Here is a 144179-nt window from a genome sequence, read left to right as displayed (position 1 = left end):
TGCTTGATGGAAAACAGTTAAATGATAGCAACTAAAAAATCTGTTTTTGGATGTTTTAGCCTAACTCATTTTGTTTTAGTTGTTTTAATATTGGCAAGGCAAAAGTGTTATACACATGGGGAGTATTGCATAAGGAGCAGCATTGTTCTGTCTCACCAGGAAACAGAATTTCATTAAGGTGGAGCAATTCAAGGGGCCTTAATAAAGGAACTATTTACAGAGTGTGGACAGAGTTAATGAAAACACTGAAATGTTGAAGTTCCCAGGGACAGCAGAGCAGAAAGCTGTTACCACCCTAAGCTGGAAAGAAAGGAAAGAGTAAACAATGTTAGGAGGAGAGGTTACTCAACTGAAGCTGTTGTCTTTTTTTTTTTTTTTTTTAATGGAAGGATAATTGCTTTACAGAATTTTGTTTTCTGTCAAACACCAACATGAATCGAAGCTGTAGTCTTGAGTGCCCAGAGCCACGGCCAGAACACTGAAGCAAAGCAGAGAAGAAGTGGTGAAGAAATTCCTCTATCTCTTCTTTCTTTCTCATTTCAGTGTTCTGTTTGTAGTTTTTCTTGGCTGAACTCAACAAGTTTATCCAGCTGGCAAGAGAATCTGCCCTGAGCCCTAAGTGTCAGACTTGCAGGGCAACAAATAAAGAAGGATGGAGAATGAAGATGAAGGAAGCAAATGTGGAATAAGAAATATACACTGTATGTCTATTGGTTGTTAACAGCCACATAACTAGCTGTGAACTAATGAGGAGACACTTTTGCTGATATGTAGTAATTTCAATTATTTCTTCCTTTAATCTTTTATTAAAGGCTGCAATTTATTTAACTCCTCCCATACTGTTAAATTATTTCCAATTTTTACTGTTACAAACAATATTGCAATAAATATTCATTACTGAGAGGTAACAGAGTTGTAGAAAAGTTGTTTTTACTGCTATATATAATAAAATGGATAAACAACAAGGCCCTACTGTATAGCACAGGCAACTATATTCAATATCCAGTGATAAACCATATGGAAAAGAATATGAAAAAGAATGTATATATATGTCTAACTGAATCATTTTGTTGTACAGTAGAAATTAACACGATATTGTTAATCAACTATACTAAAATAAAATTTTTTTAAGAAAAATTCTTTTTAAAATAAATTTAACTTGAGTATAATATACTTACAATAAAAGCATCACATTTTAAGTGTACAGGTTGGTGACATTTGACAACTGACACCCTTGTAAACACCATACCAATCAAGATATATAACATTTACATCCCCCCAAAGAATGCTTCCTTATGTCCCTTTGAAGTCATTCTCCCCCAACAATTACTCACTCTAGGCAATAGCTGATCTGTGTGTGTTTGTGTGTATTTCTAATAAACTAGACTTACCTATTCTAAAAGTTTATAAAAAGGCATGCGTGCCCAAATGTCTATGAAATGCAGTGTTTTGTTGCATAATATTTCTCTTTCTTATTGCTGAGAAGTGTTCTGTCACAGGAACAAACTATAATTTGTTCATCCAGTTACCTATCAAAGTTTCCAGTTGAATGAAGACGCTATAAATATTTAGGTTTAAAAGTATTTATGTTAAAATATAGGTATGTATTTTTATTTCTCACTGATCAGAACCTAGGAGAGGAATGACTAAGTTATCTGATGAGAATATACTCCATAAAAATGGCCCAAATGTTTTCAAAAATGCTGTACCATTTTACACACCCACCAGGTACATGTGATAGTCTCACTGACTTTATATCCTACCAATATCTTGCCAATATTTTCAATTTAGCTGTTCTAGTAGGTAGGGGTGTTGTGTAGTCACTAAGTCATATTGGACTCTTTCGCGACCCCATGGACTGTAACCTGCCAGGCTCTTCTGTCCATGGGATTTCTCAGGCAAGAACACTGGAGTGGGTTGCTATTTCTTTCTCCAGGGGATCTTCCCGACCAAGGGATCAAACCTGCATCTTCTGCTTGGCAGGCGGATTCCTTACCACTGAAGCAGTGGGTATGGAGTGGCTCAGTCCAGTTCAGTTTAGTCGCTCAGTCACATGTGATTCTGTGACCCCATGGACTGCAGCACACCAGGCTTTCCTGTCCATCACCAACTCCTGGAGCTTGCTCAAACTCACGTCCATTGAGTCAGTGATGCCATCCAACCATCTCATCCTTTGTTGTCCCCTTCTCCTCCTGCCTTCAATCTTTCCCAGCATCAGGGTCTTTTCCAATGAGTCAGTTCTTCAAATCATGTGGCCAAAGTATTGGAGCTTCAGCTTCAACATCAATCCTTCCAATGAATAATCAGGATTGATTTCCTTTAGGATGGACTGGTTGGATCTCCTTGCAGTCCAAGGGACTCTCAAGAGTCTTCTCCAACACCACAGTTCAAAAGCATCAATTCTTCAGTGCTCAGCTTTCTTTATAGTCCAACTCTCACATCCTTACATGACTACTGGAAAAACAATAGGTTTGACTAGACGGACCTTTGTTGGCAAAGTAATGTCTCTGCTTTTTAATATGCTGTCTAGGTTTGTCATAGCTTTTCTTTCAAGGAGCAAGTGTCTTTTAATTTCTTGGCTGCGGTCACTATCTGCAGTGATTCTTATTTTAATTTATATTTCCCTAATGACTACTGATGATGAGCATTTTTTTCATGTACTTTTGGGTTGTTTACATATCTTCTTTAATGAAACGTCAGTTCACATTTTTGTCTTTTAAAAAAATATCAAGTTGTTTATCTTTTATTATTATAAAATACCTTTATATATCTGGATGAGGTCTTTTGTCAGATGCAAGATATCTTTACATGAGCATTTTGATGGAACAGAATGTAATGGCTTTTATTTTCTTTTATGACTTGTGATTCTTTTGGTATACATTGTCTTAAAACTCTTTACCTACTTAAGTGTCATGAAAATTTCATTCTACCTTTTCCTCTATATGTTTTATACTCTAGCTTTTATGCTTAGGTTCATAATATAACGTAAATTAATTTTTATGTGGTCTGAGGTAGGAGTTGAAGTTTGTAAAAATTTTCCATATATTTCGCATGTATTGAAAACACTATTTTCTCTGTCAAAGTACTCACATCTTTGACAGAAAACAGCACTGTTTTTGGAAGCTCTATTCTATTCCATTGGCTTATATATCTGTTGTAAAGCATATAATTCTACACCCTGATTATTATAAGTCTTAAAATCGACTAAGGTAATTTCTCCCACTTAGTTTCCATTTAAAAAAATTATTTTGGCTATTCTCAGCCATTTTCATTCCTATGCAACTTTTGACATTACCTTGTTAATTGTTAAAAAAAAAAAAATCCCTCTGCTAAAATTTGGATTGGGATGACACTGTATCTATAGATAAATTTGGGAAGGATATAAATCTTAGTATTACTTGGTCTTCCAATACATGAATACTCTATACCTTCCTAATGATTTAAATAATCTTTAATTTCTTTCAGTGATGTTTTATAGTTTTCAAAGTACAGGTCTTTTACAGATCTTGGTTAAATTTATTTGAAAATATTTTATGGTTATTTTGATACTATAACAAATTGTATTATTTTAAAGTCTTCATATTCCAATTTTTGTTACATCCATATAAAAATACAGATGAAATTTCATAAACTGAATCTTGTATCCTACAATTCATTTACTACTGTCACAAATTCATTTATTATTTTAACAGTTTTTTAGTGTCCTCAGGATTTCCTGTTTAGGCATTTATGCTCTCTCTGAATAAAAATGGTTTTATTTCTTCTTTTCCAATTTGTATATCTTTCATTTATTTCTCTTGACTTATTGTAGTGGCTAGAATTGCCAGTAAAATATTTAAAAAAATAATGAGAAAGGGCATCCTCTCATTGTTCCTGATCTTAAGGAGAAAGAATTCAGAGTGTCACCATTAAATACAAAGCTAGCTACAGAATTTTCATCAATATCTTTTTATCAAGCGTCCCTGATTGTTTAGTGGTAAAGAATCTGCCTTTCAGTGCAGGAAATAGAGGTTGGATCCCTGGTCCAGGAAGATCCCACACGCTGTGGAGCAACTAAGCCTGTGTGCCACAACTATTGAACCTGAGCTCTACAGCCCATGCTCCACCAGAGAAGCCACAGCAATGGAAACCTCGTGCATTGCAACGAGAGAGCAGCCCCCGCTTGCCACAACTAGAGAAAAAGCCCATGCAGCAGCCAAGACCCAGCACAGCCCAAAATAAATGAATTAATTTCCAAAAATAAAATACTTCACAAAAACATATTTTATCAACATCTATATAAAATAAAATATTATATGATATATATAAAATGAAATATTACTCAGTCGTAAAAAAGAATTAAATTCTGCCATTTGCAATAATGTGGATGAACCTAGAGGGTATTATGATTAGTGAATTAAATTAGAGAAAGACAAATACTGCATATTATCACTTATTTATGAAATCTAGCAAATAAAACAAATGATCGAGTATAAAAAAAACAGAGAGACACAGATAAAGAGACTAAATCAGTGGTTACCAATGGGAAGAGGGAAAATTTGAGGGGCAAGATAGGGTATGGGATTAAGATACACAAATTGCTAGGTATAAAATAAACAATAAGGATATATTGTACAGCACAAGGAAACATAGCCAGTATTTTGTACTAATATTAAATGGAGTATAATCTATAAAAATTCTGATTCACTCTGTTATACATCTGGCACATAATATTGTAAATCAATTAACTTCAGTTAACAAATACAAACTAACACTACATGGGGATATCTTTTTCTCCTTTATCAGTTTGATTAAAATCTAAATTTGATAAATATCTGTTAGCAATGCTATGGAGGAAAGGCACTCTTGAATTTCTCATTGGGATTGTAAATTAATAGAACTATAATAGACTAGAATTTAACTACATGTACCAAATTATATACCTTTACCTTCCAAGAAATACCACTTCCATGAATTTATCCCAAAGATTCGTGACAAAAAAAAAAAAAAAAAGGTGTACACAAAAAATACAAAAATATCTAAGATCATTTATTCCCTGTGACAGTATTTTTAACAAAGTGAGGCTTGAAAGCAACCTGAATGTCTATTCAGCGGAGCTGACTAAATGAACTTGGTACATGCAGCAAGTAAAATGCTATGGGGTTGTAAAAGAAATAGAGAATATGTCTATGTATGTCCTTGGAGTAATTTCCAGAAAGTATGTCTGACTAAAAAAGTAAAGTGGAGAAAAGTATGTAGTAGTATATTGTACTACTATTTATGAAAGAAAAGAAGAACACATGGATTTGCTTATACATGTATTTCTAGCTGAAATGTAATAAAATAAAAATAAATAGCTAATTCTAATAAGAAAGATGTGATATGGTAGAAAAGATAGGGTAGATGACACGTTTTCCCAGGAGTCAGACATTCTACCCTATGTGTACATCTTTATTCCACCAACACTGTGGGTTCAAAAAAGGAGACAGTATTTGAGATGCAATTCTTAAAGAAGGCATCCTCGCATAGGAGGGGAAGGTCATGCATCCTAGGGTTGACACCAGGGCTGGGATGGTGGTTTTTTCTTCATTGACCAGTGGGACTTTGGGCAAATTACTTCTCTAAGATTCACATTTCTCATGTATCAGATGGAGATAAAATTAGTACCTATCACAATAGATTGTGCAAAGAATTAAATAAAATTGAAGTGACTTCACAAAGCAACACTTACCAACGGGAATATCAATGTCCAAAGTCATGATCAGTTTGGAGGTGTGGCTAGAAATATGTGGAAAATGTGAATGATTTAATTCAATTTTTTTTAGTAGATTTAAGATTTTCTTTGTAAAAAACATCACTGTTATAGCTACTTGCTTTCTTGAGCAGAAGGGAAAGCAGCTATAGCCCATCAAGAATGTGAGTCAATTGTCAGAAGTACGTCACATGCATGTAAATTTACATGCATACTCATGTTTATCAGAGGAAACTGTTGAGAATGGTTGGTATACAGGCTAGAACTCAATGGTAAAGAGTATATGAATGCTCAACACTGGCTAGCGATCAGAACGGTTGTCATCAAAACAATTAAAACATATTAAGGAGTTGTTTTGTAATTAGAAAACTGGCTTTCTGAGTGACCTACGAAATGTCTCAAGTTTTCTCTCCCTTCTCTCCCTCTCTGATGTTTCTCTTCTAAGAAAAAGAAAAAAAAATAATAATAAAGGAAGTTGAGTCAGAGATTCTTTAAAGACTTTCTCAGTTCTGACGTCTTATGAGTTGACAATGCAATAACCCCAAACTTTCAAACTCCCACCTAGCACAATCCCCAGAGTGACAGAGGAGCAGGCATTCCCTACAGATGCAGCAAGTTGCTTGCCATGTGGCAGTGAGGCTGTGCGATTCGCCATCTGGAGTGAAATCCTATGAGTTCAGTTGTTACATTAATCTTCTCTGTGTAGAATTGTCATTTGTGTTCCTGAGGTGTGTCATTACTTTTTCTTGGCATTTAAATTTGAGATCATTGTGGTTTTGTTGTGTTTATCCCTAAACAGAAGAGTCAAACCAGTTACCTCCTCTCAGTTTCACATAATACAAATAGAAGTGCTTCACATAAGCACTTTATGTTCTTACTGAAAAAGAAATATCCAAAAAACAAACAAAAATGAATTTCTGAATGGTGGTATTCCACATTATCAACTATCAACTTTGTTTTAGAATAAAAGGATGGGAGACATTAATGCATTTTTAATGTAGCTTCATTAAAATTTTTTATACTTATATTAGTCAGCCAAATTTCACTTCCATTTAATACTGGTTCAGATTACATATCTTGGGCTCTAAAATCACTGCAGATGGTGACTGCAGCCATGATATTAAAAGACGCTTGCTCCTTGGAAGAATAGCTCTGACAAACCTAGACAGCATATTAAAAAGCAGAGATGTTACTTTAAAGACAAAGGTCTGTATAGTCAAAGCTATGGTTTTTCCAGTGGTCATATATGGATGTGAGAGTTGGACCATAAAGAAGGTTGAGTGCTGAAGAATTGATGCTTTTGAACTATTGTAGTGGAAAAGACTCTTGAGAGTGCCTTGGACAGAAAGGAGATCAAATCAATCAATCCTAAAGGAAATCAACCCTGAATATCCATTGAAAGGACTGGTGGTGAAGCTAAAGCTCCAGGACTTTGGCCAATTGATGTGAAGAGCTAGAAAAGACCCTGATGCTGGGATAGACTGAGGGAAAGGGGAGAAGGGGGCAACAGAGTATGAGATGGTTGGATGGCATCACTGACTCAATGGACATGAGCTTGAGCAAGCTCAGGGAGACAGTGAAGGACAGGGAAGCCTGGCATGCTGTAGTTCATGGGGTCACAAAGAGTTGGATACAACTTAGTGACTGAACAACACCAACAACAGATTACATATAAACATGGTGTTGGATTCTGCTAAGCACTCAATGACAAAGACATTTTTCCTTTAAAATCCAAGATAGTGTTTCCAAAAACAAATGTATAGGCCAAAATGCTCCAGAGGAAATCAGCTTTGTAATATTCTATATAGCCCAGTCAACTCTTTATGATTGGGTTTAATAGTCTCTATGTTGATTTTCAAATGACTAGGATATTCTGTCCTCTCTAGAGGAGACAACAATCAACTTACAATGGGAATCAGTCAAAACATAATCATCACTGGTCCAGATGCTGGGGAGTGCCTCAGGGGCCTCTGCACACAGGCAGAAGAAGTCTGAAAAGTTTTCTCCACTGATGAGGGGTCTCAATCCACACCAGTCACCCCAAATTTGATGACTCTTCATGCCTTCAATATGATTCCATTTAACCTAGAGTTCTACTTTGCAAGTAAGTCACTGAAAAGGTAGTTATATTGTAACTTCTCCCATCTCATTCTCCTTGTAGCACTGGCTTCAATTTTACAAAGCAAACCTAACCATGCTTCATATTGCCTCATTTTAGTGACTTATGATGTCACTAAAAAGGCACGGTTCATAGATCAACCATATTAAATGAAATTATTTACATTTCTATTGACAAAGCAAATATTATACTTTCATAATCCACCAAGCACCCCTCTGATCCAGCTGAAGGTGCTATTCCATTGGTGCTTAAAATACAAAGATTTTTGTGGGAAATTATTCTCCCTTCCCTGCCAACATTCTCTATACTCAATCTCATCAGTAATCCTTACTGGCAGAGTTGGTTATTCTTTCCACAATATATATAATATTTTTCTTGTGATTATAAAATGGTACATGCTTATTGTAGGATCTTTGGAAAATAGAGAAAAAAGAAGAGAAAATAATAAAAACTGCTTATAATCCCTCTGCCCAGAGATGACAAATTTTTACATTTGGTATATTTCTTACTTAAATTGCCTATCATTTCACATGGTTTAAAATAAATTCTTTAGAGCAGTCATGGTTTCTAAAACCTCCCTTGTCAGCTCTTGAATTTATATCCTGAAAGTTGAAAGTGTTAGGTCACTCAGTCACATCTAACACTACAATCCCATGGACTGTAGCCTGCCAGGCTCCTCTGTCCATGGAATTCTCCAGGCAAGAATACTGGATTGGGTAGACATTCCTTTCTCCAGGGGATCTTTCTAACCCAGGGATCGAACCCTGGTCTCCCATGTTGCAGGCAGATTCTTTAGCATCTGAGACACTAGGGAAGGCCCATTGTATCCTGAAATTAATACATTATCCTTGGCTGAAGTAGATTCAGGAGTTGAAGCTTCAAGAGTGAGGGGAGAGAGAGAGAGAGAAAACAAACTCTGTTTCAGTTGTAAAATTATTACAGTAAGGAAGTAAATGGTCCCCTTCAAAGTTACTCCCGAAAGCCTCTACTCTCATGACTTTATTATTGCCTTAGTCTGCTCTTTTGTCTTGAGAGTTCAACTATTAATACCATTTCAAGTCCTTTTTTATTTTGCATTTAGATAAAATGCCACCTCCCATTCTACTGTGTGGTACCCAGGATAATCCCTTATTACTTTCCCTGATTCTGAGCCCTCTGGGCATCCTCTCCTTGCTACTCAAATCTCCTTCTACACTTCTGACTAGCCTTGGGCAGCCCAGGAGACAGGAATAAAGTGGTTTGATGCTTGTTAAAAGAGTAACTGAATACAAAATATGCTCAAGAGGGAGACTAACCTTATTGATTAGAAAAAAAAAAACTACAGATTTTTTTCAAGTGTAACTTTAACACAGTTACATAATACACAGCATAATACAACCTATGAGATCCTGCTAAAACCACTTTAATAAACAAAATAATGTATATTTGGGGATAGTAATAGTTGGATAGTAATAGCAATTACATCAATGGAATCTGTGTTTTTGAGAATTGCAAAGCAAGCTGTATGAGAAATACTATGGTAAATTTAACTACACTAAATATGCTTGTTCTGGTTGTTTTTATTTTTTAAACTTGTGAGTGGTCCAGTGATTTGTCCTTGGTGAGTTTCCCATCATTTAAGAAATGTGAGCACTGGATGAATTTTCACCTGCCAGTGGGCATGCTGCTGCCAAGTCGCTTCAGTCGTGTCCGACTCTGTGCGACCCCATGGACTGCAGCCTACCAGGCTTCTCCGTCCCTGGGATTCTCCAGGCAAGAACACTGGAGTGGGTTGCCATTTCCTTCTCCAATGCATGAAAGTGGAAAGTGAAAGTGAAGTCAATCAGTCGTGTCTGACTCTTAGCGACCCCATGGACTGCAGCCTACCAGGATCCTCCATCCATGGGATTTTCCGGGCAACAGTACTGGAGTGGGGTGCCATTGCCTTCTCCCGCCAGTGGGCATAGACATCAGCAATTACCAATAGGACCATGACAAATATTCAACAGCTTGACAAAAAATAGAAAATATAAACAATGCAATAAGATGCCTTTTTAATAAAGATTTGCCATTAAAATATCCTTTATTTTATGAACTCAATAGTAGCTGGTAGTAGTTATTTGGTACTTTTTATCTTCTAACACAACTAAAGGAAAAGTTGCCAATCTTTTATCAGTCTCTCATTTTTATTTCTTTTACCTGAAAATTTACTGGTCTGTGAAATCCCAAAGTCTAGTAACCACTGGATTGGCTGACTTCTATGATTCTCTGAATTCTCAAGGTATACAATCATATATATGTAGATATTAAAACTTTAATTTTCTGTAAAATCCAACACTAGTAAAGTGATCTTTTTTAGTAATAATTTATTTTCAAACTCACAAAAAGGTTGCAAGCAAAGCTGCTTTATCAGTTACTCTCCTATGTGTGTGTATATTATTTTTTATGAACTATTGAACAATAAGTTGTATCCATAATGCCCCTTTCCTCCTAAATGCTTCTGTGTATACTTCCTAAGAACAAAAGCAGACTTTTTACCTATTAGGATCCTTACCTATTAGGATGACTTTTATCAAAATGATAAGCAATAACAAGTGTTGGAGAGGATGTGTAAAAGGGGATCCTCAAACACTGTGAGTGGGAATATAAACTGGTACAGCCATTATGAAAACAGTATGGAGGTTCCTCAGAAGTTAAAAATAGAACTGCCATATGGTCTAGCAATCCCACTTCTTGGTATACATATGAAAGGAATGAAATCTCCAAAAGATATCTACACTCCCATGTTCGCTGAAGCATTATTCATAATAGCGAAGACATGGAAACAACCTTAGGGTCCATCAATAGATAAACAGATAAAGAAGATGTCACACACACATGTACCCACATGCATGAAGTTACTCAGCCACGATGAAGAAGGTAATCCTGCCACTTACAACAGCATGGATAAATATAGATAACATTCAGATCAGATCAGATCAGATCAGTCGCTCAGTCGTGTCCAACTCTTTGCGACCCCATGAATCGCAGCACGCCAGGCCTCCCTGTCCATCACCAACTCCCGGAGTTCACTCAGACTCACGTCCATCAAGTCAGTGATGCCATCCAGCCATCTCATCCTCTGTCGTCCCCTTCTCCTCCTGCCCCCAATCCCTCCCAGCATCAGAGTCTTTTCCAATGAGTCAACTCTTCGCATGAGGTGGCCAAAGTACTGGAGCTTCAGCTTTAGCATCATTCCTTCCAAAGAAATCCCAGGGCCGATCTCCTTCAGAATGGACTGGTTGGATGTCCCATTATGCTAAGCGAAATAAGTCAGACAGAGAAAGATATGATTTCAGAAAATATATGATTTCACTTAAATGTAGAAAAAAAAATTTTAAAGTCAAACTCATAGAAACAGTGACTAGAATACTAGTTACCAGGAGTTGGGGGGGTGGAGGAAATGAGGAGATGTCCATCAAAGGGTTCAGTTCAGTTTAGTCACTCAGTCGTGTCCGATTCTTTGTGACCCCATGGACCACAGCATACCAGGCCTCCCTGTCCATCACCAACTCCTGGAGCTTGCTCATACTCACTTCCATTGAGGTGGTGATGCCATCCAACCATCTCATCCTCTCTCGTCCCCTTCTCCTCCTGCCTTCAATCTTTCCCAGCATCAGGGTCTTTTCAAATGAGTCAGCTCTTTGCATCAAGTGGCCAAAGTATTGGAGCTTCAGCATCAGTCCTTCCAATGAATATTCAGGACTGATTTCCTTTAGGATGGACTGGTTGGATCTCCTTGCAGTCCAAAGGACTCTCAAGAGTCTTCTCCAACACCACAATTCAAAAGCATCAATTCTTCAGCACTCAGTTTTCTTTTCTTTATAGTCCAACTCTGATATCCATAAATGACTACTGGAAAAACCATAGCTTTGACTAGATAGACCTTTGTTGGCAAAGTAATGTCTCTGCTTTTCAATATGATGTCTATGTTGGTCATAACTTTTCTTCTAAGGAGCATGCATCTTTTAAATTTAATGGCTGCAGCCACCATCTGCAGTGATTTTGGAGCCCCCCAAAATAGTCTGTCACTGTTTCCACTGTTTCCCCATCTATTTGCCATGAAGTGATGGGACCAGATGCCATGATCTTAGTTGCTGAATGTTAAGTTTTAAGCCAACTTTTTCACTCTCCACTTTCACTTTCATCAAGAGGCTCTTTTGTTCTTCTTCACTTTCTCCCATAAGGGTGGTATCATCTGTATATCTGAGGTTATTGATATTTCTCCCAGCAATCTTGATTCCAGCTTGTGCTTCATCCAGCCCAGCATTTCTCATAATGTCCTTGGCATATAAGTTAAATAAGCACAATGACAATATACAGCCTTGACGAACTCCTTTTCCTATTTGGAACCAGTCTGTTGTTCCATGTTCAGTTCTAACTGTTGCTTCCTGACCTGCATACACATTTCTTAAGAGGCTGGTCAGGTGGTCTGGTATTCCCATCTCTTTCAGAATTTTCCAGTTTATTGTGATTCACACAGTCAAAGGCTTTGGCATAGTCAATAAAGCAGAAGTACATGTCTTTCTAGAACTTTCTTGCTTCTTCAATGATCCAGTGGATGTTAGCAATTTGATCTCTGGTTCTTCTGCCTTTTCTAAAACCAGCTTGAACATCTGGAAGTTCATGGTTCATGTATTGTTGAAGCCTGGCTTGGGGAATTTTGAGCATTACTTTGCTAGCATGTGAGGTGAGTGCAATTGTGTAGTAGTTTGAACATTCTTTGAGCATTCTTTGGCACTGCCTTTCTTTGGGATTGAAATGAAAACTGACCTTTTCCAATCCTGTGGCCACTGCTGAGTTTTCCAAATTTGCATCAAAGGGTAAAAGTCTTCAATTATAAGGACTAAGTTCAGGGGGATACAGCATAGTTACTATAGTTAGTAATACCATATTGTACACTTGACATTTGCCACGATAGTAAATCTTAAGCGTTTTCACCACACACATACATCAAAGGCTATGAGGTGGTGGATATCTCAGCTAACATGACTGTAGATGTCGTTTCACAAAGGAAACATAAATCAAATCATCACATTACACAGTTTAAATATATACACTTTTATTTGTCAATTATACCCCAACAAAGGTAATTCTTCCATTTATATAGCAGACTGTGAAATCTATTTTATACATTATTTTATTTAATTTTACACCATGAGTAGAACATTATTACATTTCAGGAATCAGGGGGCTTGGAGAGGTTAAATGATTGCTGAAGTTCATTGCAGCCTTCCCTAGACAATTCTCATGATTCCATCAAATATAGGATTCTGTTAAGTTAAACATTTTTAATCTATCCCTTTTCAATTAGTTTTTACATAATGGACTCAAATTATAAACATAATAGGGGAATTATTTCAATGCTTCATGAAATATTCATTAAAATTGTCTTGTTTCTATTTATATATTACTTTCTTTTTTTTTTATTTTGTATTACTTTATTTTTTATTGTGGTAGGAGCACTTACATACCCTCTTAACAAATTTTTAAATGTACTTTGACTATTAAGTAAAAAATTCATATAATCAAAGAGTATATATTACTTTCATTTGTTTTTGTGTACTCTTTGTATTCAGAATTGGGCTTTCCCTTGTGGTTCATTTATCCACAAAATATTGCCAATAAGATATACTGCAGAAAACAATTACAGCTCCTATAACAAAATGCATCTTCTGACTCATAAACAGTATGAACTTAAAGAATTCACTCCTTTAATAGCTTTCCAATACCAAAATATTACAAATAGCTACAATTAAGGCAGGCATACATTTTATCCCATTAACTATGGTATAGTTTTATAGTCTAATAATTTAAGCTCTCTTTGAGTTGGTGAAAAAAATTGTTTCTATTTTCTTTGTAAAATAATCTATTCTTCAAAATGTGTAATCACCTCTTTCATGAAGACTGCTAGGGCTTCTGACCATTCTCAATACCATTTTCTGCATACTTCCAACATTCATCCCTGCTCAAAACACATCGCAGATCTGTCCTTTTCTTTCTATCTCCAGTACTACTACCCTGACCTAAGAATCATCATTACTCATATGCAGTAATACACAGGCTTCCTGATTTTCCCCCATTTCTAGACCATAATTCACACTGAACCCAGAGTAATCTTATTATAATGTGTGTTAGATCCTCTTATTCCTCTGCTTAAACATCGCCAATATTTTATCATGCTCAGCACTGAATCTGATACCTTTACTTAGCCTCAAGGCGCCACACACTAGTCCCTCCTACTATTTTAACTTCTTCTGCCCACTTCCTCTACAGTCCCCTCCACCAAGCTCATTCCTGACTCAAGACTTCTGCACATGACCTTCCTTCTGTCTGGAAAGCTCTTCATTCAAAACTATATTTTGAACTTACTTTTTCTCATCACTCAGAGCTCAGCTTCCCCAGAAAGGCTATTTCTGGAATATCCTCACCCTGTCATTCTCTACCAAGTTATGCTTCATTTTCTTACAGCCTTTCCTTTATTGCTTACTGATTTGTTGATGGGCTTAAATTTTACCAGCTCTCTAGGAAGGAGAAATTGAAATTGGACACTAATAACCAAACTGTTGTGAATGATTTACCCTTTTCTGAGAAGTCTGCCTCCTTGTATAGTTCCTATATTACCACACACACTCTCTGCATGCTTGATCATCCATCTTGGTTCCCTATCTCTGTGCTATGACTTCATTTGACAAACAAAATGTACTTCCTCTTTGCAAACATGAGATTTTATAGTATGAGTGAGCCATTATTGGGTAAGGTAACCTCCCGATAGGAACCTAAGCTGAAGACAGAATTGCATTCAACAGAAACTCAAATATCACATCACTTCCTGTTAATACCGGAAGCACCCAACCCCTATTGTGTTCCATAGCTAAATGACAGCTTAAGAACTTCTTGCCTAAATATATGTGAGATGTAGAAGGCTGATACCTAGTCTTAGAACACTTAGAATACCAAGTGAAATACTGTTACAAGAGTTAAAAACTGGCTAGTTAGCAGAATAGAGACATTCTTGGCTGCTGCTGCTGCTGCTAAGTCATGTCAGTCGTGCCCAACTCTGTGCAACCTCATAGACGGCAGCCCACCAGGCTCCCCCGTCCCTGGGATTCTCCAGGCAAGAACACTGGAGTGGGTTGCCATTTCCTTCTCCAAATGCATGAAAGTGAAAAGTGAAAGTGAAGTCACTCAGTCGTGTCTGACTCTTAGTGACCCCATGGACTGCAGCCCACCAGGCTTCTTCATCCACGGGATTTTCCAGGCAAGAGTATTGGAGTAGGGTATCACTGCCTTCTCTGAGAGACATTCTTGGGTAAGGGGTTTCTGTGTGTCTGAGTTGCTCAGTCGTGTCCATCTCTGCAACCCCATGGACTGTAGCCCGACAGGCTTCTCTGTCCATGGAATTCTCCAGGCAAGAATACTGGAGTGGGTAGCTGCCATTCCCTTCTCCAGGGGATCTTCCCAATCCAGGGATCAAACCCAGGTCTCCCACATTGCAGGCAGATTCTTAACCAACTGAGTTACCAGGGAAGAAGAGGGGCTGCAATTCACAAAATCCATTCACAGTGAGTGGGACCCAATGCCTGCACCATTAGCATAGGAAAGAAGTGCAGAGCAGAGAGAAGTCTCTGAAACTGAGTACTTGGAACAAAACAAACCTGGTTTCAAATCTCGATTCCACCCCTATTAACCTAGATGTGAATTTTTGTTGATTATCTAAAAGATATAAGTAATAATAACTACATTTTATAATTGCTTCTCAGACTATTGCACAAGATTGCCAGGAGAAATATCAATAACCTCAGATATGCAGATGACACCACCCTTATGGCAGAAAGTGAAGAAGAACTAAGGAGCTTCTTGATGAAAGTGAAAGAGGAGAGTGAAAAAGTTGGCTTAAAGCTCAACATTCAGAAAACAAAGATCATGGCATCCAGTCCCATCACTTCATGGCAAATAGATGGGGAAATAGGGCAAACAGTGTCAGACTTTATTTTTTGGGGCTCCAAAATCACTGCAGATGGTGATTGCAGCCATGAAATTAAAAGACGCTTACTCCTTGGAAGGAAAGTTATGACCAACCTAGACAGCACATTAAAAAGCAGAGACATTACTTTGCCAACAAAGGTCCGTTTAGACAAGGCTATGGTTTTTCCAGTGGTCATGTATGGATGTGAGAGTTGGACTGTGAAGAAAGCTGAGAGCCAAAGAATTGATGCTTTTCAACTGTGGTGTTGGAGAAGACTCTTGAGAGTCCCTTGGACTGCAAGGAGATCCAACCAGTCCATCCTAAAGGAGACCAGTCCTGGGTGTTCATTGGAAGGACTGATGCTGAAGCTGAAACTCCAATACTTTAGCCACCTGATGTGAAGAGCTAACTCATTTGAAAAGACCCTGATGCTGGGAAAGATTGAGGGGAGGAGGAGAAGGAGACAACAGAGGATGAGATGGTTGGATGGCATCACCGACTCGATGGACATGGGTTTGGGTAAACTCCGGGAATTGGTGATGGACAGGAAGGCCTGATGTGCTGAGATTCATGAGTTCACAAAGAGTCAGACATGACTGAGTGACTAGACTGAACTGAACTGAACTACTGTGTCTGCCAATAACTAGAGCATAATCAATATTCTTCTTTCCCCTCTACTCTTCTTCTGCCTTCTCCCAGGATAGATCTAAGAAATAGGTTGCAACTAGCCTGGTCAGAGAATTAACTATTTTTGCTGTGAGACACTGGGGAAGGTAGAACAGGAGCTGACATTTTAAGGTATTATAGGAGGATAAATGTTGAAACACTATCAATAAACACCAGTGAGGGTAGAAGTTGGATAGTTACGCATAAAAAATCTTTTAACAGATATAGTGCCAAAATTATGTAGAGGTGTGTGCAAGGATGATCACTGTGGTGTTGATTTCAACACACTCCACATAAACTGTATAAACACTCTATATGTGTCTTAATAAGGATCTGTGATGGAATGATATATATTCTTTAAAATATATTAGTTAGAATAGCTCCAAGATACATTGTCAGATTAAAAAGCAAATTGCCCACATGTTATAATACAGTATAACTGAGTTTGTGTGTTTGTGTGTGTGATGTGTTTATATAAGAATATATAAGATGACATGTGCATGAAGAAAATTCAGAAACAGAAACCGACAGTGGACATGATTCTGTGGCATGGAGTAGGAATGGACACTGTTTAGATAGGGAGGGCTTTTACTTAAATTTCTTTACCTTTTGGTATTGCTTGATTTAAAAAAAAGACTGATAAGCATGTATTATTTTCATAATGAAAATAAAATAATTTAAAATATTCCTTAAAAGCTACTTAGCAAAGAGAAAGGGAGACAAGAAAAATCCAGGATGGCAAAAGATAGTTAAGAAGTTAAAATCCCCCTGTGGCATTTTACACTCAGCATTTGCAGCGGAGGCTTTAGAACATGATTAACATTTATGCTGAACACAGGCAGGAAATGGTGTCAGGAGACATTCAGCTTTAAGGGATCCAATATGTTGCATTTTTTGTGTGTGAGTGCCATTTCTCAAGGTCTCTCTGTTCCTTATCAGTTCCTCGAATACAGGAATGAGTAGAGCTGCACGCAGTTCTCAGGACTGAGATCATGGGAAAGGGCACCTGCTTGGATTCCTTTCAGTGACTCCCTTCAGTGACTCTCTTCAGCGACCTTGTATGTATTAGACTATCCATTTTGTTGCAACTGGTGGAATTTCATTCTTTGTAATGGCTGAGTAATCATTTTACTGAAGAAATATAAGCATGCATTTCTGCTAATAAAATACCCTTGTTCCAATAGAGATTTGGCTCCCCCGCGTCCTTCTTTCTGTCTTCATTCTCTTCGGAGCGTGGAAGCCTGCCACACTCACTTTCTTGCCCGGGCTTTCATGACCTCCTTGAGAGGATGCCCTGTGCCTTCAGGAGCGGTACAAGCCCTGTGCGTGGGCTTTATTGGTTTTCCACATAACCCGAGAGATACTGCTCTCTCTCTCTTTTTCTTTCTTTTCGTCAACTCTGGTCCCCAGGTCCCAGTTTGTAAAAGACTGCAACAAAATCGGATAATGAAAATCATGCAAATGACTTAGAGGAGCCCACTGGTGGGATGATCAGATGAAATGCCTGGATGTTTGTTTCTATTCATTTAAGTGGTTCAGTCTTGGATGCTCACTGGAATCACCAGGGAGACTTAAAAATCTACCAAGACCTACCAGCAGAGATTCTCATTTAATTGATCTGGGGAGGGGCCAAGCATGAGAGGATGTTATGTTTTAAAACACCTCCAGGTAATTCTCATTCAGCCAGTGTAGAAAACAACTGCATCTAACATTGCTCAGAACCCACAAGGAAATATCGACATGCAGTTCTTGACCATCTACTACTATCGGGTAGAGGCCTAGGAGTGTGTCCTACAAATACAAAGTGATTAAAAAACATTTAGAAATGAGCAGAGGAACGGAATAGACATTTTTCCAAAGAAGATATAGAAATGGCCAACAAGTACATGAAAAGATCTCACCGCCTATCACCAGGATATGCAAATCAAATGTAATGAGATATCACCTCAGATCTCTTATAATGGCTATCATCAAAAAAAAAAAAAAAAAATGAGAAATAACAAGTGTTGGAGAGGATGTGGAGAAAAGGGAACCCTTGTGAACTGTTGGTGGGAATGTAAATTTGTATAGTCACTGTGGAAAACATTATGGAAGTTCCTCAAAAAAGTAAGAACGGTACTATCACATGATCCAGCAATTCCTCTCCTGGGTATACATCCAAAGGAAATGAAATCACTGTCTCAAAGAGATATCTATACCCCCATGTTCATTTGTAGCATTATTCACAACAGTTAAGATATGGAGACAGCCGAAGTGTCTTGTCAAAAGAAGACTGGATAAAGAAAATATGGTAAAAATATACATTGGAATGAAATTCAGCCTGAAAAAAGAAAGAAAGAAATCTTGCCACTTATAACAAAACATGGATGGACCTTGAAAAGACTAAGCCAAGTGAAATAAGTCAGAAAAAAAACAAATACTATGTGATCTCATTTACATATGGAATCTAAAAAAGCCAAACTCAGAGAAGCAGAGAGTAAAACAATAGTTGCCTGGGGCTGGGGAGTGAGGGAAATGGGGAGGGGTTGGTAAAAGGGAACAAGCTTTCATTTACACGACAAGGAAGTTCTGAGATCTAAGGGACAGCAGGGTGACTATAGTTAATACAGCATTATATATTTGAATGTTGGTGAGAGAGAAAATCTTAAATAGTCTCACCACAAAAAATGGTGATTATATGATTGAAGGTGTTAGCTAATGCTAATTACACGACAAGGAAGTTCTGAGATCTAAGGGACAGCAGGGTGACTATAGTTAATACAGCATTATATGTTTGAACATTGGTGAGAGAGAAAATCTTAAATAGTCTCACCACAAAAAATGGTGATTATATGATTGAAGGTGTTAGCTAATGCCAACGGTGATCACTTTGCAATATACAAGTGTATGTTGTACATTATATACAATGTAAATCCACACATTATGTACCTTAAACTTATATAATGTTGTGTCAATTATATTTCAATAAAGCTGTATAAATAAATAAAGGACAAAAAAATTTCAGCCAAGTAACAATTACATTTGGATTTGATATATTTTGATCTGTCTGTAACTGTGCAATTTGTGGATGACAGGTAGAAAAATTATGTTTTTTCATTAAACATTTTTTTATTGGAGTATAGTTGTTTTACAATGTTATGTTAGTTTCTGCTGTACAGTAAAGTGAATCAGTTACATATATATATATATGTATATATGCTGCTAAGTCACTTCAGTCATTTCCAACTCTGTGCAACCCCATAGACAGCAGCCCACCAGGCTCCTCTGTTCCTGGGATTCTCCAGGCAAGAATACTGGAGTGGGTTGCCATTTCCTTCTCCAAATATATACCACATCTTCCTCCATTTCCCTATTGATGGCCATTTAGGTTGCTTCCATGTCCTGGCTATTGTAAATAGCACTTCAGTGAAGATTGGGGTGCATGTATTTTCTGGAATTATGTTTTTTTCTGTATAAATAGTGGCAGAAAAATAATACATTCTATATTCAATAGTAGATAACTAAATAAAAATAGGTTCTGTGGTAACTGCACTAACTTGAAACTTTTTATGTGATAACAATTATCCTAAGAGCTTATCTGGTACCCGAACCATTTTATTCCAGCTGTAGTCCACGAGGCAGCCACTTTTCATAACCACTGGGAGCTTGCTAGAAATGCAGAATCACTAGCTCTGGGAAAACCTGCTAAATCAGAATAAGCATCAGGCAAAATCTCCAGATTATTCATAGACAGTAAAGTTTGAGAAACACTGTGTGTTAGTTCTTAGAAGCATTTAAAACTTTTAGACCTCCTTAACCAAACCCCATTTTACTGACAGAGATTTGGTTATTCTGAAACTGAATGGCTAACATCCCAACAATGTACGTAACAACAACAACATTAACAGAAAGCACTTATTGTTACCAGTTACTATACACAGGGCACTCTGTGGTGGCACTAGCAGTAAAGAACCCACGTGCCAATGCTGGACACATAAGAGACCTGGGTTCAATCTCTGGGTGGGAAAGATCCCTGGAGGAAGGCATGGCAACCCACTCCAGTATTCTTGCCTGGAGAATCCCATGGACAGAGGAACCTGGCAGGTTGCAGTCCATGGGGTCACAAAGAGTTGGACACGACTGAAGCGACTTAGCGTGTAAGCATATGTTCGGATACAATACACACTTCACATACATTATTTTCACAAAAATCTAAAGAACTATGTATTACTGTTCTTTCCCTTTATTAAGGAGTCAATTGAGATTCAGAGTCAATTGAGACTTTAATACATAAAGTCTCACAGCTGATAAATGGCAAAACTAAAATTTAAATTCAGATCCGGTTAAAATACTCAGTTATTTCATTATTCTCCATGGGCTTTGCAAAGATCATATTAATAATTTTGATGGTATGGTAGAGTATTTATTACACTTTCAAAAAATCATTTAAAAGGAGACTTAAGTAACCTCTAATTTAAAATTACAGTCACTGCAGAACATACAGCAACAATAAAAAAGAGAGAGAAAAGTTAGATCATAAGATATGTCAGTCAATCACATATTATATTTTACTTAAAATGCACACACACACATGGTTTTAGTTTGTATAGTAATTTGATCAGTAAGTGTATTCAGAAACCTTGCAGTCAAAATTTTCAGGCCTTGAAACATGGCCAAGAGAAACATTTTGTTCAAGTTTCAATTAAGCATTAATAAAAAAATAGGTTTATACAAAAACAAGAGTAGAACTTTTCAATATATTGAAAGTGTGCAAAAGTATATAAGTGAAAGTTCACTCAGTCATGTCCAACTTTTTGTGACCCTATGGACTATACAGTCCATGGAATTCTCCAGGTCAGAATACTGGAGTAGGTATCTGTTCCCTTCTCCAGGGGGTCAAACCCAGATCTCCCACTTTGCAGGTGGATTCTTTGCCAGCTGAGCCACCAGGGAAGCCCAAGAATATTGGAGTGGGTAGCCTATCCATTCTCCAGCGGATCTTTCTGACCCCGGAATTGAACCAGGGTCTCCTGCATTGCAGGCGCATTCTCTACTGGCTGAGCTACCAGGGAAGCCCCAAAGTATATAAACTAGATTCTAAGTGGATCTTGTCTTTCCTGAAAAAAATGCCAAAGTAGAAGATCAGTCTGAGATGGAAAAAATCTTTATCATTTATCATAAGAAAATACCATTTAACCTATTTCCTTACTCTGAAGACTGATTAAACTTCAGGTGGAATTCAATTACAAAATGCATATTACCAACAATACATACAAGGCACATCTCTCTCAATCACAAAGTTTTTCCCCACTGATCTGTATTAGCTTCTACCTTGGACTTTCGACTTGAACTGAAACAATTTTTGTTGGAAACAACTGTTGCTCTGGGTAGGTAAAAATCAGTCTTATTGCTACTACAAGAAGCAATAGAAGGTTACCTACTGACCACAGAAGTTATGTATTTTCAGCATGGTTGGACTTATGTGGGTATGCATATGTCCAGTCATGCTGAAAATATTAGTACTGAGGACTATACCAACGTGAACATGAATTAATTAATTTACTCTTAGGTTTCTGAAGCCCATCCTAGACTGTGCTTCTCTGGTTCATGATGCCTATTGAAGAGTTGACTGAATTTGGCATTCGTGTTCAATCAACCACTACATACTTCTAGTTCTGTGTGTGGCTGAGAGGACAGCTAATTTAAAACTGAATAATAAGAAAAGTGTAAAAATAATAACTAGATCTGATAAGGAAGATTTTTTAAAAAGGGACCAAATGAATGACAATTCCCATTGAGTGGCAAAAACATTACTTACCGTAAGTTTGAAGTGAAAGTGAAAGTCGCTCAGTCGTGTCCAACTCTTTGCGACCCCATGGACTCCATGGAATTCTCCAGGCCAGAATACTGGAGTGGGTTGCCATGCCCTCCTCAGGGGATCTTCCCAACCCAGGGATCAAACCCAGGTCTCCTGCATTGCAGACAGATTCTTTCCCAACTGAGCTATGAGAATATTGGAGTGGGTAGCCTTTCCCTTCTCCAGAGGATCTTCCCAACCCTGGGATCAAACCCAGGCCTCCCACACTGCAGGCAAATTCTTTACCATCTGAGCCACAAGGGAAGCCCTACTCTAAGTTTAAGAGCTGTCAAAATTTCATCCATTATTAACACTCCAACACAAATAAATCTGAGAAATTTCTCATTTTCTATTACAAAGGAGGGTGAAATCAGTGAGTATCTGACATGGGTATACTGGGGAAATATAAATAAAATCTTCTCCCGACCCAGAAAATCTCTCCACAAAGGTAGTGGAGAAAGAAAATGTTTATTATCAGAGAAGCATTATACAGAATGTGATGTTCTTCGCAGGCAATACACTAAGAGATTGCAAGAACAGAAAGGAATCTCACTCTTTTTATAGCCAAGCAGATACAGCCCATCACTTACATGTTCTCTAGGTAAACAATAATTAACTAGTCCTCGAGTAAGAGGATTTCAGAGTACCATTGATCACACACAGTTTATCCTAATTTTACCTGATAATTGAGGTGACTGACTGCATTAATGTATTGGTTTTATAACTCACATATGTATGACATAGTTTTGCAGCTTGGAGCAAGGGGCCCACTAATGTTAGGTTCCTATAGTCTCCAGAAATGGAGATACAGGGGTGCTACATCCCTTGGTGTTTTCATTTCAAAGAAAGCACCTCCAGGTCCTTCAGAGAGACAGTTCATATAGCTAATGAGAGATCTATTTAGTCTTCAAAAGAATTTGTATGCATTTCAGAGAAAGGAGAATATATGAACAAATCACAAGTTTTCTAGTGCATTTCTAAAGTAAATGGTTGGGACTTCCCTGGCGGTCCAGTGGTTAAGACTTCACTTTTCAGTGCAGGGGTGTGGGTTTGATCCCTGATCAGAGAGCTAAGATCCCACATGCCTCGTGGCCCCAAACCCAGAACTAAACAACAGAAGCAATGTCGCAACAAATTCAACGACTTTAAAAATGGATCACATCCCCCCCCCCAAAAAAAAAGGAAATTTAAGAAAAATGTTTTTAAAAAAATGCTCTGAGAAAAAGGAGGGGCAAGTCTCCACCCTCATTTTCAACAGGGAGAATTAAGCCTCTTATTTTTCATTTGTATTTGTCCTTAGAGGCAGCATAACATACCCAGAGTCTACTTTTTCCACAAGCCCAAAGGAATTGTAAGAACACCTGATTAGGACATGAAAGGACTCTGTGAAGTCCCAGGGAAGCTTTGGCTTTGGAACTTGGATCAAACCACTTAAATTTTCTGGACCTCAGTTTCCTCATCTATAAAGTGAGGATATGAATGTTTACCTCACAGAACTGTTACAGAGATTAAATGAAGGATAAAAAATCAAATGCATCTGAAGTTCCTCCTAAACCATAAAGCCCTCCGGGCCCAGTCAGCAGGGGCCCTTCACCTTGTGCTTTCAGTGAGGACGCCTAGGAAGGCTTGTTTGCAAAGAACCCTGATTATTTCCTGTTTGCAAAATCCCATTACCAGGGACTGATTCTCTCTCCAAAATGCAGATGCTCTCAGACAACCAACACATTAGCATCATGTCCATGTCAGTGAGAACGTTTGCCCTCTGCAGGCTCCAGAGAGCAGCTATGCTGGAGAGCAGGGTGGAGGTCAAAGCCACAGCGGGCTGCTGGACTCTCTAGTGGGAGAGAGGTAGAGGAGTTGTGCCCAAACAGTGCAGTTCCTTTCAGAGTTAGCCCTGCCCCGAGGTCATGGAGAAAAGGCACAATGGAAGTTCTTAACTCCCAATTGTTCTGGCAGGAGATTACTTCCTCTTTTTAGGAGAAGAATGGGACATTCGTTTCAGAACATTCTCATTGTGCAAATTTTCTCTATCCAAATCACCAAGTGTTCTATTTCCATTATTTCTAAATTTTGAAATCAGGGTTCATTAAGGAGGGGAACAGTTATGATACCATGTAGGAAAGGGGAACCAGAAGATTATCCAATCCTCAAGAAGGGATAGTGGTACTGTTTTAATAGGCTCAGGAAGAATTCTGTTTTCACAGACACATGGCTTGATAAGGGTCTGTTTCCAAAAAAGGCCAAGAAACTCTGCCCATCCCAACCTGAGTTTCCTTCTAAAATCCTGACTACATCTCATAAAAGGATAGCTCAGCTATCCTTGAACTGAATATCTTGAGATAGAAGGCAAATTTACAGTGAGGAGGTTCTGGCATAGACCTCTGTTCCAAAACACACTAGGAAGATTGCCAGCTCCTAGTGGAAAACTTTCTGTCATAAGGAAACAGAGGCTGCTACTCAATACCATCATAATCCAATTTCTGCAGGTTTTACTGCATGGGGGACTGTCAGAATCAGACTCTGCTAACATGACTCTCTGGGTCATTTTGCCTAATGTGGAGCTTGTTACACACACACACACACACACACACACACACACACACACACACACACGTGCTCCCATGTACTAATTCCTAAGGCAGAAAAGAGAAAACTGTAAATGGTTGTGGTTGGAAAGAGATACATTTGAGTTTAAGAATAACAAGTCAGTAATAGCTGACATTTGTAGACAACCAAGGAATCAGGCATTATTCAATGGGTTTAGCATCTATTAATTCATTCAATCCTTACAGCATTCCTAGGAGGCGGGTATTATTATAACTTCGTTTTAAAGAGGAGGAAACTGAGAAAGGTCATTTCTAAGGTCACACAACCAGTAGAGGTAGAGTTGGGATTCAAATTCAGGCCATCTGGCTCCAGAATCCTGTGTTCTCACCACTCAGATATTTCTTTTCAGGGGTCTTAAAGCAGAACTTTTGTTACAAATGTAACATGTACATTCCAATTTGTTTCTTCATTTTCTGCTCTAGGTTGCTCAGAGCATAAACTTTCTGCTCTACAATATTTAAAGATCTGTTTTTCCCAGTTCACAGTAGGGGAGCTTGTTCACACAGGTAGAAATACTTATGCAATCAGTAAGTTACTTGATCTGCAAGCAGAAAATACAAGACAAATTTGTTGTTGTTGTTGTTACCAAATTAAAGTTCATAAATTACCATATGATAGTTTTTGTAACTTTGTCTTAATGTGCTTTGGATATGGCCAAAATATCACCACATTGACTTAAACAAATTAACTAGATTAACCAATTGTTCAAGGGGGTTATTTTTTTATTTTCATATTGTTGTTCTTCTTCAGTTGTTAAATCTTTATCTCTTTGCGACCCCATGGACTGCAGCACGCCAGGCTTCCCTGTCCTTCACTATCTCACAGAGTTTGCTCAAACCCATGTTCATTGTGTCGGTGATGCCATCCAACCATCTCATCCTCTGTCTTCCCCTTCTTCTCCTGCCCTTAGTCTTTCCCAGCATCAGGGTCTTTTCCAATAAGTCAGCTCTTTGCATCAGGTGGCCAAAGGATTGGAGCTTCAGCTTCAGCATCAGTCCTTCCAATGAATATTCAGGGTTGATTTATTTTAGGATTGACTGGTTTGATCTCCTTGCTATCCAACAGACTCTCAAGAAACTTCTCCAGCACCATAATTCGAAAGCATCAATTCTTCACCGCTCAGCCTTCTTTATGGTCCAACTTTTACTTTCACACATGACTACTGGAAAAGCCATATCTTTGACAAACCTTTATACAAACCTTTGTTGGCAAAGTGATGTCTCTGGTTTTTAAAATGCTGTCTAGGTTGGTCATAGCTTTTCTTCCAAGGAGCAAGCATCTTTTAATTTCATGGCTGCAGTTACCATCTGAAGTGATTTTGGAGCCCAAGAAAATAAAATCTGTCTCTGCTTCCACTTTCACCCTTTCTATTTGCTATTAAGTGTTGGGACTAGATGCTGTGAGTTTAACGTTTTGAATGTTGAGTTTCAAGCCAGTTTTTTCACTCTCCTCTTTCACTTTCATCAAGAGGCTCTATAGTTTCTCTTAACTTTCTGCTTCATATCTGAGGTTGTTGATATTTCTCCTAGCAAACTTGATTCCAGCTTGTGATTCACCCAGACTGGCATTTCGCATGATGTACTCTGAATGTAAGTTAAATAAGCAGAATGACAATATATACAGCCTTGACGTACTCCTTTCCCAAATTTGAACCAGATCATTGTTCCATGTCTGGTTCTAACTGTCGCTTCTTGACCTGCAAACAGGTTTCTTAAGAGGCAGGTCAGGTGATTGGGTATTTCCATCTCTTTAAGAATTTTCCACAGTTTGTTGTGTTCCACACAGTCAAAGGCTTTAGCATAGTCAATGAAGCAGGTGCTTTTTCTGGAATTCCCTTGCTTTCTCCATGATCCCACAATATTGATAATTTGATCTCTGATTCCTCTGCCTTTTCTAAATCCAGCTTGTACATCTGGCAGTTCTTGGTTCATGTACTAATGAAGTCTAGTTTGAAGGATTTTGAGCATTACCTTGCTGGCATGTGAAATGAGTGCAATTGTACAGTAATTTGAATACTCTTTGGTATTGCCTTTCTTTGGGATTGCAATGAAAACTGACCTTTTCCAGTCCTGTGGCCACTACTGAGTTTTCCAAATTTGCTGGCATATTGAGTGCATCACTTATCAAATTAGCTAAGTCCCCTATGCTGCAGCCTATAGGGTCACAAAGAGTCAGACATGACTTAGCAACTGAACAGCAAAGTAATGCTCAGGACAAATAATAATTAAAATTGTAGCGACTGCAGCATCATTAATATTGTACTTAATTTTTTAGATTAAACAGAATCATTTAGAGTAATATACGTATATTATAATTTATTTCACCCTGACTCTCAATCCCCTAATTTATTCTCAGGCCAAAATAATACTGTTTTAACAGTTTAAAAGAGAAAATCCATATAATCTTTTGAATGGAGATTCATAAATATCCATTTCATAAAATTCAACACTCATTTATGATTAAAAATAATAAATAAGTCAGGAACAAACTGGGTTATCTTTAGCCAGATAAGGAGAATTTATTATTTAAGTCAGGAGCTAAGCAAGGATGCCTGTTATTACCACCACTCTTCTGTGTTGTAATGAAAGCTCAGGGAAGTTGGATAAGGTGAGAAAAACTAAAGAAGAGAAATAATTTCTGAAAAAAAATGAAAATTTCTGGAAAAAGATGAAAATAATCACTCTCAAATTATCTGATTTCCGCACAATCCAAGACTATAAGTTTTCCTACGCTTTATCACTTTGTTGGTGGTGTTATTTCTATTTTCTTAGAAATTTCCTCAATTTTACTTTCTATCAGTTTTAATTTCCAGGACATGTTCTTCTTCTCTGAATGTTCCCCTTTTCATCTTCCTGCTCCTCGTTCATAAATGAAATCTCTTTTTATCTCCTTGACAATATTAGGGTTTTACTTTCCCTATGTTTTATTATGCTCCTTGAACTTTTCTGCTTCTTGTGAATTTCTCTCTCCCTTGCCCTTCCCCCTTTGTCCTGTGTTTTCCATGACAGACGTTTTTCTAAAATGTCTCAAATTCTTGGTGGCTCCATTTGTATTTAAAGGTTGTGACTGGAAAGTTTTTTCTCACCTGTAAGACATTAACGATTTTCTGAGTCACCCACAAATAAGTCTCTGAATATCTTTCTCTTGCATTGATTTCTTTCTCACTTACTCTGTTTAAGAAGTATTAGTCTGACTTCTAGAGATATTGACACAAAGCATGAGAGAAGAGCTAAGGTGTTCCTCGTTGGATATGCAGCCCTTCACTCAATTATCTGTTTCTTGGATGTGCGCCCACCTGTCAGATCACAATCATTGTCTACCTGGTCCAACTTCTCCAGGTGGAAGAGTTTCTCTATATAATCTCCACCTTCCAAAATTCTCTCTAAGTCTCTCATATGCTGCTTTCTCCTCTCCATTTTAGACATCCAGATAGCTTCATGAAGTTCTCAGAGAGACTTGTCTGCATGGCTCCCAGAGCCCTAGCTTAGAACCTGTGCTGGCCTGAGGCCCAGAAGAGAAGACAGCAGAAGCTCCTCTTACTACTAACCACCACAATTGCATCATGGATGGAAAAGATCCAGGGATGTTGAATTCTGCTCTAAGAAACAGTTTGATATTTCATGTCCATGTGGCACTCTTTGTTGTCATTTTTAAAATAATTATTCAAATTGTAAGAACCAAATTACACACTTTTTCCTTTATAGTAACCAAACATATCCTCCCAATTTTTCTTACAAAAATTCTTAAAAGGTAGTAGTTATTATCCTATTATGCATTTACAAAATCTAGGGAGAGTTTACAGATGAAGGTAATATTTAGAAATAATGAATAATTTATTAGATCTTTGCTTGAACTCTGAAATTTGATCAAAGAGTGACTTCTGATACTTATTCATTAATTATGAATGGCAAACCTTCATGCTTCCTGCTAAGAGTACTATTTGTTACAAATCAGTCCAAGTCCCTTTTATCCTTTCCTCTGCATCATACTGGGCAGGGAAGCTCCCCTTCCTCTGATTTTGGCTCGTGCAGCTCACAACCCTACCTTGACATTGGTGGTGGTAGTGGCTAATTAGTCACTAAGTTATGTCTGACTCTTTGTGACCCCATGGACTGTAGCCTGCCAGGCTCCTCTGTCCACGGGATTCTCCAGGCAAGAATACTGGAGTGGGTTGCCATTCCCTTCTCCAGAGGATCTTCCCAACCCAGGGACTGAATCAGAATCTCCTGCACTGCACACAGATTCTTTGCAAACTGAGCCACCAGGGAAGCTCCATCTGTGACCTTCCACCTGCCCAAATCCTTCCCACCTCTCAAGACCATTTGAAATGTCATCTCCTTGAAGAACCTTTCCTGTTTCTCCTGTTGAAGTTTCATTTTTTCTTCAGCATGCCCATGATCTCACTTTTGTAACTCTTATTGTACAAAACTAGTCTGATAGTTGTTTTCCTGTCTCTGAAAGTAGATTTTAAGTTCTTATTCATTTTGGCATTTTGCACCTAGAGAGAGGCTTTACATACAGAGCTCAATAGATGATCTTGAGTTGAATGTAGTTATAAGAATGTTTTGCGTCTCTACAACATGTTGCACTATACGAGACACTGAGGAGAAAAATATAAAAAGATGGAAACAACAATTCTTGAACTTCCAGTCATTATCTTAAAACTACCACATTAAAAAAAATTACAACAGATTTTACTAAACACTGTGAAAAATATGAGTACAAAGTACCGTGGGAGTACCACCACTACCTGAGGAAAAGGCAGCAGGTAACATCTGCTTTAAAATGAGAAGGAAGATGAGGCTGATGGATGCCTTGTGGCTACCATGTGACATCCATCAGCCTCCCAGTCAGGCTCACAGACCAGCACTCTTTCTACCTCTTGTGGGAGCACCCCTCTAGGCAAGGTCAGAGCCTTGCGCCTGAGAGAGAGGACACAACACCATCAAAGACTCACGTGGTTTGCTCAGCAAGCGTGTCAGAAAAGAGGAACCAAGTCTCGGGATGTGGCCAAATTTAACCTTCAATGAGGGCACAGCATTCACTCCTGACCAAAAACATGAAATTCTACCCACATTCATTTCTGTGAGTTCCTTTTAATGTGGTTTTCTTTAAAAAGGCAAATAATCAATATTTTAACATATTAAGCTAATTCATATGCTAGGGCTCTAAGATGCTTTTTTTTTTTTCCTGTAGAAGAACTATGATCTTGATTAAAAAAAAAATACTTGGTATAAAGAAATTTGTTTGTTTCAAGATCTGGGTGAGCAATAGAAGGAGTAGCAAAAGAATGAGTGAAGAAAAGAGTGATGTGAGCCCAGGATGAATAAGAAAATATCAGGCCCCAAAGACAAGAAGGGAAGCAAACAATGGGGCTTTTTTCAGAAACCAGACAGACACGAGGTAACTTTGGGAAGTCCATAGAGAAGGACAGCACAGAAAATTATAGCGGAGGAGGAAAAATAACATAAAAACTAAGATCCCCCTTCTTACCTCTAAGTTGGAAAAGAGTGGTAGAAGGAAAAAAAATGTAGGAAAAGATGGGTTTGTTCACCAACCCAGACTAATCTGCCATGAGTTCACTTTCAGTAAATGAAGTCCTGTTATCTCTCTGTAGACCTGCTATGAAGACCAAAGAACCCATGTTATTCTCCCGATGACCACCTTTGCAGTGCTCAAGCTTCCAACAGTAACAGGGCTCCTCCTGAGGTTTAAACGACAGATTGTTGATCCTGCATCACTCCAGTGACAGCTTGACAGAGGAGAGAAACCTGTCCCATGCTCCAGCCTCATGCCAGCCTTGATGTATCTCAACCTCCTGAGAGCCCCAAGAATTAGTCACTGTGGAATCTTCATTACAATGCAGCTAATGAGTAAATGAAATCAAGAGGGAAAAGATAATTTGGTTAAATATGCACTGGGGATGGAAAAACAGATGGGGGCATTAATCCTACTTAAAATATTTGGCTTCAAATCAAGTCACATCATGACTAGTTAGGAGAAGCTGTTAGACATAACTATCAGAGGTTTCACTGGAAAACTCTTCAGCTTGGTAAGATCCTGAAAGAACCAAACCATAAGGGTATTTCTGTACCACCTGTGCCAACTTTGGGTAAAACTTACATTAAAGGGAAGTCCTTTATAGGTTTCCCCATAGGCTTTAATTTCAAATGGAAACCCAACCACTACAGTCAGCAAACATGGGTTGACCCAATTGCCTTCAATGGGTTTTCTTCAGGGACTCTCTCTCACTTGTCTAAACTGAAAGGCCACTCTCTCAGGGCAGCTGTGTTCTATAAGAAAAGAACTCTATGGCACTCTGAATGGACAACTGATTTCAGCAGCATAAAACTCAGGGCTTTATAATCCTGAAGTGTCACTGAAGGTATTCTGAGCAGTGAAGGAACAGTATACTGGGAGTTTCTTTTAAAAATTGAATAACACTAGAAAATCCCATGGATGGAGGAGCCTGGTGGGCTACAGTCCATGGGGTCGCTAAGAGTCGGACACGACTGAGCGACTTCACTTTCCCTTTTCACTTTCCTGCACTGGAGAAGGAAATGGCAACCCACTCCAGTGTTCTTGCCTGGAGAATCCCAGGGACAGGGGAGCCTGGTGGGCTGCTGTCTATGGGGTTGCACAGAGTCGGCCACGACTGAAGCGACTTAGCAGCAGCAGCAGCAGCAGACCATATCAACATGTACCTTTCAAATCCTTCTGTAAAAGCGTTGATAGTAGACAGCTATCTGAGTGCTGAGCTGGCCCCAGTAGAACAAGCAGCCATCTGGGAAAAGGCAAAATGGGAGTGTTGGCATGTGGCCCCAAAGGACTACATTCAACTCTCTTCTCGCCTCAGACCTCTGCTTTTACTTTCATCTTCCTTACTGGCAGCAGATGACCTTGCCTCTGACATCACAGAGAAGAGAGAAGCCATTAAATAACCCTTAACTTTCTACAAAAAAAAAAAAAATAATAATTCTTCTAAATGACCTACATCTGCATGATCTTCTCCCTCTTTCCTCTTTCATGGTGGGAAAAATGTCTTTCTCCTCTCAAAGCCCAATTCCTATCTATGTTCCCCAGATCACCCTTCTCAGCAAATTATCTAGAGGTTTGCCCATCTCTATTCACTTCCAAGATGAATCTATCCAGTCCTATAACTTTAGTAAATCTGTGTTTCTGAATGACTTGTTTCTGCAATCCTAGACTGCTTACTTGACAGCTCTGCTTGGAAGACCCACTCTCCATAGGCATTAAACAGATGAGCTTCCTACAAGAAAACTACTCCCACACTCATGTCTTCAACCTCAGAGATTACACAGACCTCCACTCAGGTGCTTGAGCCAGTCACCTGGAGGACTCTGTCACACTCGTCTGGCTCTTGCTTACATGTCTAATAAATTACCAAGCTCCATATTATGCCTCAGATTTACTGTCTCTAATTCCATCAACTTCACTATAGGTCCATCCACAACCATTGCTCACCTGAACTACTGCAATAGCTTGCTTCCCAACTCATCTCCTCCATTCATTTTTGCTACTTCCCCTTCCAATCCATTCTCCATATCTAACCTTTCTGGGGCGAAAACAAACAAACACCATCTCATCATTCCTTACCTTCAACCAGCTCAATGGAGATTCACTGCATGTGAGTGTGGGCATAATGCACACGGTCTGGGGAACTTCCCCCTGCAACACTGCAGCCTCGTCTCCTGACTGCTTCCCAATTCCCTCAGTAGCTTTACTCTCTCTGGTCCTTGAACAAGCCTGGCTTCTCACAGCAGTCAGTCAGGAAAAGATTTCACCTTTACTGTTAGCCTAACTCCTACTGTTAGCCTAACTCCTAAATGCTGGGGTGGATAAAGCACAAGCTGGAATTAAGACTGCAGGGAGAAATATCAATAACCTCAGATCCAAGTGACACCACCCTTATAGCAGAAAGTGAAGAGGAATTAATGAGCCTCTTGATGAAGGTGAAAGAGGAGAGCGAAAAAGCTGGCTTAAAACTCAGCATTCAAAAAACAAAGCTCATGGCATCTGGTCCCATCACTTCATGGAAAATAGGTGGGGAAACAATGAAACAGTGAAAGACTTTATTTTCTTGGGCTCCAAAATCACTGCAGATGGTGACTGCAGTCATGAAATTTAAAAACAACTCTTGCTCCTTGGAAGAAAAGTTATGACCAATCTAGACAGCATATTAAAAAGCAGAGACATTACTTTACCTACAAAGTCCATATAGTCAAAGCTATGGTTTTTCCAAGAGTCATGAGTGGATGTGAGAGTCGGACCATAAAGAAGGCTGAGCACTGAAGAATTGATGTTTTTGAACTGTGGTGTTGGAGAAGACTCGAGTCCCTGGACATGCTGGGAAAGATACAAGGCTGGAGAAGGGGATGACAGAGGATGAGATGATTGGCTGGCATCACCCACTCAGTGGACATGAGTATGAGCAAACTCTGGGAGATGGTGAAGGACAGGGAAGCCTGGAGTGCTGCAGTTCATGGGGTCACAGAGTCAGACATGACCGAGTGACTGAACAACAGCAATTGCTGTTCATCCTCAAGATCAAAGTTTAAATGTCTCAATAGGGAATCCTTCAGAAATACTTCCAAGTCTCCATTTCTCTACCTCCACCTTATCAGTTAGATCCTACTCTTAGAATGCTTTCTAGTTTTTATTCCTATGGCTGTCAGAATTACATTGCCAATATTTCCAAAAATATTATCCTTCTATTTTATGAACTTTTTTATCTTTAATTTTATGTTTTTATTGAAGTATAGTTGATTTACAATGTTGTATTACTTTCTGATGTACAGCAAAGCCATTCAGTTACATACATATATAACTTCATACATATATTTTTTCAGATTCTTTTACCTTCTAAGTTACTACAAAATATCAAGTATAGTCCCCTGTACTCTACAGTAGGTCCTTGTTCATTATCTTGTTTTATACACGCATGCCTGATAAGTTGCTTCAGTCGTATCTGACCCTTTGTGACCCTGTGGACTGTAGCCCACCAGGCTCCTCTGTCCATGGGGATTCTCCAGGCAAGAGTACTGGAGTGGGTTGCCATTTCCTCCTCCAGGGTATTTTATATATAGTACTGTATATATGTAAATCCTGAACTCCTAATTTATCCTACAGTTTTCAAAGTTACATCTCAGGCTCACAACTTTGTTGTTTGGTTGCTGGTTTCCTCATCTGCGTATGGGTTTTCTAAGTATGATATCACTAATGCAAGGAGAGGACAGTAACTCAGGACAGCAGAAGGAGCCTCTGGGCTGTTGGGTCTAAACCAACTCACTGCTCTGTTGCACTGAACCCCAGTTGTTGTCCTGGCTCTTCTCACTCCAAGAGTTGCCAAAACATTCATACTCTGCCATATCCTCTTCTTCATTTCAACTATTTCTGTTCTTTTCCCCCAGCATCTCTTGAGTTCAGTAAACATAGCCTGTATGTCTTCTCTCATGTGATAAATGACCTTCTGGTCTGTGCTTCTCAACAGATAGCACATGGGAAAGTCCTGAGGTCAGATGGAGTTTGGCTTTCCAGGAACCAGAAAGGTCAGAGTGTCCAGTGGGTGATGAGATCAGAGAGACAGGCTGGTGCTAGACACTGTCCCGTCTTAGAGGCCACACTCAGGATTCCACATCTGAGGATTCTACATCTTACCCTAATGCTAACAGGAAGCCAGTGAAGGGTGTTAAACAGAAAATGAGATAAGCAAACTTGCCTTTAAAAAAATCACTGATATAGTCTTTCTGCTAAATTGAAAACCAGTTGGAGTATTTGCTCCTGCAAGCTACTTTGAGAGATGATAAATAGATTGAAAAATGAAGTGTTAGTCACTCAGTCGTGTCTGACTCTTTGCAATACCATGGACTGTAGCCCACCAGGCTCCTCTATCCATGGAATTCTCCAGGCAAGAATACTGGAGTGGGTTGCTATTTCCTTCTCCAGGGGATCTTCCTGACCCAGGAATCGAACCTGTGTCTTCTGCATTGCACACAGATTCTTTACCATCTGGGTCACCAGGGAAGCCCGTACAAAGTGAACTGAGAAGTAAAAAGAAATTGGGAGATGTTTCTTATAGTTCTAAAGAGTTGAAAAGTGCTTCTCTCTCTCTCTATCTGCAAATTTGCTGTGTGGCACCAAATGTGCCACCTAATTTCCAGGTCCTATAAGTAATAAACCTTACCTCCACCCCCCTCCACCCCCCAAAAAATTGAAGAGTGGAGAATATATCTTACAAGTAAAAAAATTATTGTCTTGGAGCTTTGGGAAAACCCTGCCACAAAAGACTCAAATTCCAGTTGCAGTTTTACAACTGTAGCATCAGTCTTTTCTTTCCTGGTACTTGTTATGTGAGGAATGAAAATACATTGAAAAGATCAAATGTCTGAATCAGAACTTGTCACAAGCCTCAAAGAAAATATCCGGCAGATGTCATTTTCCATAGGTAGGATACTTTGGAACTTTAAGAAGTTGAATTTAATCCAAGCATTATTTTCCAAATGTCACTTATTGTCCAGTCCATTTTATTGCTACATGCACAAATCATTTTTAATAATGAGTAATATGCAGGGTGAAGGACAGTTATAGTCCAGAGGTCTTACAAATCAACAAAATTACATAGATAAAATTCCTGAAGCAAGTCCATGAACCCATAAGTTGTGAAATTCAATTTGTTTCAAATGTCACCAATCCATCATTTCCAGTTTCTGAGTTAAGAGCAGCTCTAGAGTATAATTCTGATCCCAGGCACTACTTTACCCAGCATGTAATTCTGAGACCTTTCCCCCCCAGATCAGTTTCTACAGTTCTTTAAAGTTCCCCGGGTGCTCCGTAAATGCATTAGTAACAAGGCAACAAGTTCCCCAACAAAGCATTGTTTGAAGTACAACAGACGTTGCTGCTTCAAAGTCTTAAGCCAATTTTATTTAATTTCCGGGGCATAACATAGAAAGTAGCAAACTCTGATTGAGGCTTTTTTTTTCACTGAGTAGCAGCCCTTTTCAAGGAGTCTAATGTATTTAACCACAGCCCTTTCGCTTCACATATTTCCATTACTGTACTTTCAGAATAACACTAGGATGGCCCACAGAACCATTAAAAGGCCCTCTTTCAACGTAGGTTACTGAAGTCCATTACCGTAATGTGTTTTTTCCTACCACCCTCCTCATATAGATTGCAATCCCTTGGGCCAGGGTTTAAGATTACCGCATGCACATACAAATAATCCATCAAAAATTCTGACTTAATGAATTAGTCTTCCATTTTAAAGGAAAAGCATTAATGCCATTTTTTTAAAAAGGAACTAAATTTTACATCTTACAATTATATGACTAATTGATACACATTAAGTTGTAGAGGTGACTATTTTCCTATTTCCTAGAACAAGGGATATCCAAAAACCAATCCAGGACTAAAGCCAATTTTTACTGTCTCCCCACCCCCACCAACCCCCCCACACACACCGGTCTAGAGCCTACCAGGATGCCAAGGAGAATCTGCCAACAAGAGTTATATCAGTTCAGGGAAAACACGGCCTTATCTTGTGTGCTGAGAGTTACCTTCCTGTTTAAAGTACAAGGACCTCATTAATTACTTGATATAAATCTACAGACTACATCCTAGGATCTGTGTTTCCTAAGCATGAGCCAAGTATTTTTTTTAATCCCACTCACACCCTGCCTTTTGCATAAGATAATAGATTAACCCTAGGGACACCAGGATCTCTTCCAGTCACCAAGTTTTGGGATGAATCTTTAAAAACTCTTATGAAATTGGGATTTCTAATTGTTTCTCTCAAAAATGCACAATAATCATAAATTTTTTACTTCTAATGTTAGCCAAGAATGTTCATGTGTCAAAATGGATTGCTTTTATTTTAGCTTTTTAATTAACAGATATTGTGATTCAGGATTCTGAGTCCCTGTAGAAGAAAGAAGGGGACAGAATTGTGGATAGGCACACAAGGGTGTTTCAAAGATAATGATAAAGTGCTATTTCTTAAACTGGGTACTGGGTATACAATCATTATATCCTTAACCTCTATTTATAGAGGTTTTCTATTTACTCAATATTTTATAAAACCAGCTTTGAAAACAAAGCAAAGTACATGGGAACAGTCACTGTTTTCAATTTCTACACTTAAATTACTGCAACCTAATTGAAGCAAATCAAACCCTTCTGTGAAATTTGACAGGTTTACTAATACTTTCAGGAAAACATTGTGGGAATAATTTCACCTCTGAAAAGACTTTAATCCAAAGTTGCTTTAAGATGCTATTCTAATAATACTATGATATAATACCATCAACATTAGAAGGAAAAAATTAGGAAACTTCACCCCCAAAAAACAACTTCAAGAACAACTGGGCACCATCGACCTAGAAACATGTCTGTTGCAAATACAAACACAAATACACAGTCTCTGTCTTCAGGGACTGCAGTCTAATAGGGAAGGAGCACAGACACACAGACAACTGATCTAACTGCAAGACAACACTAAGTGCTAGTAGGCACATAAGCAGCACGCTATGGAGTTAAAGAAGTAAACTGACACACAGCTTCACATTAAAAACAAACAGTCTAACCAAAACTTGAGCAGATGACCTAAATTCCAAGAAGACATACAGATGATCAACAGGCACAGTAAAAGATGCTCAATACTGCTAACCATTATTAGAGAAATGCAAATCAAAACTAAGGAAGTATCACCTCACACCAGTCAGAATGGCCATCACTAAAAATTCTACAAATAGTCAATGCTGGAGAGGGTGTGGAGAGAAAAGGAACCCTCCTACACCATTGATGGGAATGTAAATTGGTGCTGCCACTACAGAGAATAGTATAGAGGTTACTTAGAAAAGTTAAAATAGAGTCACCATTTGATCCTGCAATCCCACTCCTGGGTATATATCCAGAGGAAACTCTAATTAGAAAGAATACATGCATCCCAGTGTTCACAGCAGCACTGCTTATATAATAGTCACGACATGGAAGCAACCCAAATGCCCATCGATGGGTGAATGGGAAAAGATGTAGTGGGATTTCTTTGGAAGGAATGATGCTGAAGCTGAAACTCCAGTACTTTGGCCACCTCATGCGAAGAGTTGACTCATTGGAAAAGACTCTGATGCTGGGAGGGATTGGGGGCAGGAGCAGAAAGGGACAACAGAGGATGAGATGGCTGGATGGCATCACCGACTCGATGGACGTGAGTCTGAGTGAACTCCGGGAGTTGGTGATGGACAGGGAGGCCTGGCGTGCTGCGATTCATGGGGTCGCAAAGAGTCGGACACAACTGAGCAACTGATCTGATCTGATCTGATACACAATGGAATATTACTTGGCCATAAAAAATTAAATAATGCCACTTGCAGTAGCATGGATGGACCCAGACATGATCATATCAAGTGAAATAAGTCAGAGAAATACAAATATCATATGACATCACTTATATGTGCAATCTTAAAAAATGATACAACTAAACTTCTTTGCAAAGTAGAAACAAACTTACAGATATAAAGAACAAATTTATGGTTACCAAAGGGGATAGCAGGAAGTGGTGGAGGAGAGATTAGTTAGGAGTTTGTAATTAACATATATTACTACTATATATAAAATAAACAAGAGCCTACTGTATAGCACAGGGGGCTGTATTCAATGTCTTGTGATAACCGATAATGTGAAAAAGATTTCCTGAATCACTTTGCTGTATACCCAAAACTAGCACAACATTCGGAGAAGGCAGTGGCACCCCACTCCAGTACTCTTGCCTGGAAAATCCCATGGATGGAGGAGGCTGGTGGGCTGCAGTCCATGGGGTCTCGGAGAGTCGGACACGACTGAGCGACTTCCCTTTCACCTTTCACTTTCATGCATTGGAGAAGGAAATGGCAACCCACTCCAGTATTCTTGCCTGGAGAATCCCAGGGACGGGGGAGCCTGGTGGGCTGCCATCTATGGGGTCACACAGAGTCGAACACGACTGACGCGACTTAGCAGCAGCAGCAACACAACATTGTAAATTATGCTTCAGTAAAAAATGGTTTTTAAAAAAGGAGTTAGCTGAGACTTCCCTAGCAAACAGCATCTACTCTGATTAATTCACAATGGTCTAGGGTCAGCCCTTCATCCTTGCAGCTCCAGAATTTGATTTTATCAGTGCCTCAGAGTTGATCAGATTCAGAGACAATGACTCACACTCATCAACTACCAAAAGTCTAAAGCATATAAATCAAAGAGCCAATTTATAAATTTACAATAAGAATTATAACTGCTGAGAAAAACAGATATCCATGTTGTCTGACACATGCATCTCTCCTCATATAAAGTTAAATGGAAAGCCTATAATAAGAAAGTTGTTTGGGATTCAAGAAGTCATAAAAAGATCAGCTGGTGATATGGTTATAATGTTTTTTTAAAATGTCATTTTGGTAGCTTGATGTGTCCAGCTGCACAAAAGGGACCTGCTTCAGGAATAACCACACATTTCTGAGTCCTAACAGGAAAACGTATCCTCTAGATTGGACCACGAGGAGCATGGTCAAAGGCTGCCTTCCAAGTCCATAGTTTTGTATGCTTCCGGGACTGACCAAATGCTCTTAGGTCATGGTCTAAAGCTGTGCTCTTTCTTTGGCTATATTAAAAACTGTAACCAAGTGAGAGTCAAGTCTTCTAGTGGGGAACTATTTGACACTTTTACATAGTTGTACAGTTTTCCAAAACCTAGTTCATAGGATGATTCTTAGGGTGCTCTCTAAGGTACACATGGAGAGTGACCAGCTTTAGGGTCCATGCAGAGGTGCAACAGGAGATGGGGCTGGCTACGGGAGTCTGCGGAAGACCACAAAGTTGTTGAATAACTTGAATACTATTCTAGAGAATGGCAGGCCATTGAAGATTTTTAGCAAGAAAAGTGACCTATCTCACCCTCGAATGCAACGATCTTTACAATCTCCTTTTGGAAAGCCATTCTGTAGGGAAAATATTCTGCAACATCTATGACATTTCAGATGTACTTCATTCAAAGTGTTCAGTCTTTAACAAGCTCAAAGGATATCATTCAGAGTTTCTTCTCAGAGAGGAGCTAAAATTTGCAAAGAAAACAAACAAATTATGTTAAACAGCACTTAAAGATTAAAGCTTCAACTGTCAGTTAGATTTTTCTCAATGTTTCAGGTTCGGTGACCTTAAACAAACCTTAAACCTAGTTTCTAGATCAGTTGTCAAGCCACTGCTGCTGCTGCTGCTGCTAAGTCGCTTCAGTCGTATCCGACTCTGTGCGACCCCATAGACGGCAGCCCACCAGGCTCCCCGTCCCTGGGATTCTCCAGGCAAGAACACTGGAGTGGGTTGCCATTTCCTTCTCCAATGCATGAAAGTGAAAAGTGAAAGTGAAGTTGCTCAGTCGTGTCCGACTCCTAGCGACCCCAGGGACTGCAGCCCACCAGGCTCCTCCATCCATGGGATCCTCCAGGCAAGCGACATGTGTATTTAAATCCTTCTAGTCACATTAAAAAATGCAAAAATGAATTGGTGAAATTAATTTAAACTGTAAATTTTATCGAATCTAACGTATCCAAAATATTATTTCCATATCAAGTTTTTGAAATACAAGTGCATTTTGTACTTAGAGAACATTTCATTTGATTCTAGTCATATTTCCATGCTCAGTAGACACATGTGGCTAGCGGCTAATGTTGTACAGCATAGCCTTATGCTACCTACTGGAGAAGGCAATGGCACCCCACTCCAGTACTCTTGCCTGGAAAATCCCATGGACAGAGGAGCCTGATGGGCTTCAGTCCATGGGGTCGCAAAGAATCGGACATGACTGAAGCAACTTAGCAGAAGCAGTAGCGTACTACCTACTGTCAGCTTCAGGGTGTTTCATATTATCAGATAGAGCTGTGTTTCAGAGACCAAAGTGTTCATAGCTATAGAGAAGAACTGAAGGCTTACAACACTTAATATGAATGTATTTTCTCCTCTAGAATGATGTGTGTATGTTTGTGAGAGAGAGAAACAGAGAATATAAGATTATATATGAGCAGCCAACTGGTTCACTTGGAGCTAATAAGGAAAGCCAGATCTCTAGAAATTCTGTTTTCCTTTGGAAGGGTTTTAAAAATACAGAACACCAGAACTTACTTTGTCTGTGTTTTCATAACTTACTTAAGACATTCAGATTCACAAGTTATTCTACACATGTTGAATTAGCCTCACATTCAGTTCAGTTCAGTTCAGTCATTCAGTCATGTCCAACTCTTTGCAACCCCATGGACTGAAGCATACCAAGCTTCCCTGTCCATCACCAACACCCAGAGCTTGCTCCAACTTATGTCCATCGAGTCAGTGATGCCATCCAACCATCTCATCCTCTGATGTCTCCTTCTCCTCTTGCCTTAAATCTTTCCCAGCATCAAGATCTTTTCCAAGGAGTTAGTTCTTCACATCAGGTGGCCAAAGTTGCAATTTCAACTTCAGCATCAGTCCTTACAATGAATATTCAGGACTGATTTCCTTTAAGATGGACTGGTTGGATCTCCTTGCAGTCCAAGGGACTCTCAAGAGTCTTCTCCAACACCACAGTTCAAAAGCATCAATTCTTCGGTGCTCAACTTTCTTTATAGTCCAACTCTCACATCCATATATGACTACTGGAAACACCAAAGCTTTGACTAGACAGACCTTTGCCAGCAAAGTAATGTCTCTACTTTTTTTTTTTTTAATTTAAACTTATTTATTTTAATTGGAGGCAAATTACCTTACAATATTCTATTGGTTCTGTCTAGGTTGGTCATAGCTTTTCTTCCAAGGAGCAAGCGTCTTTTAATTTCATGGCTGCAGTCACCATCTGCAGTGATTTTGGAGCCCACAAAAATAAAATCTCTCACTATTTCCATTGTTTTCACATCTATTTGCCATGAAGTAATATGATGGATGCCATGATCTTAGTTTTCTAAGAGTTTTAAGCCAACTCTTCCACTCTCCTCTTTCACTTTCATCAAGAGGCTCTTTAGTTCTTCTTCACTTTCTGCCATAAGGGTGGTGTCGTCTGCATATCTGAGGTTATTGATATTTCTCCCAGTAATCTTGATTGCAGCTTGTGCTTCATCCAGCCTGGCATTTCACATGATGTACTCTGCATATAAGTTAAATAAGCAGGGTGACAATATACAGCCTTGACGTACTCCTTTCCCAATTTGGAACCAGTCTGTTCCATGTCCGGTTCTAACGGTTGCTTCTTGACCTGTATACAGATTTCTCAGGAGGCAGGTAAGGTGGTCATCTCCTTGAGAATTTTCCAGTTTGTTGTGATCTACACAGTCAAGGGCTTTAGTGTAGTCACTAAAGCAGAAGTAGATATTTTTCTGGAATTCTCTTGCTTTTTTGATGATGCAATAGATGTTGGCAATTTGATCTCTGGTTCCTCTGCCTTTTCTAAATCCAGCTTGAACATCTGGAAGTTCTCTGTTAACGTACTATGAAGTCTGTCTTGGAGAATTTTGAGCATTACTTTGCTAGCATGTGAGATAAGTGCAATTGTGCGGCAGTTTGAGCATTCTTTGGTATTGCCTTTTTTGGGGATTAGAATGAAAACTGACCTTTTCCAGTCCTGTGGCCACTGCTGAGTTTTCCATATTTGCTGGCATATTGAGTGCAACACTTTCACAGCATCATCTTTTAGGATTTGAGCTAACTCAACTGGAATCCATCATCTCCACTAGCTTTGTTCGTAGTGATGCTTCCTAAGGCCCACTTGACTTTGTATTCCAGGATGTTCTCCAGGCAAGTATACTGGAGTAGGTTGCCATGCCCTCCTCCAGGGGATCTTCCCAACCCAGAGATCAAACACATCTCTTATGTCACTTGCATTGGTAGATGGGTTCTTTACCACTACTGCCACCTGGGAATGTGGGACTGTGGAGCTCATATAATTTTCAGAGCTGCACAGTCTCATATATCATCACTGGTTCTAGTCCTAGGAGCACATTCAAAGGTCAGGCTGCTTTTCTCAGTCCTCATAATGAAAGGGCTTACTTCCCTCCCTATGCAGGCAACGAAGGTCTCTACACACATTGACTTAGAATGGCTACATTCACTATCTGCAGTGGTCCCAGATCTACTGTAGTTCTTTTCTCTTGCATGCTCAATCAGTCATGTCCAACTCTTTGCAACCTCTCTGTAGACAGCCAGGCTTCTTGTCCATGGGATTCTCCAGGCAAGAATACTGGAGTGGGTATTTCCTCCTCCAGGGGATCTTCTCAATCCAAGGATCCAAATCCATGTCTCCTGCATGCTGGCATGCAGACTCAACTGCAAAAACCAATTACTGTTCTCAGTCAATAGAGGGCCTCAAAGAAGTGCAGACTTTTCACAATAAAATACCACATTCATGCCTTGGAAGTGGTTTACACTTCTATGGATTCTCTGACCATCTCTCTCATTAGAGTTACAAAACAGATCAACTATAACTTACATCTTCAATAGGGCACCCTGTCACACTATACATTGTAACTATAAGTTTTAATGAAAAATAACACAATGCAATGACTATTCATTGTACCCTAGCTTCCATTCTAGGCAAATGCTCCTGCAGTCTCACTGATACCAAAGACCAGGGGTCAGCAAAGTGTGGCATGCAGACCAAATGCAGTCTATTGCCTGTTTTTATACAGCTTTATTGCAACACAGACAAAACACACTCATTAATTTATGTATTTTTTAATAATCTCTTTCCTGCTATAAAGGCAGAGTAAATAGGAACAGAGACCATTTTGGCCCTTTAATTCTAAAATATTTACTCTCTGATACTTTAAGGAGAAAGACTGACAACCTCTTCTCTTGATCAAGGTAACTCCAAGCAAAGTAACCACAGAAAGGAAAACCTTTGCACAGAGGACACCACTGGACTTTGTCATAAGCACATATTTTCCCCTGAGAACTTGCTTTCCCTCTCCACATTGATCCACATAGTTACAAAAGAGTACATCAGAGTCAGGACACCTGGACACCAAATTTTGGGATTTGGATTAATATAAATAAAGTTACAGTGTGACCATGCTTTTAAAGGAGAGAGATATAAACATATAAGATTTTGACAAGGTTAGCCTACAATCTAAAATTCAAAAAAAATCCTTAAATTTCCTAAAATACCTCAAAGATCTGAAGAATTGTTGGATGATACTGAGAAATTCATCTAGAATGAAGTACATAATGACTCTTCTTTAATGAAAGAGAAGTTTGAAGATATTGGGAGATAGAATAAGAGATTTTAACATACTCTAATAGAAATTTCAGAATAATGAAGGAACAGTGAAAAACCGGGTCTTCTCTTGTGGTTCAGATGGTAAAAGACTCCGTCTGCAATGCAGGAGATCTGGGTTCGATTCCTGGGTCAGGAAGATCCCCTGGAGAAGGGAATGGCTACACACTCTAGTTTTCTTGCCTGGAGAATTCTGTGGACAGAGGAGCCTGGTGAGCTATAGTCCATGGGGTCCCAAAGAGTTGGACATGACTGTGACTAACACAGTGAAAAACCACACCTGAAACAATGATATCTGAGACTTTTCCAAAATTCTGGATCAAATTTGCACTCTGATTATAGGCAGAATGAAAAATAAGTTCAAATCTGTACAATTTTGAAAAGAAGGCAAATTTTAAAAGAATGCATCAGCAGCAAGTTATAACAAGAGACTAGAGTGTTATCAAAGTGCTGTGTGAAAACAACTGTCAACCTTCCCTGGTGGCTCAGAAGACAAAGAATCTGCCTGCAATGCAGGTTCGATCCTGGGATTGGGAAGATCCCTTGAAGAAGGAAGTGGCAATCCACTCCAGTATTCTTGCCTGGAGAATTCTCTGGACAGAGGAGCCTGGCTGGCTATAGGCCATGGGGTCATAAAGAGTCTGACACAACTGAATGATTAATGCTAGAATTTTATGGTCAGCTAAACTAATATTTGGGTTTCCCTGATAGCTCAGTTGGTAAAGAATCCGTCTGCAATGCAGGAGACCCTGGTTCGATTCCTGGGTCAGAAAAATCCACTGGAGAAGGGATAGGCTATCCACTCCAGTATTCTTGGGCTTCCTTTGTGACTCAGCTGGTAAACAATCCACCTGCAATGTAGGAGACCTGGGTTCAGTCCCTGGGTTGGGACGATCCCCTGGAGAAGGGAAAGGCTACCCACTCCTGTATACTGGCCTGGAGAATTCCATGGACTGTATAGTCCATGGGGGTTGCAAAGTGTCCAACACAACTGAGTGACTTTCACTTTCATTTTCAAACTAATATTCAAGAGTGAAGACAAAATAAAGACATTTCAGGCTTAGAAAGACTAAGAGAGTTCACCACCCTTAGGGCTCACTAAAAGAACATATTTCAGCAAGAAGAAAAGTAACCAAGAGGAATACCACAAACAAAGTTGGATAAAATACTTTAAAAAATGTGTTTGAAGACATTATAAGGTAAATTGGTCAGTAACAACATAAAGGGTCAGGATCCTGGAGAGAAGGGAAATGCAGAAAAAAGAGCTCCACATGAAAGTCTGCTCCTGCTCTGGAGACATAATAAGATCTGAATCACATGACACCAGGCTGCTGCTGCTGAAAGAAATCTAATGAGAAGGGGGTTGAGACTCTTTTTTGAGTAAGTGCTCCACGGCATCTGTCACTCCTCAACTAACTTGGTTTTTGTCAAAATCCATAGCCTGAAACTAAGGATAATGTTGCCTTCCTTGAGTTCCTGATTAGGAGAAAGAGTGCTGAAACCTGCTACAAACTGAGCCTGGGCTGGTAGCTCAGAGTTTTTAAAAATTCTTAAAAACTGGAAATAGAACTGCCATATGACCCAGCAATCCCACCGCTGGGCATACACACCAAGGAAACCAGAATTGAAAGAGACATGTGTACCTCAATGTTCATCACAGCACTGTTTACAGTAGCCAGGACATGGAAGCAACCTAGATGTCCATCAGCAGACGAATGGATAAGAAAGCTGTGGTACATATACGCAATGGAGTATTACTCAGCCATTAAAAAGAATGCATTTGAATCAGCTCTAATGAGGTGGATGAAACTGGAGCCTATTATACAGAGTGAAGTAAGTCAGAAAGAAAAACACCAATACAGTATATTAAGCCATATATACAGAATTTAGAAAGATGGTAATGATGACCCTGTATGCGAGACAGCAAAAGAGATACAGATGTAAAGAACAGACTTTTGGACTCTGTGAGAGAAGGTGAGGCTGAGATGATTTGAGAGAATAGCACTGAAACATGTATATTATCATATGTGAAACAGATCACCAGTCCAGGTTTGATGCATGAGACAGGGTGTTCGGGGCTGGTGCACTGGGATGACCCTGAGGGATGGGATGGGGAGGGGGGTGGGAAGGGGTTCAGGATGGGGAACACATGCATACCTATGGCTGATTCACGTCAATGTATGGCAAAAACCACTACAATATTGTAAAGTAATTAGCCTCCAAGTAAAATAAATTAATTAATTAAAATAAAAAATTATTTACCTATTTTTATGTTTAAAATATTTCAAACCAATTAAGTGTAATATGATAAGATCATACATAATTTTTTCTCATTCTTGCTTTTTTCTTAAACTCTTACTCTTCTCAATTTACCTTGCTGAAAGTAGGTCTCTGTTTTGAGTAAACTCGCTGGATATCCTGTATCAAATCAAATTCAAACATAAAAAATGTTAGTTCATTACCTACATTTGTTCATTCTAGTGAATTTATCATGTCATTTCCAGGTTTTAAAACCCAATTATTCTAAAGATTTTGTTCTCTTTATACAGAAAAATCAAAACTCCTGTGAGTGTTAGATCAATAATTCAAAGTGTAAGCATTGTTATAAAATTCAAGACACGTGAATTGAACTTTATAATAAGCAATATAATGATAAGGAGAAGGAGTTTCCTACTCAAATAAATTAATTTTATTAGTTATTTTACATTTGGCAAAGAAAATCTAAGTATTCCTCTAAACTCTCAGCTGAAGTGTTATGGACTATTTTAAGTACATCTTGTCTTTAAGCTCTAGTGACAAAATTAAACAAGATATAAAATAACCTTATGATAATTTTAACTTGATCTTATTTACTTATTTTCTAAACCAAGGTCTTTTGAGTCTAAACACTTAACTCGAAGAAAGTTTGGAAATAAATAGCCATCTTTGTTGTTGTAGTCACCGAGTTGTGTCTGATTCTTTTTCAACCCCAGGGACTGTAGCCCACCAGGCCTCTCTGCCCATGAGATTTTCCAGGCAAGAATACTAGAGTGGGTTGCCACTTCCTTCTCCAGTGATCTTCCTGACCCAGGGATTGAATGTGCATCTCCTGCATTGTAGGGAGATTCTTTACCACTGAGCTACTAGGGAAGCCCAAATACCCATCTTGCTATACTTCAAATAGTAATTGAAATTACTACCTTAAAAAAGATATTCTGAAAATTCATTTGGGCAAAAACAACAAATATCAAAAACACATCATCAAGGCTACAGACAAACACACAGAGATTTGCTCAGTCATGTCTGACTCTTTGTGTCTCTATGGACTGTAGCCCACCACGTCCCTGTGTCCATGGGATTCTCCAGGCAAGAATACTGGAGTGAGTTGCCATGCCCTTCTCCAGGGGATCTTCCCGACCCATGGATCGAACCTGGGTTTCCTGCATTGCAGGCAGATTCTTTACCATCTGAGCCACCAGGAAGCCCAGAGATGCCATTCTGTTAGTGATTCAAGGAGCAGTCCAGTGTGACCTGTAGCTCAGAATAAGATGACTCCTGTAGAGACACTATTGGGGAATTACCTTTTGTGTATAGTCACAATGGCTTGGACAGTTTTCTAAACCAAATCATTGTTTCACAGTGTAGAACTCCACAAATTCATCAAATATTTGATAAAGAACTAAACCACATCCAAAGGTGTTTCTTAACAAAAATCCTATGGATCCTCTGTAGCCCAGTTCTGGAGACTGGGTTATCTTTTACATGAAGAAAGCATTGGTTTCTCAACTTCCAAACCAGAGTGTCCACTGTGCTTTTGATGTATATCATGTTGCCAAAAAGTGGGGTGGGGTTAGCCTTCCCATGGGTAAACAGGCCACAAGCTGTAGACCTTCATCAACTCTTCAATCTTACATTATTGATGACTAGTCAAAACTATAAAGAAAGCTGAGCACAGAAAAATTGATGCTTTTGAACTGTGGTATTGGAGAAGACTCTTGAGAGTCCCTTGGACTGCAAAGAGATCCAACCAGTCCTTCCTAAAGGAGATAAGTCCTGGGTGTTCATTGGAAGGACTGATGTTGAAGCTGAAATTCCAATACTTTGGCTACCTGATGTGAAGAACTGACTCATTGGAAAAGACCCTGATGCTGGGAAAGATTGAGGGCAGAAGGCGAAGGGAATGACAGAGGATGAGATGGTTGGATGGCATCACTGACTCGATGGACATGGGTTTGGGTGGACTCCGGGAGTTGGTGATGGACAGGGAGGTGTGGTGTGCTGCGGTTCATGGGGTCGCAAAGAGTCAAACACAACTGAGTGACTGAACTGAACTGAACCAAAACACTAGGTAAAGACAGTCATTTTTAGTGCTATACACTCTTTCTAAGGTGTACACTTGGATTAAAGTGTACTGCCTATGAGGTATATAATTTGAATTAATTGGACTCTTGACTTTTGGCAAGAGTACTTAGAAGAACCAGGAAAAAGCATTCTCAGTAAAATGTACATAGTAACATGACCATAGTGCCATTGAGTTAAGGTGTACAATTTCATGACTGGAGTACAGACAGAGGTGCAGTACGTACCAAGCATCATTAGGCTTCTAACTAAAAAACAGAGGTGAAAGATAATTTTTGTTAATATGATTGCTTATCAACCAGGAAACCAACAAGTAAACAGTCTAGTTGGTTTCTTGAAGATGATGCTTAAAAAATTCTATAACCTAATCAACCTGACATATTCTAAGTCAGCAACAGTTAAGCTCCTTGCACACATCACTACTGGAAATGCCATGTAACAGACAGCTTAGGACATAAGGAGCCCACATTAAAAATAGAAAACCTACTTTTTTCCATCGCAACTCAGTACTCTTTATAATTACCAGTGAATAAACATTAAAATATGATAGTAAAATTACATCCAGAGACTAACATAAAAAAGATAACGTATGGCCTCTTAAAAACGCTTTCTTATTTGGAAATTGTCATAATATCAGAAATAAATACAAAATGAAGGTCCTAAGAAAGAATATGGTCAAAAAAGAATTGACCTGTTTCAAATGATGAAACACAAGGAATAACCAAAAAGTATTTTTGTTTCAGTTCTATTTAGCCATGACAGGCTAAAGGAATATAGAAGAGACATCTAGCCCAGAATGGTATTAAGAAAAGATTCTCTGTATTAGATAAATATTAAATTGTATCTCGAAGGAAGAGCAGAAGTCAATGAGGAAAAGAAAGTTTCCAAGAACAGTTGAGCAGTGGGAACTAATGCGTAGAATTATAAGGATAATTATTGAAACCCAGTCTCTGCTAAACATGGAAATATCACTTAAGAGAAAGACATGAAGGAACAGAAGACATAAACAGAGTGTTCTAGCCACTTCATATACATTTTTCTAACCCTCCCAAATACCCAAAGGATAGGACTGTTTTCCCTCAGTCAGAGTTTAGAGAGGCTCAGCGGCTAATTCACTGTCATTCAACCAGACTTTAAAATGAACTCGATTGGATGGAAAACGCCACAAATCCTGACTCTATGAAACAATACAGAGGGAAAGGAACTCTGCCGCATTTAATTTTCCGTTAACATGGTCTAGGTGTTGAGAGACATAGGAAAAGAGGCAAGAAACAGGTGACAGGTCTTATATGTTATGCTAAGTAATTTAAATTTTATTTAAAGCCATTATTTCTTTTATTGCAAGAGAGCAAAATGATGAGATGCTTATTTAGAAAAATCATTCTCATAGCAGTATGGAAGATTTTCACTTAAAAGGCAAATGATGTGACTAGACATTTTCCCAAAGAACACATTCAGATGGCCAAAACAGGCACATGAAAAGATACTCTACATCACTAACCAGAGAAATGCAAATTAAAACCTCAATGAGACATCACCTTACACCTGTCAGAATGGCTATTATAAACACACACACACACACACACACACACACACACACACACACACACCCCACAGATAACAAATGTAGGAAGGGTGTGGAGAGAAGGGAGTCCTAGTACACTATTGATTAGAATGTAAGCCAGAGCTACCACTACAGTAAACAGCCTGGAGGTTTGTCAAAGAAATAAAAAGAGAACAACCATAGGATCTAAAAATTCCACTGCTGGGTATATATCCAAAGAAAATAAAAACACTAAGTTGAAATGCTACATGACTCACAATGTTCATTAACAGTATTATTTGCAACAGCTAAGAAGTGGAAACAACCTCAACAGATGAACAGATAAAGATGCAGTATATACACATAATCGAACATGCACTCAGCCATAAAGAAGAATGACATTTTGCCATTTCCAAAAGATGGATGGACCTGGAAGGTATTATGCTTAATAAAATAAGTTAGAAAAAGACTAATACTACATGTTATTATGCATATGTGGAATCTAGATAATAAAACAAATGAACGAATGTAACAAAAAAGAAACAGAGACGTCGATAGAACAAGCTAGGAGTTTCTAGTGGGGAGAGGGAAAGAGGAAGGGGAGACTAAGAGCAGGGGGTCCGGAGGTACAAAATAAACGAAGCACAAGGATATATTGTACAGCATAGGGAATACAGCCAATATTTTATAAAAATTTTCAATCAGTTCAGTCACTCAGTCATGTCCGACCGTTTGTGACCCCATGGACTGCAGCATGCCACAGGCTTCCCTGTCCATCACCAATACCTGGAGCTTGCTCAAACTTAAATCCATTGAGTCGGTGATGCCATCCAACCATCTCATCCTCTGTCATCCACTTCTCCTCCTGCCTTCAATCTTTCCTAGCATCAAGATCTTTTCCAATGAGTCAGTTCTTCGCATCAGGTGGCCAAAGTATTGGAGTTTCAGCTTCAGCATCAGTCCCTCCAATGAATATTCAGGACTGATTTCCTTTAGGATGATTGGATCTCCCTGTAATCCAAGGGACTCTCAAGTGTCTTCTCTAACACCACAGTTCTAAAGCATCAATTCTTTGGCGCTCATCTTTCTTTATAGTCCAACTCACACATCCACAAATGACTACTGGAAAAACCATAGTTTTGACTAGACAGACTTTTGTCAGCAAAGTAATGTCTCTGCTTTTTAATATGCTGTCTCGGTTGGTCATAGCTTTTCTTCCAAGGAGCAACCATCTTTTAATTTCATGGCTGCAGTCACCATCTGCAGTGATTTTGGAGCCCAGGAAAATAAAGTCTCTTACTGTTTCCATTGTTTCCCCATCTATTTACAATGAAGTGATAGGACCAGATGCCATGATCTTCGTTTTTGAATGCTGAGCTTTAAGCCAACTTTTTCATTCTCCTTTCACTTTCATCAAGAAGCTCTTTAGTTCTTCTTCACTTTCTGCCATAAGGGTGGTGTCATCTGCATATCTGAGGTTATTGATATATCTCCCAGTAATCTTGATTCCAGCTTGTGCTTCATCCAGCCCAACATTTCGCATGAGGTACTCTGCATATAAGTTAAAAATAGGGTGACAATATACAGCCTTGAAATACTCCTTTCCAAATTTGGAACCAGTCTGTTGTTTCATGTCCAGTTCTAACTGTTGCTTCTTGACCTGCATACAGATTTCTCAAGAGGCAGGTCAGGTGGTCTGGTATTCCCATCTCTTTCAGAATTTTCCACAGTCTGTTGTGATCTACACTCAAAGGCTTTGGCATAATCAATAAAGCAGAAGTGGATATTTCCCTGGAATTCTCTTGATTTTTGACGATCTAACGGATGTTCGCAATGTGATCTCTGGTTCCTCTGCCTTTTCTAAAACCAGCTTGAACATCTGGAAGTTCTCTGTTAATGTACTGTTGAAGCCTGTCTTGGAGAATTTTGAGCATTACTTTGCTAGCATGTGAGATGACTGCAATTGTACGATAGTTTGAACATTTTTTGGCATTGTCTTTCTTTAGGATTGGAATGAAAACTGACCTTTTCCAGTCCTGTGGCCACTGCTGAGTTTTCCAAATATGTTGGCATATTGAGTGCAGCACTTTCACAGCATCATCTTTTAGGATTGGAAATAGCTCAGCTGGAATTCCATCACCTCCACTAGCTTTGTTCATAGTGTTGCTTCCTAAGGCCCACTCGACTTCACATTCCAGGATGTCTGGCTCTAGGTGAGTGATCATACCATCGTAGTTATTTGGGTCATGAAGATCTTTTTTGTATAGTTCTTCTGTGTATTCTTGCCACTTCTTAATATCTTCTACTTCTGTGATGTCCATACCATTTTTGTCCTTTATATGCCCATCTTTGCATGAAATGTTCCCTGGTATCTCTAATTTTCTTGAAGAGATCTCTAGTCTTTCCCATTCTATTGTTTTCCTCTATGTCTTTGTATTGATCACTGAGGAAGGCTTTCTTATGTCTCATTACTATTCTTTGGAATTCTGCATTCAAATGAGTATAGCCTTCCTTTTCTCCTCTGCCTTTAGCTTCTCTTTTTTTCTTAGCTATTTGTAAGGTCTCCTCAGACAACTATTTTGCCTTTTTCCATTTCTTTTCCATGGGATGGTCTTGATCATTGCCTCCTGTACAATGTCACAAACCTCCATCCATAAGTTATTCAGGCCCTCTGTCTATCAGATCTAATCCCTTGAATCTATTTGTTACTTCCACTGTACAATCTTAAGGGATTTGGTTTAGGTCATATCTGAATGATCTAGTGCTTTTCCTTACTTTGTTCAATTTAAGTATGAATTTTGCAATAAGGTGTTCATGATCTGAGCCACAGTCAATTTCTGGTCTTGTTTTTGCTGACTATATAGAGCTTCTCCATTTTTGGCTGTGAAAAATATAATCAATCTGACTTCAGTATTGACCATCTGGTGATGTCCACATGCAGAGTCTTCTCTTGTGTTGTTGGAAGAGAGTGTTTGTTATGACCAGTGCATTCTCTCGGCAAAACTCTGTTAGCCTTTGCCCTGATTCACTTTGTACTCCAAGGCCAAATTTGCCTGATACTCCAGGTATCTATTGACTTCCTACTTTTGCATTCCAGTTATTTTGCATCCCATAATAACTTTAAATGGAGCATAATCTATAAAAGTACTGAATCACTATGCTGTACACCTGAAACTAATAATGTAAAAACTGTATAATACTGTAAATCAACACAATTTTAAAAAAGAACATTGAACTGCTCTCTCAAGGAGATTGCAGTCTAGCTAAGCTGTTACTTACACTCATACTTCTATAAGACTTTTGGATCAGAATAAATTCTGTAGAAAACGGTGAAAGAACTAAAGGAAAAGAGAGAAAATTATGGATTTATAATAGCAATGTGTAGCTTTACTGAAAATGGGGGTGATTTCAGTTTGATTAGGATTTGAAATGGCAACCCACTCCAGTACTCTTGCCTAGAAAATTCCATGTATGAAAGAGCCTGGTAAGCTACAGTCCATGGGATGGCAAAGAGTCGCACACAACTGAGCAGCTTCACTTCCCATGAATCAGGCTGCTTGCCACTTCTGGCTGCTGCTTGAATCATCTAGGAAGTGAAGAGACAAGGAAAGAGACTAAGAAATCCACCATCTTTATCCTTTTTATCTAGTGACGTATCCTTTCTATCTAATAAAAGGATTTCATATTCATGGAAGGCTCTCACTCAATATGACTACAGATGAAACGTTAGGACCTGTGGTCCCACTGTGCTTCCTATAACTAGGAAGAAGTAAACCTAGATATGGTTGAGGTAGAAAGTCAACCTGGTATATGAAGGTGAAAACAATGAAAATTACTGCTTATATATCTTTTAGAACATCCACTCTAAATCATTCAACATGAAGTGCTAATCATTAAACAAATTTTATAGTCACTCAGTTTTTCCATGAAAACAGTACAAAGCAGGTTATTCCCATGCAACGAAAGTTTTATTCTATTAGTATAAATTAGTAAAAATCTATTTGAATAGACTCACTACAGAATTTAAGGGATACTGAAAAATATAATCTCTAACCTAACTACTTGCTATTGGAGCACTCTTACTTTCACGTATTAATATTTTCTCAGGAAAAATGTTTGCAAGAATTGCCTTTTAGAAATACAGAGTATGTATTAGTCCACCTTGGTCATGAAGCAATGTATTCTTTCAAGATTGAGAATTGTTCTAGTAACTGGAAAGAGCATTCAGATATATGGCCATGTGTATGCTCATTAACTAAATTATTTACTACACGTCAATGTGCACATTAAAAATAAGACAAAATCATGTTAACAAGTCACATATATAAGCTATTTAATTTTCTCCAAATGCTACCTGAAATGAAAGGTTTTCAAGATCTCCTAGAGAAAACATATGGATTAAATTCCACTCAATGGCAAAGATCTTAAGGGCAAAGACTGTCCTATTTTATATTGTCACTACCTTGCTAGAGTAGGTATTCAATAAATGACAAACGAAGGAACAATTTAATAGCGTCTTGTGCAGTTCTCTTCTGACCATTCCTTATCGGTTTCCTTTATTATATTCTCTTAGAATAATCTTACTACTGAGATATTTGCCCAACATAGTTGCTGGATATGTTTATCAACTAAAGGAAAGTTCCTCCCAGTTTCAAAATTGCTTTCTTTGTAACCTTTTGTATCTTAAATTATGCTAAATTGTATCTAATAATGCTTCATCTAAAACTGAAATGACTATACAGTTTTTCCACCTTAATCTGTGAATGTGGGAAACTGCATACACAGATATTCTAATATAAACCACCTTTGTCTTTCTTGATCATGATTTTAATTTTTATGTTTAATGGGAGGATAATTGCCTTGCAATATTGTGTTGGTTTCTGCCATACAGCAACATGAATCAGCCATGGGTATGTATAGATCCCCGCCCTCGTGAACCTCCCTCCCGTTTCCCCCATTTGACCCCTCTAGGTTATCACAGAGTCCCAGGCTTAACTCCCTGTGTTACACAGAACTTCCCACTAGCTACATCATAATGCACTTTAAAAATACATTCCTAGTTTTTATGCGCTAATATGTGGAACAAGGGGCTTCCCTGATGGTTCAGACAGTAAAGAATCCACCTGCAATGTGGGAGACTTGGGTTCGATCCCTGGGTTGGGAAGATTTCCTGGAGGAGGGCATGGCAACCCACTGCTGTATGCTTGCCTAGAGAATCCCCATGGATAGAGGAGCCTAGCGGGCTACCGTCTATGCGGTCCAAAGACTGAGCGACTAAGCACACGTGTGAAATAAGACTCCTGCAGTCATGCTCATTAGGTAAGACTGACCTATGGTATTCCTGTGCTATTTTGCTCTGTTTCAACATTAAGGTTCTAGGTTCATATAATTAGCTGGGAGTTACTCCACTTCTGTCAGTCTTTGTATTAGCTGCAGAGGCATTAACCATTTCTTGCATCACCTCTAAATCTACCCAAACTAATTTTTGCTTTGGTGAGATACATATTTTAACTCCTAATTTTATTTCTTTAATGATCAGAGGTCTAAAATGGTGTCATTTCTTTTAGAGTCAGTGTTCTTATGGGAGATTTTGCTGAGAAAAAGTCCATTTTACCTAAGTATTCACATTTATTTGCACAAAATTTTCTATAGAATTCTTTTATTAATTTTTCTGTGACTGCTGTATTTTCAATTATTTGCCTTTTTCATTTTTTTAGTGTTTACTTAAATCTTTATTTTTGTCTTAATTTTGCCAATTTTGATGTTTATCCTTTCAACGAATCAACTTTTGGCTGTGTTATTTTATGCTGTTCTCAATTTTATTTTTTATTGTCATTACTTTTATTAAACCTTTATTTTTACTTTTAATTTTTCAGATATTAGTATAACTACATTGACCTTTTCTGGTTCTTGTGTATTTAAAAATGTTTCAACTTTTTTATTTTTTTAAAAAAGATTCAACTCTTTACCCTAATATCTGGGGATTTTTCTGCAGTATTTTGCTTGCTTTCTGTGTACTATGATCTTTCTTTACTTTTTTAACCTTTCCAAAATTCTTCTAGATTGATCAAATCTTTATTTCTCCTGTGTCTCTATATACTGTTAAGTATATAGTATACTTTATAAGTTAAGTATACTATATACTTAACATCATAAGTTTTTATTTTTTAGTGATTATTCTTAAAATTTCTCATATATAATTGCCTAGGGTCTAAATTCTATCAACAGTTTTACTCTCATTCAGACACATACAAGGACTTTAGAGCTTTAACTCAATCTATCTCTTTGTCTATTATATTATTATTGTTCAGTGTCTAGTTCTATTTTGTTGACATTCCTATCAGTTCAGTTCAGTTCAGTTCAGTCACTTGGTTGTGTCCAACTCTTTGTGACTCCATGGACTGCAGCACGCCAGGCTTCCCTGTCCATCACCAACTCCCAGAGCTTGCTCAAACTCATGTACATCGAGTTGGTGATGCCATCCAACAATCTCACCCTCTGTTGTCCCCTTCTCCTCCTTTCCCAGCATCAAGGTCTTTTCTAATAAGTGAGTTCTTCACATCAGGTGGCCAAATTATTGGAGTTTCAACTTCAGCATCAGTTCTTCTAATGAATATTCAGGACTGATTTCCTTTAGGATGGACTAGTTTGATCTCCTTCTTGTCCAAGAGACTCTTCAGAATCTTCTCCAACACCACAGTTCAAAAGCATCAATTCTTCAGCACTCAGCCTTCTTTATGGTCCAACTTCTATATCCATACGTGACTACTGGAAAAACCATAGCCTTGACTAGATGGACCTTTATTGGCAAAGTAATGTCTTTGCTTTTTTCTATAATTAGTCAGTATTGTTACTGATATTTTATTGAATCAATCTTGTCTTCTAGATACACCAATTTATTTTCTTAACATCCCTTCTTGCAATTTAATACTTCTTTTAGGGACTTTATTTTCTTCTTTAGTTTTCTTTAGTAATGGTATGAAGTTGGTAAACCCATTCCCTCTTTGCTTTGCTTGGTAATAAATTTGTTTTGCCTGTATTTTATGTACAATATTTAGGTGCATATAGAATTATAGCTTGACATTTATTTTCTGACTGCTATTTTTGTGATAAATCTACTACAGTTATAAATTATTAGAAATGTTTCCTTTAAAATTGTGGAAGGAGGGAGATATTAGTTACACAACTGCTATTTAACTTATTTTGGTTTAGTATCATAATAAAAATAAGTAAAAGATTTATTAATTGAAAAGAGTCTAAATTTTATTACTCATAAATGATATAATTATGTAGACTATCCAAGATAATTTATAGGAAAACATGCTAGAAAAATATTTTAAATTCTGAGCAAAACATAGACCTAAATACAAAAATTAAACCTTAATACTTTTAGAAGGCAACATTGGGGAATATATTAATGACTGCAGTATAGGGATCATTTTATGGAACAAAACATAATTTGCAAAAACCATAAAGAGAAAGGCTGATAAATGTTAAGTTACAGTAAAATTTCAAACTCCTTTATAAGAGAAATATCATATAGTGATAGTCAAATTAAAAAGTCTAGATTTTTTTATAATAAAAATATCACACAGTGAAAATATGACCCTCACAACTAAAAGAAGACTTTTATAATCTTATAATTGATAAAAGATTAGAATGCACATTATATAGAGTATCAGCAGATACAAACCATATGATAAGATGGATAAATAACAAAGTCCTATTATTTAGCACAGAGAACTATATCAACACCCTGTGACAAGCCATAACAGAAAACAGTATGAAAAAGACTATATATCTATGTGAGACTGAGTCATTCTGCTGTACACCAGAAAGTAACAACACTGGAAATCAGCTAAATGCCAATAAAGTCATTGGGACCAAAAAAAACCCAGAATAAATCCGGAGAAGGCAATGGCACCCCACCCCAGTACTCGTGCCTGGAAAATCCCATGGACAGAGGAGCCTGGTAGGCTGCAGTCCATGGGGTCGCTAAGTCGGACACGACTGAGCGACTTCACTTTCACTTTTCACTTTCCTGCATTGGAGAAGGAAATGGCAACCCACTCCAGTGTTCTTGCCTGGAGAATCGCAGGGACAGGGGAGCCTGGCGGGCTGCCGTCTATGGGGTCGCATAGAGTCGGACACGACTGAAGCAACTTAGCAGCAGCAGCATGCAACAATAAAATGCAAGCAACTCAAGAAAAAAGTGAGCAAAGGCTATGAACCAGCAATTTATATAAGATGAAACCAAACAACCAATAAATGTGTCATGGTGGATTAAATTAGTGATGACAACTTTTCCCTCCCCTGTAGTAGTTAATAAGCCTGCACGCTGGTGCCATAGTCTCATGAGGGCAGAGTGTTCCCCACTTTACAGGTGTCCGCCTCAGCTAAGTGCTTTGCTTTGGTCAATGGGACATAAGCAGAAGTGTCACAGTCAGGAACTTGAAATGCCCTCAAGCAATAGGGCTTGCATCCTTGTATTCCTGCCTTTGCTGCAAGAGGAGGCTCACCAGCTGACGTGGATAAGAGACTCCTGAAAGAGAAGTGCATCCACAGACCTGCTTCCTAAAGCAGAGCTGCACCAGTTGGGCTAAAAACCCATAAAAAGTGATGATTGCCTCTAAGTTCTGAGTTGGTTGGTTATCAGGTATTATTGAAACAAGAGTTAACTGTTGTACACATGAAAAGATAATCAACCTTATTATCAATAAGGGAAACAGAGATGAAGCCACAGAGTGGAACCATTTCCCTGTTCATTGGATTGGCATTACCTAATGAAAGTGAAAGAGGAGAGTGAAACAGTTGGCTTAAAGCTCAACATTCAGAAAACGAAGATCATAGCATCTGGTCCCATCACTTCATGGCAAATAGATGGGGAAATAGTGCAAACAGTGTCAGACTTTATTTTGGGGGGCTCCAAAATCACTGCAGATGGTGATTGCAGCCATGAAATTAAGAGACGCTTACTCTTTGGAAGGAAAGTTATGACAAACCTAGATAGCATATTCAAAAGCAGAGACATTACTTTGCCAACAAAGGTCCGCTAGTCAAGGCTATGGTTTTTCCTGTGGTCATGTATGGATGTGAGAGTTGGACTATGAAGACAGCTGAGCACTGAAGAATTGAGGCTTTTGAACTGTGGTGTTGGAGAAGACTCTTGAGAGTCCCCTGGACTGCAAGGAGATCCAGCCAGTCCATTCTAGAGGAGATCAGTCCTGGGTGTTCTTTGGAAGGAATGATGCTAAAGCTGAAACTCCAGTACTTTGGCCACCTCATGCAAAGAGTTGACTCATTGGAAAAGACTCTGATGCTGGGAGGGATTGGGGGCAGGAGGAGAAGGGGATGACAGAGGATGAGATGGCTGATGGTATCACTGACTCAATGGACGTGAGTCTGAGTGAACTCCGGGAGTTGGTGATGGACAGGAAGGCCTGGCATGCTGCGATTCATGGGGTCGCAAAGAGTCGGATACGACTGAGCGACTGAACTGAACTGAACTGAACTGAATACTGCTGTACAACACTTTGGAGAATAATTTGACAATAAAGCTCAAAGTTGAAGTATTACAACTTCTAGGTATGTCACCAAGAGATTCTTGCACTTGTGCACAGACACATAAAAAGAATGTTTATTACAGCAGTGTTTGTAACAGCAAATGTTTACAAATCAAAATATGCCTCAAGAGAGAAATGGATAAATGCATTGCAATATGCTTACAATTTGGAAAGCAGTAAAAAGGAACCATCACTATGCGTTTCAGCATTAAAAAACCTCAGAAACAATGGTGAGCAAGAAAAGCAAGTTTCAGAAGAGTCCATACAATCGTCCTTATATACTGTTCTAACCCATGCAAAGGCTTCCCTGGTAGCTCAGATAGTAAAGAATTGGCCTGAAATGCAGGAGACCTGAGTTCAGTCCCTGGATTGGGAAGATCCCCTGGAGGAGAGAATGACTACCCACTTCAGAATTCTTGCCTGGGAAATCCAACGGACAGAGGAGCCCTGCGGGGCTACAGTCCATGGAGTCGGACACAACTGAGCCACTAACACTCACTTTTCTCTTTCAACCCATGTAAAACAATCCTATATACTGTACAGATATAGACTATGCATCTTCACATATGAATAGCAAATTTGGAAAGCAGAGTGAGAAGTACTATTAGTAAAAACTACATAGGTGGCATATTAAATCAGTTATTTCTTTAAAAGAAATAGAGGAAACAGCAAAATTATAAGATTTCTCAAAACTGGGTGATAGACATAGCTGTTAGACCTGTTATTCTCTGGATTTTTCACTCTGCCTTAATATTCATAATTTTAAAAACAAAGAGCTTTCAGTTATGAGGGAAAGAACTTTCCTGATACCAGGTCTGCCATTAAGTGGCTATGTGACCCTCAGCACAACCTAAGGACTCTCTGGACCTTTGTTTTCTCATCTGCAAAATAAATATGTTGAACTAAGAGACCTTTAAATTTCCCTGCACCATTAAAATTGCAGATTGTATTAATTTTTTAAATCGAATTAACTGCCTATTTTGATCCATTATGCTGGGCAGAATTCAGAATATCCACTTGTAGATGCAAAACCTTCAATAGAATACTGTGACCTCAGATAATTAGCTCAGTTCAAGGAATAAAAACTAAACTGTGGGTGGAACAGTGTCCCATTCCATGATCACAGAAGCTCTGAAAGTAAGAATGTCTTCAAAGACCTCCGTGACCAAAAAACTGTTTCTATTGTTCTACAACTTAAAGACTCACAAAATTAAAAAAAAAAAAAAAAAGTCATCACACTTCAGAAGAGAATGTGAGCAATATCCTTATGAATGTTTTATGGAGATCTCTATAGATCTTTAACAGGCCCCAACCCACAGCCCAATTTTCTGTTCTGTCTTGACACAATTGATGCACAACTGTGATCATTCAAAAATGTGACAAGCAAGTGCTGGCAAAGTAGAGGACTAAATTGGCATCATTTTTCTACTGTAGACACAAAGAAGAGTCTCGCTCTTAATAAAAAAAAAAAAAAAAAAGACACATTAAACCTAAAGAGTAAAATAAGCCTCCTGTAATACATTCATGAATTCAGTAGCAAGAAAAGTATTATTCTTCTTTCTAAGTGCATTTGTGTTGTTAACTTCTTTGTTTCAAATTATTGGGAGAAAATAGAGTTCTTTGGCCACAGAATATGTTACATCTAAATGTCTTCATACACAGCATATCTAACAAAGCTATTTATACTAACATGTCTGTTTTTCAGAACTCCTAACATATAGGACTCCTATTCTAAAATGTATTTTATGCTCCAGGTATCCTGCAAATTAACCTGTGAGGCCAAGGAAACAGGGTTCTTTGGAATTAACCTGTAGCGCTTTCCTGGAGAAAATAATCTGCAAATACCTATGCAGAGGCACTTGATGAAAGCAGCATCACATGCTACAACCATGGAATAGAATTTTTCCAAGGTTAATAAATACGTTTTTGAAAGATTCCACACTTAAATCATATTCAAAGACGGCATCATTTATGCTCATCTCAGTCACGGTGGCTGACAATCTTGATCTGATAAACGGCTCCTCCCTGAGTGTTTAAAAGCTGCAGTCCCTCCTGCTCTGAGATCTTACCTGTGATATTCAACTTGGGTTCTGACTTAGAAACAGCCTGTGGTGAGGACCTCTGTGCTCCCCCATTCATGACAGTGCCATCCTGTTGATTAAACATTTACTCAGTGGGCCATACAGACTGAGGACCCTGGTGGAATACAGTGCCTGGGGTCACAAAGAGTCAGACACGACTGACTAACACACCCAGGGTGGCCAGTACAAGTACACAGCAGCATGCGGCACCTAACAAGAATGTGGGGGAAAAAACCGGATGAAACAGCTGACATGCCCAGCTTCTGCAGCTGGAGACCACCATTTACCATCGTTCCAACACTCCGTGTGTTGAAAGTGAAGCATTTACGTTGCTGCTGTTTAGTCACAAATCCATGTCCGACTCTTCTGCGACCCCATGGACTGTAGGTTGCCAGGCTCCACTGTTCAAGGTATTTGTTAGGCAAGAACACTGGAGTGGGTTGCCATTTCCAACTCCAGGGTATCTTCCCGACCCAGGGATCAAGTCTCCTGCACTGGCAGGCAGATTCTTTACCACCGACCCACCTGGGAAGCCCAAAGCATTTATAGTAAAGTAGTTAAAAGCCTAGGTTGTAGAGTCAGCTGCTGCTGCTGCTGCTGCTGCTAAGTCACTTCAGTCGTGTCCGACTCTGTGTGACCCCATAGACGGCAGCCCACCAGGCTCCACCTGGGCTTAAATGCAGCCTTCATTACTTATTAGCTCTGGGACTGATCTTGGATATTTCCCTCACTTCTTTAAGCCTCGGTTTCCTCAACTGTCACCCAACAGTTTCCCAAATCCTAAATTCTCACTGCACAATTGTCATCAGTTGCTTCTATAGCTGATGATATATCTTAAATCTATTTTTATCTGTTGATTTTCTTTCTATAATTGCACTGTAAAATTGGCCATACCTATTATCTCCATTGGGATTCCAAAGATAACCTATATCACTAAGGTAACATATATCCTCTAAGATTTTTTACTTCTTCCCAGGCCAAATTCCTCATACTTCCACAATGGGAAGCCTAAGAGGAAAAAGTTTCCACCAGCACCCTGTTGTGATCAGTAGCACAACTGAAGGAGGAGTTTTAGAAAAGAGAACTGTCCAAGGTGGATTCAAGTTCTTTATGTTATATTGTTCTTTCTCAGACAGTATAATATAAAGTCTGCTTTATTTCCTCTATAAAATCCTTGGTAAATTCTTTTAAAAACTAATAAACTCTTTTTTGATTAATTCTTTGCATTGGTAAAAAATGTAAGCATCTTAATCATTTTTGGTACACAGTTAAGTGTGTTAGCTATATTTAAATGATTGTGAAACAGACCTCCAGAATATTTTCACCTTGCAGAAAATTCTGTTCCCATTAAACTACAGCTCTCTTTTGCTCCCTCCCTACGCCACTCCTGCCTTAACTACATTTTACTTCTATTTCTGTAATCTGACTACTTTAGATACCACATGTAAGTAGAATCACGGAATCATAAAGTATTTGTCCTTTTGTGACTCAGTTCTCTTTTCTTTAAACTGTCAGAAGTTTCAATAGCCACTGTTATTTAAAAGAGGTATACTGGATGGCAAAACCAATACAATATTGTAAAGTAATTACCTCCAATTAAAATAAATAAACTTATATTAAAAAAAATAAAAGAGGTACACAATGTTACCCAGAATTGAAATAAATCAACCTGAAATATCAAGGTCATTAATGCATGATAAACAAAAATACATGATTGAAGTTTACCTATATAGAAAAATACATCTACACAATTTAGTCTTTTTGTTGGGTTGGATGGCACAGAAGTAGTCCGTGTTACACATCATAGATTAAACTTAGATGTTTCTTTAGCTTGTTAAATTCTACACTGCTTTACTTTGTACAAGAGGTTTTGGGGGAGAATAAGAGAAGGATTTCATATTCAAAAGCAGAGACATTACTTTGCCAACAAAGGTCCGTCTAGTCAAGGCTAGGGTTTTTCCAGTGGTCATGTATGGATGTGAGAGTTGGACTGTGAAGAAGGCTGAGCACCGAAGAATTGATGCTTTTGAACTGTGGTATTGGAGAAGACTCTTGAGAGTCCCTTGGACTGCAAGGAGATTCAATCAGTCCATTCTGAAGGAGATCAGTCCTGGGTGTTCTTTGGAAGGAATGATGCTAAAGCTGAAACTCCAGTACTTTGGCCACCTCATGTGAAGAGTTGACTCATTGGAAAAGACTCTGTTGCTGGGAGGGATTGGGGGCAGGAGGAGAAGGGGACGACAGAGGATGAGATGGCTGGATGGCATCACTGACTCGATGGACGTGAGTCTGAGTGAACTCCAGAAGTTGGTGATGGACAGGGAGGCCTGGCATGCTGCATTTCATGGGGTCTCAAAGAGTCAGACACGACTAAGCAACTGAACTGAACTGAACTGAAGAGAAGGATGTTGCTTAAACAGGGGAATGAATAGATGAGGCACCTGATATTTATATTATATAATTAAAAGAGAAGCACACTCCTTATACCTCCTTTTATAACTTATTTCCCATGGCATCTAATGCAATGCCTGTCTTCACAAACATTTGTCAAGTAAAAGGCAAAACTCATGGTAGGAGAAAGAGCAGAAAATGTGATGGTTGTGGCAGAAATAATGGTAATAGAAGACAAGGGGATGAAAGGATGAAAGTGAAAGTCACTCAGTTGTGTCCAACTCTTTGCAACCCCATGGACTGTACAGTTCTCCAGGCCAGAATCCTGGAGTGGGTAGACTTTCCCTTCTCCAGAGTATCTTCCCAACCCAGGGATAGAACCCAGGTCTCCTTCATTGCAGGCAGATTCTTTACCAGCTGAGCCACAAGGGAAATCCAAGAATCCTGGAGGGTGTAGCTTATCCCTTCTCTAGAGGATCTTCCAGACCCAGGAATTGAACCGGGGTCTCCTGCATTGCAAGCAGATTAACTGAGCTACCAGGGAATATGGCAGTAATAAATTACAGAGGGGCACATTGTCAACATTTTACTATAAACCAAAGGAAAGCAGACTTCAACATTTAGAAGTCCCTTATATCCTTGGTTACAGCAGGGGCACATGTTGATTTAGCTCAAGTTATAAGGGGATCAAATATATTCTTTTTTCTCCTTTCTTTTCAGCAGCCCCCCTCTATATTCAATTCAGCTCCACTCCCTTGTTGGTTCTGTACCCTGGGCAACAACACTCTAACTCCTCAGAGGTCCCCACCCTCTATCACATCCCTTTGCTCATTGGGGGAAGGCAGACTTTTAAACCACAGCCACAGAGCTCTGTGGAAGCTGTGGTATATATGGAAACCAATGCACTGACCAAGTTGCAGCATCTTATTGTCTCGCAACCTTGTAACAATAATTTCCACTTCATCTTTCATCCAAAACATTTCTGCATTATCCTCACTGGTTAACTTTAACTCAGAATTTAAAAGCAATTGGTGATAGTGGTGCCAAGCTGATAACAACCAATCCAACAAGGAAACTAGCCTGTCTCAACAGTAGTACTGGGAGAATTTATAACCACACACTACACCTCACAGCATCTTTGTCTGACTGCACACTACTTGGGTTGGGTAAAATTCTTCTAGTTGGAAATCTGGTTTAATACGATCTTAAGGACAAAGGTCTGTATAGTCAAGGCTATGGTCTTCCCAGTGGTCACGTACGGTTGTGAGAGGTGGACTGTAAAGAAGGCAGAGCACCAAATAATTGATGCCTTCAAACTGTGGTGCTAGAGAAGACTCCCAAAAGTCCCTTGGACAGCAAGGAGGTCAAACCAGTCAATCTTAAGGGAAATCAACCCTGAATATTCACTTGAAGAACTGATGCTGAAGCTGAAGCTCCAGTATTTTTGTCATCTGATGCAAACAGACAACTCATTGAAAAAGTCCCTGATGCTGGGAAAGATTGAAGGCAGAAGGAGAAGAGTGAGTCAGAGGATGAGATGGCTGGACGGCATCACGGATGCAATGAACATGAACTTGGGAAAACTCTGCAAGATGGGGAGGGACAGGGAGGCCTGGTGTGCTGCAGTTCATGGGGTCACAAAGAGTCAGACCCAACTGGGCGACTGAACAACAATAAAGGTGGAAATGTGCACAGAAGTCAACAGAAGTAGACACAGATCTTCACACTCAAGCTATAATTTTTTATCATTCATCTGCCTCCTTAATAGTGATCAAACAGGTGAGATGAATAGAAATTTTATGGGCACCATCATCAGTCTAACTTTCAAGCCTTGACAGCCGTGACAACTTCTGCACTTCCCCCTAGGAATACACTATTCCCTCGGGGTTTCTTTTTCTGTGGAACGGGGGAATTTTAATGATGTCCATTTGGCCCTTAATAGTCTCTTTATTCTATGGATTATGGTGCTAGTCTGAGGATTCTGCTTGTTGCTGAAATGCAATTAGAAGCTCCCAAACTTCCTTGGTATGCAGTATCCTTGTTGTCACAGTGATTTTACACAGTGTCTTAGGACCAAAAGAAACACCTAACTGTTCCATTGATTAAGCAGTAAAGCAACCTAATAAGTATTTGTAGGTCCTAACAAGTTGGTAACTGTGTGAAAAAAACAGCATGTAAAGGGCACTGCGTGACTTTTCAAATCTTGTAATCAGTCGAGAAAATGCCAATCCCTATTCCACATTAATTTTTCACACAGTACTTGCTTTTTATCACAGCAACTGATGAAAATCCATCTTTGCAAAGAATTATATAATCAAAAGCATAGCACACGGTAATGAAAATTTAAATTACTTTGAGCTAGTAGTTCTTAGGATATGTAACAGATGTCAAGTATCGCTATGTTTCCCTCAAAAATTTAAAATGTCTGGCACAGCTCTGTGGCTCACAATGCTTTGCCACACCGTTTAGAAACTTTGAATATAACCAGAACATCGAAAAGGCCAGTCTCAGGGTGTAAACACAAATCAATGTCATTTTATCTCACTGACTCCTTGAATTTCACTTAATTGGAGAAATTTCCCCCTGTTGCCTAGAGTGTCTACTATGTTCTAAGTATATTGCAAATATTGACTTAATCTTCATCACCCAAAGAAGTCATCAATACTGTTATTCCCAACTTACAGATGAAACTGGAGCACAGACAGCTTAAGTAACTGACCCAAGATCAACACACCTGGAAAGTGGGCAATCTCGGATTCAGTCCCAGACAGCCCTTTGGTTCCAAAGTCCAACAGCTTTAACCATCACATCATGCTGCCCCTTTCATGTGAAGTCACCGCTTCAACCCACACTGAGTAGAGAGAGCGCCAGCACCCACACTGGAACTGGCTGTTACCACTCACAGCTCTGCCACCACTGCCTCAGAAACCAGGGGCAACAATCCCCACTTCATGTAAGCAGACGGATTTTTTTTGGCACCTGTTTGTTTCATTGCTTGATGTGAAGAGCCAAAGTCAAATGGTCAAATTCCTGCATTCTAATGAAATGGAAGATGAGAAAAAGATTTATATTACTATAGTGGGAGGGAGAGGCTCATCAGAGCAGAATTTGCCAAATACCAAAAGGGTATGAACATCCAGAAAGAATGGCAAATGCTTTCTATAGCACATAATACCCCATCTTACACAGATGTAAAGTTATGAATAAAGTATTAGCAGTGACCATTATTGCCAATAATGATGTTAAATGAGGAATGTGTGTTCTTATGTGGTATCTAAATCTTATTGTGATGAATCTATACTTAAATATGATTTTAATGTCACAAAATGAATTTTTTATCCACAATTTTCACTAACATCTAGGAATATGTGTTATAATGTTTCTTTCATTAACATTCACCAAGCCTACATAAATCACAGACTAAAAAAAAGACATTAAAAATGCATCAACCTACATGCTTTTGAAAGAGAAAAAAAAAAAGTTTCTCTCTCCTCCCCATGGTGATTCCCTTTTCTCTACACTTTTCAAAATGTTGGTCTAAATACAAATATAAGTGATTTCTCAGGGCATAACATGTTATATACCAGGATATTATCAACATGCTCATATTCTCTTCAAAACTATTTTAATGGAAACTGGACCCAAATTAAGGTTATTAGTCATAGGAGCTAATTTTAAGTTTTAAGATATCTTTAAAATTGGTGGGCTTCCCTTGTGGCTCAGACGGTAAAGAATCTGCCTACAATGTGGAAGACCCAGGTTCGATCCCTGGGGTTGAGTAGATGCCCTGGAGAAGGGAATGGCAACCTACTCCACTATTCTTGCCTGGAAAATTCCATGGACGGAGGAGCCTGGTGAACTTCAGTCCATGGGGTCGCAGAGAGTGGGACGTGACTGAGCGACTGACACAAACACACAATATCTTTAAATATTAAAGAAAAATCATACTCTATCAGAAATAACAGAAGAACTCCAATGTTTGCTGCTGCTAAGTCACTTTAGTCATGTCCAGCTCTGTGCGACCCCATAGACAGCAGCCCACCAGGCTCCCCTGTCCTGGGATTCTCCAGGCAAGAATACTGGAGCGGGTTGCCATTTCCTTCTCCAGTACATGCATGCATGCTAAGTCGCTTCCGTCGTGCCCGACGGAAAAGTACCCACCATGCTCCTCCGTCCACAGGATTCTCCAGGCAAGAATACTGGAGCGGGTTGCCATTTCCTTCTCCAGTACATGCATGCATGCTAAGTCGTTTCCGTCGTGCCCAGCGGAAAAGTACCCATCAGGCTCCTCCATCCACAGGATTCTCCAGGCAAGAATACTGGAGTGGGTTGCCATTTCCTTCTCCACTACATGTTTAGGTATGTTTATATCTAAACATAGGCACACTAAGTGGGCTTCCTAAGTGGCTCAGTGGTAAAGACTCTGCCTGCAATACAGGAGACACAGATTTGATCCCTGGGTCGCTGAAGATCTCCTGGAAGAGGAAATGGCAACCCACTCCAGTATTCTTGCCTGGGAAGTCCCATGCACAGAGGAGCCTGGCAGGCTACAGTCCATGGGTTAGGACAGAGTTGGATGTGACTGAGCAACTCAGCGTGCATGCATGCACACTAAGCAGAGGAAGAAAGAAAATAAAAACATAAAAATGGTAAGTGAAAATTTTATGTCTTCATGAAGCACATTGCTGAATCAAACCATTGGAATCTGGTTTCCACTGTAGTACAACAGTACCCTCTATGACACAGTTAATTTGCCAGACCCACTTGAATTTTAACAGATGAAAGGCAGTAGAATATTATCTATTGGAAAATATTTTTACATCTGTTCAAATATAATTAATTAATAATTCATTAAAAAATCAAAGGGTTATCAACATTAAAAAGTGACTCCAAAAGTCACAATGACATCATGACTCTTGAGAAACACTTGAACACCCTGAAAGGTCTTAGTCACTGCTTCCTGTAGGATGGAGGTAGCAGCCTAAATAATTTAAAGAGATTACATAAGGAGGCAAAAGGTATATTCATTTGCTTTTCTCCCAGAAAAAGCAACACACTACATAGCTACTTAACACTCACAGTCACATCGCTTGTCCAGAAGGACGGCCTGGCCAGAACAAGGATGCCCCAACTAATCTTGTCACATCCTACTTCTCACCACTCTCGCCCATCTGCTCCCTGACTCCATTGCACACGACACCCTTGATCTACCCAGCTCCTTCCTCCACAGTGTCGCTCTAGAGAGTGACTCACCTGCTTCCCTGCCAGTTTCCCTCACATACCCTTCCCTTCCTCATCCCACCATCAAAACCTAGACTGCTCCCTTAGGGGGTTACTCTCTGCTCTTCTAGAATAGTTAACTACTAATAGCTAACATATTAGTGAGGGTTAAATTGTTAGTGGCAAATAATGCTAAGTCAATTATGCCTCCAGAATAGCTATATCCTGAAAGGGAAGGCCAGAGTCCCTGCAGGTTATTCCTTGATGCCCCTGGGTAAACATCTTTATTATCTCTATTACATCACTTGAATGTGATATTTTTCTGTCTTACATTACAAAGTTGATGAGCATGTTCATCTCCATTCTTAAATTATAAGATACAAGTGGACATCCACAACAGATTTTATATGGATGTTTTAGCGTCCAGCAATGACTTCACTGAATTGTACTGACCCTATAGATAAAGCCTGATGGAGGAAGCAGGTTTTCCAGGGCGCCTCAGTTCACGTCACTATTCTAGCCCTGCAGAAAACCCACCCTGGAATTAGGCAAGGGGGTGAAACTGTCAGTCAGACTCCACTGCCTGTGTCTCCTCCACAAACAGTGTCTCTAGCTACAGGTGTGCAGCCTCACTTCCCCACCCAGCAGACAGGCTAGTCAATGCTGGGTTGACATAGGGGAAATAGAGAGGAGAAGAGGATGTGTGGAAGATAGTAAGGTCTCAAAAAGACCGACAACCAAAGATCTCAGGGAAAGAAGAGAGCAAAGATGGATGATTTCCTACAACCTTTCTACTTCTAGGAAACTGCTGACAATGACAAAGTGGGAAAATAGGTGTTATAAAAAGTACCAAGTATTTCTCCCCACTCATTTAGCAAGACCATGTGCAAGAGGCTATTGAGTCATGGTTTTCCTGGTTGTGGAAAAGGATGTGATAAAAAAAACCACTCCCATAGCAGTTCTATCAGACACTTGGGAAAATAAGATTCATAAGATTCTCATGGCATGACATATCATATCATGTTAATATGCAGAAGGAGCTGCTGAAATGATCTCATTTGTTGGTTAAATTTGAGAAAATCCCATTATTACTAGACATATTTCTTTCCATTTATACAAGTGCCTTCAGAGGAAATATTCACAGTCTAAAATTATAGCTGCCAGATCCAATGACAAGACCTGGGTAGTTAATTAGACACAAGTAAGGGGAGAGGATGAGAGGAAAGAAGAGGAAAAGAAGAAAATTGGAAAGGAGGAGGAAGAAGAGGAGAAAGGGAAAAAACCTAGAGTATCATTAAACATCTAAAATATTTCTAAGAGCAAGAATTCTTATATTTTAGACACGTCTTTCATATTAATAATTATTCTGAAGTGACAATTTTTACAAATTCCACAAAGAATATAATCTGCACCTGAGATGAAGGCAAACTTCCTGCTTTGCACACACTGAGGTGGTGGTCAACTTTCCTACTTGGCTACTAGATCCATCAAAGACATGCTGTAAAGCTACCACTTTGTCCATAGAGAGCTGGCATTCCAGAAAACTTGGAAATATATGTTAAAAAAAAAAGAAAGAAAATATGTTAGGAAAGCTCTGTAGTGAAGGGCAATGAGTAAAACATGATGTTCTAAATAAACAACCTAAAATACTTAGAGGTGATAGTGTTGTTCAGTCACTCAGTTGTGTCCAACTCTTTGCAACCCCACAGTCGGCAGCATGCCAGGCTTCCTGGTCCTTAACTATCTCCTGGAGCTTGCTCAAACTCATGTCCATTGAGTCAGTGATGCCATCCAACCATCTCATCCTCTGTCATCCCCTTCTCCTCCCACCCTCAATCTTTCCCAGCATCAGGGTCTTCTCCAGTGAGTCAGCTCTTCATGTCAGGTGGCCAAAGTATTGGAGCTTCAGCTTCTGCATCAGTTCTTCCAAAGAATATTCAGGGTTGATTTCCTTTAGGATTGACTAGTTTGATGTCCTTATTGCCCAAGGGATACTCTCAAGAGGATTGTGGGGAGAGCCGATTTTCAAGGAAGTCAATCATTCATCCTTTTATTCATTCATCCATTAATACATGTAGCCATCCACTGATTCGTTCAACAAGTGTTTGTTGAAAGTCCTCTACATGCTGGGTCCTGGAAATACTGTACTGAGTAATGCAAACATAGTCACAGAGTATATATTTTTCACTGGATAGTAGGGCTTTGATTTTGCTTCAAGAGAGATTATGGACAAATAATAAATTTTGGTCTTGTCATTCAATGGCAGAGTGTAGCACACTCAATGAACCCCTTGGGGAAGTTAATTGGACTTTGTGTCACTAGGAATGTGATAAATTGATGTCATAACAGAGTGCACTGCCATTAATTATAACTGGCCACCCTCATAAATATTTCAGAAACCATTCTTTAGCTGAAAAGGAAAAAAAAGTAAGAGAATTTTAGAAAACAGAATTTCTTAAACTGAAAGATATAAAGGGGTTTCATTTCCTATTCACTCTCAAGAAAATCATTCACATAAATGTCAGTGGTAACAAACAATTACCAAACCTTGTTCTCTGCCTCTAGGATTTTACATTTTAAATGTTGAGCTTCAAAATAAGTAGAGACCTGAGAAACTCTTTTAAAAGACATTGTTTTTTAGGCAAAAACAAGACTATGCTTTATAAATCTCCATGACACCTGTCACATAATACTTTCCAACCTTACTGCCTCTCAAACCACTTTTAAATCTCCTACCTCTTTCATTTCTTTGAGAATTTGTCAGAAAATGCAATGCATTTAACCCTCAGATCATGTCTGTCTACTAAGTGAAGCTTAAAATCTAAAGCCAGACTGTGCTCATTGGTCCATCTTTAACCTGAAGTTCTAGCAGTGAAAATAAATGTGGTATCTCTATAAGCACCCTACACGCTAGTCATTTTCCAAGTTACCTTTCCAACCATACTTTTCATAACCCTAACCCGGTACCTTCTCATCCCTTGCATGGGCTTCACCCTATTTCCATCTCTCTGTCTTTCTCTATGCTCCTTGCAGCCTTTGGAGTGCCCTATGCCTCCCTCTCTACACCTTCAGTTTCACAACCCATTCCTCCTTCATTGTCAAACTCAAATACTACAGCCCACGAACCCAAGGTCTGCCTGATCTGGTTAATAATGATTTCTCCATTATCTCTGATTCCCGTACTACTTTTGTTTGTACTCTACACTTGGATACTTGCCCAAATATTAACAGCCTCTGTTCTTTGAAGAGGAGGAAATGTTTCAATTAATTAACGAAATATTACAGCATAGAAGTCCTGAACCCAACACTTATGCCTATGTTTTAGAAGGAATGTGAGTCATACTTACAGTAAATACCTGACTTTTATCTGCTCTCCCGGTTTTTAAAAATCCGACTCTAGCACACAACATAAAATACTGAACTTGAAAGATGAAAGGTCCTCTATTTTTCCTTACAGCAAGTGCTCTGTCCTTATTCCAAGTATGATCTAACAATCATTGAATTATTCAAACTAAACTCACCTTTTGAAATTAAAAATAAGAAAAGCTTGCCCACTATGCAACTCACACTGTTTTTTTTAATCTACACTCCAAGCCACTCAAAATTGGACAGCTATCTGCTGTCAGGATCAGGTAAACTAATCCACTCTAGTGAATGCAGTCTTGAGCCAAACATCAGGGGAGAGTCTCTTCTCTTTGCAAGGTCCCGTTACATTAACCAAGCTTCTTTGGTGGCTCAGCGGTAAAGAATCTGCCTGCTAATGCAGGACATGTGGATTCGATCCCTGAGCCAGGAAGATCTCCTGGGGGTAGAAAACGGCAACCGCCTCCAATATTCTTGCCTGGAGAATCCCCATGGTCAGAGGAGCCTGGTGGGCTATAGTATATGGGGTCGCAAAAGAGTCAGACTCGATTGAGCAACCAAACAACAGTTAGATTAATTAGTCATCTTTTCCATATCAGTTCAGTTGCTCAGTCGTGTCCAACTCTTTGCAACCCCATGGACTGCAGCATGCCAGGCCTCCCTGTCCATCACCAACTCTCAAAGTTTACCAAAACTCATGTCCATTGAGTCGGTGGTGTCATCCAACCATCTCATCCTCTGTCGTCCCCTTCTCCTCCTGCCTTCAATCTTTTTCAGCATCAGGGTCTTTTCAAATAAGTCAGCTCTTCGCATCAGGTGGCCAAAGTATTGGAGTTTCAGTTTCAGCATCAGTCCTTCCAATGAATATTCAGGACTGATCTCCTTTAGAATGGACTGGTTGGATCTCCTTGCAAAAGGGACTCTCAAGAGTCTTCTCCAACACCACAGTTCAAAAGCATCAATTCTTCGGCACTCAGCTTTCTTTATAGTCCAACTCTGGCATCCATACATGACCACTGGAAAAACCATAGCCTTGACTAGATGGACCTTTGTTGGCAAAGTAATGTCTCTGCTTTTTAATATGCTGTCGAGGTTGGTCTTAACTTTTCTTCCAAGGAGCAAGTATCTTTTAATTTCATGGCTGCAGTCACCATTTGCAGTGATTTTGGAGCACAAAAAAATAAAGTTAGCCACTGTTTCCCCATCTATTTGCCATGAAGTGATGGGATTGGATGCCATGACCTTAGTTTTCTGAATGTTGAGCTTTAAGCCAACTTTTTCACTCTCCTTTTTCACTTTCATCAAGAGGCTCTTTAGTTCTTCTCCACTTTCTGCCATAAGGGTGGTGTCATCTGCATATCTAAGGTTATTGATATTTCTCCCGGCAATCTTGATTCCAGCTTGTGCTTCATCCAGCCCAGCATTTCTCATGATGTACTCTGCATAGAAGTTAAATAAGCAGGGTGACAATATACAGCCTTGACGTACTCCTTTTCCTATTTGGAACCAGTCTGTTGTTCCATGTCCAGTTCTAACTGTTGCTTCCTGACCTGCATACAGGTTTCTCAAGAAGTAAAGTAATTAGCCTCCAATTAAAAAAAAACAAAAAAACAAAACGAAAAACCCTCGGTTGTGCTCAGTCTCTGAAAGTAAAAGCCAAAGCCTTACAAAGACCTGTAAGATACTCCACCATCTGACCCTCTGCTCTCCCTGAATCCACTTATTCATCCTCTTCTTCCCTAGCTCCACTCCAGCCATGCTGGCCTCCTTGCCGTCCTTCAAGCACAGCAGACTCCCACCACCCCCAGGGCTTTGCATTATCATTTCTTTCTTATATATATATATAAATTACTTTACAATATTGTCATGGTTTTGCCATACACTGACATGGATCTGCCACGGGTGTACATGTGTTCCCATTTCATTTGCCCCAGTGGTTTCTTCTCAATGTTACCACCCTTTAGAAAATTGCAACACCTATTCCTGCCCCCATGATACTCCCTGTTTCCTTTATTCTGTTCTATTTTTCCCTAAGAATAGTCATCTTTTTAGATACTATATTATTTGTATTCTTGTCCCTTTATTAGGTTTTTGATTAAAAAATTATTAAAATTAAACTCTTTATTTTGAGATAATTATAGATTCACATGTAGAAATAATAGAGAGATCCCAAATACAATTCACACAGTTTCTCCAGAGGTAACATATTACAGCAGTACAGTTCAATATCACAACCAGGATATTGACATTGATACAGTCAAGATGAGAACAACTCCATCGCCAGAAGGACCCCTCATATTGCCTTTTTATATTCACACCCTCTTCCTTTCTGCCCCATTTTCTCCCTCCCCGCTGGCAACCACTAATATGTTCTACATTTAGTAGGTTTTGCTTGTTTTTTTCCCGCATTCTAGGATGTCAGTTTGACAAGGATCAGGGTAAACGACTGTGTTGAATGTATGGAAGAAGCTGACACACAGAGAGGTTAAGAAATTTGTCCAAGGACGCAGAGCTGATGAGAGGCTTAAGTGGGATTTAAATCATCTCTTCAGGATCCAACACCTTAATAAGAGCAGAGTGACTGTCTAAGGTTGAATTCCTCAGAAGCATATACTGACACCAGGATTCATGTAGTTTATTATGGAAGCTACATTCATGTGATTTATTAAGGAAATGTTTGCAGGAGGAAACTAGAAAGGAGCAGGGGAATAGGCAGGAAAGAGGAAGGAGCCAAGAAGGGTGAGATCTCAGGCGAAGTTCTGGAAAGGGTAGCTTCTGCCTGATTCCGCAGTGGACGAATGGAGTACAAGTCACACCTGAACTCAGAGTGAAAGTGAAAGTGAAGTCGCTCAGTTGTGTCTGACTCTTTGCGACCCCGTGGACTGTAGCCCACCAGGCTCCTCCGCCCATGGGATTCTCCAGGCGAGTTGGGTTGCCATTTCCTTCTCCAGGGTATCTTCCCGACCCAGGGATTGAACCCAGGTCTCCCGCATTGCAGGCAGACGCTTTAACCTCTGAGCCACCAGGGAAGCCCCTAGGCAAACCTGAAGCAAGGGAGCTGGGCTTTAGCAGACCCTTCACTTACAGTCATTGATCAAGGTCTGGGGATGGATGAAATGCACATCTTCAAGCATTTCCTGCCAATACTGTGCTTAAGGGCAAAGCTGCTCCAGTACCCTGACAGCAATTAGAAAATAGATCCTAGAAAGGAAGACACACCACAGGGCAAGAAGGCTGTGCGGGGATAGGGGAGCACTAACACGTCTACTAAATGGTCCTTTAACATTTCTCATAATGCCTAGACTCATGCCTCAACTCCATATCACAGCCTAAGACCCCACATAATCTAGGCTTTGACTGCGTGGATCACAATAAACTGTGGAAAATTCTGAAAGAGATGGGCATATCAGGCCACCTGACCTGCCTCTTGAGAAACCTGTATGCAGGTCAGGAAGCAACAGTTAGAACTGGACATGGAACAACAGACTGGTTCCAAATAGGGAAAGGAGTACGTCAAGGCTGTATATTGTCACCCTGCCTATTTAACTTATATGCAGAGTACATCATGAGAAACTCTGGGCTGGAAGAAGCATAAGCTGGAATCAAGATTGCCGGGAGAAATATCAATAACCTCAGATATGCAGATGACACCACCCTTATGGCAGAAAGTGAAGAGGAACTAAAGAGCCTCTTGATGAAGGTGCAAGTGGAGAGTGAAAAATTTGGCTTAAAACTCAACATTCAGAAAACTAAGATCATGGCATCTGGTCCCATCACTTCATGGGAAATAGATGGGGAAACAGTGCAAACAGTGGCTAACTTTATTTTTTGGGCTCCAAAATCACTGCAGATGGTGATTGCTGCAATGAAATGAAAAGATGCGTACTCCTTGGAAGGAAAGTTATGACCAACCTTGACAGCATATTAAAAAGCAGAGACATTACTTTGCCAACAAAGGTCCGTCTAGTCAAGGCTATGGTTTTTCCAGTGGTCATGTATGGATGTGAGAGTTGGACTGTGAAGAAAGCTGAGCGCCAAAGAATTGATGCTTTTGAACTGTGGTGTTGGAGAAGACTCTTGAGAGTCCCTTTTGCAAGGAGATCCAACCAGTCCATCCTAAAGGAGATCAGTCCTGGGTGTTCATTGGAAGGATTGATGCTGAAGCTGAAACTCCAATACTTTGGCCACTTGATACGGAGAGCTGACTCATTTGAAAAGACCATGATGCTGGGAAAGATTGAGGGGAGGAGGAGAAGGGGACGACAGAGGATGAGATGGTTGGATGGCATCACTGACTCGATGGACATGGGTTTGGGTGGACTCCAGGAGTTGGTGTTGGACAGGGAGGACTGGCGTGCTGCAGTCCATGGGGTCACAAAGAGTCGGACATGACTAATTGACTGAACTGAACTGGACTAAATCTAGCCCATGTCGTCCATTCAATCCACATCATGTACTACCATTCTGCAGCTCAGTGACCACTGGGCCTTTGCACCTGCTTTCCTCATCCAGAATTCTTATCTCTTTACATGATGGACAGCTCTTGATCTGTCACATGCTGAACCATCACAATATTTTGTATTTATAAAAAGTACTTTTCATAACACTGAACCATCACAACACTGAACCATCTGAACACTGAACCATCATAACATGTCATATTTATAAAAAGTACTTCTTTGTGAAAAGTACGTATAGTCTGTAACCATTTTGTTTCATCAGTTTATCTATTTATTTCAATTCTTTTTCTGTTGCTCCACTAAAATACAAGGCCCATCTAGGTAAGGGCAATGTCTATTAACCCAGTTACAAAATAGTGCCCAGCACATTATACGGGATCAAGATATCTCCTGAATGAAAAGAAACCCTGGGAGAGAAATTACTAACCATGCAGAATCACAGTTGCTTTGAATAGATCTTCAAAAAATTAAATTTATCCCACTAACAAATGAGGCTGGAAAGATGAAGAACATTCTAGTTTAGTTAGTATGGTTACTTTTTACCTGATAATTTTAGCATCAGATAAACCCAGCCTGTCTTCACCCTTAGAGAAGACATTACTGTAGAGAGCCTAGGTAAGACTACAGGCTAAGACTGAGAGCTAACAATACAAAGGCTTCATTAGCCTGTGATTTTGCTACATTAGTTAAAATTACCCAGGGACTTCAAACAGAGGCAGGCCCAAAGGAAGTATACAAAACTGCTGTTCTCCAGCATCCACTAACTTTCCCATCACTCTGTTTTGTGAACTAGAAGATAGTGTACCAAATGGGATGCAGAAACACTATTTTTATCTTTTGTCTCAACAGTAGGACAGAAACAATTCTCCCTATCCCCAATAAATAGTAATTTTTTTCTCTTTATAAAAGAGTAGTCTGCTTTAACCAAAATAAGTTTTCTAACACAAACAGAAACACAGAGCATGAATTTTAAAAATTGTTAAATGTCAAAATGTTTCCAGTTTGTTGTTTGGGCTTCAGAAATTTCAAAGTCTTATTAATGTGTTGTCTAATTTGCCACCAATGACAACAGATCCCAGTACATGTAGTCTATGAACATCTCCAGTTTTCCAATTTTAGATATTTCTGGTAAGGTCTATCTTACTCATTTCTTTGGAAGAACTGCATTATCTAATAACATAACCAGTTATTGACCCTGAAGAATCAGGAAACAAGAGTGTCCCCAAGAACACTGCAGAGCCACTCAGCAATGGACCTGAAGAAGCTGCTGCCAGCAAGAGCAGTGGCTCCAGAAAAAAAAAAAATCTCTAAAAGCCAGCACAGGAAAATGAGAATGGACATTTCCCTGGTGGGGCGTAACTTGCAGAGATAGTTCCCAACCTAACCCCTATAGCCTAGTAAAAATAAGAATAGCAACAAAATGAAAACAGAATTCTTAGTTGTACTTAAATTTTAATTCTCTTTTTAATCCCAATCATCAGATGCATAAGCATGCATTCACCAGGCCTCTGTATATACAAATATAATAAAACCTACAACAGATTTTTCCCTTTCTGCAAGCACAAGTTCGATAGGTGAATCTTCTCGTTCCTTCAGTTCTAAGTCATTCAGGATACCTTTCTTAAAATTCCAAAAATACTTTTCCGTTTGTCTTCCAGTGCTAACTCTTCCTGCCATCTACGGTGATGATTCTGTATGCAAGTCAGCCTGTGTCCTCCCGAGTACGGTCGTGTGGTGTTGGGTTAGCAGCAGTCCTCTGGAGCCGCACTGCCTGGCCCCAGCCCTGCCCTTCCCAAATATAATAACTAGCATCACTGGAATGTATGATGCTTCCTACTGGTAGAATAAAGAATGCAATTTTCTTTTAACTCATTCTCCATTTCAATTCTTCATTCCACTCGATGACAAAACAAGTTATTTAATCGATTTAAGGTTGTCTCCATCAATCTGGGGGTTCTCTCCCTCCTCTATCAGAGGAAAACTGCTTCCTGGTGTTGCGTCTGTGCGTGGGAGGGTGGAGAGGATTGTTGGAATTCTAACTCCTCTGCACCCTATTGCTGGTGCCCATCTCCCTGGCCTGTGCTGAGTTGTCTGCACTCCCACTGCTCCTATACCTGATCACGACACCTCTAGGTATGCTGGCCCTCAGAGTTGTTGCTTGTCTCTCTATCTATAGTCAGAGCGGCATTTTCTTGGTCATTTTATCACATTTAAAAAAAAAGGATGACCTTGATCTTCCTACACCTACTCAGACATACATTGTCTTTCCAAACCTTTATAAACATCTAAAAAGCTGAATAATTCAATGCTCCCAATGCACCTTTATGCAAAAAAAAAAAAAAAAAAAATAGTGTGACGTGGACTTACAGGAATATATTAGAAAAAGACTTTCTTATAACATTTCATTTCCCCAAGACAAGTTCTTGGGTAAAGAGCTCTTGTCAAAGGTTCTTGGAGAGAACCTCTTGTCAAAGTTTGGACACAACACACCTGCTCTGCTGTGACAGCATGGGAATCCTTCAGATACCTGAATCCTGGGCCATGTTAGTCTTCAATATGTCTGGGGCTCTGGATGGTTCATGCTGTCTCACATATACTTCTTCACCACTGATGTCAATGTCTCCCAAAGTATAATAAGAATTAATTATTGTAAATAGAAGCTTATTTTAAACATTTGGAGGATCTTGCTATCCTGGACCAATTCAAATGTCATGTCTCCTCTGAAATTGTCATAAATTAAGCAGAGCCAGGCACAGGAAGAGCTGATCTGAAGTCAGGAATACTGAGCTCTAATCCTGGTTTTGCTGATAACTGGCTATATAATCTTAGGAGGGCTTCCTAGGTGGCACTAGTGGTAAAGAACATGCCTGCCGATGCAGGAGACATAAGAGACACAGGTTAGATACCTGTATCAGAAAGATCCCCTGGAGGAGGGCATGGCAACCGACTCCAGTATTCTTGCCTGGAGAGTCCCATGGATAGAGGAGCCTGGTGGGCTACAGTCGATAGGTTTGCAAAGAGTCAGACAGGGATGAAGCAACTTAGCACACACCCACATGATCTTAGAAACATCTTTTTGGTTGTCTGTTTCATCACCCGAAAAAAGTTTTTGGCAAGATAATTGCTATGGTATCTTTCAATTCTAAAATTCCATTGCTACTAACTAAATATTTGTGTCTCCCCAAAATTAATATGTTAAAGTCCTAACACAATAACTAAGTCTTAACACAATGAAATGTGCCTTCATGAAAGAGACCCCAGAAATCTCCTTCACTCTTCTGGTTATGAAGGCACACTGAGAAGACAGTCTATGAACCAAGAAAGGAGCCTTCACCAGACACTGAACCTGCAGGCCCCTTGATCTTAAGCTTCCCTGCCTCCAGAGCTATGGGCAAGAATGCTCAGTCATGTCCAACTCATGTGACCCCATGGACTGTAGCCCTCCAGGCTCCTCTGTCAATGAGATTTCCCAGGCAAGAATACTGGAGTACTTCCTTCAATACTGGAAGCCATTTCCTTCTCCAGGGGATCTTCCCAACCCAGGGATTGAACCTGAGTCTCCTGCTCTGGCAGGTGGATTTTTTACCACTGCACCACCTGGAAATCCAGAATTATAAGAATTATATGTCTACTGTTGGCAAGTCACCCAATCTATGGTATTCTGTTACAGCCTCAGCTAAGACATCCATCATGGATCTTTCTGTAAATATAAGAACCTAAAATAAAAACAAATCTTTCATCTCACCCTCCAAGGTTATCTCAAATCCTAGTTTTTTAAAGTGAGCTATGCCTTAATTATGATATCTAAACTCATGAAGCCTGTATTCATAAAATACAGGCCAGTACGACAAGCTTAGATACATAATAAGAAAAGTAAAGATACATTGGCTATGGTGTCATTTACAGAAACTGAGGGTTGGTTGAGTAAGCTAATTTTATTTACATATACAGAGCTAACTGCTCCCTGGAAATAATCTCCATAAGTCTGTCAGTGAATATTACATTTCCTCCGGAACACTTGAATACTACATTTAGAGTAATAATGATGTAATTGTGATTGCATTTTACTGTCTACCAGTTCCCAGGCAATATACTCTGTGTTTTACAATATTATCTCGTGTTATCACAGAAACTTTACAATATAGGCATATTAAACACAAACACATACACACATACACATACAGAACAAGATGTTAAGTTATATGCCTAAGGTCAAACAGCTAGCATATGATAAAACCTGAACAATAAACCAGGCCCTGGTTTCTGCGACATCAATGTTTCATGGCATTATCTATGTTCTTATAGCCTCAAATTGACTCTGTGTAATCACCTAGGAATCTCAAAGGTTTAAAACAGCTATACATTGTCTAGCTTAAAGTAGCAAAATCTTATAACCTACAATGGATGGAGTAATTCAAATAATTTTTCTTTTGTATTCTTAGGATATTCTTAAGAAATGTTGGTAGAACAAAGTTGCCATAAATCTGCCACTGAAACAAATTTTTTAAAATAAGATATAACTGGACTTCCTCTTCCTTCATGAAGCTTCTTCTAATTGATATCTTACCCTAGAACTATGGTAGGGGAATCCAAAATGAAGTACATGGAAAAGAAACTGGCAATAAGCTTTTAAAGGTTTCTCTTAATTCCCAGTTACTGGTAATGCTATTTGCTAACTTTAGAAGAATCAATCCCAAATCTCTTGAATTCAGTTGGCTAAAAGAAAGGAAGATAAATCATTGAACCCCTATTTAAATTGCTCCCTTACAATCAAAATTTTGTTTATCCATTATTCTCTTGATTCTTCTTGCAGCTGACACAGATGTAGAATAATAAGTTATTATTTTATATGTAATTCTTAATCCAAGTAGTTATATCCAGGATAACTCTATTACTGGGATAGCTTTGTGACCAATATTTACATATCGCTAACAATGACTCATGGCCAATACAAGACAAGCAGAGTGGAAGGCTGCTGGCCTTTTCACTTTCTGTTAGAGAATAGGCATCTAGGCTAAAATATGAGACTTGTTCATGGTTTAAGCACTAGCAGCTTCAAGTTTCCACTAAACTTCAAAGATGATCACAGCCATATAGTGCTAGATATTTCCTTAAACAAGAGCTAAATTCTCCCAAGCTTCTTTTGGCTTATAAACCAGATTCCCCCATATCCCAGACCTCAGGCAAAACTCTTTCCCACCAATAATGTTAACCATGCCTCTCTGTCTCTCAATTCCCCCCTTTTTTCTGAGAGGAGCTTCTTTAAATTTATTTAACTTTTGACTTTAAAATAATTTCATATTTACAAAAATGTGCAAAATAGTACAAAGCATTCTCATATTCCCTTCCTCCAGTTTCCTCAAATGTTAACATCTTACATAATCATAGTACAAGTATCAAAACCAGAAAATTAACATTGATACAATATTATTATTAAGCATTGATTCCCCTTTTAACTGAAATTTTCACCACTTTACCAGGGAATTTTGGAATATTAGTCTTCATGTATTCCTGACTCATAATTCCTTTCCTACAAATCTACTAAAAACCGCATGGAGCTTGACTCTAAGTTTTTGCAACTAATTAATCAATTAATTAGCCTTACGCATGGTTAATACATCAAAACTATCAGTGTAAATAAGGGAAATATGATCATAGAGCAAATAACACCTCTAGAGACTTCCTATGAAACTTTTCTGATAAAACCCATAGTCATCAGTAAAGTTTGTGTTTCCTCTTCTATCTTAATGCTATGATCAAATCTCAAGCCAATGACAAAATTTCACTACTAAGGACATATTATATTAGATAATTTACATATATTAGGGTATTTATCTATACTTGAGTTTCTTATAGTTTGAAAGATCAGATATTTCTATCCTTTTTAACAAGAAAATTATTATAAGCAAATATGGTTGGATCTTGGGCTTCCCCAGTGGTTCAGCAGTAAAGAATCTGTAAAGAATCCGCCTGCAGTGCAGGAGCCACAGAAGAGTCAGGTTTGATCTTCCTGGATCAGAAAGATCCCCTGGAGGAGGGAATGGCAATCCACTCCAGTATTCTTGCCTAGAGAATCCCCATGAACAGGGGAGCCTGGCAGGCTATGGTTCATAGGGTCACAAAGGGTCGGACACGACTGAAGCAACTTAGCATCATGCCCGCACAGTTGGATCTTATTCTACGGCTTTGACTAATGATTCTTCACAGTTTTCCCTTTTTATCAGTTACTCTATTTTCATATTGATGTAACTCTTATATTTAATAAAGGAAGTATTTCTCTGGACCTCCACTTTATTCTCCTCAGGTCAATGCATTGTCACTACAATTGTAACAAGACAAAAAGTTAAGGACTATTGTGTGATACCACCCAGAAGAGTAGATTAAACAACAGACAGAGGCCCACAAGGGCAGTACACAGGAAGGACATTCTCAGTGAAAGATAATGGAAAGGGACTGCTTAAAAACTCAAAATATTGACCAACCAAAAGGGAAATTTTTTTAAAAACTGGAGGTGGGATGTAGGTCTACTCTGATTAGGTTATTATTTCAGGAACAGTATAAAGTGATGAACAAAACTGACATGTTCTCTGACCTTAAGAAATGTATATTTCAATTAAAAATACAGTTATAAGTAAACAAACAATATTTAAACACAGTTTGTGGTAATGGAATAACAAATTTGGAACAATGACAGAAAATTGAAGAAGTAACCTGTATAGATATGATGATCAGGAAAACTTTTCTGAGATAGAGACATTTGACTTGAGAGCTGTACAACGAGAAAAGACCAGAGCTATGCATGGAGCAGGGGGAAGGATATTCTAGCCTGGAGTTCAACAAACATTCAACAATGGGACAAAGAGTAAATATATCATGTTTTGTGGGCCATTTGTTCTCTGTTACAACTATTCAGCTCTGTCCCTGGAGCATGAAAGCAGCCATTGACAATACCTAACCAAATGGATGTCAGTTGTGGTTTAATCAAACTTTATTGACAAAAACAGGCAGTGAGCCAAATCTGGCCTATGGACTACAGTTTGCCAACTCCTGCTCTAGCCAGAGACATGACCTGGGCAGACTGGGGACTGGGCTGCTATGTTGTGAGGGGCAAGAAATGAGCATGAAGAGGTAAACAGGGCCCAGATCATGCATGGCTTTGAAAGCCAAGGTTAAGGATTTTATTTAAGCCACTTGGAGTTATTTTTTTTTTTAATTGAAGGATAATTGCTTTACAGTATTGTATTGGTTTCTACTGAACATCAGCATGAATCAGCCAGAGTTTTAATCAGGGTAGTAACATGGTGCTCTGTATTTTGAAAGCTTATTATAATTCCTTTGTGGAAAGTGGATTGGAAGATGATTGAAGTGGCTCTGGATATACCATCCTGGACTCACACAATGAAAGTGGGAAGAAGAGGGTGTACTCAAGATATACTTAAAAGAGAGGATACTAATTGACCAGTTGGATTGAGTGAAGGAAAGGGGAAGCAGAGACAAAAGAAAGGAGAAAATTAACTTCAATGCTGAGTTTTCTGGCTGGAGCAACTTGATAGATTACCATAGGTAGTCAAGTTGGGCTAAATTAAAAATCTCAAAGAGGAAGACTAGAGGGAGAAAAGCCTTAAAAGCTAGGTTAAATCCATACTAAGGAGTCTTAAGAGAAGAGTTAAGGAAATGGTAGCTATCCTCATGAAAAAGAGGAAATCACCAAAGAGTTTTGAAGAGAAAAATAATACAGTCAGACTAATAAAAAAAAACTGTGTTGTGTTGGAGAGATTAGAGAGAGATGTACCAGGAGTCAGGGGAAATTATTATGAAAGTCTTGAAATCATACAGAAAAGAGATAATGAAGAGTTGTTCCAGGGTTATTAGTATTAGAAATGGTAAGAAATGTAAGCTTCACAGGTCTTTTGGTTATATTTATATATGTGTATATAATTGTATATATAATTTGAAGCTATTTACAATAAATAAACATATAAACAATATAAAATATCAAATATTAAAACATAAGAAGAAACCAAAATTTAAAGAGAAATGTTGAATAATTAGACTAGACTAGACTGGACTAGATCGATGACTAGACTCAGATGGTAAAGACTCTGCCTTCAATGCAGGAGACCAGGGTTCAATCCCTGGGTCAGTAAGACCCCCTGGAGAAGGAAATGTCAATCCACTCCAGTGTTCTTGCCTGGAGAATCCCAGGGATGGAGAAGCCTGACAGGCTACAGTCCATTGGATCACAAAGAATCAGACATGACTAAGTGGTTAACAAACACACAGACTAGATTAGGAAGTTAAAAATGAGTCCCAAAATAAAAAAAAATTACATCTGAATTCTCCTAAAGTCAAGATAAACAACATAGAAGAAAACAAGGGGAAAGCGGTTAAAATGTTGGCTTAAATAGCTCCCATCTGAGTTTGAAGGAGAATGAATACATGTATATGTAGGGCTGAGTCACTCTGCTGTATACCTGAAACTATCACAACATTGTTAATCAGCTATACTAAGATACAAAATGAAAAGTTTAAAAAATTAGCTCCCATTTGATATAAGGAGGCATACCAGTTTTTCAGGGAAGACACACCAAATAAGAAAAGAAATAAATCTCACAGTCTTTTATATAAAGAACATTAAAGGCCACCGTGAACTACACCATAAGAGCTATTTCATCAATATTTATACTTATTTCTCTAAGCAATTTCTTATACCAAAACTCATATCTTATATCCAAACAGCCAGTTAAACTGACTACCTGTGGAGGTGCGGGTCGGTGGTGGTCTGCCGCAGAGACAGGGGCTCTGGGTGCAGCAGATTTGGGTATAGCATAAGCCCTTTTGGAGGAGGTCGCCATTAACCCCACCATAGAGCTGCCAGAGCTTACACAGGACTGGGAAATAGACTTTTGGAGGGCACAACAGAACCTTGTATAGCAGGAGCCAGGAGAAAGGAGCAGTGACCCCACAGGAGACTGCCCCGGACTTGCGTGTGGATATTCAGGATTCTCCGGTGGAGGCCTGGGTCAGTGGTGGCCTGCTGCAGGGTTGGGGGCACTGAGTGTAGCAGTACATGAGTGGGATCTTTTGAGGGAGGTCACCATTATCATCATTACCTCCACCATAGTTTGTCCCCAGGTAAATAGGAGGAGGGATCACAGCTCCACACATCAAGAGAAAATTGGATTAAAGATTTACTGAGCATGGCCCCGCCCAGGGGAACAAAACCTAGCTTCCCCTCAGTCAATATATCCCATCAGGAAGCATCCATAAGCCTCTTATCCTTCTCCATAAGAGGGCAGACAGACTGAAAACCACAATCACAGAAAACTAACCAATCTAATATGGACCACAGACTTGTCTAACTCAATGAAACCACGAACCATGCGATGTAGGGCCACCCAAGATGTACAGGTCATGGTGGAGAGTTCTGACAAAATGTGGTCTACTGGAGAAAGGAATGGCAAACCATTTCAGTATTCTTGCCTTGAGAACCCCATGAACAGTATGAAAAGGCAAAAAGATAAGACACTGAAGGATGAGCTCCCCAGGGTAGTAGGTGCCCAATATGCTAGTAGAGATCAGTGGAAAAATAACTACAGAACGAATGAAGAGATGGAGCCAAAGCAAAAGCAACACCCAGTTGTGGATGTGACTGGTGATGGAAGCAAGGTCCGATGCTGTAAAGAGGAATATTACATAGGTACCTGGAATGTTAGGTCCATGAATCAAGGCAAATTGGAAGTGGTCAAACAGGAGACAGCAAGAGTGAACATCTACATTTTAGGAATCAAGAATTAAAATGGACTGGAATGCGTGAATTTAACTCAGATGACCATTATATCTACTACTGTGGGCAGGAATCCCTTAGAAGAAATGGAGTAGCCATCATAGTCAACAAAACAGTCAGAAATGCAGTACTTGGATGCAGTCTCAAAAACGACAGAATAATCTGTTCGTTTTCAAGGCAAACCATTCAATATCACAGTAATCCAACTCTATGTTCCGACCAGTAATGCTGAAGAAGCTGAAGTAGATCGGTTCTATGAAGACCTACAAGAATTTCTAGAACTCACCCAAAAGGATGTCCTTTTCATTATAGGGGACTGGAATACAAAAGTAGGAAGTCAAGAAACACCTGCAGTAACAAGCAAATTTGGCCTTGGAGTACAGAATGAAGCAGGGCAAAGGCTAATTGAGTTTTGCCAAGAGGACGCACTGGTCATAGCAAACATCCTCTTCCAACAACACAAGAGAAGGCTCTACACATGGACATCACCAGATGGTCAATACCGAAATCAGATTGATTATATTCTTTGTAGCCAAAGATGGAGAAGCTCTATACAGTCAGCAAAAACAAGACTGGGAGTGGACTGTGGCTCAGATCATGAACTCCTTATTGCCAAATTCAGACTTAAATTGAAGTAGGGAAAATCACTAGACCATTCAGGTATGACCTAAATAAATTCCTAATGATTATATAGTGGAAGTGAGAAATAGATTTAAGGACTAGATCTGATAGACAGAGTGCCTGATGAACTATGGATGGAGGTTCATGACACGTATAGGAGACAGGGATCAAGATCATCCCCAAGAAAAAGAAATGCAAAAAAGAAAAATGGCTGTCTGAGGAAGCTTTACAAATAGCTGTGAAAGGAAGAGCAGTGAAAAGCAAAGGAGAAAAGGAAAGATATACACATATGAATGCAGAATTCCAAAGAATAGCAAGAAGAGATAAGAAAGCCTTCCTTAGTGATCAGTGCAAAGAAAGAGGAAAACAATAGAATTGGAAAGATTAGAGATCTCTTCAAGAAAATTCAAGATACCAAGGGAACATTTCATGCAAAGATGGGCTCAATAAAGGACAGAAATGGTATGGACCTAACAGAAGCAGAAGATATTAAGAAGAGGTGGCAAGAATACACAGAAGAACTGTACAAAAAAATCTTCATGACCAAGATAATTACGATGGTGTGATCACTCACCTAAAGCCAGACACCCTGGAATGTGCAATCAAGTGGGCCTTAGGAAGCATCACTATGAACAAAGCTAGTGGAGGTGATGGAATTCCAGTTGTGCTATTTCAAATTCTAAAAGATGGTGCTATGAAAGTGCTGCACTCAATATGCCAGCAAATTTGGAAAATGCAGCAGTGGCCACGGAACTGGAAAAGAATAGTTTTCATTCCAATCCCTAAGAAAGGCAATGCCAAAGAATGTTCAAACTACCACACAATTGTACACATCTCACATGCTAGCAAAGTAATGCTCAAAATTCTCCAAGCCAGGCTTCAACAATACTTGAACCATGAACTTCCAGATGTTGAAGCTGGTTTTAGAAAAGGCAGAGGAACCAGAGATCAAATTGCCAACATCCACTGGATCATCAAAAAAGCAAGAGAGTTCCAGAAATACATCTATTTCTGCTTTATTGACTATGCCAAAGCCTTTGACTGTGTGGATCACAATAAACTGTGGAAAATTCTGAAAGAGATGGGAATACCAGACCACCTGACCTGCCTCTTGAGAAACCTATATGCAGGTCAGGAAGCACCAGTTAGAACTGAACATAGAAGAAAATACTGGTTCCAAATAGGAAAAGGAGTCTGTCAAGGTTGTACATTGTCACCCTGCTTATTTAACTTATATGCAGAGTACATCATGAGAAACACTGGGCTGGATGAACCATAAGCTGGAATCAAGATTGCTGGGAGAAATATCAATAACCTCAGATAAGCAGATGACACCACTCTTATGGCAGAAAGCAAAGAAGAACTAAAGAGCCTCTTGACAAAAGTGAAAGAGGAGAGTGAAAAAGTTGGCTTAAAGCTCAACATTCAGAAAACTAAGATCATGGCATCCAGTCCCATCACTTCATGGGAAATAGATGGGGAAACAGTGGAAACAGTGACAGACTTTATTTTTTTGGATTCCAAAATCACTGCAGATGGTGACTGCAGCCATGAAATTAAGATGGAAAAAAGGCTCTTTGGAAAAAAGGCTATGACCAACCTTGACAGCATGTTAAAAAGCAGAGACATTACTTTGTCAACAAAGGTCCGTCTAGTCAAAGCTATGGTTTTTCCAGTAGTCATGTACAAATGTGAGAGTTGGACGATAAACAAAGCTGAGTGCTGAAGAATTGATGCTTTTGAACTGTGGTGTTGGAGAAGACTCTTGAGAGTCCCTTGGACTGCAAGGAAATCCAACCAGTCCATCCTAAAGGAAATCAGTCCTGAATATTCATTGGAGGGACTGAGGCTGAAGCTGAAATTCCAATACTGTGGTCACCTGATGCAAAGAGATGACTCTCTTGAAAAGACCCTGATGCTGGGAAAGACTGAGGGCAGGAGAAGCGGACGGCAGAGGATGAGATGGTTGGATGGCATCACCGACTCAATGGATGTAAGTCTGAGTAAACTCCAGGAGTTGGTGATGGACAGGGAGGCCTGGAGTGCTGCAGTCCATGGGGTCACAAAGAGTCAGACATGACTGAGTGACTGAACTGACTGACCATATACTATAGACCTGTGATAGTATTTTTACAGAAATTATAAACAATGAAATCCAGGTAATGAGACTTACATTTGATTTGATTCATAAGTGAAGCTTGGACAGCAAGAGATCAAACCAGCCAGTTCTAAGGAAAATCAATCCTGAATATTCATTGGAAGGACTGATGCTGAAGCTGAAGCACCAAATGCTTTGGCCACCTGATGTGAAGAGCCAACTCACTGCAAAGGACCTTGATGCTGGGAAAGATTGAAGGCAAAAGGAGAAAGGGGTGGCAATAGAGAATGAGATGATTGGATGGTATCTCCAATTCAACAGACATGGATTTGAGCAAACTCCGGGAGATAGCGAAGGACAGGGGAGCCTGGTGTGCTGCAGTCTGTGTGGTCTCAAAGACTCAGACACGACTTAGAAACTGAACACAACAAGAAAATAGGAATATATGATTAGCATCTCCCTTAGTCATCCCTGACCCAAACACTCAGCACGTAAATGACACCAACTCTACAGCAGCACAGACAACATAGTGATAAAAGCTGGTGGCATAGACTCTGAAACCAGATAGCATGAGTTCAAAACCCATTAGGTAGAGACATTAATGGAAGCAGTAGGACTTCCCTAGTCGTGCAGTGGATGAGAATCCACCTGTCAATGCAGGGCACATGGGTTCAATCCCTGGTCTGGAAGATTCCACATGCTGCTGAGCAACTAAGCCTGCGCACCACAACCATTGAGCCCTCACTCTGGGGCCCATGAGCCACAACTACCGAGCTCCTGTGCCGGAACTACTGAGACCTGTGCCCCTAGAGCCTGTGCTCCACAAGAGAAGCCGCCACAGTGAGAAGCCTGTGCACTGCAACAAGGAGCAGTCCCTGCTTCCTGCAACTAGAGAAAGCCCACGCAAAGCAACGAAGACCTAGCGTAACCAAAAACAAACACACTTCTTAAAAATGGAAGCGGAACAAGACAGTGGCCATGGATGCCAAATGGCAAGATCTTCCCAGGACTTGGGTAATCAGGGAGGACAGGTTCCGAGTAGACTACACTTTTCGGAGTTCAAAGTCAACTGTCTGATCCATTAACTATTAAACTACTGCCTAGAGAAAGAAAATAGTAAAGTATGCTCCACAACTGGGTTTCTCAGTTTGATTTTGAAAAATACACTTCCCTGTTTTAGGGTACCCAATGAATCTAAATATGTACCTTCTCATTACTAATCTAGTTCAAAATGATTCATTTCCTAATTTTTAACTAGTATTTCTATGATGTGTTACAAGCTGGCCATTTTGCTAAGACAAATGGGCTCAGCTCAGTTCAGTTCAGTTGCTCAGTCACGTCTGACCCTTTGTGACACCATGGACTGCAGCATGCCAGGCTTCCTTGTCCATCACCAACTCCCAGAGCTTACTCAAACTCATGTCCATCGAGTCAGTGATGCCATCCAACCATCTTATCCTCTATCATCCCCTCTCCTCCTGCATTCAATCTTTTCCAGCATCAGGGTCTTTTCCAATGAGTCAGTTCTTCACATGAGGTGGCCAAAATATTGGAGTTTCAGCTTCAGCATCAGTCCTTTCAATGAATATTCAGGACTGATTTCCTTTAGGATGGACTGGTTGGATCTCCTTGCAGTCCAAGGGACTCTCAAGAGTCTTCTCCAACACCACAGTTCAAAAGCATCAATTCTTCAGCGCTCAGCTTTCTTTATAGTCCAACTCTCACATCCATACATGACGACTGGAAAAACCATAGCCTTGACTAGACGGACCTTTGTTGGCAAAGTAATGTGTCTGCTTTTTAATATGCTATCTAGGTTGGTCATAACTTTCCTTCCAAGGAGTAAGCATCTTTTAATTTCATGGCTGCAATCACCATCTGCAGTGATTTTGGAGCCCAGAAAAACAAAGTTAGCCACTGTTTCCCCATCTATTTCACCATGAAGTGATGGAACTGGATGCCATGATCTTGGTTTTTTGAATGTTGAGCTTTAAGCCAACTTTTTCACTCTCCTCTTTCACCTTCATCAAGAGGCTCTTTAGTTCCTCTTCACTTTCTGCTGTAAGGATGGTGTCATCTGAGGTTATTGACATTTCTCCCAGCAATCTTGATTCCAGCTTGTGCTTCATCCAGCTTGGCATTTCACATGATGCACTCTGCATATAAGTTAAATAAGCAGGATAACAATATACAGCCTTGATGTACTCCTTTTCCTATTTGAAACCAGTCTGTTGTTCTATGTCCAGTTCTAACTGTTGCTTTTTGACCTGTATACAGATTTCTCAGGAGACAGGTAAGGTGGTCTGGTATCCCCATCTCTTGAAGAATTTTCCAGTTTGTTGTGATCTATACAGTCAAAAACTTTGGCATAATCAATAAAGCAGAAGCAGATGTTTTTCTGGAATTCTCTTGCTTTTTCTATGATCCAACTGCTGCTGCTACTGCTGCTAAGTCGCTTCAGTCATGTCTGACTCTGTGCGACCCCATAGATGGCAGCCCACCAGGCTCCCCCATCCCTGGGATTCTCCAGGCAAGAGTACTGGAGTGGGTTGCCATTTCCTTCTCCAATGCATGAAAGTGAAAAGTGAAGTTGCTCAGTCGTGTTCGACCCTCAGCGACCCCATGGACTGCAGCCTTCCAGGCTCCTCCATCCATGGGATTTTCCAGGCAAGAGTATTGCCAGCATGACCCTGCCCCATTTCCTAATTCCCACCCCCGCATTCTTACCCTGATAGAGTCCCTTCCACTCAGTGACCCTGCAGCATTGCTCCTATGGAGGGCGCCCAGCAAACATCCTCCTGCCGAGTGCAGCCCCAGTGAAGCAAGGTTGCCTTGGCTCCAGAGACTGGAAAGAGCCACAGGAGGACACAGCAGTATCTCTGTGTTTCCAGATTTCACGTTCATTCCCATCACCATCCTTCCTCTCCCTGTCCTTCCACACTGGAGAAGGACTGAGAAGAAGGTGGTGGGCTCGGGACATTCGTGGGTCTTTCACAGTCAGGCAGTGATTCCATCCATCTGTCCTACAGATGTTGGCAATTTGATCTCTGGTTTCTTTGCCTTTTGTAAATCCAGCTTGAACATCTGGAACTTCACAGTTCACGCTGGCTATACCTAACTTTTATTGAATTTTTGACCTTTAAGACTCCAGTTTAGTAAAATTGATATCTGATTAGGAATATTTTCAGTAGACTTATTAGTCTGGTTTATTATTTTAACACTGCAGAGTCATGTTGAATAGGGTTATCTTCAGCCTTTTGGTGAGTATATACATTGTGAATTTTTTAACTGCACCCAGAGACAATAGAATGAAAACATATTTGTTAAATATTAATATTTTTAAAAATGATTATCCTTTACTACATATGTAAGTAGTTTAAAAAAAATCACCAAACACCTAAAATTCTGATTTAAGAATCATCAGTGGCCAGGCACTTATAAGCTGAAAAAACAATAGATGTGACCTTAGCTCTTCTTCCAAAGGAAGTTATCTTTGCTTCCTAATAGAATTTGTTGATGTTTACACCTAACAAAGAGTTAATGTCAGTTGAATTTATTTTTTTTTACTTCTCCCAATCCCTATCCCCATCCCCAACATTTCCCACCTTGATTCTGCTTCTCTGGTTCAGTGCAGTTCAGTTGCTAAGTTGTGTCCGACTCTGTGATACCATGGACTGCCAGGCTTCCCTCTCCTTCACCATTTCTGGGAGTTTGCTCTACCACATGTCCATTGAGTGGGTATCCAATATGCTCTTTTACCTCTCTCTGTCTTTGCTTTCGCTCTTCCCTCTTCCTGAAATGCCTTCTATCCTACTCCCTCCCAGGAAATTTTCCTCTAGGAAAATTTCAGTCCATGCTCTGTTAATACAATGCTTAATATTCTGTTACAGCATTTTTTATGTATCCTGCCTTCCTGACCTTCCTGAGCCCTGATGGAGCAAAACCCATCACTCATTTATCTCTGTATTCCAAATGCCATATTTGCTTAGAAAATAGCAAACATTAAATAAATGCTTATTGATTTAATTCTTTCTGTGGCATGTACAGAAAATACTCTATCCTTTTTCCAGAAGGGTGTCCACTTCTGTCTTTACTGTGTGTGTGTGTGTGTGTGTGTGTGCTTAGTCACTCAGTCATGTCCAACCCTTTGTGACCCCATGAACTATAGCCTACCAGGCTCCTCTGTCCATGGGATTCTCTAGGCAAGAATACTTGATTGAGTTGCCATGCCCTCCTCCAGGGGATCTTCCCAACCCAGGGACTGAACCCAGGCCTGCCACGTTGCAGCTGGATTCTTGACCATCTAAGCCACCAGGGAAGTCCATGAATACTGGAGTGGGCAGCCTATCCCTTCTCCAGGGGATCTTCCTGGCCCAGGAATCGAACCAGGGTCTCCTGCATTGCAGGCAGATTCTTTACCAACTGAGCTATCAGGGAAGCCTGACTTTACTATACCAGGAAAATTAGTTTCCCATAAAAAGTGGCTCTCTGGACAAAGGGACAGCAATGTAACAACTAAATGCTTGAAAAAGCAGTGTTATGAAACATAGAAAGAATTAATTAGATTTATATGAAAGGGATTTGTTTTTCTCTTTCTGACTTATATTCTATATGACATACTCTAGGTCCACTAATGCATATATGTGAAATCTATAAAAATGGTACAGATGGATCTATTTGCAGAGCAGGAATAGAGCAGACAGAGAGAATGTATGATGTGTGAATGCAGCGAATGGGGAGGAACATGAATTGGAAGGATGGGATTGAAGTATGTGCACTGCCATATGTAAAACAGATAGCTAGGGGGAACCTGCTACATAGCTCAGGGAGCTCAGCTTGGTGCTCTGTGATGACCTAGGTGAGTGGGATGGGGAGGTGAGAGGGAGGTCCAAGAGGGAGGGGATATATGTATACATATAGTTGATTCACTTCATGATACAGCAGAAACTAACACAACATTATAAAGCAACTATACCCCAATTTAAAAAAAGCAGATGCAAGGGATTAGTATTCCCTGATGAAACCATGTTTATATTACCTGGTTTTGAGTAGAATTGCTTAAAATCCCCTCTAGCCTACCTCAGATAGTGCAGAAACTTGTAACCCTCCCTTTGCCTCTGGAGTGGGGTCTCTTCCTATGCAGTGGCAAATGCACAATAACTCAGAGCCTGATAATAATAGAGGCTGGAAGGATTTAAAAGAGTGATTGGCACAAGTACACTTGAAAAATTAATAACGCACATTAGAATTTCCATGAGGCAACAAGAAAAAAATAAGTGATCATAGCAGCAAGACTTCTAGGTGAAGAACAGGTAAAAGCTAAGCCAGTGTGTCAGGGAGCAGAGAAGGGACTTTGCCCTTCAGACAACACATTCTCCCCACATCGGATTTACAGCAACAGCAGTGCCCCCAGAGGATTTTCTAAAGTTAGGGAGGCTGGAGCAACTGAACAAGAACTGATGCATCCATGTGGTATACATGATATCCAACAATTCTACAAACATTTACAAGTCAGATAACATGAACATTGTACTATTTCAGGCCTTTTCTAACACCCACAAAATAAAGTAAAAATCATGAACTCCTAGGAAAAAAAATTAAAATCCACCATCAGCCACCAAACAAATCAAGAGTCACAATCCAACTAATGCACTAATCTTCAAGAACCTGTAACCAATGAAAGAAGCAGAAAACTCTGGAGCAAAGAGGCCCATCACTGCCTGGCTCCACAAGAGTCCCTAACCTTGCCATCACCTGCCAAGAGTTTTATTTGTAAATTGACAGAAGTCTGAGAATTCTCAATGATGCTACACATGAATGGGCAGATCATTATTTTCTCCCAAAACATGAAGAACACAAGTGGCTGAGAGAAACTGGTGACCCCAGGGAAGAGAACAGAGCTGACACTCAGGGAAGTGGAGGGAAGCTGTCAGGCACACAGAAATCAGTCCAAGGGCCCCTTGCAAGAAAGGAACAGTCCTTCCATCCAGGGAATTGACATGGAACAATACACTTCACAGAATCTCAGGGGAAAGAGCAGAGATGAGGTGTTCAGACCACACCATACCGCATCCAAGTTCGCCTCCCCTGTTATTTCCTCAGGCTAACAAAAGTGAACAGAGGGCAATATTCCTAGTCCTCAGAGGGGAAAAACCCTCCAGTATTAAAGAAATAGAGGCAAACAGTCAAGCCTGCTCTGTCCAGAATCATCCAAACAAATCTAGATGAAGAGAATGGCCCAGAAACTGTGCAAATATATTACACACTGCTTAGGATTCTCCAGAGAAACAGAACCAGTAAGGGGGTATGGGGGGCAGGGGGCTATGTGTGGGTGTATGTGTGAAGAAGGAAAGAAAGGGAGAGGCTGGTTTTTAAGGAATCAATTAAACATTTTAAGGAATTAGTTCCTATGGTTTTGGGGACTGGGAAATCTGAGATTTACAGGGCAGCCTGGTAGGCTGGAAACTCAGAAAGAATTTGATGTATTGAGTCCAACAGCAGTCTGGAGGCAGAATTCCTTCTTTCTTAGGGAACCTGTTTTTTCTCTTAAAACCTTCAACTGATTGGACAAAACTTACCCATACAATATAGAAGAATGGCTTTACCCAAAGTCTACCGATTCAAATGCTAATCACATCTATACAAAAAAAATACATTTATGGCAATATCTAGACTGGCGTTTAACCAACAATTGGACAACATAGCCCTAGCCAGGTTGACACACAAAGCAAACCATGCACACACACATAGCCAGCTAGAATAATAATAGTTAAATGTTCATTGCATCTGCTGAGCACTGTTCTTTACTCCTCATGTGTATTTACACATTTAACTCCCATAGCAACCTTATGAGGTAAGTACTATTTATCATCCTATTTGACAGATTAGGAAATTGAGACACGGCTAGCAAGTGGCTAAGCCTGTGTTTATATCAGTAGCACGGGCTCAAAACTCATACATTTTACCACTGAACTTGAAGAAAACACAACTCAGGAAACAGAATGAAACTCCCTCAATTACTTAACACCAAGAACACCTTAATAAGAACATAAATTCAATAAAATAAGATTATACCAATAAAATAATAAAGTAATTAAATGAGATGACAAAAAGGAAATTACTAGTCTGTGAGAACAAATTAGGGACTATGCAACATGTTTATGGAAATAATAAGCAGTTTAGATTCAGCAAGATGAATTACTGACACAAAAGTCAATTACTGACAGAAAGAGGAAAAGGTAAGATAATCTAAGTGAATGTGAAGGAAAAGAGTGAAGAAAGAAGTTTGGAAGAATATTGCAGATATGAAATATACATATTACAATATTATATACATAATAAAATATATTATGATCCAAAAAAAAGATCATAATATTCTTGAAGTGGAATTTCCATTTTAAAGGTATATTCACAAAGACATAATACAATAGAATTTCCCCAAAATGAACAGAGAATAATCTGCAAAACAAAAAGTTCATGACACACTAAGAAAATTAAATGTGAAATGATCAACAATAAGACATATCCTAAGTACACTATTAAATGTAAAGGATAAAGAAAGAATTCCAGATTCTTAAGCAAAACAGCAAATCACATCTAAGCAGGAGGAAATATTATCCCATCTCAGAATTCTCCACAACACTCAGTTCTACAAGACAATGAAGAAGTGTCCATAAAGTGTTGAGAAAGATGAAATTTAATTTTAAAATATTTTAACTGGACTTCCCTCATGGTCCAGTGGTTACAAACCTGCATTTCCACTGCAGGGGGTGCAGTTTCAATTCCTAGTCAAGGAAGTTCCACATGTCCCTGGGGAGCAGCATAGAATAAAATAGAATAGAATGAAATAAAACAAAACAAAATAAAAATATTACAACTATTCAAGATGCCATTCAAGCATGGGAACCACTGAGAGGCATTTACTGGCATGAAAGAACTCAGTGGATGCAATATGTTTGATTTCTTCTTGAGGAAGAAAAAAATTGCTTGACAGCAACATCCAGTCAAATAAAAGATGATTGAAAATAAACTTGACAATGGCAAAGCTAAATTAAAAGAATTGTGGTGAATGTAAATCTGTTTAGATATAGGATGAAAAGAAGACAACTAATGAAAGAGAAGCAAAAATAATTGTGAATGTTACAAACTCGAATAATGTTAAAGTAATAATATAACTATAAAAATTAGGAGGTGGGGGTAAGGCAGATGGGAGGATGTTTGGGTGTTAATGCCCTCATCTTTTAAAACAAGAAATAAATAGATACTCTCCAAATATCTATTTTTAAAATGTTCCATACTAGTCTCTTAAATTTATTTCCAAATCCTTTTTTTTTTTTAGCATTAATAGATTCTTTTATGGAAAAAATACCTTGTGGTGAAGAAACATTTTTCATTTTTATCTTCCACTAAAGTCAAATAAAATATAAGGAACTATCTTTTATTAAAAATATTTCCTAGTAGGAATCATCCTACTTTCATAACTTTTATTTATTTGTGACTACTGCTACATTCTTCAACTTATAATATGCATAGAAATATATTCAAATAAGGTTAAGAGTGATAATTTCTGAGTTTGGGGTAATTTTTAAAACACATTATTGTACTTTTATGCATTGCTGTATTTTTTAAAAAGAACATGTCTTATTTTACAAAAAAAAAAAAATTAGGTGACTTTTTTCCCTTAAAAATTGCAAGCAGCAGATCAAGATGCTAACTGTTTTATTCTAGCTTATGAGAAAATGAATTGCAGTATTTTTTCTTTGCATTTTCCTGTATGTTTTTAATTTAAAAACACAAAAGTTGATTTGTTACTTTTTGCTTTTTCACCATTCTACTTTGCAGACATATGTATTTTACTGATATGGACATTTTTAAATAAATTCAGTGTTTGGGGAAATAAAATAAAGAGTATAAATATCCCAAATAAAAGAAATAAAGAATATAAATAGCCCAAATCACGCAATGTTCAAGGAGAAAGTGTATCAATAAGTGCATGACCTTGCTAGGAGCACTAAGTTAGCAATTAATGAATGACACAGAAAGGTGGGAAATGTATTCTTTGATCAATTTTTATCTCATTATTGTTCATTACTCAATTCTATGAAATAGCTTTTTCTTTTAATGTACTGTGGCCCATTTATTAATACAACATACAGCATCTGAACAGAGTTATGCACCTGGTTACATTGAGCTAACAGGGAAGAATTTGTGAAATAACTGTTATTTCATAAAGCACATCAGCAACTCTGAAAAAAAAATAATCTAAAATGACCCACTTTAGGTATGAAAAGACAGAGAGGGATATGATACATATTTGCTTATAATATAATAACAACAACAATAAAAAGAATAAAAGGATAAACTAAAACCCTAAAAGAAAGAGTTACTAGAAGGAAGAGGGTGAAGGAACAGGTATTGAAACTATACTTCTTTAAACATATTGTGTTTCGAATATTTGAGTTTAGAACTATGTACTTTACATAATTTGAATGAAAGCAATTCCTAAAACTCAAGAGCAAGGTGAGAAATGAACCCGTGTATATTAGAGTTGATACCACAATCATACAAAGAAGTTTTACAATGATTTTAATACACAGTAAATTGACTGAACATACCCTGTGTGATATATCTAAAGATTTAAAAAATGCAATAAAACTCTTAGTATGTTTCTAACAATCATATTATTGATTATGTTGGCATCATGTATTGAGATAAAGCAACTGAGTAATGATGTTGATGTCATTGGGAACTGGGATTTTTTGGCATAGAAAGGAAGATGGAAAAATGAAAATGTTAAGGAAAGACCTGAAAATATCTTGATTGGAACAGAAAGTGTCAGAATATATTCATGATTTTAAACATACACACACACACACACACACACACACATTTTCAGTTCTATTCATTGAAAAACTCTTGAAACAATGAAGAAATTCATAGCAGTGTGCACCCATAATACCTAGATTATGGTCTCTAATTCTCATTTCTAATGCAAAAGAAACAAGAGCTCCTTAAAAGCAAATTTAAGGTTTGCCTCAAATTGCAGGTTTGAGGCAGGAAATACACAACTTAAACATGGAATATCCTGTCTCACTAAAAACAAGAAAGCCATCAAAGCCTGTTTAAGGCATATCACACCTCAGGAGTCAATTTGAAAAGACACCTTATGATCACCTTTCTTCTTCTGGCCAGGAAATGGGATAATTTGAGCACTGATTAGAAGGAGCCCTGCTTCTAACTAGAAAAAGAAGAAACCCAGGGTTAGTAGAAGGAAAAAAAAAAAAATCATAAAAATCAGAGCAGAAATAAATGAAAAAGAAACAAAGGAGACTATAGCAAAAATCAACAAACTAAAAGCTGGTTCTTTGAGAAGATAAATAAAATAGACAAACTATTAGCCAACTCATCAAGAAAAACAGAGAGAAGAATCAAATCAACCAAATTAGAAATGAAAATGGAAAAATCACAACAGACAACACAGAAATACAAAGGATCATAAGGGACTACTATCAGCAACTATATGACAGTAAAATGGACAACTTGGAAGGAATGGATGAATTCTTAGAAAAGTATAACCTTCCAAAACTGAACCAGGAAGAAACAGAAAATCTTAATCAACATATCACAAGCATGGAAATCGAAACTGTAATCAAAAATCTTCCAACAAACAAAAGCCCAGGACCAGATGGATTCACAGGTGAATTCTACCAAAAATTTAGAGAGGAGTTAACACCCATCTTATCAAACTCTATCAAACTCTTCTAGAAAGTTGCAGGTAAACTGCCAAACTCATTCTATGAGGTCACCATCACCATAATACCAAAACCAGATAAAGATGCCACAAAAAAAGAAAACTACAGGCCAATATCACTGATGAACATTGATGCAAAAATCCTCAACAAATTCTAACAAACAGAATCCAACAGCATATTAAAAAGATCATATATCATGACCAAGTAGACTTTATCCCAGGGATGCATGGATTCTACAATATTCAGAAATCAATCAATGTGATACACCACATTAACAAATTGAAAGATAAAATCCATATGATTATCTCAATAGATGCAGAGAAAGTCCTTGACAAAATTCAACACCCATTTATGATTTTAAAAAAACCTCTATAGAAAGCAGGCATAGAAGGAACATACCTCAACATAATAAAAGCCATATATGATAAACACACAGCTAACATTATCCTCAATGGAGAAAAATTGAAAGCTTTCCCTAAAGTCAGCAACAAGACAAGGGTGCCCACTCTCACAACTACTATTCAACATAGTTTTGGAAGGTTTAGCAACAGCAATCAGAGAAGAAAAAGAAATAAAAGGAATCCAGCTGGGGAAAGAAGAAGTAAAACTCACACTGTTTGCAGATGACATGATCCTCTACATAGAAAATCCTAAAGACACCACCAGAAAATTACTAGAGCTAATCAAAGAATATAGTAAAGTTGCAGGATATAAAATTAATACACAGAAATCCCTTACATTCCTGTACACTAACAATAAGAAAGCAGAAAGAGAAATTAAGGAAACAATTCCATTCACCATTGCAATGAAAAGAATAAAATACTTAGGAATAAATCTACCTAAAGAAACAAAAGACCTATATATAGAAAACTATAAAACACTGATGAAAGAAATCAAAAATGACACAAATAGATGGACAAATATACCATGTTCATGGATTGGAAGAATCAATATAGTGAAAATGGGTATACTACCCAAAGCAATCGATAGATTCAATGTAATCCCTATCAAGAACTAGAACAAATAATTTCACAGTTTGTATGGAAATACAAACAACCTCAAATAGTCAAAGCAATCTTGAGGAAGAAGAATGGAACTGGAGGAATCAACCTGCCTGACTTCAGACTATACTACAAAGCTACAGTCACCAAGACAGTATGGTCCTGGCAGAAAGACAGAAATATAGATCAATGGAACAAAACAGAAAGCCCAGAGATAAATCCACACACCTATGGACACCCTATCTTTGACAAAGGAGGCAAGAATATACAGTGGAGAAAAGACAATCTCTTTAACAAGTGGTGCTGGGAATACTGGTCAACCACTTGTAAAAGAATGAAACTAGAACACTTTTAACACCATACACAAAAATAAACTCAAAATGGATTAAAGATCTAAATGTAAGACCAGAAACCATAAAACTCCTAGAGGAAAACATAGGCAAAACACTCTCCAACATAAATCACAGCAGGATCCTCTATGACCTACTTCCCAGAGTAATGGAAATAAAAGCAAAAATAAATGGGACCTAATTAAAAGCTTTTGCACAATGAAGGAAACTATAAGCAAGGTGAAAATACAGCCTTCAGAATGGGAGAAAATAATAGCAAATGAAGCAACTGACAAAGAATTAATCTCAAAAATATACAAGCAGCTCACACAGTTCAATTCCAGAAAAATAAACAACCCAATCAAAAAATGGGCCAAAGAACTGAACAGACATTTCTCCAAAGAAGACATACAGATGGCTAACAAACACATGAAAAGATGCTCAACATCATTCATTATCAGAGAAATGCAAATCAAAACTACAATGAGGTACCATCTCACACTGGTCAGAATGGCTATCAAAAAGTCTGCAAGCAATAAATGCTGGAGAGGGTGCCGAGAAAAGGGAACCCTCTTACACTGTTCGTGGGAACGCAAACTAGTACAGCCACTATGGAGACCAGTGTGGAGATTCCTTAAAAAACTGGAAATAGAACTGTCATATGACCCAGCAATCCCACTGCTGGGCATACACACCAAGGAAACCAGAATTGAAAGAGACAAATGTACCCCAATGTTCACTGCAGCACTGTTTACAATAACCAGGACATGGAATGTCCCAGATGTCCAACCTAGATGTCCATCGGCAGATGAATGGATGAGAAAGCTGTGGTACACATATACAATGAAATATTACTCAGCTATTAAAAAGAATGCATTTGACTCAGTTCTAATGAGGTGGATAAAACTGGAGCCTATTATACAGAGTGAAGTAAGCCAGAAAGAAAAACAGCAATACAGTATATTAATGCATATACATGGAATTTAGAAAGATGGTAATGATGACCCTATTTGTGAGACAGGAAAAGAGACATAGATATAAAGAACAGACTTTTGGACTCTGTGGGAGAAGGCGAGGGTGGGATGATTTGAGAGAATAGCATTGAAACATGTATATTACCTTATGTGAAACAGATCACCAGTCCAAGTTCCATGCTTGAAACAGGGCACTCAAACCCAGTGCACTGGGACAACCCTGAGGGATGGGACGGGGAGGGAGGTGGGCGGGGGGTTCAGGATGGGGGACACATGTACATCCATGGCTGATTCATGTCAATGTATGGCAAAAACCACTATGACATTGTGAAGTAATTAGCCTCCAATTAAAATAAATAAATAAATTTTTTAAAGTAAAAAAAAGGAGGCCTTCTATTTTTCTTTGAAGAATGGAAATACTTCAATTGTGTTTAAATAAATGAGGTCATAATGATACTAAATTTGGAGGGGGGAGGGCCATATTTGAATGTATTAATTTACCAACTCATTATTTTAATAATTGGTAAAAGGAAGTAATCAAGCACTTATCCTATCTTTCCTATTAGCCATGTCTTAGAGTAACTACATAATTGTTGAGAAAAATTTTTATATTGAAGGAATAGGTTGAATAATAAATAAAAAGTGAATTTTAAAATCATAGTAACACTATTTTGTAAGTACTACTAAGTTAATGGATCCAAAATGGTCAGCAACAGCTGCTAACTCTCAAAAGGAGAAACAACCAGATATCATGTGCTTCCTAACACCACATGCAGAGTAACTTTGTCAAAAAAAGCAAACCAAGATGACATTAAACTTCTAGATACAAATACCAATTAACTGGAAATAGAACAGAGGAACAAGTTAAAAGAAACCATTAGGAGGCAATCAGCAAACTCCCAAACTCAGGACACTATACTGAGCAGTTCTTATCTATAAAATAGAGAGAGAGGACTATAGATTAGGGAAGATTTAAGACATAGGTGAACTAATTGCAATTTATAAACTTTGTTACAATTCTAAAATCAACTAGTAAAGTGTATGGGGGAGGGACCCATAAAACAATGAGGACTGTTTGAACACTGGACATTAATATAAAGAATTATGTTATTTTATGTTGCTTTTAGGTGGAATAATAGCATAGTTCTTTTATTTTTTTATCCTTTGTATAGACATGACAAAATATTTAGAGTTGAAATTATGTCTGAGATTTGCTTTGAAATAATCTGAGTTGTGGGGAAATACAAAGTGAAACTTGCAAATTGTTTCAAGTGGATGATTCTCTACTTTTGTACAAGTTTATAATTTTCCATATAAAGAGAAAGAACAGAATGCCTCCTGGTGTGAGGCTAGGCATAAAGAAATGAGATAGACACACAAAAATTCAAACATCAGGGTCACTTAAGAAAGAACAAAAAATAATAGAGAAAAATATCTTGGCTCTAAGTCAGTTGCAATAAATTATTTCCTTTATGCACTATACTAAGAACATCAGAATCAACTGGAAGACATAGTGTTTACTAAGGAAAGGGGAGAACACAACACCACCCCAGATACAACAGTCATTAGTTTACAAGGCAAACCATGGGCTCATGAAAACCTGTGATATCTGTACAGAAGCTATTTGCCTAATAGCCTTGTATTGATAATGACTGTCCAATTAACATCTTCACTACACTTATTACACACACGAGAAATCTATGAAGGATCTGAAGAGACCTTTAGTGACAAACAGGAATGAGCCTATACATATCTTAGGGGTTTCTTGAAGGTAACTATAGCTAGCTTGGAACAAAAGATATCCTAAAATGGCACTGATATGAAAGTTCTTCGTTCAATGCTACGTTTAAATGCCCGCGTCTCCAAAATGTAAAATAAATCTTTCATCCTTTGAAATCCTATGGGACTGGAAAGTCTTTTTGTATTACTGAAAAAAAAAAACAAAAAAACCGCCAGTATTCTAGTTGGTTTGAGAGAAGGTTGTTCTGCTCACAGAAAGATGTTGTATCTCAGAAACACTTAAGATACTCTGCAGACGGAAATAGGGGGGAATGCGCCCCCCCCCCCCATTTGGAGTTCTCCTTTCTTAGCCTGATTTCCGACAATATTTTAATATCTGAAGTTATTTGGCCATCCTTAGAAGTGCAACTTATCCTCTCATGGCACGAAAAAGTTGCCTAAGTCCGAGGAATGAGTCACTTTGCTTTGATGAGTAATCTTAGGTGTCATGGAACCTCGTTCCGAAGAAAGAGGGGAGGGGGCGTCAGATATGCCTACGGAAGAAGACAGGCCGCTGGGTATTGGATGGCGAGAACTCGATATTCCTATAATTGCGTCATTTCGAACCCAATTGGGTCCAGATGTTATGCGCACCGACGGATTACCGTCTGGGAAACTCTCAATCAGACGCAAGCGAAAGGAGAGGAGGCGGTTAATTAAATATTGAGCAGAAAGTCGCGTGGGGAGCGCGTCACGTGGGTCCCGAGACTCGGCGAGCCTGGGATAAATACCGCGCGGCAGCCAGCAGGCAAAAGAGCGCACTGCTGACCTCCTCCATCCTTGCTGCGACCGAGAGAGTGCGCAGCGCCCCGCGAGTGCTCAGACCAGCAGAGGAACCTCCCGGGCGGGTCAGCTACGGTAAGTGCCCGCGCGCTGTAGTGCGCGCTTTCCGCACCGCGCACCGCTCGGAGGCGGCGTCTAGCAGGGCTGGATGGGCGGCTGCTGCGGACAGCGGGGAAACACCCGGGGGGACAACTAGGGAGCTGCGAGGAAACGGGTATCCCAAGTGCTTTATCCCTCCTTGTCTTCCACCCGCACAGCCTCCTGGCTTGAAGGTATGGATTGATGGTTGGAAGCTGGGGATTTGGGGTCTAGGAAGAAGGGAATTTGAGAAGCTTTTAGGGCTTTTCTTTCCTAACGTGCACATGCAGGACTTTAGCCCTTTAGGTGGGTTGTCTTGTTTCAATCTGCCCTGAGTCCTATCGTGGAATCAAAAATTCTTTTTTTTCCCCCTCTGCCTTTTCTCCCTACTCTTCCCAGAAATCCAACATGAAAATCCTCGTGGCCTTGGCAGTGATTTTTTTCATCTCCACTCAACTGTCTGCAGAAGAAATCGGAGCCAACGATGATTTCAATTATTGGTCCGACTGGTCCGACAGCGACCAGATCAAGGTGAGACCCGTTCCCTAGATGGCCTGCGCCCTTCTTCACGGGTTTAGGAGCTGTCACTTACCACCATCCCACCATCACCCCCAGCGATAGCATCCTAGTTACCCTAGCGGGCTCCGGGATCACAGCCAGAGGCAGTGGGGCGCGCTGCGAGGGCTTGTAAAGGAACGTCATTCCCCTGGGTCCCGCAACCAAGAACCAAGTTTCCTCTCCATCGTCGGGACTCAGGAACTCTCTGGAGGAATAATACCCTCCCTAAGAATCCCGGGATCCTCACAAGACTGGAAACCTCACAAGGTTTCATCCCTCTGCAAAAGGGCCTGGCGTTTGGAAACGCTGGGCAGACACAGAGGAGAGCGCGTCCGACGCAGGCAAAAGCAGGGGCAAGTGGCCAGTTGCTGGGGGCCTGGAGAGGCGCAGGTGGGTGGGAAGCTAACTTCCGGCTTTGACTTCTATTTTACTGACCTGAAGACATAGCCGCAAGTTTTCCTTTAGATTGCTCGCAGGCTGTTTGCGCGAGGGACCCACATGCAGCGGGAACAGTGAGAGTCACGCACTGCTAGTCGCTTCTAAAGCGCTGTCACCTTACCTACCATCCCCGGCCAGTCCCTCTCCTCCTCCCGCCACACACACCTGTGTGCATTTAGGGCGGTGATAGGTCGCCGAAGCCAGCGCTTGAGATGAGACAAAATCCGGTAGCTGAGAGGCTGCTGAGTGAGGGTCCGGGTGCTGGGAGCAAAGAACGGAAAGCGCTCTCAGGGCATGGAGGCACTGCGCGTCCCGCTAATGGCAAGGCTGGGCTAGCAGGAGGCGGAGGTGCAGGACAGCAACTGGGCGGGGAGGGGTGGAGAGAGGGGAGCGCCCAGGCTTGAGGAAGCTCGGCTTCCTTTCTCCTCGGAGCTGGTTCTCTAATCCTGGCCTGGCCCCACTGCCAGGATTTGCCCAAGGCTGGAACGCACTCCGGAATCCCAGTGCCTCGAACTGGTTGCCTTCAGGCCCGATAATCCGTGTGTTTGTCCTCTAGGAGGAAATGCCCGAGCCCTTTGAGCATCTTCTGCAGAGAATCGCTCGGAGACCCAAGCCTCAGCAGTTCTTTGGATTGATGGGCAAACGGGATGCTGGTGAGATGGGCAGTCGTCCCTCCCTGTCTCTCTGGGCAACCCACACACATACACTCCCACCCAGGCTCTTAGCTGGTGCTCAGAGCACCCAGTCTCTCTTGCTCTGTGAGCAGAGATTTCCACTCTAAAAGGGATATATCTCCTGGGGCGCGACTCTGGCCCTCACCTCACTAACACACATGTGCCCACGGAGGGAGGGAGATCCATCTGAACCACCAAGAACAGGAACCAACCTTAGCTAAGTGCTTCCTTGCCCAAGGATCCAAACTCACAAGCAACAGGAAGGCTCAGGGTACTCAGTAGGTTCTCAGTGCTTGTGGAAAACTGACTTTAGATTACTGGGGTTAGAGTAGATTCAGCTGCCAGTGTCTTCTGATAGAAGAGTAATCTCCTTGAATTCATCACACCATCAGTGGAATGTGTGGTTAACGTCAATTTGTCTCTTGTCAGATTCCTCAATTGAAAAGCAAGTGGCCCTGTTAAAGGCCCTTTATGGTAAACATTTCTATAAATCTTTATTTTACTATTGTGAATGCACATGTGTGAAAATGAAGAAAGCCTTTTGTGGACTCAAATACAGATTCTTGATAATGCCTGTTGAATTGAAGAGATGTGTTTGCTCTCTCTCTCCTGAGATCAGAGGTGATGGACCTTGAATGCATGTCTCATAAGAAAACAAGAGACGTGGTATGGTCAGGCAGTTATTAGCAGACCTCAGAAGTCTCACAGACCTCAGTTTGAATCTGTGGCCCATGTAAACCACTTAAAACTATTCCTTTTGCTAAAACATTGCTTTTATTATTAATAATTTGGTTAGCATTTATGGTTTTGCTATATTCCTCAGGATAGTACATGAATGAGAAATGTTGCATTAGTTTAAAAATCTATTTGTTTTATAATTCTCTTTAAAAATGTAGCTCCTTTTAAACAAATCTATTGTTTGCTAATTTTATCTTTCTTTCTATAGGACATGGCCAGCTTTCTCACAAAAGTAAGTTCCAAATTATTTTGACATTTATCAAATGCAAATATAAATTATATTGAATTCCATTTTATATAATATCTAATTTTCTGTTGTAATGTAGGATTTGATATTTTTAATTAACACGATTTAAGAATGGAGGATACTCAATTACATCCAGAACATAATTGTTTAAAGTTCTGTTGTTTAAACATATCATACCTACCATAAAGATGCATTATATTAAAAATCCTTTAGCTCCCAGCTAAACTGTTGTTGAATTCCTGACCCACAGAAACTGAGATAATAAATATTTGTTGTTATTTTAAACTGCTAAAGAAAGAAAAAAGAAGAGGAAAAAAGGGAAGGAGGGAGGAGTCCTTTAATTCATACAAATTGTTAGTTTTAGGTAAGAATTTCAATCCTAGGGGTAAAAATCCATCACACATTCCTCTTCCCTCATTTTCACCCTGCCACTTCCACTGCAAAAACAAAAGCAAAAACAAAAATTAAAGCATTTATAGGCATCTCCGAGTTCATTTTAGTATGTTGGATTCCATGTTGACATAATTTATTAGAGTAATCCAGCAGTCAGTTAAGAAGATGAAGTGAATGTCTGAGTAGAGAATCCATACTAAAGTAAAGACAGAAATGTATCAATAGTTTTGTGATCCCATGATGGGATGGGAGACCTCAGTCTTTCCAAGCATAGCGAAACATTCTTAGGGCAGCAAAGGTGGCAGAATCGTGGCACTTGGCGGTCACTAGATTGCAGTCTCCTGGTTAATGGAACCAGAGTTGCAGAAAGTCCCAGGGATCCATCTTAATCACACTCACTTAGCCCAAGGTCCAATCCAACTTGGATTCTGGCTCACCAAGGGCAGAGCAGGCCACATTAAGATAGCAGCCATGTAGTATAAACCAAGCTAATGCAGTATAAGCCAAGAGACATTCTACCACTAGAGTTAAAATAATAATCCTTTCTAAAGGTTTCATCTTTGAAAATAAATAAATATTATTCATATTTATTTTCTCAGGATTTTACTTTCAAAGGAATTATATATAGCAAAATTCTATGTGATGAAAATAAATGTACTCTATTAATTCAAAACATACTTTTTCCACAGGAAATATTTTTTTAATCCAGTGAAATAGAAATAATGACCATTAGAAATTTATAATTATTGAGTATAGGATTCTGATTTAACTTAGCTTTAGTTTCCTGAGAAATATAGCATATTCAGTAATATGAGGATATTTCTATCACACATATGTGAAGTTGACTTCCTAAAAAATCAAAGCTTGCTCAAATAGCAACAATATTTAAAGCATTATATAAAACACATAAAATAGAATAAGAATAAAGTATATTTGCTAATATTTAGCTGTAGAATTGAGAAAAGTGCTTTCATTGTATTATTTTATTTACTAAGACTTACTAGGAGTCTTTATTTCTTCAGGCTCATCAAAACTTGAAATAGTTATGCATTTATTATATAGGCATATATTTGGAGGCTTGCTTTTCTTGGTACTAGTTATAACAGTTTATTTCCTCAGATATATACATATTAAAATACCCCTAAATGTATTTTTCCAGGGCATAAAACAGATTCCTTTGTTGGACTAATGGGCAAAAGAGCTTTAAATTCTGGTATGTATAAAACCATGACTGGACATAAACAGTATCTTAAATCTACTCTACTTTCTCTAAGGCATTCTTTTCAAACTATTAAACAGGAATAATAAAATTAAAATGAGTACCTATGTTGAAAAAATCTAATTGCAATAAATAAATCCAAGAATGGATTTATAGCTGATTGAGCGAGCTAATACCACAACAGTAGTCTATCATTCTCAAACTCCTAGTGCCTTCCCCTTTTAATCATTACCTAACCCGAATCTTTGGGCTAGTTCAATATCCTTTCTCTTATATCTGTTCAATAGCTACATTTTACCTTACTGAACTAAGAGCGGTGGGGAAGGTGAAGGGGGGATTAAAACCAAGCTAATTAGAAAGTCTTACAAAAGGTTAAATCTGACAGTCTTCTAACACAGAAATAAACAAAAACAAATCCACTTTTACAAATCACTTGCTCTTTATGAAATTATAATAGCTCATACTCTATACCTCCTGATGAATGTTTAGCACTAGGAGAGTAACATAGTCCATTCCAGTGCCTTAAAAAGAGAAACCATCAAATTATCCTAGAGGGTTATAATCAGTCCTGGCTATAAAACCCTTAAAGAGAAGGAGTGCTACAGTTCTCTTCATAACCCAGTTTAATTCTGAACAACTCTTTCACTTGATATAAAGCCTGCATATTTCCTTTCTTTTCTTTAATTTCTATATTGTATGTAAATGCCACTTGTATAGATCTGAAAACTCATTTCTTAACTCATTCATCATAGTATTTTCAAGGTTAAATAACCCCTGTATCATTTTCCTAGAGACTGATATTTTGTTAAGCTCATTCAGGCCTTACAATCCATTGGTTATTTTTCTTAGGAAAGCTATGCAAATTCTCTGTTTACCTTCAGTGAAATTAGAATTAAAATACCAATCATGTAAGTAATTAGAAAGTAATCATCACCCATCTTACCCATTTAGAGTATTTCCAGTTTCCTGAAAATCTATAACTAAGATGTGCTGACTTAACTAATCTTAAAAAGTCAAGCAAAAATGAGGTATTTTAGCCTATATATTGATTCTCTACCTTGAAAATTTAGATACTACTTTTGCATTTCTTCATCAGTAATTTGGAGGGTTCTCAATTTTAAAGAAGTTGTGAATGTACATAATGAAACACTAAAATTGTTTTATTGCTATGTATTATCTTCCAGCTTTTAGAAATGGAATATAAGTTTAAACCACATTGGCGTTATATGTATCAGAAGTGTACACTAGCCCTTATATAACTGTGGTTTTCTTGAAACCATGCCAGTCATCAACTTTTCATTTTCAGAACTGATACAGGTTTCAGAACATGCTTAACTGTACAAATAATATAGATATGTGCAATTTGGAACAAATTAGATGCTATTAAAGGTACTTAAAATAGTAATATAATTATAGATAGTATTAAATAGAATCATTGTATGAATCACAATCAATGACTAAATCTTTGCTCCTCCATTTTAGTTAAGAAAATATCAAAGGAAAACATGGGCAAACATGTAATCTATAACAAATCAGGTACTTTGGCATATAATTAGTTGAGGCAAGGTTGTCATAGTGTCTATCACCTTCTACAGCCATCTGATCCTTACCCTGTTGTGGTAAGGACCTTTGACAATCTGACAAGCCTAGAAACCATCTTCCCAGGGAAACCCTCATCAGTTCATACACACAAACATTTGCGGTTTTAGAGGGTTCGAGGACCAGGTAAGAACTTTGCTTCCAGTTAAGACATTGTTTTCCAGCTTGATCACTAATCTGTCTTTGGTCAGTTTACATTTACCTCCCTTCTCTGAGGAATAGAATTATGTTACGAATGCTTGTCAGCTTTGTACATGTTTGACATGTACACTATTAAAAACATTCAGCTTATTGTTGACCTCACTTAAGTGAATGCTGTATACTAATGAGCATCTGCTAAGTGGTAAAGGAGGGAAGTGACAACACTGGAGCCTCTACCTACCTTCTCTTTCAGCAAACCCTTCTCACTGAGAAAATTGGTTAGAGTGGCATCTATGATTCCTGATGTCTTTCACAGTTCTTTCTATTTAAAGTCAGTATTTTATCCATGCATACTGAATTTTTAAAAGTGCAGTAGTTTTAAAAATCATTTATCATGTAAATCTAAGAGTATAAAGTATTAGCTAAAATAATGAAAAATGGAAATAAGTATTTTGATCACAACAATCTGATCCTTATTCTTTTGTGGCTACAGATCCCTTTGAAATTATGTTTAATATAATAATATAATGTGGTACTTTTTTCTTTCCACATAGTCAAAGTACTTAAATTACTTGCTAGCTATATGTTAAATACCTTTGGAAACAGTGATTAGTGTTTCACAGGCCATTTAGGGTGCTAGGAGGTAAGTTAAACTATGTTGTATTTAGATGGTACAATTACCCTACTTACAGACAATGAGATTGTTTTTAGTCTCATGGACAGTCTGTCATTGGAAGGAATCCAGAGGACAGGAAGAAACCTTCACACTATTAGGTACCCCTATCCTGGTGCCTAGTGGTAAAGAATCTGCCTCCAGTGCAGGAAACATGAGTTCGACCCCTGGATCAGGAAAATCCCCTGGCAAAGGAAATGGCAACCCACTCCAGTATTCTTGCTGGGGAAATCCCATGGACAGAGGAGCCTGGCAGGGTACAGTCCATTAAGTCACAAGAATGAGACAGAACTTAACAACTAAACCACCACCACCACATACCAGAAATCAGCAAACTTCTTCTGTAAACAGCCAGATGGTAAATATTTTAGACTGTGTGAACCATGCAGTCTCTGGAGGAACTACTCAGATCTGCCATTTTAATGTTAAAGTAGTCAAAGACACCTGGAGAGAGGAATGGTTACCCACTCCAATATTCTTGCCTGGAGAACTCCATGGGCAGAGGAGCTTAGTGGGCTACAGTGTGTGGGGTTGCAAAGAGTCAGACACGACTGAGCAACCAACACTTAACTTAGGCAAAGACAATACATAAATGAATGGGTGTGGCCATGTTCCAATAAAGTGTTATTTATAAGAAAAGACTGGACTTGGCCCATGACCTATATATAGTTGGTTGACTATATCCTGGAATAAAAGTCCCACATTTTGCTTTCATCCTCCTACTATTCCTGTTTACTTTAGGCACTGTCTTTTCTGTAAATCACCAAGGTGTCTGTCACTGCTCGAGAAAGCTATGGAGAATCAATATTGCAATATATTGTGGAAGTATACTTTGAGGGCATCAAGTCTATAAGGATGACCAAAATAACCAAGAATTCTGTGGATAGATCACTGTCAATCAGGATAAAGACTGAGACCCGAACAGAAGATGCACAAATAAGACTCTTAGAAATACTTTAGTGCAGGGATAAAGTCGTCTCCGACTCTTCGTGACCCCATGGACTGCAGCCCACCAGGCTCCTCCATCCATGGGATTTTCCAGGCAAGAGTACTGGAGTGGGGTGCCATCGCCTTCTCTGAGGGATAAAGTAATGAGTTTAAAATAAATTTCCTGTGCCTTGAACTTTGTTTATCTGTGTCAGTGATCCTCTTAACAAACCCTTTACCTTCTCTTTGTTCTCAGTGGCTTATGAAAGGAGTGTGATGCAGGATTATGAAAGAAGACGTAAATAGACTACCTAACATATTTATTGAGCTTCATTTGTGTCAGTGGTCAAGGAAAGGTAAAATGAAACATGCACTATGAGGAATAATTATTTATTTAATAATTGTTGTTTTGAGTTTAAAACTCAAGAAGTATTTATTTTTCATATTGTGGCAATATATGTTGTAAAAAAAAAAGTGTTGTAATTCTAATCTGACAACTCAGTCAGAAGTAGAAATCAGTGGTAATTTCTCCCCAAAGCACAGTGTTCAATGAAGTTGTAAAAACCTATCAAAGATATATTCTCCAAAGAAAGGAATCATTTCTGTTTCTTGGAAGCAGTCACATCAGCTACTACTAAGGAAAAGAAATTCACATATAGGCTGTGATTCTCCATTTGTTTTCATGGTGAAAATGTGCTGAGAGTTGGTATCAAACTGTGTTTGTATCCCTGCAGCATGTTTCATGTTTTGTGACTATATAGAGACATTTAAAAAGTTTTACTGTGATTCTAAGGTATTTTATTGTACAATGTGTTGTAATAGTTAACATTTTAAATAAAAGAAAAAGTATCTTAAATTGGGCCTTATTCTTTCATTAACCTTTATGTCTAATTGGCAACCTTTCTTTTAGAGGATATGTTCCAACCTGTTTTGGCTGTAAAATAATGAAACATAAAGCTACTAAATTTCTTTTTCTTAAGGAAAATGATTAAATGTAATCAGAGTTTCTCTTTCCCACACACGTGCACCTGTTGTTCAGTCATTGGCATGGCATCCTTCATGGAGAAAACAATTACATTCTGGTTATCCAAACAGTAAAGGCTCAGTTCTGTTTACAAGTGCTTATGATTCCTTTTTACAAATAAAGCAACAACCTGCTTTAAAGATGAATTTTACTGATTATTTCCTTGTTGAGTAAAACATCAGCACAGTACTATTTCAGTCCTCCTTAAAGCCCAGGGATAAGCGTACCAGTGTTTGAGTCTCACTAGAATTGAGACACTAAACCAAACTCTCACAAAGGTCACTGGAACATGCAGAAAGATAGGGAGCTGATAATATGGCATCATCCCCGTAACAAAGATAGAGCCCCTCTCTTACATATCTAAGAACTGCCTGTGAATTACGAGTGCCCATAACACTCCAGCAGAAGCACATGTATCAGAAATACTGAGCAATCAGAGGAAAGCTCTTGTGTATATATTTGAGGGAAGGACTGCCAAGTGCCTTTCTGATTGCACACTGTTACATACTGAATAACTCAGGACAAGCATTGCTCAGTGAAATAAAATTCTGCGAGTTTTTTCTGGACTAGTGACTGTTTTTGATCAATGTTAAGGCAATGGCAACCCACTCCAGTACTCTTGCCTGGAGAATCCCGTGGACAGAGGAGCCTGGTGGGCTGCAGTCCACGGGGTCGCAAAGAGTCGGACACGACTGAGTGACTTCACTTTCACTTTTCAATTTCATGCATTGGAGAAGGAAATGGCAACCCACTCCAGTGTTCTTGCCTGGAGAATCCCAGGGATGGCGGAGCCTGGTGGGCTGCCATCTGTGGGGTCGCACAGAGTCAGACATGACTGAAGCGACTTAGTAGTAGTAGTAGTAAAACCATTTGTGAGACATGAGTGCTAAAGCATATTTTAACCTTTATATCTTTAAATGAACAATTTGTTCAAAAAAACTCCAGTGAACTGGTTTTCCTTACTACACATTTAAATACTACAGATTATATTATGATCATCACTTTACAATTGAGGATATGAAGCTCAAGGAAATGTTGAGGTAAGAGATTATGATATAAGAGGAGTCAGGATTAGAAATGAATTATGAGGCCAAAATACCAGAGCAAATTAATATCTAACAATGAGATTGATTAAGCAAACTGGCATATTGACACAACTGGAAATTATGGCATCACTTAAAATGGCATTATTGTGTGTTTAGTGACATAGAACAACATATCTGGTATATTGTTAAGCACACAGAAGTATTTCTGCATTGTATGTTTGTATATATTTTTGCATAGATGTTCCAACAGGAAGGAATCAGGTAATGGATAAGACTATGGGGTTCAGAGTCAAACTACTCCATTACTTAACAGCTGTGTGATGAGGGGCAAGTTCCTTAACTTCTTTCTGCCTTATTTTCCTCATCAGTAAAGCTGGACTAGTGATGTCACCAACTACTATCATGCACCACTCTACACAGAGGACAGTAGCCATATGGAGTTTAGGGGAGGGTCATGGGACATGATGCACGTCAAGCTTTGAGCATGATCTCCAGCATACTGTGAGCATTCTGTGAATTTTACCTGCTGCCATTATTACCTATTCTTCAAAGTCCCCAGAGAGAAAATTAGCACTATATTATAGCCAATAAATGCTTTTTGTAGACCCACTGTAGCAGCAGCAGCACGGGGGTCGATTCTAAATAGTTACCACACAAGTTAAATCTAGAACCGTTTCACAAATTGAGTGGCTCTTTGTGCTGTGCGTCAATGGGCCAGACAGCCCCCACAGCCCTTCGCTCTCTGAGATTCTATAAGTCTCTGCAGCAGGACCCCACAGTGCTGTCTGAAGACCCCCATCAGACAGTCTGCACTCCTGCTTGCTCTCCCTCCAGGCCCAGAAACCTAGCAACAGCTGAGCAGGAAAGAGACAGATTCAACTTGAAGTTTGTACTCATGAAATATTTACTATTACTTCCCCTCTGTGGCATACTTTCTTCAACTAAAATGAGTTTTTTTCACCTATATTCTTTCTAAAATATGTTTATTCTGTTACAAAACAGCAAAAAGATCAATCTGTATAGCTAAGTTACCTGAATACTTTATTGCTTTGGTTTGAGGTTTGTTTTGGGGGTTCTGTTTTGGTCAGGATCCAGGGCAAAAATAAATGATGCTCAAGCTGAGTCACAAAGGTGTGGGCAGGATGTGGAGAAGCCAGCAAAGGAATGTGGTCTCCTGGCTAGCATCCTTGGAGCCACTGCGATCTGTGGGCCTAAAGGATCAAGATGAGGAAGTGAGGGTCTCTATGCGCCAAGGGCCACCTGGTGGCTGTTTTCTTCATAGGAAGATGAACAGACACAGAATAGTCAACATGGGGGTGCGAGGAATAAGAGTGAGGAGATCAGTGAATATGTGCCCCAACCTCACCCTCCTCTTCCTGTCTAATTTGCTCTTGGTGCTTCCATTGGGCAAACCCACCTGGAAAACAAAGGCTTTGGAACTCTGCATACTGTGCACACTGGAAAGCCGCAGAGATAGGGGACCATTGCAGCTGGAGAAAGCTGGTGAGCACACTGGGAGGTAGAAAGGAAGATAAGATGCCCAATGCATCAAGTACTTCATTAGTGAAAGTGAAAGTCACTCAGCTTGTCTGACTCTTTGTGACCCCATGGACTCACCAGGCTTCTCTATCTGTGAAATTCTCCAGGCAAGAATATTGGAGTGGGTTGCCATTTCCTTCTCCAGGGATCTTCCCAATCCAGGGATCAAACCCTGGTGTTCTGCACTGCAGGCAGATTCTTTACCACTTGAGCCACCAGGAAAGCCCAAGTACTTCATTATTTTGAATCAAAAGGCAACTCTTAAGCAGAAATTCAAATAGAGAAATGAAGAGTAAAAATAAAAGTTGTTCTCTGAACACCAATTCTACTCCCCAAAGATACAGCTTCATGTGGCTCCATCCAAAGAAACAAACAAAATTAATCTTATTTCAACTTGAGCACATGCTGAAATCTCCCCTTTTAACACCAAATCATTATAAGCATTTTTTAAAGGTACATACATTTTTACAAGAAATTAATAAATACATTGGGATTTGTGAAAAACAGAATAAGGACTTTTGGTGAACCAGAAATTGTCCAGAAGGACCAGATTCCTGGAAAAGAAAGCACAGGGAAGCCACAGCTGTAAGCCACAGCCCTGTCAGGAAAATGCAGAGGTTGCAAAGGAAGGTGTCAACCCCAGAATTGAGCACTGCAGAAGGGACTTTTCATCAGCAACCCTGGTGCCATGAGATCCAAAAACAAAATCTAAAAATTCTTTAGGAAAATAATATCTAGTGAAAGTATGAATTTGTGAAAGAAGGAAAACCAACTAAAAGCTATTAGCTTAAGCCTTTATTAACCATCAAAACAGGCTCAAGATGGCTATTCTTCTGGAGACCAGATAGCCTAAAGAATTCACACATTAGATTGATGAAGGTCAATCAGAGTTCCACTATTTGTAGAACTATTGTCAGAAAAATTCTGAGAATTGTTCAATGTTCAGATTCTCAGAAGGTATGGGGAACTTAGGCTGCTGCATTAGTCATGGGACAGGATTCAGAGACTGCATTTAATAAGATCTATCTAACACTAAAGACATCACCCAAAAAAACTGTTAGAACTAATAAACAAATTCAGTAAAGCTGCAGTAATTTTGCAGAGCACAAAATTAACATATAAAAGTCATCTTGTGTTTCTATATACTGAAAACTAGTTAGCTGACAATGAAATAAAGAAAAGAATCCTATTTAAATAGTGTCAAAAAAATTAAATAAGAATAAATTTAACCAAGTGAGTGAAAATCTGAACACTGAAAACCATAAGGCATTGGTAGAAAAAAATTGAAGAAGACATAAATGGGCAAAGATTCTGTGTTCATGGATTGGAATAATTAATATTATTAAAATGTCCATACTACCCAAAGTGATCTATGCATTCAATGTAATCCCTATCAAAATTCCAATGGCATTTTTCACAGAAATAGGAAAACAATTCTGAAATGTGTATGGAACCAGAAAAGATCCCAAATAGCCAAAGAAATCTGGAGAAAGAAGAAAAAAAGTGAAGACATGACACTTCCTGGTTTCCAGCTATATTACAAAACTATAGTATATCAAAACAACATGATGCTGGCATAAAAAAGATTTAGAGACCAAAGGAACAGAATCAAGAGCCCAGAAATAAATCCACACACACAGTCAACTAATATTTGACAAGGAAGCCAAGAATACTTAATGGGGAAAGGATAGTCTCTTCAATAAATAGTGCTGGGAAAACTGGATATGCACATGCAAAAAAAGAAAAAATGAAATTGGACACCTATCTTACACCTCTCACCAAAAGTAACTTGCAATGGATTAAAGATTCAAATGCAAGACCGTCAACCACAAAACCTCTAGAAGAAAACACAGGGAAAATCTTGGTCTTGGCAATAATATTTTGGGATATGATACCAAAATCACAAGCAACAAAGCAAAAATCAACAACTGGGATTACATCAAACTAAAATTTCTGTGCAGCAAAAAAAAAAAAAAATCAACACAATGAAAAGGTAGCCTGTGAAATGGAAGAAAATATTTTCAAATTATGTATCTGATAAGGAGTTAGTTTCCAAAATAAAGAACTCATACAACTCAATAACAAAAACAAACAAAAAACAAATAATCTGATTTAAAAATAGGCAGAGGACCTGAATGGACATTTTTATGCACAGAGCATACAAATGGTCAACAGGTATATGAAAAGATGCTTAACATTGCTAATCATCAGTGAAATGCAAATCAAAACCACAATGAGATATCATCTCATACCTGTTAGAATGGCTATCATCAAAAAGACAAGAAGTAACAAGGGTTGGCTAGGACACAGAATAGGGAACCCTTGTAAGCTGTTGATATGACAGTTGTTGGGCAAAAAGTATAGGAAGAAATTTAAAGCTCAAGAGAGAAAATAACTCCAAGCTGACAACTCCTCAAAAAGGTGGGACTGTAGCCTTGGGCTAAGATGGCAGAGGAATAGGACAGGGAGACCACTTTCTCCCCCACAAATTCATCAAAAGATCATTTGAATGCTGAGCAACTTCCACAAAACAACTTCTGAACCCTTGCGGAGGACACCAGGCACCCAGAAAGGCAGCCCACTCTCTTCAAAAGGAGGTAGGACAAAACATAAAAGACAAAAGAGTTAAGGATGGAGACCCATCCTGGCGAGGGAGTTGCGAAGGAGGAGAAGTTTCCAAACACCAGGAAACCCTCTCACCGGCAGGTCTGTGGGGAGCTTTGGAATCTCAGAGGGCAACATAACCGGAAGGGGTGGGGGGACCAGAATACATGTCTAAACACAACTCCCAGTGGAGATGTAGCCCAAACGCTAGCGTCCGCCACCAGTGAGCAGGGGCTGAACAGGGAGACGCCGATTGTGTGCTTAGGATAAGGACCAGGACTGAATGCCCTGAGGACAATCTGAGAGAGCTAACGTGATATAGCAACCCAATAGGATAGCCAGAGAGATAAAAAAAAGAGAGAGAGAAAGAGGTTTCCTGCGAAAAGCTCTAATCTAAAGCACAGCCTGGCCTGCTCACAGAACAAAGGATTGAGCGAATACTAAAAGAGAGCTAGCTGGCTGCGGATCGGCCCATCCCCCTTCCAGAGGCTGAGGCAGGCAGGCGAGCCAAGCCAGAAGGTGAGCGGCAGTCTCCGCCCCAGAGACGGCATTCTCCACAAAACTGTGAGCAGGCTCCCAGCTGCTAATCAACTCTTCCTGGGATCCTGGACAGTTGACATCTGCCAGGAGGGTCGCAGCCAGAGATCAGCTCCCCTGAGGAGACACACAGCACAACTGAGACAGCGCTCTTGCAGCGCACCCAGGAAACCCAGCATCTGGGACCAGGGAGGTGATTAAGACACAGCCCACCTGGGACAGTGCGCTTGCCAAGCATCTGGATGCCTGAGCTGCTCCAACCTGGGAAGGGCACAAAATACATGCCCAACTGAGTCTGTGCCTTTGTGGAGTACCCGAGAACCTGAACCTGAGCAGCTTAGACCTGGGAAGTACACAAAACCCAGGGCCCACTTTGGACAGTTCCCCTGCAGAGCAACCTGGAGCCTGAGCAGTGTAGACTGGGAAAGCATACACGCCCTGAGCGGGGGCAAACCCAGTGTGGCCCCACACACGCCAGTGATATTTGTTTGCAGTGTCCCTCCCTCCCCGCAGCACAGCTGAACAAGTGAGCCTAAATAAGTGACCACCTTTGCCCCCTTGTGTCAAGGTGGAACTTAGACACTGAAGAGACTTGCAAACAGAGGAAGCCAAAATAAACAAAGAAGAAGGAACTGCTCTGGAACTGACAGGTGCAACAGATTAAAACCCTGTAATTAGCATTGGCTAAGCATTGAAAGGGGCCTATTGACCTTAAGAAGTAGTATAAGCTGGAACAAGGAACTATCTGAAACTGAACTGACCCCACTGCCCTCAACAGCTCCAGAGAAATTCCTAGATATATTTTATTATTATCATTTTTTAATTTTTAAATTTTTAAAAAGTTTTTAAGTTCTTTACTACACCTTTAATTTTCATTTTATAACCTACTATTACCTTGCAAAAGAAAAGACCCTATTTTTAAAGCAAATTTCATATATATTTTTTTATAATTTTTGTGATTGATTTTGTTTTGTATTTTTAATATTGTATTTTTGAGAGTCTAACCTCTACTCTAGTGTTGAGGTCCTTTAATGGACCAGAACCTGGTGGTCTGGAGTCAACGATAAGAAAGTAAAAGAGAGAGAGAAAGAAGCTGATATTCCTTGGTTTATGCAGAAAACCAATAAAGTTCTTGACACAGAGCTTGCGTCACTCATGAAGGCACCAGGCACCCTCTCGAGGGAGTGAAGGCATAGTGAGCCTTCTCAAGAGGGTCTTAGAAGCCCGGGCAGGAGAGTGAGCACATTGGGTTTCTACGCTCCAGAGAATTAGCTGGAGAGAGAGAGGGAGAGAAAGAAAGAAAGAAAGAAAGACACAGGGACGCAAGCTCTGATGGAACAAGGGTGTTTTATTCAACATAGCATGGGTATATATACTGTCTTACAAGGTAGCTATTTTCAGCAAAGATAAAGATCAAAAGTCCAGACTTACAAATTATCAAGGAAACATAAGGCAATCCATATCAAAGAGAGAGGGTTGTAAATAATCACTTTTACTGTATGGTTCATAAAAAGGAAGAGGGTCGTAAATAGTTACTTATCACCATATGGAAAAACCAACAAAGGAAATGCATGCATTCCTCAGCCCCGGGAGTGGTTTGCCACTCCACTTAATTCCTGAATATTCAGGAATTAATAAGGAACAGAGGATTCATGACAGATCCAAAACAGCACACAAGAAGCCTCCTGTTAAATGCTTCCTGACACTCTAGACTTCTAATCTTTGCTTTTTGGTATTTGTTATCAATTTTGTACCTTTAAGAATCCAATCTTCAGTACCCATTTTTACTTAGGGGTGTGATTACTGGCTTGATTGCTCTCTCCCCTTTTGACTCTCCCTCTTCTCCCTCAGGTCACCTCAATCTCCTCCCTCTGCCTTCTCTACTCAACTCTGCATCTCTCTGGGTGTTCTGGGCTGTGGAGAATATTTAGGGAACTCATTACTAGCTAGATTGGTCTCTCCCCTTTCGACTCTACCACCTCTATCTCCCTCCTCCCTCTTCTCTTCTCTATGTAAATCTGTGAACCTCTCTGAGTGTTCCAGACTATGGAGTGCACATAGGGAATTGATTACTGGCTATACTGCCCTCTCCCCTTTCGATTGCCCCTCTTCTCCTCCTGGTCACCTCTATCTCCCTCTCCCTCTTCGCTTCTCCATGTAAATCTGTGAACTTCTCTGGGTGTCCCTCACTGTGGAGAATATTTTCACCATTAACCTAGATGTATTATCATCTGTGCTGTATGGATGGAGAAGTCTTGAGGCTACTGTAAGAATAAGACTGAAAACCAGAGGCAGGAGGCTTAAATCCAAAACTTGAGAACACCAGAAAACTCCTGACACCAGGGAACACTAATTGACAAGAGCTCATCCAAAAGCCTCCATACCTACACTGAAACCAAGCTCCACCCAAGAGCCAACAAGTTCCAGAGCAAGACAGACCACGCTAATTCTCCAGCAATGCAGGAATATAGCCCTAAGCATTAAAATACAGGCTGCCCAAAATCACACCAAATCCACAGACACCTCAAAACTAACTACTGGACACTTCATTGCACTCTAGAGAGAAGAGATCCAACTCCACCCACCAGAACACCAATCTAAGCTTCCCTAACCAGGAAATATTAACAAGCCATTCATCCAACCTCACCCACAGGGATGAACCTCCACAATAAAGAGGAACCACAAACTTCCAGCATACAGAAAGGCCACCCCAAACACAGCAATCTAAACAAAATGAAAAGGCAGAGAAATATTCAGCAAGTAAAGGAACATGATAAATGCCCACCAAACCAAAGAGAAGGAGACAGAAAGTCTACCTGAAAAAGAATTCTGAATAATGATAGTAAAGATGATCCAAAATCTTGAAAACAAAATGGAGTTACAGATAAATAGACTAGAGACAAGGATTGAGAAGATGCGAGAAATGTTTAACAAGGACCAAGAAGAAATAAAAAAGAGTCAATCAATAATGCATAATGCAATAACTGAGATCAAAAGCACTCTGGAGGGAACCAACAGTAGAATAACTGAGGCAGAAGATAGGATAAGTGAGGTGGAAGATAGAATGGTGCAAATAAATGTAGCAGAGAGGAAAAAATAAAAAATAATTAAAAGAAATGAAGACAACCTCAGAGACCTCTGGGACAATGTTAAACACCCCAACATTCGAATCATAGGAGTCCCAGAAGAAAAAGGCAAAAAGAAAGGCCATGAGAAAATACTTGACAAGATAATAGTTGAAAACTTCTCTAAAATGGGGAAGATAGCCACCCAAGTCCAAGAAATCCAGAAAGTCCCAAACAGGATAAATCCAAGGCAAAACACCCCAAGACATATATTAAACAAATTAACAAAGAGCAAACACAAAGAGAAAATATTAAAAGCAGCAAGAGAAAAGCAACAAATAACACACAAGTGGATTCCCTAAGGATAACAGCTGATCTTTCAATAAAAACTCTTCAGGCCAGAAAGGAATGGCAGGACATACTTAAAGTGATGAAAGAGAAAAACCTACAACCCAGATTACTACACCCAGCAAGGATCTCATTCAAATATGAAGGAGAAATCAAAAGCTTTACAGACAAGCAAAAGCTGAGAGAATTCAGCACCACCAAATCAGCTCTTCAACAAATGCTAAAGTATATTCTCTAGACAGGAAACACAGAAAAGGTTTATGAACTCAAACCCAAAGCAACAAAGTAAATGGCAACAGGATCATACCTATCAATAATTACCCTAAATGTAAATGGGTTGAACGCCCCAACCAAAACACAAAGACTGGCTAATGGATACAAAAACAAAACCCTATATATACTGTCTACAAGAGACCCATCTCAAAACAAGGGACACATACTGACTGAAAGTGAAGGACTGAAAAAAGATATTTCATGCATTTGGAGGTGAAAAGAAAGCAGGAGTAGCAGTACTCATATCAGATAAAATAGACTTTGAAATCAAGGCCATGAAAAGAGACAAAGAAAGACACTACATAATGATCAAAAGATCAATCCAAGAAGAAGATATAACAATTATAAATATATATGCACCCAACATAGGAGCACCGCAATATGTAAGGCAATGCTAACAAGTATGAAAGGGGAAATTAATAGTAACACAATAGTGGGAGACTTTAATGCTCCACTCACACCTATGGATAGATAAACTAAACAGAAAATTAGCAAGGAAAGACAAACTTTAAATGATACAATGGTCCAGTTAGACCTAATTAATATCTATAGGACATTTCACCCCCAAACAATGAATTTCACCTTTTTCTCAAGTGCACATGGAACATTCTCCAGGATAGATCACATCCTGAGCCTTGGTAAATTCAAAAAAATTGAAATTATTTCAAGCATCTTTTCTGATCACAATGTGGTAGGATTAGATGTCAACTACAGGAAAAAAACTATTAAAAATACAAACATATGGAGGCTAAACAACATGCTTCTGAATAACCAACAAATCACAGAAGAAATCAAAAAAGAAATCAAAATATGCATAGAAATGAATGAAAATGAAAGCAAAACAACCCAAAACCTATGGGATTCAGTAAAAGCAGTGCTAAGGGGAAAGTTCATAGCAATACAGGCTTACCTCAAGAAACAAGAGAAAAATCAAATAAATAACCTAACTTTACACCTAAAGCAATTAGAAAAAGAAGAAATTAAGAACCTCAGGGTTAGTAGAAGGAAAGAAATCATAAAAATTAGGGCAGAAATAAATGAAAGAGAAACAAAGGAGACTATAGCAAAAATCAACAAAACTAAAAGCTACTTCTTTGAGAAGATAAATAAAATAGACAAATCATTAACCAGAGTCATCAAGAAAAAATGGTAGAAAAACCAAATCAATCAAATTAGAAATGAAAATGGAGAGATCACAACACAGAAATACAAAGGATCATAAGAGACTACTATCAGCAACTATACGCCAATAAAATGGACAGCTTAGAAGAAATGGACGAATTCTTAGAAAAATATAACCTTCCCAAACTGAACCAGGAAGAACTAGAAAATCTTAACAGATGCATCACAAGCACAGAAACCAAAACTGTAATCAAAAATCTTCCAACAAACAAAAGCCCAAGACCAGATGGCTTCACAGGTGAATTCTACCAAAAATTTAGAGAAGAGCTAACACCACCTATCCTACTCAAACTCTTCCAGAACATTGCAGAGGAAGGTAAACTGCCAAACTCATTCTATGAGGCCACCATCACCCTAATACCAAAACCAGACAGAGATGCCACAAAAATAGAAAACTACAGGCCAATATTACTGATGAACATAGATGCAAAAATCCTTAACAAAATTCTACCAAACAGAATCCAACAACATATTAAAAAGATTATACATCATGACCAAGTGGGCTTTACCCCAGAGATGCAAGGATTCTTGAATATTTGCAAATCAATCAATGTGATACACCATATTAACAAATTGAAAGATAAAAACCATATGATTATCTCAATAGATGCAGACAAAGCCTTTGACAAAATTCAACATCCATTTGTGATTTAAAAAAAAAAAAAAAACCCTCCAGAGCAGGCATAGAAGGAACATACCTCAACATAATAAAAGCCACATATGATAAACCCACAGCAAACACTATCCTCAATGGTGAAAAATTTAAAGCATTTGCCTTAAAGTTAGAAACAAGACAAGGGTGCCCACTTTCACCACTACTATTCAACATAGTTTTGGAAGTTTTAGCCACAGCAATCAGAGAAGAAAAACAAATAAAAGGAATCCAGATTGGAAAAGAAGTAAAACTCTCACTGTTTGCAGATGACATGATCCTCTACATAGAAAACCCTAAAGACACCACCAGAAAACACTAGAGCTAATCAATGATTATAGTAAAGTTGCAGGATATAAAACTAACACACAGAAATCCATTGCATTCCTATATACTAACAATGAGAAAACAGAAAGAGAAAGTAAGGAAACAATTCCATTCACCATTACAACAAAAAGAGTTGTACTTAGGAATAATTCTACCTAAAGAAACAAAAGGCCTATATACAGAAAACTATAAAGCACTGATGAAAGAAATCAAAGATGACACAAATAGATGGACAAATATACCATGTTCATGGATCGGAAGAATCAATATAGTGAAAATGGGTACACTACCCAAAGCAATCGATAGATTCAATGTAATCCCTATCAAGCTACCAATGGTATTTTCCACAGAACTAGAACAAATAATTTCACAGTTTGTATGGAAATACCAAAAAACTTTGAATAGTCAAAGCAATCTTGAGAAAGAAGAATGGAACCGGAGGAATCCACCTGCCTGACTTCAGACTATACCACAAAGTCAGTATGGCACTGTCACAAAGACAGAAATATAGATCAATGGAACAAAATAGAAAGCTCAGAGATAAATCCATACACCTATGGACACCCTATCTTTGACAAAGGAGGCAAGAATATACAATGGAGAAAAGACAATCTCTTTAACAAGTGGTGCTGGGAAAACTGATCAACCACCTGTAAAAGAATGAAACTAGAACACTTTATAACACCATACACAAAAATAAACTCAAAATGGATTAAAGATCTAAGTGTAAGACCAGAAACTATAAAACTCCTAGAGGAAAACATAGGCAAAACACTCTCCAACATAAATCACAGCAGGATCCTCTATGACCCACCTCCCAGAGTAATGGAAATAAAAGTAAAAATAAACAAATGGGACCTAATTAAACTTAAAAGCTTTTGCACAAAGAAGGAAACTATAAGCAAGGTGAAAAGACAGCCTTCAGAATGAGAGAAAATAATAGCAAATGAAGCAACTGACAAAGAATTAATCTCAAAAATATACAAGCAGCTCACACAGTTCAATTCCAGAAAAATAAATGACCCAATCAAAAAATGGGCCAAAGAACTGAACAGACATTTCTCCAAAGAAGACATACAGATGGCTAACAAACACATGAAAAGATGCTCAACATCACTCATTATCAGAGAAATGCAAATCAAAACCACAGTGAGGGACGGTCTCATGTCAGTCAGAATGGCTGCTATCAAAAACTCTGCAAGCAATAAATGCTGGATGGGTTGCAGAGAAAAGGGAACCCTCTTACACTGTTGGTGGGAATGCGAACTAGTACAGCCACTATGGAAAACAGTGTGGAGATTCCTTAAAAAACTGGAAATAGAACTTCCATATGACCCAGCAATCCCACTGCTGGGCATACACACTGAGAAGGCTAGAATTGAAACAGACACGTGTACCCCAGTGTTCACTGCAGCACTGTTTACAATAGCTAGGACATGGAAGTAACCTAGATGTCCATCGGCATCTAGGCAGATGAATAGATAAGAAAGCTATGGTTTAGTTCGGTTCAGTTGCTCAATTGTGTCCGACTCCTTGCGACCCCATGAACTGCAGCATGCCAGGCCTCCCTGTCCATCACCAACTCCCAGAGTTTACCCAAACTCATGTCCATTCAGTTGATGATGCCATCCAACCATCTCATCCTCTGTCATCCCCTTCTCCTCCTCCCCTCAATCTTTCCAAGCATCAGGGGCTTTTCAAATGAGTCAGCTCTTCGCATCAGGTGGCCAAAATATTGGAGTTTCAGCTTCAGCATCAGTCCTTCCAATGAAAACCCAGGACTGATCTCTTTTTGGATGGACTGGTTGGATCTCCTTGCAGTCCAAGGGACTCTCAAGAGTCTTCTCCAACACTACAGTTCAAAAGCATCAATTCTTCAGTACTCAGCTTTCTTTATAGTCCAACTCTCACATCCATACATGACTACTGGAAAAACCATAGCCTTGATTAGATGGACTTTGTTGGCAAAGTAATGTCTCTGCTTTTTAATATGCTGTCTAGGTTTCCTTCCAAGGAGTAAGCATCTTTTAATTTCATGGCTGCAATAACCATCTGCAGTGATTTTCAAGCCCAGAAAAATAAAGTCTGACACTGTTTCCATTGTTTCCCCATCTATTTCCCATGAACTGATGGGACCAGATGCCATGATCTTAGTTTTCTGAATGTTGAGTTTTAAGCCAACTTTTTCACTCTCCTCTTTCACTTTCATCAAGAGGCTCTTTAGTTCTTCTTCACTTTCTGCCATAAGGGTGGTGTCATCTGCATATCTGAGGTTATTGATATTTCTCCCAGCAATCTTGATTTCAGCTTGTGCTTCTTCCAGCCCAGGGTTTCTCATGATGTACTCTGCATATAAGTTAAATAACCAAGATGACAATATACAGCCTTGACGTACTCCTTTTCCTATTTGGAACCAGTCTGTTGTTCCATGTCCAGTTCTAACTGTTGCTTCCTGATCTGCATACAGGATTCGCAAGAGGCAGGTAAGGTGGTCTGATACTCCTCCCATCTCTTTCAGAATTTTCCATAGTTTATTGTGATCCACACAGTCAAAGGCTTTGGTATAGTCAATAAAGCAAAAATAGATGTCTTTCTGGAACTCTCTTGCTTTTTCCATGATACAGCAGATGTTGGCAATTTGATGTCTGGTTCTTCTGCCTTTTCTAAAACCAGCTTGAATATCTGGAAGTTCACGGTTCAAGTATTTCTGAAGCCTGGCTTGGAGAATTTTGAGCATTACTTTACTAGTGTGTGAGATGAGTACAATTGTGCGGTAGTTTGAGCATTCTTTGGCATTTCCTTTCTCTGGGACTGGAACGAAAACTGACCTTTTCCAGTTCTGTGGCCACTACTGAGTTTTCCAAATTTTTTGACATATTGAGTGCAGCACTTTCACAGCATCATCTTTTAGGATTTGAAATAGCTCAACTGGAATTCCATCACCTCCACTAGCTTTGTTTGTAGTGATGCTTCCTAAGGCCCACTTGACTTCACATTCCAGGATAAGAAAGCTGTGGTACATATACACAATGGAATATTACTCGGCTATTAAAAACAGCACATTTGAATCAGTTCTAATAAGCTGGTTCAAACTGGACCCTATTATACAGAGTGGAGTAAGTCAGAAAGAAAAACACCAATATAGTAATATTAATGCATATATATGGAATTTAGAAAGATGGTAACAATGACCCTATTTGTGAGACAGCAAAAGAGACACAGATATAAAGAATAGACTTTTGGACTCTGTGGGAGAAGGCAAGGGTGCGATGACTTGAGAGAATAGCATTGAAACATGTATATTACCATATGTGAAACAGATCGCACACCCAGTTTCGATGGATGAGACAGAGCGCTCAGGGCCAGTGCAGTCGGATGACCTGAGGAATGGGATGGGGAGGGAGGTGGGAGGGGGCTTCAGGATGGGGAACACATGTATACCCATGGCTGATTCATGTCAATGTAGGGCAAAAACCACTACAATATTGTAAAGTAATTAGCCTCAAATTAAAATAAATTAATTAATTTTTTAAAATGTGGGAATGTGCTTCAATAGAGGCCACTTTTGGCAGATATTAGCTTTCCTTAGTTCCCTCAACTTTGTGTGTATTCACTTCAAATCTTTAAAATAGTTACCTATGCACTCTTCTTCCTCAAAGCTAGTTTATGCACATGTAACAAAACTTTTCTAAATAAGTCAAAATATGGAGACCATTTCTAATCTTTACTTCATTGAGTCATTATCTGGCATAAAGAAATATTTAAGGGAGCTAAAAAACTTCCTCTACTGCTATTTCATATAATGGTATTCTTTCTTAATACACATTAATGGCCTCTGCTAAATAGGTAACAAGTCTATTGATAAATACATCAATCTGCATTTGAAACCTTTTTAAAATCCTGATTTAATTATGTTAGGCTGCAAAAATGTATTCTATAACTCCACAGAAACACATTTGGTTTTTTTAAAATTCCATTGTAATGGCTTTCTTGATGCCCATTTTATGCGACTCCATCCCGTAATGACGGAGGTTGGGTTTCTTTTGTACCAGTTCAGAAAAGTAAAAATCATGTTGCATTACGCAGGCGTAATAGGTCAGAAAGATTGGTTCATTCACTCACCTACTTATTCATTCACTTGTCCAGTCACTCATCACATGTCAGTTGTCTTTTAGTTGTAAAACAACTAAATAAATAAATAATAAAGAAATAAGTTAATTAGACAGTGATACTGACATCAAAGCACTTATGGGAGGATGAGATATGCACAAATAATTGAACTCTAGTGATTGCCATAAAAGAGATACAGATAAAGTCTGACTTGCCATGTAATAGCAGATGCCATTTCCCTCTGGCTTTCTGGTAAACTCTTATACAGAGAAGAGTGCTGGCTCTTAGAAGGTGCTCATACTTGAGGAAATGGGAAAAAAAGAAATGAATGGCTAAGTGAATAAATAAAAAAGGGGTGGTATTTAGGTTTTAATGATCAAGAATCTGGTTATTGGAAGATAAAGAAGGTAAGTTTCAAGAACCAGCGTCATCCTTATGAATCTTATTTTGAATACTCTAATGAGTTCTTTTTCTAGCTGAGCAATAAGTGCCTCAGCATGGGCCCAGGCCTCTTTTTCCATACTGTCCTGTCACAACTGCTTGAGAAATGATCCATGAACATAAAGACAAATATAGTCCTAGAAACTGGGAAATCTTTTGAACTATGGTTCACCAATCAAACGAAAGCTTTCCTTTCCAAAGGAATCACCTTGAGGTTAATGCACTTAGTTCCACAATGTTGAGATTATTCAGCATACCCTTAGAACTCTGGAAACTGCCTCCAGAATCTGTAACAGCTCTTTATAAACATTCACAATTGTTACATTTTATCCTTTTCCCCATTCTTAAGTAATTTTTAAAACTGTTTTATTTTGTATTGGGGTATAACTGATATCAAAATGGTGATAGTTTCAGGTGAACAGTGAGGTGACTCAGCCATACATTTACGCGTATCCATTCCCCCCGCAAACTCCCCTCCCATCCAGACTGCCATATAACATTGAGCAGAGTTCCCTGTGCTATACAGTAGGTACTTGCTGTTAATACATTTTCAATATATCAGTGTGTACATGTCCATCCCAAACTCCCTATCTCTTCCCCCTATCCTCCCTCTGACTCAGCAACCATAAACATTTTTATCCTTCTAGAGCAGCTTTGACATTTGGGAGTTCTGATATTTCCTTCACTTTTAGGTCAGTCCAGCAATATTATTACTGAATATTTAAAAAAGATAACAAAATCAGCTCCCCAGGATATTTGCTCTACGAGATGACAAAGCATGTAAAGTGAAAAGGAGACTGGTTTAGATGGTTACATTACCATTTTATGTAAACAAATCTTCAACTACCCATTATAATGCAGTGGCATATTTTTTCAGCAACACAACATTTATTTTTACTTTAATAATAATTTGATTTTTAATTTTATTAACATAAGAATACCACAAAAGATTTACCCTGTTAAAAAACTTTTAAGGGACTTTCCTGGTGGTCCAGTGGTCAGACTCTGTGTTCCCAATGCAGAGAGCCTGGGTTCAATCCCTGGTCAGGGAACTAGATCCCACAGGCCACAACTAACAGTTCACATGCCACAACCAGCAGATCCTGCATGCTGCAATGAAGATCAAAGATCCTGAGTGCTGCAGCTAAGACCTGGCACAACCAAATAAATTAAAATTTTTTAAAGAAACTTTTAAGTGTACAATAAAATACTATTAACTATAGGAATGATGTTGTAAGCAGATCTCTAGAGCTTATGTACCTTGCTAAGTGAAACCTTATACCCATTGATTAGTAACTCTCCATTTCTCCCTCCCTCCAACCCCTGTCAACCACCATTTCACCCTTTGCTTCTACAAATTTGACTACTTTAGATCCACATAGTTGAAACCATGCATGTTTGTCTTTCTTGACTGGCTTATTTCACTTGGTATAATGTCCTCAAGGTTCATCTGCAGAATTTCCTCCTTTTGGAAGGCTTCCCATGTGGCGCTAGGGGTAAAGAATCTGCCTACTAAGTGACGTGGGTTCAATCCCTGGGCTTGGAAGATCCCCTGGAGGAGGTCATGGCAACTCACTCCAGTATTCTTGCCCGGAGAATCCCTTGGACAGGGGAGCCTGGTGGGCTTCAGTCCATGGGTCGCAAAGAGTCCCACACAACTAAAGGAAGTTCTTTGTGTGTGCCTCCCTACATTTTCTTTATCCATTCATATATCTGTGGACTTTTAAGTTGTTTTCAGATCCTTAGCAGGCATGCTAATTTCTTCAGGATCCTGATTTTAATTCTCTTGGATAAATACCTAGAAGTGGGAATGCTGAATCCCATGGTAATTCTTTTTATTTATTTATTTATTTTTTTTGAGGAATCTCTATGCTTTTTTTATATAGAGGCTGCAATATATATATATATATATATATATATATATATATATATAGTGGGTTTTTTTTTTTTTTTGCAAATTTTCCCCATCATCAGTGTACAAGGATTTGTAGGGGCATATTTTCTAAAAGTTCAGTGGAACTGTTGCTGAACCCAGGTTCATGTGCCCAGTGCTCAGTGAGGCCAAGCAAACTGAAATGTCAAGTTTGGAGCAGGTTTACTGCAAAGGCCAAGACAGGAGTACAGGAGCTCAGCTCAAAAGACCCAAACTCTCTAACAGTCTTCAGGGAAGAGTTTTTTAAAGGCAAATTTTGAGAGAGGGATACATGACTTTCTTCTAACTGGTAAGTGGTGAGGTAATAGGATGAAGATCTAAAATATCTTTTAGAACTAACACCCAAAAAAGATGTCCTTTTCATTATAGGGAACTTTAATGCAAAAGTAGGAAGTTGAGAAACACCTGCAGGAACAGGCAAATTTGGCCTTGGAGTACGGAATGAAGCAGGGCAAAGGCTAATAGAGTTTTGCCAAGAGAATGTACTGGTCATAAACAAACACCCTCTTCCAACAACACAAAAGAAGGTTCTACACATGAACATCACCAGATTGCCAACACTGAAATCAGATTGATTTTATTCTTTGCAGCCAAAGTTGGAGAAGCTCTATGCAGTCAGCAAAAACAAGACCGGGAGCACACTGTGGCTCAGATAATGAACTCCTTATTGCCAAATTCAGACTTAAATTGAAGAAAGTAGGGAAAACCACTAAACCATTCAGGTATAACCTAAATCAATTATATATATACGATTATACAGTGGGAGTGAGAAATAGATTTAAGGGACTAGATCTGATAGATAGAGTGCCTGATAAACTATGGACAGAGGTTTGTGACATTGTATAGGAGACAGGGATCAAGACCATCCCCAAGAAAAAGAAATAGAAAAAAGAAAATGGCTGTCTGAGGAGGCCTTACAAATAGCTGTGAAAAGAAGAGAAGCAAAAAGCAAAGGAGAAAAGGAATGATACATCCATTTGAATTCAGAGTTCCAAAGAATAGCAAGGAGAGATAAGAAAGCCTTCCTCAGTGATCCATGCAAAGAAATAGAGGAAAACAATAGAATGGGAAAGACTAGAGATCTCTTCAAGAAAATTAGAGATACCAAGGGAACATTTCATGCAAAGATAGGCTCAATAAAGGACAGAAATGGTATGGACCTGACAAAAGCAGAAGATATTAAGAAGAGGTGGCAAGAATACACAGAAGAACTGTACGAAAATTAATGACCCAGTTAATCATGATGGTGTGATCACAGACCTAGAGCCAGATACCCTGGAATGTGAAGTCAAGTGGGCCTTAGGAAGTATCACTACGAACAAAGCTAGCAGAGGTGATGGAATTCCAGTCGAGCTATTTCAAATCCTAAAACATGATGCTGTGAAAGTGCTACACTCAATATGTCAGCAACGTTTTCACTCAGCAGTGGCCACAGAACTGGAAAAGGTCAGTTTTCATTCCAATCCCAAAGAAAGGAAGTGCCAAAGAATGCTCAGACTACCACACAATTGCACTCATCTCACATGCTAGTAAAGTAATGCTCAAAATTCTCCAAGCCAGGCTTCAGCAATACATGAACCGTGAACTTCCAGATGTTCAAGCTGGTTTTAGAAAAGGCAGAGGAAACAGAGATCAAATTGCCAACATCTGCTGGATCATGGAAAAAGCAAGAGAGTTCCAGAAAAAACATCTATTTCTGCTTTGCTAACTATGCCAAAGCCTTTGACTGTGTGGATCACAATAAACTGTGGAAAATTCTGAAAGAGATGGGAATACCAGACCACCTGACCTGCCTCTTGCAAAACCTGTATGCAGGTCAGGAAGCAACAGTTAGAACTGGACATGGAAAAACATACTGGTTCCAAGTAGGAAAAAGAGTACGTCAAGGCTCCTTGACGTATATTGTCACCCTGTATGTTGTCACCCTGCTTATTTAACTTCTACGCAGAGTACATCATGAGAAACACTGGGCTGGATGAGCACAAGCTGGAATCAAGATTGCTGGGAGAAATATCAATAACCTCAGATATGCAGATTGACACCACCCTTATGGCAGAAAGTGAAGAAGAACTAAAGAGCCTCTTGACGAAAGTGAAAGAGAAGAGTGAAAAAAGTTGGCTTAAAGCTCAACTGTTGCGGTCTTTTACAGACCGGGACCTGGGGACCGGAGTCGATGAAAAGAGAGAGAGAGAGAGAGCAGTATCTCTCGGGTTATGTGGAAAACCAATAAAGCCCATGCACAGGACTTGTACCGCTCATGAAGGCACAGGACATCCTCTCAAGGAGGTCTTGAAAGCCCAGGCAAGAAAGTGAGCTTGGTAGGCTTCCACACTCTGAAGAGAATGAAGACAGAAAGAAGGACACGGGGGACCCAAGTCTCTAGCGGAAAAAGGGTATTTTATTAGCAGAACTGCATGCTTATATATCTTCAGTAAAATGATTATTCAGCCATTACAAAGAATGAAATTTTGCCAGTTGCAACAAAATGGATAGTCTAATACATAGAAGGTCACTGAAGAGAGTCACTGAAGGGAGCCACTGAAAGGAATCCAAGCAGGTGCCCTTTCCCATGATCTCAGTCCTGAGAACTGCATGCAGCTCTACTTGTTCCTGTATTCCAGGAACTTATAAGGAACAGAGAGTCCTTGAGAAATGGCACACACACCAAAAAAAAAAAAAGCAACATATTGGATCCCTTAAAGCTGAACGTCCCCCTGACATTCAACATTCAGAAAACTAAGATCATGGTATCCGGTCCCATCACTTCGTGGCAAATAGATGGGGGAAACAGTGGAAACAGTGGCCAACTTTATTTTTTGGGGCTCCAAAATCACTGCAGATGGTGACTGCAGCCATGAATTTAAAAGATGCTTACTCCTTGGAAGGAAAGTTATGACCAAAGTTAGACAGCATATTAAAAAGCAGAGACATTACTTTGCCAACAAAGGTCTGTCTAGTCAAAGCTATGGTTTTTCCAGTAGTCATGTATGGATGTGAGAGTTGGGCTATAAAGAAAGCTGAGCGCCAAAGAATTAATGCTTTAGAACCATGGTGTTGGAGAAGACTCTTGAGAGTCCCTTGGACTGCAAAGAGATCCAATCAGTCCATCCTAAAGGAAATCAGTCCTGAATATTCATTGGAAGGACTGAGGCTGAAGCTGAAACTCCAATACTTTGGCCACCTGATGTGAAGAGCTGACTCACTGGAAAAGACTCTGATGCTGGGAAAGTTTGAAGGCAGGAGGAGAAGGGGACGACAGAGGATGAGATGGTTGGATGGCATCACCAACTTGATGGACATGAGTTTGAGCAAGCTCCGGGAGTTGGTGATGGACAGGGAGGCCTGGTATCCCGCAGTCCATGGGGTCACAAAGAGTCCAACATGACTGAGTGACTGAATTGAACTGAATAGGTGGTGTTCTAGCCAATCATCAGCTTTTTTGTTCTAACCTGTCTGGGGGTCTGTGTTTGTGCTCACCCTGAAGGAACCATCCTCCATATGGGTGGTGGTGCCTCAGCTCCTATAGATGAACTCAAAGATAGATCAGATTGCTCTGTATATCCCTTGAGGAGGAACTAGGATTCTATTACTGCAGTACTGTTTCTTTTTAAAAATATATTTATTTATTTATTGTTTCACTGTGTCAGGTTTTAGTTGCAGCAAGTAGGATGCAGTTTTCCAATTAGGCATCGAGCCCTGGGTCCCCTGCACTGGGAGCATGAAGTCTTAGCCACTGGACCACCAGGGAAGTCCCTGAACTACTGTTTCATTACTGCTTTTCCCTTGTTTCTTCACTTCCTCACTTCCCTAATTAGCAACTGTGAATCTACCCTTTGGAACACCAGGAAGGTGCAGGAGGCTGAAGCCTTTTTCTTACAAACAAGAAACAGGGAACACAGAAAGCCTTTTGTATCCTGGAGTCTATCCTGTATAGAATCATTGTATCCTACACTCCTCAATCTTGAGGGGGGAACAGGTATGGGACAAGAAAGGGGATAGTTTTGGATAGAGAGGTAATGATAAACTCGGCAGAAGATCTTAGCTTTACGAGAACCCAGTTTCAGAACTGAAATACGAAGCATACACAGCAACTTCTGAGTTGTCAGCAATTCAATAAGGGCTTGAAAAATATCAGAGTAAAAACTTTAAAGTCTTAGATTATCATTTTTAAAGAGTTTTTTGGTAGCAAACAAGTACATCAGGAGAACTAGAACTTTTTATTAACGAAAAGTATGAAGGTGCCTCTTAACTTTCATGTTTTTGCAACAGGCTTGCAGAAATTTGAAAGAGTGGATGAGCATCTCCAATATAATACCCACTAGGAACATATGCCATGGAAAAAACAAAGGAATATCCTAAAGTGTAAGATGGTAAGGTATCTTATCTATGCTCTTAGATGGTTAGATACTTTCCCTCAAATCATCATTATGATGGATTATTAATGCAGCATCTTCAGTGTCATACATTTGCAAAGATATGCCAACATCCTTCCCTTAAATGTCCAGGAGAGACTATATTTTATAAATACCAACTTTCTATGTTAACTGCTTTTTTCATTATTCAGTAGTAAACTAAGACACTCTGTCCTCTCTATGCTTGACCCAGAAAATGAAATAATCTTGTCAATCCCTTCAAATACTGGTAGTTTTAAAGGCTTTCAGAAATTTCCATTAACCAACAATAGCATAAATAATATCAAAAAGTCCTTGTTGTTTATTTTTAAATGTCTATCTCATTTTTCTTTTCACTCTGCACCTCACATTGTTAAGCTTTTCCTGAAGATTAAAGAAATGATACATGAGAGAATCTCCTTTCATTCTTCCAAAATTTTACAGGAAATTCTTACAAGTTTGTAGACATAATTATCTTGATTTCTAGAGAAGAAACTAATGTAGAAAAATTTCCAGGTGTTTATCCAAATATTTTAGAAACTAGAGAAAATAAGGAAAATACTCTTTCAAATAACAAATCATTTATGTAATATATGATACACATTACCATTCATTTTTTAAAACTAGAATTATTTCCCTGTGTGATTTATATTATAAATTATTAGGCCAACTGAAGTAATCTATTTCAGTGGTTCTCAAAAAAGACTGGACATCGAACCATGATGCATGATATTCACAAAACGTGTGACCTAATCCCAAATGGAGGACTGCAAATCAGAAGATTCTGAAGATTATGAACAGTTCTCAATGCACTACCCTCAAAAACTCATTCTCATCAAAAACTACAAGGAGGTATTACCGCACACCAGTGAGAATGGCCTTCACCAAAAAGTCTGGAGAGAGTATGGAGAAAAGGGAATCGTACTACAGTCAGCGGGAATGTAAATGTTGGTGCAGCCACTCTGGAAAACGATATGGAGATTCCTTAAAACACAAAATACATGACCCAGAAATCCCACTCCTAGGCATACTCCAGAAAAGACGGAAACTCTAATTTGAAAAGCTATGTGCACCCCATGGAGCGCAGGCCTATAAGGCCTGTGCTCGCCTAGCTTCAAGACTGAAGAAAAAGCTCAGAGAGAACAGACACATCAATGGATGAGGGGCATCTTACCTGTCTGAAGCAAGGTCCTGGAGCGACACCCCACTGTGTGCAGTGGGCGCAGGAGGAAATGACGGCAGTCTCCACTCCCTGGGGCAGGGGAAGAGGAGAGGACCAGTTACAAGGGAATTGACATCAGGTGGAGTACATTAGTTACCAGGGAAACCAGTAGAGGCCACGCCCCTCACCCCTTCCGTGATAAGAACAATCTCCAGCTGGGATCTGCGGCAAGTTGGAGGAAGGTCAATCCTGTGAATGGTTTGTCAGCGAAGCTGCTGCTGCTGCAGCTAAGTCGCTTCTGTCGTGTCCGACTCTGTGCGACCCCATAGACCGCAGCCCACCAGGCTCCTCCGTCCATGGGATTTTCCAGGCAAGAACACTGGACTGGGTTGCCATTTCCTTCTTGGTGTCAGCGAAGCAGGCTCTGGCTACAGAGAGCAAGAGAATAGCTCTCTTGAATGGCCAGGTCTTACAGCCCCACTGTTCAGAGCAGCACTATTTATAATAGCCAAGAAATGGAAGCAACCTAAATGTCCATCTACAGATGAATGGATAAAGAAAATGTACATACACACAATAGAATATTACTCAACCATAAAAAAGAATAAAATATTTTCATCTGCAGCAGCATGGATGGACGTAGAGATTATCTCACTAAGTGAAGTAAGATAGGCAGAGAAAGACAAATATTACATAATATCACTTACATGTGGAATCTAAAAAATAATAAATATCAGTTTATTTACAAAAGAGAAACATACTCACATGCATAGAAAAATATGATTACTAAAGGGGAAACCAGAGGGGGAGAAGAGATAGATTAGGAATATGGGACTAAGAACTACATCAGTTCAGTTCAGTTCAGTTCAATTCAGTCGCTCAGTCATGTCCGACTCTGCGACCCCATGAATCGCAGCACACCAGGCCTCCCTGTCCATCACCAACTCCCAGAGTTCACTCAGACTCACGTCCATCGAGTCAGTGATGCCATCCAGCCATCTCATGAAATATATACTATTTCATATAGTAGGTAGACACAAGGATTTACTGTATAGAGCATGGAAATATATTCATTATCTTGTAATAGCCTATAATGGAAAATAATCTGAAGCTATACACCGAAAACTAATACAATACTGTAAATCAACTATAGTTAAATACGAAGTTTTTTATAATACTCATGTTTAAGAAAATACAAGGGAAGGCAAGTAAATAAAAATGCTTTTTACCTTTTCTTCTTTTTAAATTTCACAACGCTAGGATTTTAGCTATTATTAATAGCAAATTTGTTATGATCTACCTCATGTCTGTAGAAGAACTAAAAAACATGAAGAACTGAAGAGCCTCTTGATGAAAACAAAAGAGGAAAGTGAAAAAGTTGGCTTAAAACTCAACATTCAGAAAACTAAGATCATGGCATGTGGTCCCATCATTTCGTGGCAAATAGATGGGGAAGCAGTAACAGACTTTATTTTGGGGGGCTCCAAAATCACTCAAATGGTGACTGCAGCCATGAAATTAAAAGACGCTTACTCCTTGGAAGAAAACCTATGACCAATTTAGACAGCATATTAAAAAGCAGAGACATTACTTTGCTGACAAAGGTCCATCTACTCAAAGCTATGGTTTTTCCAGTAGTCATGTATGGATATGAGAGTTGGGCTATAAAGAAAGCCGAGCGCCAAAGAATTGATCCTTTAGAACTGTGGTGTTGGAGAAGACACTTGAGAGTCCCTTGGACAGCAAAGAGATCTAACCAGTCCATCCTAAAGGAAATCAGTCCTGAATATTCATTGGAAAGACTGAGGCTGAAGCTGAAACTCCAATACTTTGGCCACCTGATGTGAAGAGCTGACTCATTGGAAAAGACCCTGATGTTGGGAAAGATTGAGGGTGGGAGGAGAAGGGGATGACAGAGGATGAGATGATTGGATGGCATCACCGACTGGATGGACATGAGTTTGAGCAAGCTCTGGGAGTTGGTGATGGACAGGAAGGCCTGGCATGCTGTAGTCCATGGGGTCACAAAGAGTCGGACACGACTGAGCAACTGAACTGAACTGAATCTCATGTCTGATATTTTACTGTAGTTGCTAATGCTCCCCTCTTTATCTTTCATTAGTTCATTCATTCAAACACTGTTTTTTGACCACACATTTATTGAATGCCTCCTGGGCATCAGGTTTGTGATGGGCACTGGAGATGGGTTAGGAGATAGATGGACTCCAGGTTAGACATTTATATCTGGCCTCCTGTTTGCATTTTATGGGGGCACAAAGAAGGGGGCTTCAGGCTGGATGCCTACAACTACTAGCATTTCCTGAGACAAGAGATAGATGGGCTCCAATTAGGGCATTTACAGTCAGCCTCCTGTTTGCCCTCTGAAATGGAAGTAACAACAAAAACAGGCTAACCAGCCAGTGTTTGTCTCTTGTAAACACCTTAAGGTCATAGTCATGAAAAGGACAAAGAGAGCCAAAAACCTGTTTGAAAGGATTAAAGGATCTCCACTCCCCTCTTTCTTGGGACAAAGGAGACACTACACATGCACAGAAAGGCTCCTTGTGAGTCAAAAGTCAAGGGATAATGCCAGGCCATAATGAGTCTTGCTCCTTCCAGAAGACTTCACTTTGAGACCCATCTTGGCTGAGGGGTGAGTGTGTAGCCCAGGGGAGGGTCCCAGGGTAGGTCAAGTGTGGAAAAAGAAACCGGATAATTGGCCTGAAGGAAGACAAGGACGCGAAAGAACTGACCTATATGAATGATTTAACTGCCTCTTTACCATGCTCCTCCTCACTAGAGGGGCACCTACACCCTTTCTCTCCAGGGTGCATCTCTGCCTTGCTTCTGTCTCCTAGACAAACTGTTTCTCTATGTGCTCTCCCTCTTGGTGTTGTGCTTTGTCTCTAATAATAAACTTTGTACCTGAATTTTCATTTCTGCTTCCGTGATCAATTTTTCACTGGGGGCAAAGATCCAGGCCTCTAGCCCTTGCTGCTCTGGTGGCTAGGATTCCTGGTTTTCATCCGGGCTACCCAGGTTCAATTCCTGGGCAGGGAATTAAGACCTCGCTTCATGCCATTGCTCACTGCGGCCTCGCTGAGATCAGAGAGACAAATGAGGAGTCCCTGAACTCAGTTTTGTCTTCTAATGATCAATATATTGAATGCTTGTGAATGTTGGATTGCTGTTTTATGTCGGACTTTTATAACTGAGAAATTATCAAATGTTCTTTAATTCAAGATTCACTGCAATTTTAAAATGACTGGACACCTTCCCTAGTTTTCTTCATGTGCATTGACTGATCACTATCTATTTGACAGAGAGGGTAAATGAGACACTTTAGGTTTTAAGAAGACCAATCATGGATGGAGACATGTGTTCTGGTAAAAATTGGTTGTTTGCATGCATGGGATGCTCCTCCCCTCCTTGAAACCTACTGAAGCTAAGGGAAGTCAGGATATTCTAGGTACAATTAAGACATTCCAATTTAGCTTCCCAACCAAGAAAAATTAAAAATGAATCCTGAAGCTCCTCAATGAGATGAATTAGGACAAACACTGAACCATCAAGGAAAAGAAATAAGAGCTTTGCTTAATTTCCTGGAATTTGGAAATCAGAGAGCCCCAAATCGTTTTGCCTCCTAAAATCTTTTGAAAGGGAAAATATTTTTAAATATGCTTTTAAATTAATGAAAAATGTTACACAAAATTAAGACAAATCATGTGAAAGTGGGAACTCCAGCCTAGGAGTAAGTTTGCAGCCCGCTGGCCTGGAGCAGTGTAGTCATTCTCAAAGTGTGGTCCCTGGACACCAGCATCACCTAGCAAGGTGCTGAAATGCAAATTCCTAAACCCATTAAATCATGAATTCTGGGAGTTATGCCCAGCAATCCGTGATTTAACAGAGCAATAGTAATTCTGAAATTGTAGCGAATATCAGAATCCTATGGAAGGCTTGTTCATTTCCTCAGCATGCTGTCTGGGAATCAGCAGCATGATTAGAAATGTAGACACTCAAGTCTCATCCCAGATACTGAATCAGAATCTGCAGTTTAACAAGGTACACAGGTGACTTGTGCACATTTAAATTTGGGAACCACTGTTCTACAGTAACGTCTCGCAAGCTTCTGTGACCCACAGGGATTTTCTTTGTGACATAGGGTACACACATTGCAGTAAGGTCAGGACTAGACGAGATGAGTGAGACGCCCAGGGCACAAAAGTTAAGGAGGTACTAACTCTCAAGTTCATGCAAGTGCACCTCAAATATATGTGTGGTTAGGACTATGTAATATGTATGTATATTTGCTTGTCTATATTATTAATGACTCTACAGTGAACCTGAATTAATACTATAATTTAAAAAGAAAACTCTTATTCTTCAAAAATAAGACAAGGAATAAAGGCTAAGACTCTTCTTAAGATTGTTGTGTTAACAGGAACTTGAATCACAGTGCGTATAATGTTCTAAACCAATAGTGGAGAATATTTCAATTCTTCTCATGCTTCAAATTCCCCCAAACTTATCCTTCTCTCCAGGAAGAGCCTCATTCCTTTTTTATTCACTCCTTTTAATGGCTCATCTGAATGGGTCAGGTCCAAAATAATCTCCATCTGTGCCATGTAGTGGACCCCAATCATGAGCATAATAACCTGCCATGTTTCCAGGTCGTTCCTGCACCAAGGGTTGGAGGTCATCCTGCACTGAATCCACAGCTGGGCAGTTTGCATAACCCTGGCCCAGCTTGAGCTCCCCTGAGCTGAACAGAAGGTGCACCAGGATTCAGCACATTTCTGAGGGCAATGCTGCTGAGACTGGACATAGAAATTAACAAGCTAAAGTTCTTGCTCACTCGCCAGATTTTAAACAACAATTTTCGAGGCTTACAGCCTTATGTAAAGAGAGGAACTAGATGTAAACAATGTAAGATTATTGAGGGAAACGGGAACACTTTAAATGCCTGGTTTGAGATTATATATATCAGCTATTCAAAATTATGCTCTTTCTGGAAAAGAGTCATGTTCTGATTCTCCCCTTCATCATGAAAATAAAAGTATGGACAAGTGATGGCTTGGTGAATTGTAAGACAATGCTCCATCTACAATGATCTTCAGACTCTTGAATTAACTCAGTAAAAGATGCATTCATTACATAGACCAAAATATATTGCACGCTGCTGGCAGCTATCCCATCTGTCCATTGCCATGGCTACTGCTCTATTTCAGATCTCTGTCTTTCTCCTGGACCCTGCATGAGCCCATCACCCATGCTCCAAGGCCCACTTGGTATGCCTTGTAATTTTTTTTCATGATAACCAGACATGATAATACTAGGGAAAAGCAAACTCTGGAAATAGGCTGTTAGTAATGTGAGGGTGAGGTATGGGGACAGGATAGTTTTTCTATAGTCTTATGATTAGGTCTCAGCCTTGAGTGAGCCTATGCCCCTGGCTTGTGAACTTCTCAAGAGTTTCTCAGTGGTTGTCTCCTTACTTAACACAGAAGGTCTATAGTAGGCTGGAGCTGGGTACTTACCTCCCCCCACGTCAGTTAAGTTCTGATAATGCTGCAGTAAATTAGGCTGTGGACCTGGTGGCTCAGACGGTAAAGAATCTGCCAGCAGTGCAGGAGACCTGGGTTTGATCCCTGAGTCAGGAAGATCGCCTGGAGAAGGGACTGGCAACCCACTTCAGTATTCTTGCCTGGGAAATCCCAAGGACAGAGGAGCCTGGTGGGCTACAGGTCATGGGGTCACAAAGAGTCGGACACAACTGAAGTGACTAACACTTCACTTCATTTCATGGGGCTCCCCAGGCGGCACTAGTGGTAAAGAACCTGCCTGCCAATGCAGGAGATATGAGATGCAAGTTCAATCCCTGGGTCCATGGACAGAGGAGCCTGACGGGCTACAGTCCACAGGGTTGCAAAGAGTCAGACACGACTGAAGCAGCATAGCACGCATATAACTAGTTTCACCTGAAAGAAAGTACTGATCAAAATGTTCCTTTGCTCCTCCTTCTTCCAGAAGCAGGATTTTTCTCCAATATTTATTGCGAGAACCTGACTGAGCTCCTAGAGGTAATTCTCACAATATTTTTGAGCCCCTGCCCCCATCTCCTGCCTGCCTTCTCAAGACTGGGTGTCCGTGGAGATTTTAACTCTGAATTGTCCACACTAAACCTCTAGCAATGTGTCAACTACAATTCTGGTTTTCGTTTTCCAACCCTGGTTCCCACTGCAGTTTCCACTCCGGGGTCTCTGCTCAGATTAAGTTGTGACCCCCTGTATTTACCTCTCTCTCCGATCTTGGAGGTGGAAATTTGCCCTCTGTCCTCCCTTCTCATACAGATCCAAGAAGAGTGGTTGATTTTTCAGCCTGTTCAGCTTTTATCTGTTAGAAGAGAGTTGCAACACCCAAGCTCCTTATATGTGAACCTGATGGGATGCTTTTATCTTCTGTACTTTTCCAAATCTTAATACACAGGATGTCATTAATGTCCAAGTTTAACTTCCCTCTGCAGAAAATGTACTATTATTTCCTTTTA

General features: G+C 39.3%; 1 protein-coding gene and 2 long non-coding RNA genes across 9 annotated transcripts; 1 reads left to right on the top strand and 2 right to left on the bottom strand.

Moving 5' to 3' along the window:
• Positions 1-25564: 25564 nt before the first annotated feature.
• Positions 25565-137729, bottom strand: LOC147374623 (uncharacterized). 3 transcript variants are annotated; one of them, XR_015162980.1, is made up of 4 exons: positions 137645-137719; positions 129718-129781; positions 128902-128975; positions 128471-128606 (listed from the first exon to the last, which is right to left on the bottom strand). It is a non-coding gene; the product is annotated as an uncharacterized LOC147374623 (long non-coding RNA). The 3 variants fall into 3 exon arrangements; XR_015162982.1 differs by lacking the exon at positions 137645-137719 and adding an exon at positions 131102-131219; XR_015162981.1 differs by lacking the exons at positions 128471-128606; positions 128902-128975; positions 129718-129781 and adding exons at positions 25565-31006; positions 31651-31730 and having other exon boundaries at positions 137645-137729.
• On the top strand, positions 104821-113854 carry TAC1 (tachykinin precursor 1). 5 transcript variants are annotated; one of them, XM_086397720.1, is made up of 7 exons: positions 104821-105388; positions 105791-105922; positions 106944-107040; positions 107491-107535; positions 108008-108031; positions 109599-109652; positions 113255-113854. In XM_086397720.1, exons 2-7 carry the CDS (start codon positions 105800-105802, stop codon positions 113302-113304), a joined length of 393 nt encoding a protein of 130 aa, XP_086253846.1. In that variant the 5' UTR covers positions 104821-105388; positions 105791-105799; the 3' UTR covers positions 113305-113854. The 5 variants fall into 5 exon arrangements, with proteins under 5 accessions (XP_086253846.1, XP_086253848.1, XP_086253849.1 ...); XM_086397721.1 differs by lacking the exon at positions 104821-105388 and adding an exon at positions 105433-105585; XM_086397722.1 differs by lacking the exon at positions 107491-107535.
• On the bottom strand, positions 116096-116580 carry LOC147374624 (uncharacterized). Its single transcript, XR_015162984.1, has 2 exons — positions 116486-116580; positions 116096-116279 (listed from the first exon to the last, which is right to left on the bottom strand). It is a non-coding gene; the product is annotated as an uncharacterized LOC147374624 (long non-coding RNA).
• Positions 137730-144179: the final 6450 nt, after the last annotated feature.

This window comes from Bos grunniens, chromosome 4 (genome assembly GCF_055505025.1).
Source record: "Bos grunniens cultivar Pamir isolate PY7600 chromosome 4, Bosgru_T2T1.0, whole genome shotgun sequence".
Lineage (NCBI taxonomy): Eukaryota > Metazoa > Chordata > Mammalia > Artiodactyla > Bovidae > Bos > Bos grunniens.
Note: the sequence above shows the minus strand (reverse complement) of the source record. Positions and strands in the feature narration are given on the sequence as shown.

Coding starts and splice junctions, on each gene's coding strand:
- TAC1 (XM_086397720.1), top strand. CDS start 105,800: ATGAAAATCCTCGTGGCCTTGGCAGTGATTTTTTTCATCTCCACTCAA. Junction 105,923..106,943: donor CCGACAGCGACCAGATCAAG/GTGAGACCCGTT, acceptor TTTGTCCTCTAG/GAGGAAATGCCCGAGCCCTT. Junction 107,536..108,007: donor CCTGTTAAAGGCCCTTTATG/GTAAACATTTCT, acceptor TTCTTTCTATAG/GACATGGCCAGCTTTCTCAC.